Genomic DNA, 125579 nt, shown 5'->3' on the forward strand with positions numbered 1-125579 from the left:
CCCCCGCAAAGCCGCGATCCAAGCCCGAAGCCCGAGGACAAAACCAACGTCGCCCAAGACCAGCGAGCTAGCCGCCGGCTGCAAGGACTGCCCCCAGAGCACGGACTCCTACCTGAGACGTGCAGGAAGATTGCCACCAAGTCGTCCCCAATGGCAGCCCCAGCATCCCCCGTCGTGCTGCAGCAGCCCAGGGAGCCCCCCACGTTCCGCGGTTCAACATTCGAGGACCCGGAAACCTGGCTCGAGACGTACGAGAGGGTCGCTGCATTTAACAGCTGGAACAGCGACGACAAACTGCGACATGTCTTCTTCGCATTGGAAGACGCTGCCAGGACGTGGTTCGAGAACAGAGAAGCCACGTTAACGACCTGGGACCTTTTCCGAAGTGGCTTCCTGCAGACATTCACAAGCGTTGTACGCCGAGAACGAGCCCAAGCACTACTGGAAACCCGAGTGCAGCTGCCCAACGAGACCACCGCGATTTTTACAGAAGAAATGAGCCGCCTATTCCGCCACGCCGACCCGGAAATGTCCGAGGAAAAGAAAGTCCGGCTACTAATGCGTGGTGTTAAGGAGGAACTTTTCGCCGGTATGGTACGAAACCCACCGAAGACTGTCGACGAGTTTCTTCGCGAGGCCACTAGCATCGAGAAGACACTCGAGATGCGAAACCGGCAATTCGACCGCCGCACCAACGCTACAAACTATGCCGGAGTTCAATCACTGGCCTCCGAAGACCTGCGCGAGGCTATCAGGGCAGTCGTACGAGAGGAGCTTCAGAAGATCTTCCCGTCGTCGCAGCCTCAAGTGGCCTCGATCGCTGACATCGTCAAAGATGAGGTTCAGCGGTCGCTTGGAGTTCCGGAGGTGCAACCTCAATTACCGCAACCCCAACCCGAAGCGATGACCTACGCCGCCGTCGTACGCCGTCAAGGCCCTCCTCAGCGACCGCGCCAGGGCCCTGTAACGCCGCAATTCCGTCGACCAGCGCCGCCGCCGCCGACAGCGCGCCCACCCGTCGCCCAGCGGAGCTACCCGAGGAAGACCGACGTTTGGCGCGCTCCTGACCACCGCCCGCTCTGCTACCACTGCGGGGAAGCGGGTCACGTCTACCGACGATGTCCATACCGGGAAATGGGACTGCGAGGTTTCGCCGTCAACGCTCCGCGCCCGCAGCAAGGTGAACGCCCTCGCGATATCGCTGACTACCTCGCGGCTACTCAGTGGAGTTCTCGACGACCGTCGCGTTCACCATCACCAGGCCGCTACCTGTCGCCGCAGCGCCGACCATACACTGGCCCAGCTCGGGGCCGGTCAGCGAGCCCATATCCGGAAAACTAAAAGCAGCAACCGATGGAGGTGCGGTTGCTGTCCGTCGAACTGTCGAAGATCCTCCGCCGCCGACGAAGACGCCGAAGAAACTACCTCGACGACATAACGACACGCCGCCGTCCCGACGAAGTCTGGAAGGAAAGAATGCGACGACGAAAGACGACCTGACGACGTCACATACCAGCCACAAGTCAACGCGACGCAGTCGTGATCCGACGCCAAGACCGAACTGTAATGCAAGACAAAGAGCCACCGACCTCGACGTGCTTCTCGACGGCCACGCAGTCACCGCCTTAGTCGACACAGGGGCTGATTACTCCGTCATGAGTGGACACATCGCCGCCCAGTTGAAGAAAGTTAAGACTACGTGGGAAGGCCCTCAAATTCGTACCGCCGGAGGACACCTCATAACGCCGACTGGAATGTGCACGGCAAGAATTACCATTCACGACCGGACTTACCCTGTCACCTTCGTTATCCTCCAACAGTGTTCACGAGACGTCATTCTCGGCATGGACTTCCTCAACCAACACGGCGCAGTCATCGACCTGAAGTCGAAGTCAATAACTCTGTCGGAAGACCATGCGATACCGTCGGAGAACCCTCGTAGTCACCACGCCTTGAGTGTGCTCGAAGATCAGATGAGCATCCCGCCTCGCTCCAGCATTGTTATTTCGGTCGGCACCGAAACACCCGCTGACTTAGAAGGTGTCATCGAAGGCGACCAACGTCTACTGCTAGACCGTGAAATTTGCGTCGCAAGAGGGATCGCTCGACTGCACGGAGGAAACACGAAAGTGTTGCTGACAAACTTCAGCCAGGAGTACAAGCACATCAACAAGGGCACGACGATCGCATACATCGAGGAAATTCTGGAAACAAGTAATGCGTTTGTCCTCTCGGATTCCGCCGCATCTACCCCGACGACCATGGTTGCCGAACCAGACTACGACATTAATCCAAGTCTCCCCGTGATTAAGCAACAGCAGCTCAGAAGTCTGCTCCGGCGATACAAAGGCTGCTTTTCGACGTCATCGAGGATTCGACAAACACCAGTCGCCAAGCATCGCATAATCACCGAGGAGTACGCTCGACCACTTCGCCAGAGCCCTTACCGAGTTTCGCCGCGAGAACGTGAAGCTATAAGAGAACAAGTCGACGAAATGCTGCGCGACAACATCATCCAGCCGTCGAAAAGCCCGTGGGCATCTCCTGTTGTCCTGGTGAAGAAAAAGGACGGAACCCTTCGTTTCTGCGTCGATTATCGTCGTCTGAACAAGATCACGAAGAAGGACGTATACCCTCTCCCACGGATAGACGACGCATTGGATCGGCTCTGCAACGCTAAATACTTCTCCTCGATGGACCTCAAGTCTGGCTATTGGCAAATAGAAGTCGACGAAAGAGATCGTGAAAAGACCGCCTTCATCACCCCAGACGGCCTCTACGAGTTCAAGGTTATGCCATTTGGACTGTGCTCGGCGCCTGCAACGTTCCAGCGCGTGATGGACACGGTTTTAGCAGGATTGAAGTGGCAGACCTGTCTCGTTTACTTGGATGACGTCGTTGTATTCGCCGAAAATTTTGACGATCACCTTAGGCGGCTTGCCACAGTACTAGAGGCCATCAAGTCATCAGGGCTCACTCTGAAGCCAGAAAAGTGCCGCTTCGCTTACGATGAGCTTCTATTCCTAGGCCATGTCATCAGCAAATCCGGAGTACGCCCCGACCCGCAGAAAACAGCTGCCATTGCAAAGTTCCCGCAGCCCACCGACAAGAAGGCAGTGCGTAGATTTCTTGGCATGTGTGCCTACTACAGGCGATTTGTCAAGAACTTTTCACGCATCGCTGAGCCGCTGACACAGCTAACTAAATGTGACGTCGAGTTCAAGTGGGAAACGCCACAGGGCGACGCATTTCAAGAACTCAAACGACGCATGCAGTCGCCGCCCGTACTTGCGCACTTCGACGAGCACGCCGATACCGAAATACACACTGACGCCAGTAGCCTAGGCCTCGGTGCCGTCCTAGTCCAGAGAAAAGATGGACATGAACACGTGATAGCTTACGCTAGCCGATCATTGTCAAAAGCAGAAGGCAATTATTCTACAACCGAAAAGGAATGCCTCGCCATCGTTTGGGCCACAGCGAAATTTCGCCCTTACCTATATGGCAGGCCATTCAAGGTGGTCAGCGATCATCACGCGTTGTGTTGGCTAGCTAACCTAAAAGACCCCTCAGGACGGCTGGCACGGTGGAGCCTCAGGCTACAAGAATACGACATCACTGTAACCTACAAGTCCGGACGAAAACACTCAGATGCCGATTGCCTATCCCGCGCCCCCATTGACGCGCCGCCGCAAGATGACGAGGATGACGACGCCTTCCTTGGAATAATAAGCGCGGAAGACTTCGCCGAACAGCAACGAGGAGACTCGGAGCTAAAAGCCCTAATCGAGTATTTGGAAGGGCACACCGACGTTGTCCCAAGGGCATTTAAGCGTGGATTATCTTCGTTCACGCTTCAAAACAACCTACTCGTGAAGAAGAACTTCTCACCAGTCCGCGCCAACCACCTTCTTGTTGTTCCGTCGGCGCTACGTCCAGAAGTACTGCACGCCCTACATGACGATCCGACCGCTGGGCACCTCGGTTTCTCCCGGACGCTATCGAGGATACAAGAAAGGTATTACTGGCCACGCCTAACCACCGATGTCGCCCGTTACGTCAAGACATGCCGCGACTGTCAGCGACGCAAGACACCACCGACAAGACCAGCGGGATTACTACAGCCGATCCAGCCTCCTTACCGACCTTTTCAGCAGATCGGGATGGACTTGTTGGGACCGTTTCCGACATCAGCTTCCGGAAATAGGTGGATTGTCGTGGCGACGGACTATCTCACCCGCTTCGCTGAAACTAAAGCTCTACCGAAAGGCAGCGCAGCCGAAGTGGCTAAATTTTTCGTCGAGAACATCCTGTTGCGACATGGTGCTCCAGAAGTCCTCATCACCGACAGAGGAACGGCCTTTACAGCGGAGCTCACTCAAGCCATTCTGAACTACAGTCAGACAAGGCACAGGAGGACAACGGCCTACCATCCGCAGACGAATGGTCTTACGGAGCGGCTGAATAAGACCCTCGCCGACATGCTAGCGATGTACGTCGACGTCGAGCACAAGACGTGGGACGCGGTCCTGCCGTATGTCACCTTCGCCTACAACACGGCGGTGCAAGAAACAACACAGATCACGCCATTCAAGTTGGTTTACGGCAGGAACCCGACGACGACGCTCGACGCCATGCTGCCGCACGTCACTGACGAGGAAAATCTTCACGTCGCTACCTATCTCCAGCGCGCCGAAGAAGCCCGACAGCTCGCCCGCCTACGGATCAAGACCCAGCAGCGTACCGACAGCCGACACTACAACCTCCGGCGACGCTTCGTCGAGTACCAGCCCGGCGACCGTGTTTGGGTATGGACCCCGATACGCCGGCGAGGACTCAGTGAGAAGCTGCTGCGACGCTATTTCGGACCCTACAAGGTCATCCGACGTATTGGCGCACTAGACTATGAGGTCGTGCCAGACGGCATTTCGCACTCACAGCGGCGCCGCGCACGATCTGAAGTGGTCCACGTGGTGCGCCTTAAACCATTTTACGGACGCCGATGAACTTCCTTAGTTTGTTGTTTTCTTTGCTACGAGTGCTTTTCTTTGTTACTTTCGTTTGTTAGCAGCATCGGGGCGATGCTTTTTAAGAGGGGGGTAATGACACGTGTACTTATCTTTATCGGGCGACCACGTTTCGCCGCTTAACAACTGTAATCGCACAGCGACGGACGCGCCTGCATGTATCCGACGTTTCTGGAAAGTTATCGATGATTCTACCCGGCTGTCTGTTGTCGCCGAACCTTATGTTATCTGATTTCATCGCCTGACGCGAATGGCGTAGAACATTGTGGAATACGCGCGGGTCCCAGCGATTAGTCTGGAACATTCGACGACTGCTGTATAAAAGCCGACGCGCTTGACCCGCTGGGGAGATTTTCGACGATCGCCGAGCGTGTTCGCCGCTATCATTGTGCTATAAGTGTAGCCTGTTTTGTGGGCACAGGTTCGCCCAATAAAAGTTAGTTTTGTCGTTCACAGTACTGCTACTGTGTTATTCAACGTCACGACCACGTGACAATATATATATATATATATATATAGAAAGTAGCGTTTCCAACTGGAACGGCAGTAGCAATGACATAATCTGCGTGAGGCGGGTGTCGTGCGCCATTTTGTTCCAACTTCTTCATCCTCACTTCTCCCCTAGCCCACTTCTTCGTCTTCTTCCATGCAACCAGCACAGACGGCGTCACTCTTCCAGACTTCTTTTGATTACACCTCCTAGGGTTATGCTTGAATATGTTAACAATAATCGCACGCTCCGTTTGACCCGAGGCTCCGTTGTATCAGACGTTCTCCAATATTACATGCTGCAATGCAGTCTTAATCACTTGAAATGGTCCCGCCAAAATTAGAATATGAAGGTACAGCTTCTTTCCTTACAAGGACGTAGTCTCCAGGTTGTATGTCCGGTATCTCGCTACTGTGCCTTTTATCTAAGTTTCTATTCATGCGGCGCTTGTAGACCTGTTCTTTAACAGTTTTCCTTGCCTCAGCGAGTTCGGGGTTCTCTAGGAGGCCTAGCTCACGATCTGCAGGAAGTATGGGCGCTGTAACCGAAGTTGCGAAATGAGGGCTGTAGCCTAAACTAGTGGCGTACGATCTGTTATAATGTTTCACAGTGGCCTCAAGACAGCACTTCCAGCCACCGGCAAAGTCTGGATACATCTTCAGATACTGTTTGACGTCTCGTATGGCACGTTCCGCTAGATCGTTCCCTGCCGGATGGTTTGGAAAAGAATACTTGACCATTATGCCGTGCTCCGGTGCCCACTTTAATAATTTGGCACTCCGGAAAGCCGGAGTGCCGCTCGTCTGTTGCAGACGACCGTCTTTGTGTGTTTAAAACACTCGCCCTTGAGGAGATCTGTTACGCTTTTTGCGTCTTCTATGCCAGCTTTAGCAGCAATTGTCCTTGTGCACTCATCTATGGAGAGCAATAAAGCTTGCGCTCGCTTGCGCAAGAAAGAAGGCAAGAAAGCTTGCGTTCCTTCCCCCTTCGTTTTGAACTCCGCGAAGTACAAATGAATTTCTTCGAACGGGACGCTTGAGTATTCAGGGTTTGTCATAACGTCTGTCGATTGTTTGAAATACCTTTGTTCACCTGGCAGAGGTGGGATGTGCGGATGTAATGGCTGATGTCGTTTTTCATGCCCGGTCATGTAAATCTCATGAGCAATTTCTTATAAGTGCGCCAGAAGCCATCATGCCCGCCCGATCCAGGAGTGTCATGGTACATATGAAGAATCCTTGGAACCTTACTTGGCGGTACGTGGTACTTTCCATTGATAAACTGGAGCCCTTCCCACATCTTAAAATGATTGATTTTCTTGGAATCCTCACTTGATTCGTGTACAAGTAATATTGACAGTGCGTCAGCGTCATTGAGGAGTGATGCATGAAAGAGGACAAAAAACTGGGCTAGAGGGGAAGTGAGGACGAAGAAATTGGAATAAAATTGCCGACGACAGCTGTATCATTGAGATTAGGTCATTTACACTGCCGTTCTAGTTAGTAACGCTACATTTTGGCGCAGCCGACAGTTTTCGAAGATCAGACATGCGGGTGACATTTTTCGTCGACTAGGCGTCATCGGTGTCTGATGTGATCACCCGATACCAAGGGCACGGTGAGCCAGCGGCGGACCTTCCTCTCAAAGTTAGTTCTAGCGCGCTGATCAACGTTCTTCTGCAACAAGCTGCAATCAGCCGCCAAGCCCTCGTAGAAACAGGATCCGTAACAGTGAATCTACAGCTGCAGACACTGAGCGAACTCGTTCTGGAACCCATACAGCATGGCACTCTCAAAGAGAAAACGCCTGCCAGGAAGGTGAGCCTAGACTTGATTGTTGCAGAACTGCAAAGGCACAATATGCAACAAAATAAAATACTGATAACTTTCGTCGAAGCGCTTAATCGAGAGAAATAAGCATGAGGCATTGCTGAACCAGATGTTTTTGGAGGAAACTCGCGAAGTGCGCACTACTGGCTGTGGTTTTTCAAGTGTGCCTGTGACAAGAATATGTGACACTGACGAAACAAATGTTTTGAATGTGCGTCACTATTTCGGCGGTATAGCCAGACAATCGTAAGATGTGCAACTCATCGATTAGGGGCCAACATGTGGGAACTGTGGAAAAGCAACTTTTTCGCGGCTTTACAGCCGTTATGCAGGCGCTCGATAACATTCGGGCAGGTTGCTTGAACAAAACCAGATCATCTGGGAAAGCAGTCAGAACATAAGAGAATCCGGTCTCTGACCTCCAACCTCTTATACAGTGCCGTAATACATGCGCTAGTTACTACTCAAACAAAGACCCTATTTACGTAAAAGCATTCAATATGTTTTATTCCAATGTCCTCCCGTCAAACTTGCGTAACGGCCGACGCAAGCATCGGGTGGTGACCCGCAGGGTTGTCTGAACAGACCAATCAAACGCTCACCCCGTTTATAGCAGGTCACTTTTGTTTGCTTTAAAAACAAATAGCATTGCCCACACTGAGGGGCCTATTCAATCTAATTGGCTGACAGAAGGCGAGGATCACGCTCAAATGGAGAGGGATTGAATGGGGCCGAGCCAGTGCACTGAAAATCGATAACCGTATAAATAGGGTGGTGCCGGCGTCTGCGATTGGTCCGCTTTCCCTTACTTACAGTGGCTGGTCGAAAATCGCAGCGGCTTGCAACGGAAGGCTAAGAATGCCTCTAAAACGGATCCTCAGCAAAGGAGAGTTGGCAGAGTGAGGACGCGTAAACGAGATAAAAGGGCTCGAAAACGTTACACTGCCAGACAGAAGGTTTTACTGTACGGAGAAAAATCGAAGCTCACCGGCTCGTGCGAGTTGCTAGCGCCTGAGCAATTAAAAATTAAATTATAGGGCTTTACGTGCCAAAACCACATTCTGATTAAGAGGCACGCCATAGTGGAGGACTACGGAAATGTTGACCACCTGGGGTTCCTTAGCGTGCACCTAAATCTATGTACACGGGCGTTTTCGCATTTCGCCTCCATCGAAATGCTTCCTCCGTGGCCGGGATTCGATCCCGCGACCTCGTGCTCAGCAGCCCAACACCATAGCTACTGAGCAACCATGGCAGGTGCCTGAGCAATCGGCGGCAGCCATTTTTTATTCCTTTCGGAATGGGGCAGTCTGCGGCTATTCAGAATAAAATGCAGTTTTGTTCGTTATAATAATCAATCTTTAACGCGTTCACGTCCCATTGACACGGTGAGTTTTGGAGCTTTTGTGACATCGCGTGACAGGCAGGTGAATTGTATGCAACCCGAAAACATTTGACCAATAGCCGAAGGCTAATGGCGAAAAGGTGCTAAATAAGAAATAACATTTTTTTTGTTCGGTCAAGTTATGCATGTTCAGCGTACACACGACATATCACAAGGGGAGCTATCGCGGATTTCGTGGCGTCGCATGACAGAGAGTCGAAGTGGGTGGACCAAAATAGTTCTTGACCAATCTCGGAGGACCGATTGCAGAATTGAATAGAAAAGTTTGGAATAGCTTTACGTTATAGCGCCCATGTATTTCCCAATACCACATCGAAATCATAGATTTTGCGTTTATTTAAAGCAGCAGGAATATATAGCAGCGTGAGTATCTTGACCCGAGTGCATATCTTTGTTTCAATACTGGCATTGTCCTTTTTTGCATATCTGCAATAGAAAATAGGTATTCAGTATTACCAAGTAACGTCCGATAATCCAGCATTTGCGGCAACAGTGGACGTTATTGTGATGCTATAGTTTTAACATTGTGCAAGGTTCTTAGGGCGCTCGCGAGCAATTGGTATATGCGAGATTTCCTTATTTTTTTGCGTTCTGAAATGTCATGCTTCTTACGCTGCAATAATGCCCACGACATTGCTGTCTTATTTCGTATTTATTGTTATAATTGCTCTCAAAGCGAGGCTTTGTGATCACATCTTCTCCGACATCATCTAAACTTCAGCAGTATAACATTTGTATTTAATAAACGCTGCACGATAATCGGAAAACTATAACAACAATAGATTATGGTGGGCGCGAAGGACAGCGTCGACAGCAATGCCTGAAAGAATGACAGTCTTCCGGTGGGCGAGATCTATATAGCCGCTTTTCCAATGCTGCGCATGATATCAACATTTAGAATGGCTCTGCCTTGAATGTTAGATGTTTTGCTGCGAACCAGTTATACCCGATTTTTTTAGGGTCATAGCAGAATCTTTCATCGCGTTTTATTTAAGAAATGCTAGATCAAGAATTTGTGGTCTTGTCAATTATCTATAAAGTGGGGCGCGCCTAAGCGAGCGACAGTGGTTGCCAACCTATTAAGATTCACACCTCAAGAAGACCTTGTGAAAGGGCAATTTAAAATCGGACTGAATATTTAAAGGTTGCAGATAGTCTTTCTGCGCAGATGTAGTTCGTTTTATCGGGTACATTCTTGTTTCTTCAGTTTCGCATATCGTTCGCGAGCTCTTAATGTTTATGGACTTTTTCTATAGGAGAAAGGCCTCAAAAGATTCAGTTATTATTGTGCGGACGGTTCTCAACCACAGATGCTTTTAACAATATTCAGCACGCAGACTTAGTATTAGGCCTAAATTTTATTGGTCTTTTGTAATATCGATTTGAATGTTTCATGGATTACATATGTTTCGATTGCGAATCAGTGTTTGCTGCCAACTTTGTTCACAAATATATTCTCGCCCAAACTGCGACTACTGCGCCTTTGATGATTCAGAACAGCCCATTGTTTTGGTTAGAGCGAATGGTACTGCGAAAAAGTGGTGGGTCACGAGGATGTACAAGCATCCAAATGCGGCCGTACCTTCAAGAAAAGTGTTTCAGCCAAGAACCTTGCCATACGCATAGTTTTGCAAATTGCGCCACATATAATGCGCAGCCAATGAAACCCACAATAGTAAAACGAAACCAATAAAAACCAAGATTTCAACACAGCCAAGCCATTTAAGAAATTATTGTCCCCATACGTATGAATTGCCGGTTTGAGGCAAACAATCTATGGCGGGTTCTCTAATGCACGATTCATGAGAGCTGTTGATGCTTTCGCTGTTTGTGAACGAAGGATTTGCATCGTACTTGTATGTTCTCAAAACAACACTATTATAAAATAGGGGCAGCACCAACAATCATTTGAATTACGTGCGAGAAACACATTTGTCGCAACTCTGTGAGATTTTTATTAGGTTCGATGATGCACCTGCTGGTATGACCCAGATAGTTACTGATGCTGGGCATCAGAATGTGGCAGATAACCCGGGTACTGCTTTTCACAAACGAGATTGTTGGCGCTAAAATTATCAGGGTTAGTTTTCCTCGGTGCGCAATTTTCGGATCTGAAATCGGATATGAAAATTCGCCTAGGAGAATTCTGATGAGACACTTCTTGGTCGTTTCATCCCGAACAGCCGTTCTGATACTTACAGCAAAACACCAGTTTAGTAGCCTGGTTTCCTAGACGTGATAACTGCTGCTGGCAAATTAAGTTCGTGAAATACATTGTTGAAATTTATATTAGTTAACTCATAACGATGGAAATATACAACCGTGCATGGGATAAACGCTGCAGACGCAATTGCATAAATTTGATCATTCAATATACTACCGATTTCATCGAACATTGAAACGAATGATGACTATTATGATAAACAGATAAAACTTCAGTTATTTCCTTTCTTATGTATTCAAATAGTGATCTAGAACAATTACACACTTCTTTCCTCAACACTCTTCGGCCAGCCTATCGCGTACGTGGTCTTCCAGCTATTCTGTTTGTCATCGTAACTGATAGAGAAGGGCGAATATGGGTATGCACCCAGTAACCACTGGCTGAATTCACATAGCGCTTCGTTAGTAAACTTTCTCTCCCATTGGCTGACCCCATTTGCTGATAAGATATCAAGCATCGTGATTGGCTGAATTTTTTTTCTTACGATCAATTATAGCCTACGAGCTTTTCGTGAATATAGGTCCACGTTCTACGCGCGCAATTTATCCCGGAATTGCAATTTAACCTCGCTGCCTCTAAACACTTCCCCGTAATATTTTCCCCCCATAGCCATGAATGTGTGATGTGAATAAGTGAGAGGTCATTGTCGTGTCGACTACTTTGACGCAGTCTGAAACCACATCGGACTTGTTACTTCGTACGCTGTGCCAGCAGTTAGTACAGCCACGGCGCCGCCGTTTTGAACTGTGCGCTCAATTCTACACTCATGAAAATACGCTCATGTCGAAACCAAATAACACGTGGCCGCAACGAAGCAACTCCGCTTCTTGCCATTGCTTAATGACGAAATTTATTCAACAAGTTGGTGTTATGGATCTGTTATTTGAAACTGAAAGGAGGCGGCCGGTAGCAGAAACCCACGTTTTTTTACAAGAATTTATTGTTGTGGCATTGCAAAAAAGAATTGTCATAGGTAAATAAATAGTGCGCAGGTCTTGCGCCCTATGGGAATCATTCATATGCGAAGCACTGCGGTGCCACTCGCAGATACCTAGCTATGCAGTTCCACTTGTTGTTCTTCACAGCGCTAACGGATGGCCCATACTTTCGTAAAAGTGAGGCAAATGTGGGCGTCTGTGGGACGCCAGCGTTTGCACCACAACAGCGATAATATGACGCCAGTGGCAACATTAGATGGAATGCCGACTTAGTTATGTTTTGTACTCTGGCGAAGGAACGTTATAACCTTATCGCTATGACTTTGGCCGATGTCGAAGCCAGTGACGTCTAACACAACATTCGAACCCAGTAGCTGCCACGAGGGGACCAATAATGAAACTGGCAATCAACTCCTTCATTAAGAACGTGACGCAAGCGAAAGGCACCTGCATAATTAACTATACCACTTGAGCGTTTCCTTCCCAAGTCTGTGGCGGAATGAACACCGGTGCGTGTGCACGTGCCGTTGCTCCTGGTATGCCTCCTGCCGCAGATGCAATGCATCCCAAAGATCTAACTGGCGTTTAAGGTTCCATTTAAGGTGCCCAAAACAATGCGAGAAGAAACCCACATACCTAAATGCTTGAGATGAACTGCAGTATAATTTACACTATAATATACATGGTTCCAATGAACAAATTCTAGTAATTGCTTGTTCAGAACTAAGCGCAACGCCCTCAAATTAAGCTATACTACTCTGGACGCGCTATAGTGTGGAGGGTGGATGGCAAACGGCACATGCCGGTGTGCGTTTCCGCAAGTAATAAGATTTCGTCATAACCTACGACTTTGAGAGAGATTTCAATTCAACATTATCTAACTAGAAGCTTGGGCCACGCGCATTCTCCAGGTAAATGATCGAGAGGGCCATATGACTGCTCTTTCCAACCTACAGCTTGACCTTTGTGAAACTTAATTTTCAGCATATCCCCATTACAAGAACACGGTTGAAGTCTCGCAGAAGTTGCAGGAGTCCCCCTGTATGAAACCGTACAAGGGTGTCTTCAGGAAAGGGCAAGATTTTCTAAGTTTCAATACATGCATAAATAAAGACCACAAAATAGAAAAAAAGCAGTTAGGTTCGCTCCTTAGGCTGTCAGCAGTAAGCCGATGATGGCGACCCTTAATACTTTTGCCACTTTTGTTTGCTAATCTCCATTATACCATTCCATAGCCGATTCGGCGGGCGGCTTCGTAGCTTCACGGCCTCGGTTTAGTGTAAAACCATGCATCTGTATTGCTGGGGTCTGACTCTGCTGCACTGTACTATCTGAATGTTGGCCTTTATTTCTTCAGCCGATTCCCGGTTGGTTTCAATGTCTTTCTTTTTCTTGTCAACTGTGGTGCGTGCCATGTATCTCGATTTATGTAGGAGCACAGATTTGCCTGCCCCATGTACACTAGTTCTTGTAACAGCTCCGTTGCTTCCTCTTTCTGTGCTACAGTGAATGTCGCATGTCCTGTCGTTATTGTGGCACGCATCAGCAGCATGCGTGCCAGACCGTGCGTCATGACCTTTGGAACGGCAATTGTGGCTATGGTTTCTATGTTCTGGCTAATTTGGCGCTTTGCCCGGTATTTGCCCAAGTAAAAAGAAGGACCAATATTCTGTGTTCAGAAGTAAAATTTCGAATGTTAGGCATTTGTTGCGAAATCTTGCCGCTGTGCTCTCCAAGCGTTGGAATGCAATTGCGTGCTTTCAAAACGCATATGTGAACAGAGGCTGCGCCTCACATATGTATGGTGAAAGACTAGAATGTGGTGTTTCGGGCAGTGCAACGCAATGCGCTGATTTTTTGACGGCCACGTTCCTTGTGTGATAAATTTTATATTGGAAACACTTTCCAAGTGGAACTTCAGATAAACATGGCGAGAGAGAGGATAATTTATTGAGGAAACGCAGACATGTTGACCCGATGTAGTGTTGTCTGGCATGCTACACGGCTTTGGGAGTTGTGTGCAGTGTCTTAGAAAACAGATACCTCAACATACCTAATATATTCTAACGATGCTGCTAGAATCTACGATGACATACTGTCAAAATGCGCGAAAAGCAATACACGTATTGGAGTTCTCGGTAGCCTGCATAATAGTTTATATGTATAAAGTTGCAAGTTGCTAGTTGTCCATTTTCCTGACACTGATGTATTGCAATCCTTTTTTTATTTACTCTGTTGAACTCGAAGCGTTTGCGCTGCCACGAACTGCGGAGGGACAGGGACCTTTGTCAGGCTTCATTGCCTTTAGCCCCTGTCCCTGCAGTGAGCTTTGTATATTGCTTACTGTAAATAAAACACTTACTACTACTTAATAGTTGATCTGCTGTTCCGGTTGTCTGGAACGTCATGCCACTGTTTAACTCTACCAAAAGGCAAACTGTTTTGAACTACAGCCCAATCTCATTATCTGAATCGCAGGCTTAGAGCATCTAACACCAGGCGTAGAGAATCTAACAAAAGTAACGTAGTTTCAAAGTTCCGACATGTCATTCAAGCTAGATATTCCACGGTGATTGAACTGATTCAACTTTGTCATAGCATCTTTATTGAAAAGAGTGCATAGATATGTGTTCTTACCCTGCTGGAGAAAACCCCGTATTCCCCATAACTCCTATACTCAATAAGACCATATGACATTTGAAAAAAGAAACGGCTTATTGTATGGGACCCTACGTTTCATGTCGCTTTTTTTTATATAGAAGTTATGGGACTTGTGAATTTTTCAATTCTGTAAAAACGATGAAGTGACACCTGATAAAGTAATCTATAAAGCATCCGCATGATCTGTTTTGTGTAATGTGACATCCAGTATGATACAGAAACATTGCTGTTAATATTAGAAACACTATGGTAAAACTTCGTCTATACGCCGAACTTTGCGTCGTATACAGCATTGTCAATAAAACATCCGAATAACAAATGGTTAACACACTTTTTCAGGGTTCAGTCATTAGAGTTTCTCGTGACAAAGGACAATGCGTTTAAAAACAGCCACTGTGACGTTGACACTTATAATATTCAGTGAATTAGCTTTATTATCTCAGAATATTTTTTCAAATTGACGTGAAATGCCATGCAAATTTTCAGAATAAATGCTGGGAACACAGCGTGAGGTAGTGTGCTCCATAAGGGAATTCACAGAGAATGCCTTTCTACCCGATTATAAAACAATAATGCTGTTGGTGCTGGAACACGCTTCTACAACATGGGTACTACGATGCTCATTTCATACCGATAAGCTTAAAAGTATGGAAAGCAAGGACATTACATTCATTTCCAGTAGAAAGAACTGAAATTTCCGGTTCTCTCCACCTGTAAAGTTCTTGAAATCTAGTCCCTTAGCATATCCTACACGCATGACCACCTTCTCATGAGCTAAAGTATGCTTTATAAATGCATATTTTAGCTTTGCAGCTCCAATTACGCTAATTGATCGTTATGTGCGCAGGGAGTATATTGAGCATTAGTCTAGTAATTTATTTCTTGTTTTTTCACTAACTGTACAAATATGGAAGAGCGAAAACTGGAAATGTCCAGTCAAAGCTGTATTCGCAAATTGCCATTAACATGGCCCCCGTGTTTAAAGCGAAGCTTTCTTGTAAAGTTCCGGGCACTTTTTCTTACTTGCCTCGCCTCTTGTACCGATCCCGTTTAACGAGAGCAGAGCCATCTAAGAATGGTGCTGCGAAGAAGTAGCTTACGACTTTACCGTATCAAACCTGTAGTTTCGTACAATAATTACTAGAGAGAAACGCGGAGCTAGTGTCTGCGGGAGCTGGGAGGAGAGCAATTCAGCCAGCAAGCAAATTATGAATACTACATGGATTTGCCTAAACTTCGGCTTTTTGGCTTCAATATCGGCGCTGCGATTTTACTAGTTCGTCGTGTTCAACAGAGTAAGCTGTTGTAATTATTCAGATAAACAATTCTAAAATTGCCCGGTGGCAGTATTCGAACACAGCAACTCTAGCAAACGAGCCTCGTATTGAAACCACGAGGCCACGGACGCATGCGTCTACAAATGGCGCCTTTTCTCGCGGCCAAGCCAGCATGTTGAGTCTCGTGGCGTGTTTGGATTCGCAGTTGCAGTAGAAGAAACTGGCGCATTATAAACACCACGAGTGTAACACGACACTGTGGATCACCACCAAAATTTGAAACAAATAACAGGTATATGATGTACTGCATGCAAGCATGTGTATGTAATATCCCGCCTGTCTATATTTGACTGCAATGAAATCGTTTTTCCGTATAACGTGCTGATCTTTAATTTTCTAATAATTATACCTTCAAAGCCACACTTCATATACATACCTACATGGTTCATGAGCAAATCGTACTAAGAATGATTCGTTTTACGCAGATGCCAGCTGCAGATGACTTTCCCTATTTTTCTTAGGTTAAATTTTCGTTTGTTACATGTGCATAACATGTAGTTTCGTATATATTCTGGATCGTGTAATCATGAGTCTATTTATCCTCGTACCAAGATTACTACATCTTGCTACAGCAGTATGCCTAAGTGAAGATTAATGACAATGTAAATGACAATTATTTTCTTAAGCACATGTGTTAGCGCAATTACCCAACGTAACGTGGATGCTACTTGGATTTAGTGATTATGTGGTGAGTTCTCTAACATAAAGACTGTTGTGGACATATTTTTGTTTCTATTTAGATCAAGCTCAAAGAGGTAAATGGAAATCATAGATACAAGTACCAATTACCTTGTAAGGATCCGCATCGCTGCATGGTGTACCGTCTCAATCGTACTGATAATATTCAATCTTGGCCCCTTCCTTTTTTTATTGGAAATGATGCAACGAAAGTAGCACGGCTTCTTGGTCTGTGTGATGAAACAAACAAGGCACAAATTAGAACGCTAGGAAGCTCGGGGCTGTCCAGCACAGCGCCAGCGAAAAAACACAACAAAGCTTTTAAAGTTAACTTTTTCACTACTACTCTTCAAGTAGTTCAGAAAAACTATTGGGCAGCATATAAAGAGGAGACTTAATACAATGGGCTGTTTTTCGTCGAATCACCAGAGTGCCTATGACGTTTTTTTTTCGTAAGCATTTAGGAGTCGGCGCTCATTATTCTTGATTGCCCTTTGCAGCGGGCAATAAATAGAACCTTGAGAAAGTAAAGGGACCACTACTTTTGGTTGGACAGCGACAGCACCATTTACTCGGCTGTCTTAACGACAATAATTTAGGGCGGAAGCCTTTGATGGCTCACTGTAGAAACGCAGAATCGTTTCTACAGTGAACCGGGTGGCTGATTTGGAGCAATATTCAGGCTCAACAACATTGAAGTTAAAGGAATTCCTCTAACAAAGGGGGAGGACTGCCGAGCCATTCTGAAGCGTACGGGCGACGTCATCGAGTGTCCTGTATCTGAAACTGACGTTGAGACAGTTCATCGTGTTCCGTCCAATTCATCCAATCAACATTTAATTGCTCGCTTTGTTTCAAGAGACAAGAAAAATGAATTTGCAAAGAGAGCCCGCAAGGCTCGGCTCCGTGTGAGCCACCTTGGGTTCTCTGGCACAAACGAGACGGCTGTTTACGTGAACGACCATTTGACAATCAGTAATAAAATGCTGTTTGCCAAAGCACTTGCCCTGAAAAAGGCAAAGAAGTGGCAGTACCTCTGGACTGAAAACAGCCAGATCAAAGCTCGGAAAGCTACTGATAGCAGGGTGTTCCGTATTTCAGCCGAGTCAGATCTGCGCATATTCACGCAAGACTGCCTATTGTGCTGATTACACGTGCCTGGTCACTTTTTCATCGCTATGTCACTTACGTATTCTCGTGAACTTCGTTCTTTACTTTGTCACACTAATCCTTCACTGATTCATTTTAACGCACGCAGTCTACGAAAAAATCACGAGGGGATAAAGTTTTTTTTATCTTCGCTTGATCATGATTCCTCTTTTATATGTGTTTCCGAAACGTGGCTTTCTAGCGATGATAGTAACATGTATGGGTTTCATTCTTACAGTCCTGAGTACTGTCACCGTTTAAACAGTAGGCATGGTGGGGCTGCCATCTTTGTTTCTCCGCGCATCAGTTAGACTCGCCGAAATTATTTAAACTTTCACGTCGATTGCTGTGAAGCGGCATGGGTGGAAACTAACGAGCCCATCGAGGCATATAGCACTAAAAGGTTTGTTCTCGGTTGTGTTTATATGTCACCAGGTTCTAACGTTTCGGATTTCATCTATGCTCTTGATAGCGTACTTAACAAACTGCTATCGGAAAATAAGAGTGTAATGATTGTGGGAGATATAAACATGAACTTGCTGGATGTTAATTCTAGCTTGTATACAGCCTACACTGATTGCTTCGGGGGCTACGGCCTTGAATCCCTCATTACATCGCCTACAAGATGCGTTGGTGAGGGTTCTCATTGACAAATTGATCATGTTTTAACAAAACTAGACGTACCCATTTCGGCGGGCGTTGTCAACACTGACCTCACTGATCACTTTCCGTTTTTTGCAATCTTCGAAACACGTTTGTCCACCATTGCCACCTCTTACTACGCTACAGTACTCGACAGAGATAAATTAATTTCTACCATTAGCTCTACTGACTGGTCAGATAGAAGCTCCATTGAAGCTCTTAATTTCTTCTGCAATTTATTCACTTAAGCTATCAGTACTTGCTCTCGAACTGTGCGCTGTAAAAATCGATTTAAACGCCCCAATAATCCTTGGATGTCAGATGGTCTGCTGAAGAGTTTGTGCAAAAAAGACAATTTGTATAAGAAGATTTAAAGACAACCATTTAACTGTTCTCTGAGAAATCGGTACAGAATATACTGCAACGTTCTTAACAGGGCTCTCAGAGAAGCCAAATGGCTTTACTATGAAACAGCATTCTTGCAGAATAAAAACAACCCTAAAAAACAATGGCAGTTGCTGAATTACTCTTTCAACAATGAGCCGCCTCATTTTATCTCTAAAATTGTACGCGACTATCTTACCTTTTGTCAGCCTTTTCAGATAGCAAACGCTTTCTCTGATCATTTCGCATTGTCCAAGGGAAACAAACTAGCAACTTTTCAGCCTAAAATAGAACGCCTGAGCCATTCATTCTTCCTTCATCCTGTCACGCCGCATGAAGCGCTTTCTATTATGCGTAATCTTCGTAACACAAGTCAAGGATTAGATGGTATTGCAGTGCGCCACCTAAAGCTATTCGCTGATGCCATATGTGAACCCCTGAGCGTAGTAATTAACCTGATCTTTAAATCTGGTGTATTTCCGCCATTGCTAAAGCGTGCAAAGGTTATTCCAGTTTTCAAAAAAGGTAATAAAGAAATAATTTGAAATTACCGTCCAATCTCCATTCTTTCTTCCCTAAGTAAAATAATTGAAAAATTATTTTTGATCTGATTAAGCAAGTATTTGGAAAAATTCCATATAGTTAAACCCTGCCACTTCGGTTTTCGGTGTGGAAGCTCCACCAACTTAGCTCTACTTTGCTTAACTGATTTTATTAAGAACAGTCTTGACAATAATAAATTCGTTGGTTCAGTTTTCTTAGACCTTACTAAGGCATTTGATACTATTAATCACATGATTTTATTTCGTAAACTGGAAGCATATGGAATAACTAGCCCTGCCCTGGCCTTCTTGAAAAGCTAATTGTCTGATAGGGATTTATTGTTTATGCGTGTGAAAATTTTTCCAGTCCTAAAAAACTTAACCAAGGGGTACCACAAGGCTCAATACTGGGGCCTTTGCTTTTTTCTCTTTACATTAATAATATGCCAGACGTCACTGACTTAAGTCATTACGTTCTATATGCTGACGATACAACTATTTCTATAGCTGATAAGTGTATCTCTTCTCTAGTAATCAAACTAAATAAAACTCTTCACCACCTAATGAATTGGTGTAATGACAACGATCAAGTCATTAATCCATCTAAAACGAAATTTTTAGTATTTTATTCGCCCCAAAAATCACTAATTATTCCTCCTTCGTTAACCTTATGCAATCATTCTATTCCCATTAGCGACTCCGTTTCATTTCTAGGGGTTATCCTAGACAGCCATCTGAAGTTTCACTTGCACATCAATCACGTCAAGCTGAAGTGCGCTTTTGGTATCCGTGCACTTATCAAGACATGACACTATTTTTCTCCTTCTGCTTTGCTTTCACTCTACTTTGCGTTCATTAATTCACACATTAACTACGGATTAATCGTTTGGGGTAATACATATCTATGTCATTTGTCTTCAGTTCAGCATATACAAAATCGAGCAATCCCTATCATCACCCACAGTTCACCGCGCTGTAATGCTATCGGCCTGCTTGAGCAGTACAAAATTCTATGTATATAAAGATTGTTCAACTACAATTTAGCAATAATGTTTTATAAATTGCTTGATTCCCAGCTGACCTTTCAATATATTCAAAGCAGCTCCCTTAGAAAAACAAACCCTACTAGGTTCGCTTCTAATTATAATTTTCTGTTACCATCAGTTCGTACTAACTATGGTAAAAAAACAACTACATTAGCTACCATTACACTTTGGAATCGTTTGGCTGCTTCGTTTAAAATACTACCTACATTTCAGCGTTTCAAAGCTTCGCTAAAAGATTTTTTGCTAACCTCTGATATTTTTTCCTAATAAATACTTGTATTTTCATAGTTACCGAACTAATGCGGAACACCCATTCTTTCTTTTTGTGCAGTGTTCACATTGCGCCACATTTTTCTGTCCCTCTTTGTTCGTTCTTTCTTTTTGCTTTTTGCCTTTAACAATTGTATAAATTTTGTCACTCCCCGTTCTTATTTCTGTTACACTATATCTATTAGAGCATAGTTTGTTTGGTTTTTCTTCTTTTTTCTTTTCGTTATCATTTGATTTTCTTGCAACTAATATATTATTATGCTATCCACTGTTATGCTGCCAACTATGTCACAATTCTGTTGTAGCTACTAACGGAGGGTCCCGTTTTCAGTATCATTACTTTGGTACCCTCGTCTGTATATTACATTTATGTACCTATGTTTTTTTCATATGAATAAACTTCAACTTCAACTTCAACTTCATTGCTCTATGATCACGGTATTCCAAACAATGACAAAAAGTTTCAAGGTATACACACTAGCTCAAGCGCATAGCGTTTCCTATTGTGCACACGTATCTTGTAACAACATGGCGCGTCAATATTTTGGTCATGGTTAGTATTCTGTGGTCCACCTAGCATTATAGGTCGCAGTTAGTAGAATTAACATTGGAAACATCGTTAAAAACCTATTCTGCACATTTGGAAGCACGTCAGTGCGTGACCACATATTCATCAATGAGGCATATTTATTTACTCCTCTTTGGCTCCTACGCGTGCCTTACAACAGCTTCTCTGATGGGACGATGACCACATCAAATAGTATGGAGCAAAATGATTATTTCTTTCTCTGCCGTCGCAGTACCTATAAAGAGTTTATTGCTTCAGCGCGCTCACATTCATTTACCTTTCAGTTTAAACACTAGAACCACTGATATACTTTTCGTGTTTAGCTGTAGTGATCCTTTTTTATGCATAACTTTCGTATGACCGAGGTCGCTCCACTAGATGTTATTATTAGCTATGCGTTGTACTTGCAAGTCCTTTGTCGTTATATTTCTGCAGCGGCCCCTGTTACACTTACGCTATTCCGAGTCTTTAATAGCAGGAGTGCTTTCTCCAAAGTCGATTGTTCTGTCATAACACATGCGTTACAAATGACCATGTTACTAGGGCATGGTAAGTGCAAATTTTCATCATGCCCACTTCGATTTATTGTGGGAAAGCATTCTACATTTTCGATAAAAGTTCTTGCGGTCAAGAGGAAGAGGAGAGTCCTTGAAGCAAGGCTTCATTTGCGTAGTTCATTGCTGTGCGTAATAGGGTGCTCAAGCAGTGTTTAAATTCATATTGATTCTTGAAGATATCTTGGACAAACAATCATTCCTACTTCACTAGATGAAGGAGTGTCACCAGTAAGGCTAGGAGTGTAGGAGTGTTGCCCTTTTGAAATATTTCATGCTAAATACACAAAATACGCGCTAAGAAAGGGAAAGAAGTGGAAAGGGGACTGGGGAAAGGGCGGGGTGACACTCCAAGCAGCAGCCCAGGGTGCTTGGAAGCCGAGTGACTCCTCTATTGACAAGTAAAACGGGCATAACTGTAAAAAAGCAGAGAAAATGAAAGAAAAGGAAAAGGAGGCAGGATAGCCTTGTGGCACCAGACTGGCAACGTTTCGCTTGGGAGTAGTGAATGGAGAAGAAACAGCAACGGAGAACTGAAAGGGATAAAAGGGCCTGCGTGCGAACTCAAAAGCAGACCGCTCTTAAAATGAAGTCGCCGAGCCAAATCTTCTTAATCTGCAGCAGAGGGCATATGTAATTAATTGCATATGAATGTCTAGTCCATGGACCTAATATTCTTTCCGAGGGTTTGTCGCAAAGTCAACATTAAGGGGATTAGAAATGAATATGTTCTATGGTCCCGCCGCAGTAGCACAACTTGCAAGTTGATTTAACGTTTAGTTCAAATCGATCAAAGACAATGTCATACTGAGCATATTTCGGGTGACAGTTGGGCGGAGTCACTGTAAACGGCACTATCACGTCACTACTCACGTGAGGGGAGTAGGAAGAGCGCCGGACTCTTAATGTTTCAGCTCTTTGGTGCGTGTTCCTGCGGCGAGCGATGGGCTTCAGCGTAACCGAGCGAACGAGCACATCAAAGAGTACATCCACAGCGGCGCTGAAAGACGCGAGGAGGAAAGCGGAGCTCGAAGGTGCAGCGTACCATGAGGCTGGAAGCGGAGGAAGAGGGCATGGCGAAAGCCCAAGAAGAATAGCGTAGTGCAGCGACGATCGCTACGAGATGGCGTCAGAGACGTCGTCTGGGAGGTCTGTCTGCGGCTGCTGCTGCGGTTTCGTATCGAGTCCACGCGTCACCTACACACTGCCTCTCGCAATCTCCAGAGTAGCGATGCAGTCGCGTCACATTTCGCTCCGCTTGCAACGTGCCGCACGAATCAGGTGGTCTGCGCCAGCCAATATATCGCGAAATGAAAACACATGCAGAACAGCGCCGAAATTTAGCGTTGGGGAGTATTGCAATCACCGGTAAATTCTTTTTCTGCACAATATCAGAGATTAGCCAGCATTTTTAGGTATCATGACGCGTTGATTTATGAGGTGGCCGAATGGCGACTTTTTGAATACGGTTCAAATAAGATTGGCCGAGTGCGGTACAGGCATCGCATATCACGTCCGGCTATATTTCGGGATGTGTTATGTCGAGCAAACTGGTCATTGTATGAATCGAGCGCATTCACATGACACCAGTTTCCAGCGCATACGTCACTGTAAGGGCCGCTTAATTTCGTTGGTGTCTTGCGTTAGCGCCACGCTTGCCGCTTCGGTAATAGTGACGATACTGCCACGCAAGGACCGATCCCTCCCGAGCCACGACGTCCGTATATTCCGCCGATGTAGCGGGAGCTTAACACAATGCATAAAATTTTATTTATTTGGACCACTCATGAAGCAGGTTAAGATGCTAAAGGAGGGAACAGATTTTTCATTAAAAATTGAATTTGTGTTCTCTTCTCGTTGCTGAAATACACCGATGATGGCACGCAGGTTGTAAAATTTCGGCTACGCAATTGTGGCCACGTCATGTATACAAGTCTGAATGAAGCACTCAAATACGTGTTTGCGGCCATTGCAGGAAATTAAAGACTTAAAACATCTTACGGACGGTCAACGCTAGTGCCTTAGAACATCTGTTTTGCTGCTTTCCAGAAAATGAGGATGAAGGTTCCGAGACCAGTTGCTCTGGCTGCATGTGCCCATGTTCGAACTGTGGTAGGCGCCGTACTTCAAGAGGTTCCTAATTCCCTGTCTGGTAAAAGCCTTTGTGGAAGTCCTTGTCCAATGAAAGCGTGTTTGCTTGCTCTCCGTGGCCCGTCACGAGTTAGTCTAGATGCTGGAAAAACAGTAAACGGCGAAAAATGTTTGTCAATCTCCGTGTCATTCGATTATGAAATACGCAACAATGGAATTTGGGGTCTTTGTTAAGTACGATTCCAAACACAACACTGCCTTTCAGGGTACGGTGCATTTCATGTGGCACCAACGGACACCAACAAAAATCACATTGCATCTGCTACTACGCTTGCGCATACAGATATCGCGTTAAAGCGACAAGCCATGCAATACAGTCTAACCGGAATCGTCTTCTTTTTTTTAAATGCTTGCCGAAGCTTACAGGTTTGGCTTTCGATTACTTAGCAAAACATGTTTATTCTTGGTCATACATAAATACTCAACCACATATTACCACAAGTATCAAACATGGCTGCAGTAAAGTTATACATCTTGCGAATTTAGGTCCCGTAATTGGTCTACATACGAGAATATTTGCGGATGACGTCGTACTCAATTACATCAAGATACGCACGAAAGCCAACGCACCAGTGCACACATCTAAAACATTACACGGCTATAATTTATTTACGTGGAGGCCACGACCTATAACTTAATAGAAGAAAAATTCCTTACTGGACAAGATCTCCGGTTAGGTTGGGCTAAAGCTGGCTGTGTCGGTCGTAGAATCCATGTGCAGCAGTCATTAGAGGCCTTCGAGAAAGAATCGGCAGCCTACATCAACCGCCGATTCCACGTCAGGATACGAACCGCAAATGAACGAGTCGGGATCTCCCCGCAGCAACGTTCGGAGAGAACGCGTGAGGAAAGCTGAACGCCCCTCTGGCGGTTGGTAGACAGCCACGCATGGCATCGAAGACCACGTGCCGAAGCAATAAGGCCTGCGCTCAGTCGCTCTCTCTTCGTCCGTGGTCAACAAGCAGGTGTAGACGAATGGTCCAACTATCCTGGCACAATATCCTACTACGCGTCTGCGCCGCATATTGTTAATCATAGTGGCAAAAAGAGTACCGCGGTTCCCAACTATATGGTCCATACGATATAGCACCCACGGCTGTATCGCGCGTAGCACCATCAGGCAGCAGTATATCCGGGCCATACGCGCCAGACGAGTCTTCACGACGGGTATAGCTTCCAGGTGGACGCGGATAGCGTTGACGCCGTCTGCGACGGACATTCCTGAGACTTTGGGAATATCACCGCCTTCCTCATCCAAACGATGCAGTGTATCTGCTGACATGCTCGAAAGGTGGGAGCACAACATGTCCAAGTCTGCAGATGTCATCGCGAATACCGAAAAGGCCTTGGGAAGCTCGACTTCAGATAGGGCGTTGGCCGATGGCTTGGGTAAAAACGATGCTATTGTACAGAGCCACGGAGGCCAAAGCCGTGAGCGTCTTGATCGCTTTCACACTGGTGCTGATGTGTCTTTGTAGAAATGGCAGGCGTAGCAGCTTTTAAGTACAACTGGTCAGGTGGGCAAACGGGGCGCCAGATGCGTCTCGGTAGCCGTCGCGGTGAATGTTCGCGCTACATGAAACGACATGGTTACACTAACGGGCGTTCCTTCGCCACGGGAACAATAATGCGCACCTTAACATTGCAGATGATCACGTGCTTGATAACGCAGTTAGCTTGAACTATTGTCACTCAGCAAGCAAAGAAAGGAGTTCTACAGACGCGCATTTCTAGCGCCTATCAGATACTGTGAAAGAGTGGTCACTCACGACGTGGACTGTTATGTTTGTCATTTCATGAATAAGAAAAACTAGTGGGCACACTCCACATAAAGCTTTTCACTATTTTGCGTTAGAAGTGATGAAATGATAGGTATATTCTGCGAAGTACTGAGTGGGAACAATCACTGTGGCTTGGCAGCCGTCATACACAAACAGAATGCTGTTAACCGTTCGTCGAAGGCTGTTCCCAGTCGTTATCGGCTTATCGACCACATAAAAAATAAAAAAGCGTGTAATTGGTGTATTTGGCCAATATACATCTTGCGACGACATCTTGCTGGATAGGGATATCAAGAGAGAAGAAGAGGAAATGTTAAGAAGATAACCATAGCCTTTACATGTAGGCTGTACCCTACACTTAATTTGTAAAGGGAAAAATAAGGACTATATGCTAGAAAGAGTATGTCAGCGCATAAAAATGAGAGCGAACGTCGCACTAGAACGTCACTGTCGGGAAACTAAATACGGCGTGAACCTTATCAATGCGGCCGGCAATTATATAGGAATTATGTGCTACAATGCTACACTGAAAAAGACCAGTCGTTCCGCAAGAAAAATCTTATCAGATGATATGTGAATCATAGCAAAAGCTTTGCAGTATGTCGAGGAGGCGTAGTTCCTAAAGTTAATTCTTAAAGCGCGTTGTACCAATTCGACAGTGTTTGAGCATAAACGCTCGTTCACTGAAGAGACATTGCCTAAGCTTTGCTTGAAATATTTTGGCTTCACTTGTGCTCTAAAATTTGCAGGCACCAAATATGAGTTTTGCCTAAACAGTTACCTCACGTGGATGCACGGACGCACCATGACTGAAGCATTAGCGGCTGTCTTCCATTGAACGTGCGCAGATTATGTTTTGCCTTCCTCCTTGTCTGCCATTGTACAACATTTCGTCTGCTTGTCGTTGCGTATTGACGTTTTATCTTTCGTGTTTTCGGCATGTCTTCCAGCCTACTCCTACTTGTGCCATGAATCCTGTGCAAGTAAGTTGCTCGATTTACACGATTTCAATCATTATTTTGTTGCGACAGCAATTATATAGACACTCCGACCGCATTTATGCCGTCTCTGCTGCCGTGATCTTCCGTATAAAGCCCAAGGACGATGACACAGTCGCCGCGGGTCGTACGCTGTATTGGGAATGAAAGCTTGCGAGTGGAGTCGACGATCGCGGCTCAATCTCGTCCGCGCGAAAGGGAAGCAAGCGGGTTCGTTTTCTGTAGCGCGCGAGGCACGCAACATTTCGAAGTACCTGCGGGAGAGAGAGCGCTACTCCGGCTGCAGCTGTGCATGTGGCGGTTGCGCGTGGTCGAGACGGTCGTACCTTGAGAACAATCCACGTTGGGGGCACAGTATAGGTGCGACGGCGTCTGGTAGTTTTGTGCGTGCTGTGTGTTCTCGGAATTCACTTTGCGTCGAAGCGATAGTCCGCACAAGTTCATTGCGCTCGCAGCTGCTGCCGCGTTTCCTCACGCCCGGCGCTTCGGCAGACAGTGTCCGGGGTCGTCGAGCATGGTGTGTTCATGTTTGCTGTGCGCGCTAACACCATGCTTGCTAATATTGTCAGTATGCCTATGTTTTTCAGTTTATACCGCTGATAAAACTAATGTCCTTACCTCGTGTAGCTGTCAACTAATTTAATATCGTAATCGGTGCTTCGCCTTTCGACTGAAACCGCGGCTAATGTGACACTCACTGCTTACTTAAATGCACAATAGGCACCCCACTGTTCAGAGGGCGCTACGACGTTTTCATTTTCCGGCCCAATATCGCCTGCACCGGCCGCTAGGGAGGCGATGAAAGTAATGCGCCATTCCGACCGGCAGTGGCTCATTTTTTATCGCTCGTTTAATCGTTATGCACTGTGAGTTGTGGTGTGAACCTCTCCTCTTGTCCTTTGTGTTTTTGACTGGTTTTTTCGTTCAAGTATGTACCAACTGGCCCAGATTTCAACCCTTATGCACTGTGTTTTGACGAGTTCAAGCTCACTATTGTTCGCGCTTCGGATATCGATCAATTCTTGTGCAGTCATATGCGGAGCATGCGCACTTCGCCATTTTCACAACTTCGAGGTTCTTGCCTCGTGATAAGCAATCGAAATTGTCACGGCGAGTGCATACATTGCATATCCCGATTAGCTGGTTTCGACGTTGGCCGTCCCAGAGTTTCACTCGTAGATGCCAACTGAGGTCGCACTAAAACCGCAATGCAGGATGCCTCTATTGAAGCGATTACCTTTGCGCCACTCCTGTGCCTAGCTGTGTCTTTGCCTAGCTGTGCCGCTAATCGGATGTGTCTCCCCATTATCAATTTTGGCTTGGCGAAGCAAGTGTTACGTGAAGGCCACGCTGCGGTCAGTGACAGACGACCACGTCACTGCTTTTGTTGCCGACGCATCTCGATACCCTCCTGATCACCCGCAGGATGCCTTGAACATCGACGGCCCATTACGTCCCATGGTCGCTTCGGACCTCGCACCTGACCAAGCTGCCACCCTATATCGCCTTTTGCTTTTCCACCGCGACATATTTGACAACCCGCCGTGGTTGCTCAGTGGCTATGGTGTTGGGTTGCTGAGCACGAGGTCGCGGGGTCGAATCCAGGCCCTGGCGGCCACATTTCAATGGGGGCGAAATGCGAAAACACCCGTGTGCTTAGATTTAGGTGCGCGTTACAGAACCCTAGGTGGTCGAAATTTCCGGTGTCCTGCAATACGGCGTGCCTCATAATCAGAAAGTGGTTTTGGCACGCGAAACCCCATAATTTAATTTTAACGTATTTGACACTGACAATCAACCACTTGGTCAGACGTTTCTTGTTAAGCATCGGATAAGCACTGGTGATGCTGTTCCCATTCACTGCCCACCATATCACGTGTCCACGGCAGAGCAGCAAGTTATTTAGCAGGAACTACACAAGATGCTCGCCAGAGACATTGTTGTGCCCTCGTCAAGTCCTTGGGCGTCGCCAGTCGTGCTTGTCAAAAAGAAAGATGGTACGTGGCGTTTCTGCATTGATTACCGCCACCTAAACGGAATTACTGAAAATGGTTTTTACTCTTTACCACGAATCGACGACGCGCTTGTCTTCACGGCTCCAAATACTTTTCTTCGATCGACCTTTGATCTGGTTATTGGCAGATTTCCGTCGATGAGCAAGACCAAGAAAAGACCGCTTTCGTCACTCCAGATGGCCTCTATCAATTCCAGGTTGTGCCGTTCGGTTTATGCAATGCCCCCACCACGTTCAAACGGATGATCGACTCTCTGCTTTAGGGTTTCCAGTGGTCAACTTGCCTTTGTTACCTCGACGACGTCCTTGTGTTTTCTCCTACATTTGATACGCACCTTGATCGTGTCAAGCTATCCTTGACGTCTTGCGCAAGGCTGGGCTCCAAATAAACTAATCGTAGTGCCACTTCGGGCATCGACAGATTACAATACTTGACCATCTAGTTGATGATCCCGGTGTTACCCAACCCGGAGAAGGTTCGATCCGCAACGGCTTTTCCTATACCTCAGTCTGGCAAAGACATCCGGAGTTTTGCGGGGCTCTGTTCTTATTTCCGACGGTGCGTGAGAGATTTCGCAACAATCGCTCGTCCACTCGCTTAACTTCTGAAGAAATAGGTGCCTTTTACGTGGGGTTCCCCTCAGGCTGCTTCATTTTCACGCCTTATCACGATTCTCACCACTCCACCGGTCTTGGACCACTTTGACCCGTCCGCACCTATAGAAGTCGGAACCGATGCCAGTGCTTATGGGATCGGCGCCGTCTTATCGCAACTCCAACACGGACACGACCGCGTTATAGCCTACGCTAGCCGGCTCCTGAAACCTGCAGAGCGCAACTATTCGTTTACCGAGCGCGAATGTCTTGCTCTCGTCTGTCTCGTTTCAAAGTTACGCCAATACTTATATGGCAAGCCCTTCTCAGTAATCAGAGACCATCATGCGCTCTGTTGGGTTCATCCCTCAAGGAACCTATAGACCGGCTCGGTCGCTGGGTCCTCCGACTACGAAAATATCAATACACAGTGACTTACAAATCGGGACTCCAGCACCAGGACGTAGATTGCCTCTCTCGCTACCCAGTCAAAGAAGCGACCTTTACGTCTGATACTGACACCGACGCCGGTGTTCTCTCCGTTTTTCCACTACTTCATGTCACCGACGAGCAGCACCGTGATCCGTCCTTGCCTATCATCATTGACCGCCTGGAATCGTCACTTGCTGACACTTCCATTCACTTATTAACACTTTAAAATAGCGTACTGTACCGCCACAACTTCCACCCCGACGGCCCTGCAATACTCCTGCAGCTCTCCTGCTCAAGCTGTTTGCGGGAAGCACTCGATGACTTCGAACGGAGAAGATGGAAACAGAAAGCTGAATGCGCGCGAACTGATGGGAAAGAAAATACGTGTGGTTGGCAAGTGCTGCGAACTCGATGATTTCATGATGAACTCGATGAACTCGATGAGTGGCATTACCCCTATTTTATCTCACCTATCACATAGGATCGCATGTACACCCTTGAAAATCGTTATTATTGGCGCACCACAGCCTCCTATATATTTTCTGATACCACGACCGTCGGCCGCATGGCGTATCTGTGGCCTTGCAGCAATGCGACGGCACTCGATCCTGAAGCGAACAGCGCAGCAGAATACATTTTCGCCGATCCCACCGCAAGTTGTTGCTACAAGCCCGCTCACACGCCATGCACTAGGCGGCGTGGTGCAAACGAAATATCTTCGATTACAGTACAGTTCCGATTGTTTCTAGTCGCAATGTTTTCCGCTCAATAATAAGGCTAACTCAATCGATGCTCGAACACTGTACCAGAAATCATGGCGTACAACATGTCCTGTTTTAGCCTGCACCACATAGCTGCCTGACGTCAACACAATCGGAGTGTAAAGTTAAACCAGGACAAAATTCCATGTTTAGTACCACAAATCTAGTGCTGTATAACCAATTCTAGCAACGGAAGGACAGCCCTAAGAATGAAAACTAAAAAAGCGGAGCGCGGAAGACACGCACAGGCGCTGTACGTATTTTCGCTCTTTTGTTCCCCGCGTCGCAATGGACGAAAAAGGGAACTCTGAACAATCACGCACCTTTTATGCGGCTGACTCGGAGGCAGTCATGGCGATCTTCGAGGCAAGAAGCCCATAAAAAACGAGCAACACGCAGGAATATTCTGAACAAGTCGCAGCGAAGCACACAAAGAACGCAGAAAATGCAGGAAACTATCAAGCAAACGGCATGCACCAACTCCCGCAATGCGTCGAAGCGTCAACAGTGCAAACGCGCAATAATACAAGTACACTCTTACAAATACACGCTTATATCATCAATAATTAAAATGTTTAATAACAAATTTCGTGATATAATGTTATTGTTTAATATCTGCTGCGATTTGCAAGTGTGTGAAAGTTTTCTGCTTTGCTTCATTGGTGAAATACTTGCTCCATCGCAGTAACGCAGTGCGCCGGCCGGAGCTAATGAAGTGCGCAAGAAATGGCGCAATATTCAAGTACAACAAGCACCGCGCCATGTGTACGCGCACAGTTTTCATCGTTTGGATTTAAAAAAAAATAACTAATGCGTGCAGCAACCACGCGATGTGAACTATTGACCAGAAAAGTACAGAATTGTCGCTGTTTGTGCTTATTAGTTCGGCATCATGGCAAACCGTAGATGGTCTGTCGTCCCATCCTTTACACATTTGTACGTGTGCTTCTGCACTATACGATTTGTCACCAGCAAAGTATAGCAGCGCAGATTGTGCTTGGTGGCCAAGCAGATTCCCAGCACATTGGCCAGCACCCCGTTTATGTTATTGAAAAGACTGGCCGCCATGTAAAATATGAGCACCATGTCGTAGATATCGGCTAAACTTTTCGTTTCGTACAATTGTGCGCTAAGGGGTAACACCTACGCGAAATTCACTGTTTAAAAACGATGTTCACGACTTCCTCCGCCGCACATGCCATGGTGGCGTAGTGGCTGAGGCATTTCGCTACTAACCCCAGTGTGCGCGGTCTAATGCCGGCCACGGCGGCTGTATTTCGATTGGGGTGAAATGCAAAAACGTCCGTATACCATGCCTTCGGTACACGTTAAAGAACCCCAGGTGGTTAAAATAAATCCGGAGTCCGTTACTACGGTGTGGCTCAAAATCAAAGCGTGGTTTTGGCATGTAAAGGTGCAGACTTCAATTTTGTTAACTTTCTCCGCCATCTTGCCCATATTTAACATGGAGGCAATGTCCGTTCGTCACACGAAGCCAGGGCATTGGCCACTTACAGTCGACGCCAATGAGAATGCAGGTGCTGTCAATCATAGTTTGGTGGCGACTGCTTGTAAGGACCACAGTGAGCTGCAAAACACTAATACCAAATAGATAGATAATTAGAAATTGCGTAATCGGACGTTTTGCAAAGTGCTGTACAGCTTTCTAATTGGAATTTTTTGCCTAACTTTGTTGCTTCAGAAGTTGGTTAATTAACATGACTAATTACATAATTAAGCAAAATACGAAAATATTGTGACACATTACATACAAAGTCTAGCAACATGACTACGCCCTGGCACAGGTACTTACTTGGCAAGCTCATGCTTACTGCAATTATCGTTGCTCATAAAGCTGGTAGCTTTATTTCCTATAGCATTCCAGTCTGTTGCTATTGCATGCATTGCTTCGCCCTTGCGGCCAAACTGGCTTTTCATGCACAACTTCCTCAAGAAAACCATTCGCCAAGCGATATCTTACAAGTCACAAGCACAACCGCCGGTCATTTCGGCAACCTAGCCTAGAAGAAATAATTTTGTTTATTAAGACGATGGCTCGTCCAAGAAACCGAATTAGTGAAGCCAAGCCAATCTAGTAGTCGCCGGACGGTGAAAAAACGGTGGTCAAGCCAAGTGGAGTTGCTAAGTTGCCAAAGCTGCATTAGGGGTTTTGAATACGTCTTGCAAGTGGGGGGGGGGGGGGGGGGGGAGTTACCGGTTAAGCACTGATGCCACCTCGGCCTAAGACTTCTACTACTGTTACAATGTTCATCGTTCTAAATATAGCAGCATCAAATGGCACCATCCATTGTGGTGGCACAGTGACAATCGCGTTTCGCTGCTGTGTACTAAATTCTTGGTTGAATTCCTCATTTGAGCGGCTACAGGTTTATGGGAACAAGAGAGAGAGAGATCATTTATTTGAATGAAGGCAGAGAAGTCGGCCTGAGCTAACTCACTCTAGCCTACTATTCTACACAGGGCGAGGCGGAACGGGCACATAAAAGTGTGATGACTGATGGCGATGACATAGAAATGCAACATTGCTTCTGTGCCTAATTTCAGGTGCAAATTAAAGAGCCCCAGTTGCTCGAAGTTATCTCGGAACCTTCGCCTTCGGAGTCTCTCACAATTAAAGTGTTTCTTTCGTACGTTAAACTTAACGAATCAATCAAATTATAAAACGGCGCCAACTAAACCTTTAATGACTTGCGCTAACAAAGGCGGCTATAAAGCGAGATAAGTTACAAGAAATGTCTGTTTCGATGAATCTGGCTACTCATGAACTCAGCGCCACTTACCACTGTTCCAAACCGAGAACAGACATAGATTTTGTGCACGCCTTTACCATAGTTGCGTCTTTCTGTAGCGACTGCATGATTGCGGTCGAAGAGCGTTTATATTCACGATAACACGTATGCTTCTTTTTTACACGGCTATGATGTTTTCTACCAAATCATGAGTCCCTCGTTTGCTTGTTTTTCGTAGATCAAGATTGCATTTCAAATGAGATAAGACGGCACTGACAATACTTTTAATTAAACAAGCGGTCGGCGTGCTATACGTTATTCGTTCGTGATATATCCTGCCACTCAACTTTGGATAATAAAATGATGTGTTTTATCGTTTCCGAGGTAATGTTTCCGCGAAGCCGAATTGCTTCATGCATCTGAGCAGTTTCAAAGTACGGGCAGGTAGTGACTGCCTACAGCACAAGGATTACGTGATCTGACGTCGTCGTAGAATAAGTTAGTCAAAGATATACCTGTCCGTTAAACTAGCTCTATTTCCTAATACTAATTTTCATGGTGATACATGATATATACAACAGTAAGGACATACATGCTCTCGGCGTCTAGTAAAATCAAGCTTGCGTTCCTCGTCAAGTGGCAATTCTTGAAGTTTACGGTAGCCTTTGGCTTCTTGAAATCTAGCTGACGACTGGTTGCAAATCATCACCCTACGCGTCTAGCGCCACGACTCAGCACACTCTACAAAAGTGAAGCTCGCGTCTTCTAGGTTCACTGCGCACTGCGAGCGGGTTTGAGTCTTCAGCTCGCTCTGTCGAACTGAGAAGACCACTCGTCAACGCCAAGCGGTTCATGCGCCTGGAGTACACGATAAGCTACAGCAACAAGACAGACACAGAAGAAAGGGGAACGGCAGGGAGGTTATCCAGATGGGACGATCCCGTTTGCTACCCTGCGCTGGGGAGAGAGGAGAGGTAAAGTTATTGCAAACTAGAGATAAAGGAAGGAAGGAGCATAGACGTAAAATCACAGTGGGTCACTGCCACCGCATACCATCACCGCACAGCACAGTAGCACTTGCCGCACTATAAATATCTGTTCAGGCTAGAGCCGCTTTTCCAATTCCGTTGCCCGTAAAAACTGTAACAGTGCCCTCGTCGCCCCCCGCGGCGATGGCTTGTGATGTCGGCATTCGAAAATGAATCCCTATGTTAGAGTTCGTAGGTCAAAGCGCGCTATCGTGATTGCGAATGATCGTCTCTGCAAATTGTTACAGTAACAAAGTTTTGATTGCAGTATAAGGTTACATAAATCAAAATTATGCACCATAGAATGCTTCACAATGCCTAATGATTGGCATCAGGCGTTATATGGATCGCACAGAAGTCTTCTGAAGCACTTGACAAGGAAGGAGCAAATATTTTTTTTGTTTATTCAAAACATCTGAACTTTGTGTGCAATCAAGTCAGCACTCCAATTAGAAGGCATTCGTAATTTTGCTTACTGGCATTTTCCACGCTTGCATGTCTGGAATGAAAAAGAGAGGTGTTCCGTAGTTGCGCTTGCCTCAAAATGCCACAGGCGCGACAAATTCTGGAGCTCGCTTTAAAATTATTGTTCTGTTATAGTGTAAGGTCATCGTCTGTCTTCTGCTAAAATAGTAAACCTAGAAGGTTGTTATGCCTCCACGTTCATGTTTAGCTGCTTTATTTTTACAGCACCAAAATGCGCACGATATCGTTTAGTTCATTTGTAGGCATTTTCTTGTTTATGTTTTAAGGAAAACTCCATGACTCCAGTTTAGCCGGCATTGTGTAACCTTCAGAACTGTATTTTTTTTCTCTAAGAAGATGGATATGTATCACAACAATAACCACAACGACAGCTATTGCAGCGATAAGATTTGGCAAGGGAGGAAGGAACGGTAGTATCAAGGGAATATGCCACAGTTACCGTATTATGGTCCTGTTGGATAGTCTCTTCATACAAGAAGCAGGTAAATTAGGAGAAGCAGCGAATAGTTTTCGTGCACTTGTAGAATGACAGATGGAATTAGATACAGAATGTTACGTGCATGCACTAAAAGGACTGCAACAAAATGCGGTCCCTTTGACATAAATAAACTCATGTAAAAAGGGCCCCACCCCAAAAATTATTTGCGGAATTATACGATGTGGCACCTTAAGTGGTGAAATTGTTTTAGAAGCAGTGAAAAATTAGGCTGAATTGCACGGTCACATTGTTTGCGGGATCATGAAAATGTATTTCAGTGAAAAATTCGGTGGCTAAGCGCACCTTTAACACTGCGCTAAGCAGGTTCGGTGCTCTGGTATTTTGTAGGTGTGGTATATTGTATTGGTATTATTCACTCCGCGGACATTCGCCGCTTGTACGCCATATAATACAGCAAGAAGTTCAGAAATTGTGCGCGACAAGTATTGTCTAAGTTTTGTCCGTTCAAAGACGAAGAAGTAATGTATTTATTTATTTACTTATTTATTTATTTATTTATTTATTTATTTATTTATTTATTTATAAACTTACCTATTTATTTCCAATATACTCAGGGTTCAAATACCGCACAAAGGGGAGAGGCATACAAAGTAAAGGAAAACACCAAAATAATAACACAAGGAGCGAAGCATTACGCAGAATAATTATTCAATGCATTATACAGCATATACGAAGCATTATACAGAATAATTGCACTCTGCGGTAGAGTGAGCTACACACGACAAATGACTGTATGGTAATATATTAAGTGTTATAAGACATGTTTAAAGGCAGGTAAATCTACCATGTCCATTACGAAGGCATGTAAGTGATTCCAGTTTCTTGCGGTTCTGGGGGCAAATGAATGTGAGCCTGCAGTAGTTGAAACATATGGTATGTTAACCTTGTGGCGATGATGAAGTCGGTGCGAGCGAAATGGCGCTGGTATTGCGATCATAGTTATCTGAAATAAAGCGAGCGGTGCAATTTTGGCTCCATAAATGCCCTGTCTCAATTCACAGTGAAAGTAGGCTGTATAAAGTGACAGCTTGAGTGACAGCGGGGCAAGGTAAAGGTTTCCTTTCAAGTAACCTAAAGTTTGGTTCGCTTTAGCTGTTAAATATTCAACGTGATGTTTCCTCGATAATTCAATGCATATGATAAACTAAGATAGTGATAGGAAGCTCTGGTTTGCAGGGAGTTGTTGTTAAGAAGGTTGGACGAGGAGATCATGTCACGCCTAGTTGCGCGCATGCTTTTCCATTTAGCAACGTTTCTTTCCATGTGCCATGTGCGTCACCAATCTGTTACGATATTTATATCACGTTGAAGTGATATTACGTCTGAATGGTTGGCTATATTCCGGTAAAGGACACGGTCGTCGGCGAATAAACAAACTTGGGAAGAATCGTTAGCAGGTAAATTGCTGATATAAATGAGAAATAAAAAGGGGCCAAGGACTGACAACATGAAGTATGCCGGAACCGACTGGAGCCATGGAGAATCGCTGCCCTTAGCTGTGACATGCTGGGCACGGCAGGAAATTCGCAAATCAAATTAAATAGTTGCGGGTCCATATTTAACGCACCTAGCTTATGTAACAATGAGGAGTGATTAACTTTATCAATATGCTTGGCGAAATCTAAAGAAATATAGAATCTACAATAAAACCAATGTCAATATACGCGTGTAAGTTGTTTGTGAAGGTTATAAGTTGGGTTGCACACCAGAAAACTTACGGAAGCCATGCTGCGAAGTTGAGGAATAACAATTATTCTGGAGAAAGTTGACAAGATGAGTGCAAATGATATGTTCAAAAATTTTACATGGAAGGGACGCGAGTAAAATAGGTCGAAAGGGTAGCGTACTATTCGGTTTGTCTCAAAATAGGCGCAATTTTATGTATTTTCTAGTCTTCTGGTAATGTACAGGATTCATACGACTGAGAAAAAAGACACTCACGAGTAATTGAATAGCACTCTGTAATGTTTTTTAAAAAGTTTCTGTGACCTGATGTGTTCCACAATTGGAACTTAGTTTAAGTTTCTCGATTATTTTTTTTTGCGATTCCAACTGCATCAAACACTATCGGATCCATGGGAAGGTAATTAAATAGTGAAAGGCTAGGCGTCAGAAACAATTTCACAAATGGAAATGATTGAACGAAGGCATCCTTCAATACAGAGGCAGTCAGGCAGCGGCACGGGATCAATAGATGGATAGGGGAATGCTAACCTGTCGTCATTGTCAATCTTTAACGCATTCCAAAAGCGTTTCTGGTTAGTTTTCAGCATGTTTGGAAGAGTAGTGCTGAATATATAAAGTTTGTTTCACTTCGAAGCAGAAAGGTACGTTGAAGCGGCCGTTTTGTACGACAGCCAATGAGAAGTACTTCGAGAAATTTTCGCTCTTCGAAAGAAACCTTTCTTTTTGTTAGTTAGTCGGTTTATGTATTTATTGTACAAATGTGCACCATAACTGGAGAATATACGTCGACTGGGTACGTATTTCTTAATTAGTTTTGAAACTAACTCAGAAACATTCAAGACTACATTGCTCTCCTGGGGACCTACATATATTGCGATAATAGTTAATTTTTTTTTTCATTTATCTTTTATATTCTCAACGGACCAAGGTCCTACGATGTTGTGCGGATACAATTGGTAACTGCTCCTTTGATTCGCGTGTAGCGTTTCGCATGACAACGATGATGGAGGGAGGTGGTCGATTCGGTTGCTGTTTTTGCGATTAAGTATAAATAATGGGGAATGGTAGGTGTCTGCTTCATCAAAGCATTTTCGCCATTTTGAGATCAACCATGCCATTTCAGTTTTTGATATCAAGAATACCATTTTGATATATTTTGCCACAAAACACAATTGAACGGGCGCATATAATCGGGACTTCTTCAAGTACGAACTGGCGAACGGTTACAATGAAACTATCAAATTAAGAGTTAAGGAGAGCATATGTTCGTCGCGCAGCCAGGTTACAAGTCTCGCTAGAAAAAACAAAACTTATCGAATTTGGCAAAAACCGACCTAATTCACCCTCATTTAAACTAAGCTTTATGAAGCATTTCATTGATAAGCTGATGATGATTTCATTGCTGTTTCATATATGATCCACCAAGTGACAGTGTAAGCGAGTTTAGCGTGCTGTTCAGATTACGCAAGCGACAATCAGCGTCATCACCCTACTACATAGCAATGCGCGAGGAACAATGGCGTATCTTTAATACCACAAGCTTCCGTGCTTGTTGCTAACGCTAGAAGTGTGTTTCGCAAACGCGAGGAACTTGAATCATTCCTCCATAGCTGTAATGCTGGTATTATTGCATTAACGGAAACATGGTGAGAACCTCATGTGCAAGGCGGTGAAATCTTTCACTTGTCTCGATTTCGTACTTTCCGTTGAGATTGCACTGCTCGCAAAGACAAAAGCATACTACTCGGTATTTCGAAGTCCCTGCAATGTCATCACATTCATATTTACTGTAACCTGCAAGTCGTGTGCGCTTGCACTGATGTAGGCTACCATAAAATTAGGATCGTTGTTTGCTACCGCGCTCCATCCTACCCATTCATTCTCGCTGCAGAGCTTCAAGATGTGCTTAACACCTTTACTTTGCGGCATCCTTCAAACCCCGTTATAATAATAGGGGATTCCTATTTCACAAAGATATGCTGGACTGCTGACCATCCCCACTTTTACCCATTTTTTCAACAAAATAACGACTTTCTTGATCTCTGCTCTGTTTTCAGTAGCATAATTAGTATTAGAACCAACTAACATCTCAGACTGCGCTGCTAACCTGCTTGACTTAATCTTATGTCCTCATCCTGACATCTTTCAACACAACATTTTGTGTGCTTAAACCAGTTGCGTAAACAAAATAATTATTTACCACTACGATAGAGCAAATTTTGACGCTACTAGCATTGAACTAGCAAAATTTCTTGATTCTTACCTAAGCCAATTTGGTGATCGCACGGTTGATGAGAACTGGATTGTTTTCAAAATAATATACATGACCTCACCGACAAGTTTATTTCGTCATGTGCAATATCCTGCAATAATATGAAGCCCTGGTTCAACTCCAAATTAAAAATGCTTTCTAACCAAAAAAAAAAGAAAAAACGTCTGTATCGAATAGCGAAGGATTGTACACTTGCATCGAAATGGGATGCTTATTAGAAAGCGCCCAATGATTGTACAGAAGCTATAAAACTTGCCAAAAAGGCGTTCCAAGTACACACTTTGCCCCCAATGCTTAAGAATGACTTTAAAAAGTTTTGGTGTGTTATTAACCCCTCCAAAAATAATTCTGTCATGCTGATCAATTCCAGTGGTTCACCGGCAATCGATGATGTATGTCCACATGTCCTTAATTCTTCGTTCTGTAACAACTTTGTTGAATGTAATCACCCCGTGCCTCCAACTCTTGAGTGTTACAATTACACACCTTTAGAATCTATTATCATTGAACCTCTTGTGGTCGAAAATCTAATTAAAAATCTGAAGTTGTCGTTAAGTCCTGGTGCTGATTTAGTCAACGCAAAATTTCTGAAAAATATTGTGGTTGATTCATCTGTTCTGCTTTCAGAAATTTTTCAGCAATCTTCAGATACCCATCAGGTACCTGCAGATTTCAAGGTAAGGAAGGTGGTGCCTCTTCACAAGTCAAGTAGCAAAATTCGCCCCTCAACTCCCGCCCCACGTCCCTCACGAGCATTCGCTGCAAGATTTTCGAACATATTTGTACTGGCATTTAGCAAAGCACTTAGAAAATAACTCATTTTTCACAAATGCACAACGTGGTTTCCTAAAAAATTTCTCTTGCGCTACTCCAATTCTATTACTCACATCCTTCATGTTCTTCCCAACAAAGGTTCATTCCCCGACACTGTTTTCTTTAAGTTGACCAAGGCCTCCGACCATGTGTGTCATAAATTGCTTCTATTTAAACATAGTAAACTTTATCGTGTTACTAACCTATTTGCGTGGCTTTAACATTTTTTCCTGAGTCGGTCACAGTACGTTGCCTCAAATAATCATATCTTCCCATTTAGTACTGTAGACTCTAGTGTGCCCGAAGGATTAGTTATAGACCCTCTTCTTTTCGTAATTTACATTAGGAATTTACTCAATGATGTCTTTTCTAACATTTACCTTTTCGCAGATGACTGTGGTATGCTCCGTGTAACCACAGACATATCTGACGACAAATTCTTACAAGAGGATATAAACGCTATCTCTAACCGGTGTGACGTATGGTTAATGCAAGTTAACATACCTAAATGTAAATCTATGTGTGTAACTCGCAGCAATGTACCTTCGCCGAACTGTTACCTTAATGATACTCTCCTAAAAGTCATAACCTCTTACTACTACCTAGGCGTCCATGTAGCCTCGTCACTTTCCTGGTCGTTGCACATCGATAAGGCAATTACAATACTAATCGCATGCTTGGTAATCATCGCCGAAACTTTTCTTCTGCTCCTACATCAATAAATATAATCTTTTACATAACGCTTATTAGCAGCAAAATGGAGTATGCATCATCCATCTGGGACTCGCACATGGTCAAGCCTTATTCAATCACTTGAACTAATCCAAAACAACACCGCGCGTTTCGTTTATAGCAATTATAGTCGCACATCAAGCGTAACTGCCGCAAAAAACTCTTTGATACTTGCTCTTCTCAGCCCGACGGAAGTGCTTTCACCTTGTTTTATTTCATCAAGTATATTCCCACAATTGCTATCTTCACGATAATCTTATGACATGTCCTACTTACATTTCCCCTCGCATTGATCACAGCCATAATGTTGGAATAATTCAATGCCACACCCGAACCTGTCATGAATAAGTTATTGCTAGGACCTCAGGAATGGAACCACCTTCCCGGCGCAAATCAAGGACAACTCAAAGTTCCGTGCGGCCTTATCAGACATAATTACTCGCAGATAGAATTAACTAATAATTTGCACTTTAATGCCTAACCACATCTTGCTGCTTTGTTGTTTACTTATGTATAAGTTTCTTACCCACTCCCCTCAGCAACACTTCGGTCTTTAGGGTACAATAAAATATAAATGAATTAAATAACTAAAAGAGACTTCTGTTTATAACGAATATATACTCTTAACTTACCAAAACGAGGAATAGAAATGTTTCAAAAGTGCCAGTTACATCCCACCAATGAAATTCGGTTTGGCTTCAAAGCAATTTTACGCGTTTGCATCTTCAAAGTGCTAGACACTTGCAAAATGCCTTCTGCTTTTGAGTTTGAAGATTTGGCTTAACAGGTAACTTGAGTTGATTAGAACTTAAAATATTCACCAAAAAATGACATCGCCAACCGTTTGCGACGGTTCCATTGTTTGCATGGCAGCAATTGTGTTTATCGTACTTCACATTCTCAAAATTGTTCATAACTAGCAAAATTTGCTTATTAATACACGATACTAAGAATGCACGAATGTTACGTTTTTTTTTTTCAAGCAAGCAAGGAAGCGCACATTTTCCGAATATGGGTAAACTCTCTCGTGTACACATGGGGAAGCCTTGCTCACGAGGCGATTCCCATGATAACCCTCAGTGTCTCGCTCATATGCTCAAAGGCAAGCCAAACAGAAAAGCTAGAGCACTGGCGTGGAAGGAGTATTCGAGGGAATGCCGGATACATGCTGCTGAAAATGAGTTCCTGGAGCTTTTTAGGCTTGGTGCTTCAGAGATGAACACCTAAACTAGATTTCATGTAAAGACTGCTTTTTTCTCTGAAAAAAATAACTATCTCTTCTACGTAGAAACATTTTGCTATGAAACATTTCCAACAATTTTGTTCCGTGTAAGGCATCTACTGAACTAAAACAGTAATTTCGCCTGATTTAGGTTCTATTAAATAAAGATATCTCTTTGCATATTGCCCTCTTTATGGGATGTCACTCTCGAAAAGGGTATTTCAAAGCACGTTGCATATATTTGTATGTTTCCCACATGTTGGTATATTTTGAAATAAGACTTTGTATGGTTGATAAGATATGTCATTGCTAATTAGGCGCAAGTTCTTGAAACCTTAGTTCCGAGAAAGGAGAAAAATTGTGAAACTGTTTGATGTTCGAGATGTGTCCACCAAACCTGTTCAACATCTAAAAGGAACCTTCAGTGTAACATGTGACATGGCATAAGCAAAGTCGCCGAACACGAGACTCATCGGTCTGCGTACTTCAGTAAGCGTACGGTCACTTTCAAGAAATCAACAGCGAACTGCAACCTAAACGCACGTAAATCATTTGTGCTGCTGACAATTCACTGCTCAGTTTGCGCTCTTTGACCACTTCTGGCCCTTCCACCAATAAAACCAGATCACCATAATCACTAATCACTATGCTTCTATACTATATTCTTTCTTCAAATATGAAACTTACGAGGAAGGGATTTTCATTGTTGCAGGGCGTATGGTCTCTATCATGTAGATAATATCCAACTCCAACTGATTTTGTTTCGTTGTAGCTAACGCTGCATAAAAAGTAGCAGGGTCGCTTTGTCTAAATGACGAAAACAAAACGGCACAAATTATACAAATGTAGAATGATCGGTAGTGCGGCACTGTTTACCAATGCGAGTATAGACCGGTCGAAAGTTTTCAAGAAAACTACTTTACTACTGTGTATTTGGCACCACAGCAAAATACCGTAACAGCCTTAACAATATTTTAGATGTCGACTATCGATAACATTCGACGGCAATTCATTAACATTGAACCACTATAAAAACCCACCGTATTGCCACCGTCGAAAGCAGGTATGTATAAGGCGCGTAATATAGCGGCAATAGTCTGTCGCACTAGCCTAAAATCACACAATCCTGCAATTTAGGCTGAACCCGAAAGTAAAGCACTGAAAATATATAAAACATCCAACGCTCCATGTACTCCTCTCATGCGAGGTGTGACATCATAGAGTGCTGTGCGCAGTACGGCATTCTGCGCATTTTGCGTTTGAAACTCCGCCTTGTTTCTGCGGTTTGTGCGCTCTATAAATTTCGGCCGATCCCTAAAAGTGTGAAGTAAAAATGTTAAGTTGTCAGACACTTCTGCTACTTTCCTAACATGAGTGTTAACGCGGTCGACTGCAGCGTGCAGTCCCTCCGCCCCATTTTCACCCCCAAATATAGCTGAGAAAAACATTGAATTTTGGTTGACGCCAATATAAGCTTGAATAATAATGCATTTTATTTTTAATTTTCAGAAAGGCCAAAATTGAGCGCACTGCACCAGTAACAGAAACAAGGCCTAGGCCACACCATTCAAGGGTCTCACTACAGTTCGAGAGGATGAGTTTTGTTAAGTGATATGCACATCATACTTGGAGCACATTATTATAACTTCAACGTAACGAATCAACGTACCTCAATGCGTGAGATTGACTGCCCATCACTCATGTGTTTTTGACATGCTTCAGACCTTAGATTCCACAGTTGTGGATTATTCTCAAGCCTTGTGCCGAATTGAGGTTGCTTGATGTCTGCCTCTCCAAACAAACAGATAGCTTGGGGTGTACTGCGCAAGTAGAAAATACGAGAGGTACACAAATAAGCAGTTGTAAAAGTAGGAGATCTGTGTTTAGATTCTATAGCAGTTGAAGGGAAGTTTTGTCAAGAGCACAAAAAAGCACTTGATAAGCCTAAAATTACGCCCAAAACGGGACGATATGAAGCACATATCAATTTAATTTCGCATCCATGCTATTGTCAACAAATCAACGATGATTACGATACCTATCAACTGTCCCTTTACTAAACCCCTCTACATCTGGCAAACGTTTGTACTATAGAAGTACCCTGTTGATCACAAACGTAACCTTTCCCAACCGCTTGTGTTACACTACCCTAATAATAAAGGAACGTGCAAGAAGCGCCATGAGAAAAACGAACTTACTTCAAAAATGCATTGATGGACGCCTTGCTACAGCTTGAGTACGTTTCTCCTCTCTCTTCAAAATAGGGGTTCATTAGGTGACGACCACTCTCTGGACACCCACTGGATGCTTCTTGTCCATCGTGAGCAGATCCGAGCCTGAAAGTGTATAGTTGTTAATGTGCATGCAGTCTACATGACGTTATCTATAATCAGATGATCGACCCCTGTAAACCACGGCTACGGACCCACCTACATATGCGAGCACACGTTATTTGTGATGAAGTACTAGCCCAAATATTTATTTTCCTTTGCTGATGAAAGTCTGTGAGCTATTCTTTGCATAACTACCTCGTTCATGAACATCGCTCGTGCTCAAGCCCATGAAAGAGGCCTTTTGTCGCACATCAACAATAACAAATTACTGAACCATAAGAGGAAATGTCGTTACTCTACTAGGAGCCACACTCACAGGCGTATCATTGTTGATTAAACTTCAATTTTGTGTGTGTAGTCCACACGTCTCGCCGTTATTCCTGCGATTCTTGTTGATTAGGAACGTTCAATAAACGTGTTTTCATTGTTGTTGTTCTCGATATAAATATTCGCAATTACATAGGCTTATACGGCATACTTCCGCTGGCACCAGGACTCAAAACAAAGACAGTACAGTACAAGTAAGTTCAGCCCATTGGTCTGGCCCTAGGACAGGCTTAGATTCTCGAGCAGGCCAAATGTCCTCCCAGGAACAAGAGTTGCCCCCTCCCCCTGGACTACCATGTGCACTATTTTCGCAGCTCTCTGTGCCGCTCCCGCAGTTAAACCAGAGTGAAACAACGTGAGTGCGTCGATAGCGTACCGTAGAATGGTCTTCATGGCAGGGTCCGACATGGATTTATCCGCGCACTGTGGTTGTTCATTCTGATATTCCGAAGTCCTTGTTTACAAAGGCAAGCGTAGTTAGGAATGAGAGTCCGGCCTTGCGTTGCTCAGTTCATGCAATGTATCTAGACGATCGGCCGAAAGCCATTAAGCTACCTCCTTCTATGCCTACGCGGTTGAAGCCGATTAGCTCTATTTTATTCTCGTTTCTTGCTACAGCTCGTTTACGTGGACGACGTGACCGCCTCCTCGGAGGGGGCGCTGCCACTGCCGCCTCTTTGTGTAAAGCGCTGGCGTTGCTCATTTGGGACAATATTTTCACCTGTTTTCCTGGGTGGTGGAGGGGAAGCACTGCTATGAATTTGCCTCATGTGGTCCATTGAAACTACACCATTACATTTGTCTGGCTATGCGTAATTATATCTCGTGGCTGTGCCTGGCCTGTGCAGATAGGGCTGACATAGCCTAATTCTATGCACTTGCAGCGTACCAGTAATCGGAGCACACAAGGACGCACGAGGTGACTCACGCAGCCCTGCTTGACTTGATGAGGTAGCGTGGGTCCCTCGAACACTATGTTGACCCTCGACCAGCCACGGTAACGATAAAACTCCAGGGCATCACTCTTAGTGACAAAATCGTTTGTGTTTTTTCATGCCTCCAGTGAAAGATCACATCGAAAATTACGCCTGTCTCAGTGCGATAAGCGTGCAGGATAAATGGCAGGGCTTGTTTATGCTGTATGTCAGGCTCTTCGCAAAACATAATGAAGGATCAGCGTCCAGTAGCTCGCTTCAACGGCAATCGCGCAATCGCTGGTGCGGGCTCACGTTTCTAACAAACAAACATATAGGAATGTTTGTAAGGGCTCAATGAACGATGGAAAAATATGTAGACGAGATTGTACGAAAACTGGACACGACTTGCCCTTCGGAAAGGCAAAGGACCAAACATTTTGCAGTTCACAGTCTATCAGTTAACAGTTAGCGGTTAATAATGCTAGTTTCAACGTCGTTAATTAAACCCATTCTCTTAATTCACGCCAGTACACAAACCATCGCACGCGATTTATCATATATATATATATGTGTGTGTGTGCGTGTGTGCGTGTGTGTGTGTCTGTATGTGTGTGTGTGTGTGTGTGTGTCTGTGTATACCTATTACATGTAGCGCGAAAGTTCTAGTGGATTCGGACTTACTTATATTCCACACAGCTGTCCTCACTCATGCTCATATTCATCCTAATTCCTGTTAACCGGGCTGACTCACACTCACACAGCAAAATTACACGTAGCCTCGCGCACTTAGAATTAGATGTTGCGAAATTCTACTCATAACTGCTAACTGGGACTCGAGCGCACTAGTATTCTACTCAGCTATCCTAATTCAAACTCGGACGAAGTAGAAATTTCAATAAACACCCGTAATCAGACCCAGACACGCAGAATTCTACTCAGCACAGCTCTTTCGTACACAATCAGGAGAGATACCCAAGTAGGTCGACTTAGACTGCGCCTTTTCTTACGCGAGTGTTGCTCATGAATTCATCGCATCATATGTTAGAAGTCCTTGAACCTCCGTACGTGACCAAGATCTAGCAAGTGCAGGGTGTACGACGTCATTTACTGAAACTTCACGGTTGGCGTCAGACGTCAGCATAGTGACTAGCCAGGGGAGTACAAACTTGATATAGGGCGGCAAGAAAACGGATGAAACCTCCAAGCGTTTTAACAAGGGAGAACACTGCGCTCCGAAGGGGCAAATCAGAACCATTTTCTTCGTTTTTGGCGCCTTGGCAGTTTCTTCCGTTTTCTCGCCGCTCTATATCACGTTCGTAATGCATTACCAATTACCCGAATTTTCAGCGCAAGTGGCCATGGGTGTCAGCAAACGAGGGGGCGCGGCACGGACGTAAGGTACCTTTTGCTAGACCTAAGATTCATTTCGACTTTCAATGAGTGAACTATGAAAAAGAAGAGAACTCAAACTACAGACCTATAGGGGCCTTGACGCCTACAATAGGCGACCCGATGCGGACATTCCACCTGTGGAAGCAAACACTTTCGTCGGGGAGACGGCATTAGTCCACCTTCTAGTGACGGACAATTCTTGTCAGACGACTTAGCATGCGCCACAAACGTGCGGCACTTGCCAACTCTAGGCAGCGTGTGACACCACTTTCGATTACTGACCTATCAGAGATTACCCTCCTGTTGGTAGCCGCAAGTCTCTTATGTAATGGTAATGAAAACGCGCCTAATTGTTTGGCAGTGGACGTCGCGGTGTGAACACCATGCACACCATACACACCAAACATGAGTTTATGCATGGTACGTAGATTTCATATGGGTGTAACAAAATGAGTGAAATAAAGTTGCTTCCTCTTCCTCGAAGTAGCAGGTCGTACAGCATCTCATACTGGAGAGCAAGTTCAGGACGTGCAGTGGCTAGCAGCTACTGTACAGATGGATAGGAAATTCAGCTTTGATGTTCAGCCTGTTGTGGTGGACGCTTCATCCACAGTAGGTACATTGCAAACGGTGCCAAGATGTAGCCATCTAGCCGAGGTTGCATTGCTGTTGTCTCAGCTGCTTCTCTCCTTTGCAAATACTCGGTGAACGTGCACTTTCTGGCCGCTTTAGCAACTTCTTTTTACTCGTCTTCTGCAAGCAGTCGGTCATGACCAGCGCTAAAACCACAAGCACAAAGCGGAGGAGCACAAGGCCACTTCCCCTTTAGTTAGATGAATGATAAGGTTGGTTGCTACTGCCATCCTACCCTTTTACAGCGCAGCTCTGAGTCGCCCGTTTCTGCGGCGAGATCCGGCGCCTCTCGTAACCGAGCGAATGGGCACACCAAAGTCCGAAAGAGCGAACGCAAAACGTAGTGGGGCATGAAAGACTGCCATTGCGAAGAGAGCGCGAGGAAGAAAGCGGAGAAGGAGGCTGCAACAGTACCATGAGGCGGTAAGCAGAGGAGAACGGTAACGCGAAAGCGTTAGAAGAGAAGTGTTGTGCCGCGCAAGACGGACTCTGCGGCGATGATAGCTACGAAATGGCGCCAGAGTAGCCCGCGTCATCTGTGTGGGAGCAAAGCGCTGCATGAGCGGAGGTCTGTCTGCGGCGGTTGATGTGAATTGCACACACGCGTCACCCACATGCTGCCATTCGCGATCTCCCAATTAGCGAGGCAATCGTGCCACACTTCGCTTCGTTTGGAACGTGCCGTAAGAAAGAAATTGCGAAATAAAAACGTGTTTTGACGCGCTGAAGCATCGCGTTAAGTAGCATGGTAATCGCGGGTGATCTTCTTTTTGTGCGTCTCCCCCTCCATAACGGTAAAAACAACCTTTCCCAGGTGCCGAAGGAATTATCGACATAGTACACTAAAAATACAGTAACACAAGTAAGCGGGAATCGAAACAAAAGAGGCACTGAGAAGAACATTGCACACAGACAAACGAAGAGGGCTCATTATTCGTATAACAATAATGCACACCCGGGCGCAGATATTCTTTGGAGTGGTAATTACGACCCCGGTGCCTAATATTAACCCCAAATTTGAGGCGATTTTTTTATATCAGAGCGAGGTTATAAACCAATCCTTCAATGGGTAATAAAAGTGGACACTGATATCTTCAAACATTCTAAAATCAGGGCGCCTGGTAACACGTGTTTTTGCGTTTAGGTGTTCTTATTAACATAACACATATGCACTTTTTAAAGACCACGCAAAAATGTGTGCTCGTTCACCACCGTTCGAAATAGACAGAATTATTCGAATTGGCCTGTTTGGTATAGGGAGACTCGTTTATTTCACGTTTATTCTTGTGCGTGTATAAGAGACGAGAGAAAGCATAAAGAATATCTTGCACATTCCACGATATGCCACTTCACAAACCAGTTCTACTCCCTACTCTCCAAACTCGCGATAGATCGGCAAATGTCACATCGCGTCCTACTCCCTTATCAGGCTTCGCAGGTTATCTCTCTTAGCTGCGCTCTTGTATGGTAAGCTCGGTCGAGGAACAAGTGCTCCAACCGCCACCGCCATCCTGTGTTTACTAAGATGTCCTCTCAAGCCACTAGCCGCTTGCTTGTGCAGTTTGTCCTTACATATGTGATTTCTTTGGAAGCCCCTGTCACTGCTCTGTGACTTCTTACCTTTGCATATTTACAGGCAGGAAAAATATTTGTCGTGGCCTCTGCCAGATTAACCCGCTTTCATTTATTCAGATCTTTCGGTTAGCTTTCTAAACTGCCCCTCGTTTTCTTCAAGCGTTCTGCGGGTCTGTTTGAAAGAAGGTACAGGCATTTGAGCATGTAGCGCCCATGCGACACCGAAACGCGAGGGAGCTAATGTCGGCGGTTTCTCTTCGAAAAACGAGAAAGAAAGTTGAGTAGCGCTTGCTCGATGCGCAAGCGCAGCACTCTCAGCGTTGTTTTAGAAGCCTATTACGCTGGTGTTATTTGTCGGGTGCTCCGTTGCGACCCCTCAGTTGGCGAAATTGGTATCCTGAGAGAACGCATCTGTCACCGCCTTTCACTAGCCGGAGCCCCAGTTCAGCCCACCACTACTTCAGTTCCGGTCCGGTCACGCTACGTCACCGAATGGTTCGTGCAGTTCGAGCTGGCTCTGGAGCTGAACAACATCTCGATCCAGGACTTCACGCACGAGTTACTCTTCCAGGTACTGCCGCCTAACCTGAAACTCCGCCTCAGGCTTCCGTTGTCTGTCCCTGGGCTCCTACGATAAGCTACGACAGGCCGTGCCGAATTAGCCGTGCGCCCTTTTCTAGATGTTGACAGCACAGTACGCAACTTATCTTCCACAACGCCCTCGCGGCGAATTCCAAGCGCGGCTCTTCAGGGGCCTGTATGCCATTGTCATCAGGCAAGCCTTCTTCCCTCGCCTTGCCACAATACCGTCCCATTGACCGACAGGTGCGCTGTCGCGCATTCCCCGCCCTCAGCCTTTCACCAGATGTCTCTTTCCTGTAAGTACGCGCACATTGTTCTTGTCAAGGGTATCGGCACGACAACGATACCGGACACTTAATCGCCTTTCTCGCCATCAACGATCGCACGTAACAGGTGACACTGCCGACCTACCGAAGGCTCCGGCACTCCACGCCTTCGGGCCTGTCTCAAAGAACATCGCACTTGGCGCTCGGCCACCGACGAAATCTCCAACCGATCTGTCCAGATCATCCGCTTAGCCAGCCTCCGAGTACGCCCACAAACTTTGCACCTTGCCGAATCTGCGGCTTCCGACCATGCCAACTATCGCCACCGCAAACACAAGCCACGACCGACTGCGACCCCCGAGTTCGAATAAACCATCTTTCCAGGTTAAAACACATTGCCGGGCTAGTTGGTCTGACTCAATGACAGAATGTGCAAGCGCTACTGAACGAGGCCGTACAAGAAACAGATACACAGGACAGCGTGGTTAGCGCAGTCCTCGACGCTGTTGCAGCAGGTAACTTATCCTACCGAGTGCTTCCGAATATTCACATGTGCTCCACGGACGTTCGCGCTTCGCCGCTGTACGCCGCAAGGTCTCGTCCCGCTCCCGGGTTTTGCGGTGTCGCAAGGCAAAACACACTGCATCCGGCGTCAAACGTTGATGCCGAACGACCAGACACTCCTAAAAGCCTCAGCCCCACTTTGCCTGGTCAGCCGATAGCTAAATAACGACGCAATTTGTCGCCAGCTGCGCCGGAGCAATTTCGCTTCCCCACAGGGTGCGCCACGTCCACTTGCAAGTTGCAACGCATGCGTCGTGCCCGCTAAACGCTTCGACTGAATTGCGCGCGCGCGCGATCCCTAACTCGTGCGCCGACGACAACTCTCGCGGAAGCACCTTCGACGCACCATTCGCCTCAGAAGCGCCGTGTTTCGTCCGAGTTCAAAATGTATGTGCCGACCTTCATCTCGTCATTTTGGCGCGTACTTCCCAATAGCGTCCATTCATCGAGTCCCTCGCCCGTTGCGTAGCACCCTATGCCGCCCTCCTGAGCTATGCGGCATACTCCATGACCTACATGCTGACTACTTATATTGACCGTTTGTGACGCGGCCACACTAACTCGCCATTTTGCCGTTCCGTCTCGGAGGTGGCCCTGTAGCGCCCACCGACGCCTCAGCGCGGGGACTCAGAGGTCTGCGTTCTCAGCCGGTGCAGTGGGGCTGGCTGCGAAAAACCAGGGAAAAAAATCTGGTCAGGGCGTGCTCGATGCGCAAGAATGACAAGAAGAGTACTTGTGCTTTACGTGGCAAAATAACGATCTGAGTAGGAGGCGCACCGTAGCGGGGGACTCCGAATTAATTTTCGCAACCTGAGGTTCTTTAACATGCACCCAATGAGCGGTACACGGGCGTTTTTTTTGCATTTCGCACCCATGACACATGCAGTGTTCTGCAAGCCTACTGCGCTGGTCCTCTTGGTTGGTCGCTCCGCCGCGACCCCTCAGTTCCCGACAAGCAAAACGTCCCGCCACAGTGATGCTTTCTTCCCTACGGTACCAAATGGGTCCTATGTTCTTACGTTTAAGACGGCGAGCGAATACTATTTTTATAAACCACCTTCCTTATGCATTTCTTCCGTCTGGACAGCTTAGGCAATATTTGCAAAGTTGCAGTAATGTGAGCGTGTTAAACGTCATATTCGTAATTCTGCTACATACGCTACAACCAAGCTAACGGCGACATTTTTCTAATTTTATTTGGTTTGTCGAAGCATTCTGGCGTAGCGATTCCTACGCTAGGCTTCTAACCGTCATAATCTTGAAGGCACTTTACTGTGAAGCTGCCCGATAGTTCAAGCAGAGCGGCACAGCGGCCCAGTTGCCGCAATTACCCTTGTACAATGGTGAGTGCGGGGAAACATTTTGTAACAATGGCAGCCTATCATATATCATGTATGTGGTAAAGGCTGAGGCTGTTTCACATTTTGGTCTACCATTTTTCAGGCACTTACGCATGTGATATTTCATGAGCAGTGCTCAAGGAAGATCTGTACATGTCACCAGAGTCCGACACAATCGCCACCTTCGTCTTACCGCAGGTTGCATTCCTCCAAGTCATTCCTGTCAATATAAAAACACAGCAAGTGTTAGGTTGTGGAGACGTTGTACTCGAGGTGCATAAGGATCCCACCTATGAATTCATCTAAGTTCTCAAGACCTTTCCTTTGACGAAAGCTTTTGATAAGTAAAACAATTGCTCATATAATAAATTCCAAGTTTATGTCTAAATTATTACGTCTTTAGCACTAATTAGCACTAATTAGCATTTAGCACTAATTAGCACGCAACGTCAACTCAAGCTAGCCTGCTATGACACTCTTCTCGGCGTTTTTGATGCGTTAACATTACTAGGCTTACTGTGCGACCCCGCGGTCATCAGAAAGCCGTGGGAGAAAGTTAGAATACAAATTACGTCATTTTCATCTATCTAAAAAGAAGTGACCACGGTGAAGATTCGATCCACAGCCCTACCACCACTGCTACCGCTGCGTAGCTGAGTGCGCTAACTACTGTGTCACCGTTGCAACTGGCAGCAACGATGAATGTCTTCGACGCTGGCGACGTGTCTGGGTTCTGCCTGGGGGGCGGTTCTTCAAATGGCGCATGATAGGAATGGTGTCACTGTCGGCGCGTTGGAGTTTTCACCTTCCGAAGTTTAGTCACTCCCGTCTGCATCATCACGCGGGGCAGCAAAACATGGCCGGAGTTCGCCAGTTTATTGCCGACAAACTACGAGGCCATCGCAGCGCAGCGAAACGTGCAAAGCGAGCTGCTCCAGCGAAACAACCTTCACAGCCCAAGTGCCCGACGACCCGAAAGGCAGAGCGAGGGGCTGCCGATGCCAACGTTCATCGGCGGGATGCAACCGGTCTTAAATCCAAGTTCGCCTCTCCAGTAGATACAATCACCACTTCGCGAGGCACCATAATCAATTTGGTCTTCGATAACATGCTACGCACAGTGCACGAATAATGACATGCTACTCCGATCACAAGGCCATGCTACTGTTAGTCAACTTGGACCGACAGACCCGTCACCGGAGTACCGATGAAGGACAAAGTTCACAAGCACCAACAAAACCTTCGCCTAAGAAGTTTGTGAACGCGCGTGGAATCTACAGATTATTTTCTCAGACGGACACTTATCTGTACCTTTTTTAAACGAAGCTTTCATTGACAACTTGACCCTGTTTTGCTGGTTGTGTCCGTCTTCGCAGGGTGTGAGTTTAGACCGTATATGTATTGCAGGAAATTTAGACCGGTAAATTATTGGCAGCAAGCACACCTCTATTGGGTCTGTTGAGTCAATAGATAAAAGGTGTGCTTGTATTGTAGGATAAGACACACCGTTAAAAACAGGTCTAGTAAAATTGACCATTATGCTCAACAGCCTCATGAGATATAATATTGCTAACATTTGCGCTGCGCCAGTCGCTGGCCATTTCGTGTACACAGCACCTAATTTATTTTATATAGGTTCTAATATGTCAACTGAATCTGTTCTTTCCCATTATATCATCGTGTATACATCAACGCTGAAGCGCGTACTCCTGCCGGAGACGCAAGAAAAACTGCTTGAGGCATGCTGTATTGTGGTATTCTGTTGTTCTCGTGGTACAGTTGGCACCAGCATGAATCATTTAGTTGGGATTGTCTCATGGTGCATAACGATTGCCATGATATCTTTTTCCGAAACTATTAACAAATCTACGGATTTCGTCATTGGGCGGTAGTATTACATTTTTTTTTTTGTAGTGAGCGTAACACTTGTAAATATACACGAAATTTGCTGTACATGTATCGATGCCCCAATCGTGACATTGATCTATTTTTATGAAACAAACGACACCCAGCATTACCATAATACGAGCTCGTCGTATTGGCAAATCAAGCTATGTGAAGGTCTACTTCAAAGGTGGATGTCTACTATCGCACGTGAAGGTCGGCCATTTTCATCATACTGTGCGAGCTTTCGTGCCCAAGCCCCTACAGGGTCGGAATTGTCAGAGAATTGGACATGTGAGTGTTCTGTATAAGAACCTAGGCATTTGCTCACGGTGTTTCAAGTCACATAGATGTTACACTTGTCGTGTAGCGAACTACATGTGCTCCAACTACAAGTGTGCATACGATGCGACTTCGAGAGATCGCCTGTTCCAGAAAAATGTACGGAGGATCTTGACGCACGTGGTTGGAGACCATTCGACACATAAAGAAGACACATCTAAAGTGACACGCCGACGTTCCCGGCACTGCAAGTCAAGAAAGCACAGTAATAGTTCTGAGAAAGTGCCTAATCCGGCTAAGACCGGTCGTCAACCGCTGACGTCATGCATTACCAGCACAGAAGAGAGAAGGACACCCACCATCGCTGTTTCAAGCAAAGCATGGCCAGCTATACTGAAGCCACGCTAACTTGCAGAACTGCGAGACGCCACTTGTCTACCAAGTACGAATAGCATTGCAACAGGCCCTGCAGCCGGCCGTGTAGCAGTCTGCACAGAAGGCCAGGACTTGCAAGTGCTCGCCATGCTGGCGTCACTCATGAATGTTATGCGTACATTACTGACCAACTTGAGCTCCCCATGTTTGCATGCAGCACACTGCAGGTACTGGACGTGACGAATCCAGTACTGGCAAGTCATGCATAGCATCATGGCTCATTTGCCACGGTGTTTCCGTAAAGATGTCAAGGAATCATAATGCTCGATGCCTCAGATCAAGAGTTTCGGGCTTTCGACATCTCGTTTTCAAGAACAATATTCTCATCGTCGTCGTCGTCTACGAACCACACCTTCAAACCACAATCCGGCTGTCGGGATGTGAAGCTTTCTCATTCACAACGTGTAGTGTCCTCACCAACGCGTGATTTATGTTCGGGGTGAACACACTTACGTGGTACGAGTTTTAACTCACTACGACGACCAATACAAGTGTTTAACCGCAAAAAGAAACTTACATTCACTCTTGTCGCTGCATCTATTTCTCCAACAAGTCGTTTCGACACGCAGCGACTGGGTGCTTTGTTATCCGCAACACCTGTCCCTTGTATTCTAAGTGGGCATGTTAACACACACCACCGGCTCTGGGAGAGTTTGAAAATGGACTCAATGGAAAAAAACTAGTACCATTTGCCTCGGACCAAGACCTTTGTTGTCTCAATGAGGGCAGCCAAACATGTTTACGGGGATTCACCTACAGCAGCTATCTGGACTTTAGTTTGGTCTCTAGGTGTCCTTGAAGCAGTCTAAAGTGGTTCTCAGAAATAAGAACCCATAGAGGTGATCGCATTCCTGTCTATTTGAACATCAAGGTAGTGGCCAAGCCTCTATCTACCGACCTCCTTAGAACAGACTGAACTAAGTTCAGGGCGTTTATGGAAGACGAATGTCAAGAAGGCCGCCCATCATTCCTTGAGAATCAGATTCAAAAGGCACTTCACGAGAATATGTTCACATTTAGGCCTTCTCCAAACCATACTGAATACGAAGGGGAATTAGAAAGGCTTCGAGCGATTCACTGAAGAGCAGAAAGAATATACAGGCGCACCAAATGTATTCACCATCTGAGGGAGATGAGGCGAATCCAAAAGAATATCCAAATCTGCATCGATACGTTTCAATCACAAAAGTTGACGTGAACAGCCTCTGCTGTACCGTCTGTGGCTAGGCAGTCGCTTTTATGAACTCATATTCTTTCCTCATTGGACTGGCCAACAGCTCCACGTGCGACATATGAAACAGCGATGGGATGCTCGCACATATTATCTCTGTGCAAGATATAGTTGCAAGAGACAAGTGATGTGCGGAGTACTGGACCAGTTGGACAATCGTTCACTATCAGAACTCAAAGCTTGAGGTCAGTGCTCCCAAACAACAAGCGCGCTGAAGGCCTTACTCGCGTTATTAAGGTTCCTGCAGTCTCCGAGGCTAATCTATAGACTGTAAGAACGCTTCGCCGTACCGTGCCGTAGCGTAAGCGGTTTGTTAGTGCTCGTCTCTCTTTCTCTCTATGTGCCCATTGCACTCTATTTCTCTCGTTATCCTCCTTAACACTTCCCCCCGTGCAAGGCAGCCAACGGCAACTACCCCTGGTTAACCTTCCTGCTTTTCTATGCATCCTTTTCTCTCTCACTACCTCTCAAAAGTGGAAACCTTCTGCAAGTCTTCGGATCCTCGTAAACCTCTGTCACATGTATGTAGAAGCCACTGTCGCCTACTATCGTATCCGCAACAGCGCCACCCTTTGAAGTCTCTTTCCCCGCATCAAAGACGGCGTGGCTGGGGACTTCTGTGCGAGAATTGCTGGCTTGCCGTCACCTCTCGTATCAACATGAAGCGATGTTTCTGCATCCCAGGATTCCCGCATGAATTTCATCTTCTCTATCGAGGAGCTAGAAGGTACGCTGGCACCTGGGGCCTACGAGATCACATACAAGGCACTTGGAAGCCTTGGCCAAGAAGCCCGCAGCTTACTCTTGAAGATATACAAGCAATCCAGGAGCGAGGATTGATTCCTTCTTAGTGGAAGGTCAGCCGCCTAGTACCTCTAATTGAGAGTTCTAAATCTCTATCAGACTTGGCCTCGTACCGTCCCACGTCTCTTCCGGTTTGGCATTGAGAAACTAATGGAAAGAATAGTTTTGAAGCGCCTTGGAAGGTACTTAAAGCATTATTAGTTATATCCGAAAGCCGTGGCGAGCTTCCGTCGCAGTAGATCATGCATCGATAATGTCCCTAATTTGGTAACATCCATTCAACATCAAAAGAGCATGAAATGATTAACGGCGGCGAGTTTCTTGATGCAAAAGGTGGATATAATATTTGGTAAAGCAATGTGGGGGGCTACTTGGAGGACGTTCATGATTATATTACGCTTAGTGTTACACTGACAATTTAGGTGAAGGACAGGACGCGGACGTCCGCATCCTGTGAGCAATAATGTAGCACAGCAAGGAATCCTCGATGCTTTGACTGATGTAGGCCTTCGTGGCCGTGCGCTGCGCTGGATGTACACCTATATGGAGGGCCGGTCCTTCTTCATGCTTACAGAGGATGGCATGACATCCCACCATCTAAGCAGCAAAAGGGGTGTTGCCAGGCGGAGTGTCAAGACCCACATTCTTGAACGTAGCATTGTTGGTCCTTGCTAGATAATTGACACGCGCAGTCCAGGTATCCATCTATGAATATGATATCTGCATCTGGGCGCCCGGCGTGACGCATCCACAGATACGAGCGAGGCTGCAGAAGGTAGTCACACCAAGGTTTTCTTAGCTTCGTACGAAAGTCCTAGAACCCTCCTCAGAAAAGTGCCGATTAGTCGCATTTTCGCATTTACACGCAAAACAACGACTCGACATGTTATACGGGTAAATGGGCATGTAATTGTTTACGAAACAAAGCGCTGTTCTGTTGGGGTCATCACCATCCACGATGTGTGTTGGACGCCACATATTTCGTATACGAAGAAGTAGTTGAGTGCAGTATCCCACGTATTCAAATTTGTCTCCGGCAGTCGGGGCTCATCTGTGCAATCGATGTTGCAGCTGTACCATGCATTATTTAAGGGCTTCCAAAGCGCCTGCTGGAAAGCACCAGTAAAAGGAACCCTCACGCACTCCTGAGTACACAAGCCCAAGTTCTACCAGCGTGCCTCGGCCACCCTAAGAGTGAATCCACAGCAGCCACATACGACATAGCGCGTGACCATCCTATAACAACATACATTGCAGTCAACGCTCTATGATTGCACGTTCGACATGTGGTAAAGGTACAATTTCACCAGCTTGCTTGCCTGCCAACAACTATACCTCACACGAGTTTCAGCCGTCTCGTGACTACTCATGGAACATCCTTATAATCGAATTACATACCAGCAGCCTGACCTTCGCTGGACTGTGGTTTCGGAATTCACCTCCAGCATGCCTTACCATTCCAGGCAGGAAGAAGGCACACATGCCGTCAGCAGTATCGAAGCAGGCAGCATTATTGCTACTACACGAGGCCCACAGTGGGCGCTTACAAGTTTACACCGATGGGTCGGTCATGCACTCCAGTTCAGTAGGAGAACAGTTTGTCGAAGCACAATCTATAGTGATAGAATTCAGAACATCGCACTTGACATCAACGAGGGCTGCCGAACTTGCAGCTCTGCGTCCAGCAATTCAATTGATTGACCAAGGCCGCCTTCCAGAGTTTTGCTATCTACAGCACGCCGTGGAGCCCAGGAGCGACTTAGCGCCGAAACGCGGGAAACTTACCATCGTGCAGTTGAGGCAGGACGTGACATTGTATTTGAATAGTTGCCAAGTCATTGTGCCTACATTGGAAACGAGCAAGTGGACACAGCCTCTCGATCTTCACATAACACTGCCGAATGCGTTGCTATCCCACCATCAAGAAAAGATGCGGAGGGAAAGCTCTATGCGCTTGCTCGCGAGCTTACCTTGGCCCAATGGAATTCGGCTGACTTTCAAACAAGTGCCTTTGTTCCCTGGATTCTGATCTGATGCTCCGTCTTTCACGTGGCTTACCACGACGCTAGGTACCTCTCATCTGTCGACTGCGGCTTGGAACAGCTTTTACCAATGCGTACTCTTATCTTATCGGAATGGTCACAAGTCCAGATTGTGAACTTTACGAGTGCAAACTGATGACAGAGCACGTTCTTGCTAATGTTGTTTCAGCGCATAAAAACAAGTCCTCCGCACCACGCTCGACAGGACTGACAACCATCTCCTTACGGAAGGCCGAACTCAACCATGGTCCCAGCCGACGTCGGCACAGACTGCTTTAAAATCGCTAGTGTACTTGTTCAAGGAAACAGGACTGACTGAAAAACTATAGAATGTGCAAAGGAATGCTTCCCTTTTATTTTTTTCTTATTTTCTCAACTTTTCAGCACCTTACCCCATCCCCCTGTGGAAAGTAGCCAACCGGACAGCCTAATCTGGTTAACCCCTCTGCTTTTCGTCTCTTGTTTTCTTTCCTTCCTTCCTTGCAATCTTTACAATAAAGGGCAATGCCTGTTAACTTCATGAATGGTTCGATTTGTTAACTTAAGTTGATATGTGTAGAACATTTGCACGCGTCCTCCGGCACATATGTGTCTTGAAGTGGCTCCGTGGGCGTATTTCCCACGTAGGATATCGCTGAACCTTGTCCAACAAAATTCTACACCGAAGATTGCAGTGAGTATTGCACAAATTAAAAAGAAAGCGTGAGCTGAAAAAAAATGTGTGTAATAATAATCATCCTGAGAATTCATTCCAAGCCGACCTGCCTTGCGGACTCTCGGTCTCCATCTGTAAATTGCAATATGTGCCACAAGGTAATTAGTCAAGCAATTAATTACTAATTTTGTTATTTTGTCGATTTTGAATTTTAATTTTTGTGAAACTAATTTGAGCTTCTTCGAGTAGACCCTGTTATAGACTAGATTTGTTCTATATGCCACACGCAATATTAAATATTTTCGCAAGTATTCCCTGGAACACCCGGTAGATATGGCCTCTGCTATCTCTCGCCTAATCAGCCTCCTTACAACGCCAAGAGTACGAGCCCTGTTTTGTCTTTATGTACCTAGTGTACTTCGGGCTAATGTCAGCTGCCACTGAATTGCTGCTCTCCAAGCACAACGCTAGTGTGGGAACGACCTCGTTATCATTTAAGCAAGCCGCCTCTTCACAATAACGGAGCGCGCAGCTCCATGCCTACTTACACTGCAGGTCCTTTTCTGTCGCAAGACTATCACGCGCTATGTTGGTTGTCCTTTATGAAAGATCCTACTAGATGAATAGGTGGTTGGGTACTGCGTTCACCGAATTTTACCTATTCCGCCATCTACGAGCCTGAGCACCTTCACAAAGATCTCGATTCCTTGCTCCCTTGTACTGTCGACGATGCTGACGTCGCCGACCATTACCATCACCTTCGTTTTCTTTGTGTCTGCCTTCACTCACATAGGCGAGTAGCAGTACGTTGACTTCGTTGCGTGCACTAATCCACCACCTGCAATGTTGTCTGGTTTGCCCTTCAGGACGAATTTTCATATCATCCTAACTTCCACCGCGACGGGCTTCTTTTTTCCCCTCCCAGACACATACACAGAAATAGTCTTTCGGGCTCGTACATATGGCTGCGATCTCATATCAATTTCGCAAAAAGCCTTAGGTGTTGCCTGCTGGTCGTCTACACATCTATGTCTCCGCCGAACCATTCTTCTGTTGCACTTGACCTTTTGGGTCCCTTCCCATTTCAACTTCCGGAAACATATACGAAACCGCTGCAAAAAACTACGTCACCCGGTGCGCCAGGGCAAGGTACAACCAACCAGGTACAACACTGAGGTCGCAGATTTGTCTTGCATTACATTATACTATTTCATGGTGCCTGAACAACGATATGACCGAGCCGCTTAACCGCACCGTCAGAGATCGGCTGTTCAGGCACCTTCTTAAGGACCACCATGACTGAGAAATTGCCCACCTCACGTCTCATTTGCGTATAATTTGTCTCACTACGACACTGGCTGATTTTGTGCATTCGATTTGCTATGCGGTCGCAAAGCGATATTATCTGTAGACACAGTTCTCCATATGCCTGCCACTTCAAGAAGCAGGTACGTACGTGGCTCCATCGACCTGGCCGAGCACGTGCGCTAAAGTGCATGCACTTGATTGCCGGCCCTGTATATCATGCAGTGACGCCTCTACAATGTTGGGATCCATGACGTTCAATCATAGGATCGTGCGCTCCTGCTCCTGTGGTCACTGTCCTATCGTGCAAGGTTTTCGGAAAAGCTCATTTGCTGCTAGACGCACCTCTATGGCGTGCTGCACCAGATCCAACCAATGACGTACGAGATTATTCATGCCAATTCAACCCTGCCCTCCAGCTTGGCGACCAATGAAATCGTTCACGTCAGCACGCTAAGGTTTACCACACTGCGTCCGACCACAGCATGTACCAGCTCCGTGACGGCGCTTTAGCTGCCGGGCTTATTGCTAGTGGATAGGCCATTGAAGTCACTGAAGGTAGCCGTGTTTAAGAAGGCGATGACGATCCTTCAGCTAGCGGTGGCTCCAGCCTTCAAGTTTGTCGGGAGCATCTGCTCGCAAATATATAACTTGTATATAACTTGTCGTCTGCGTCTTTCCACTTAACATCATAATGAGCAAAGAGTCATATACTGATCTAAGAACGACATTATCTTGTACACCCTAATGAATGCTTCTCGAAATGGCTATTCTTCAAGATGACAATAAAAGATGAGAGCACTCATGGTGTCTTTGTATTACTATAATAAGTTCTAGCCCGGACAAAGTCCTAGATGATACACAGGCACTGCCACATGCTTTACTGATTATTATGGTGAAAGACTTAAGTGGCTCATGGGTCGAAAAATCCGATGTCCCGCGTTATAGAAATATTACCCTTGTGGCGTTATGGCACCAAAATTCAATGGTACCACAATGGATGCAATTTGAACCCAAGACCTTTAGTGTGACCAAAATGCTGGGACTAAAGTCAAAGCCACGACATCTGGTGTTAAGAAGTCAACTGTATTTAGGACAGTTAATTAGGATCAAATTAAGGCACTCGAACCCACGATCTTTGGTGGCAGAAAGCAATACGAAGTAACACATTCGAATCAGTATGTCAAATAACTTCAGTCATGACTCATGAGCGCTAAGGCTTTCGGCTTCATCCTCTTTAGCGTATGCTCAAGTAATTCTCAACTTTTATTTATTTTGATATGGGAGACACGTTTTCCAGTATATACCTATATTCAATTTCAAAAGGCATTCGCAGCACTATGGAAACTGTGGGACTCACAGGTAATAGGAAGGCAGAATGCTCATCGATATGTGATCATCCGTCCCGCGTCGTCTCCTAACCGCAACTGTAATCCACTAACTGCAAACACCACTTCACCTATCTATGCAACGTATCTTGTACTATCAGAAAATGAACTCTCTAATTGTGCCACTGATCCCACAGTTACGCCTCGAACTGCGTTCCCTGCACTAGAATATTACCTGTGTGCGTATTGTACCTTAGCCAGTGCTGCAAATGACTTGTGAGATGAAGAATTGGCTCAGCTGAAATTGCTAATCTTAAAGGGAAACATATTAGAGCGCCGCTCTTAGGCGCTCGTTCCTGCATTGAACGTCACCGTCGTCCCTCATCGTCCGCATAATCAAGCCAACGAGCAGAACCAAACATGGAAGAGCGAACGCGAAACGCGGATGATGGACGGCTCGAGGGAAAAGCGAAAGACGTGCAGAGGAACCACGAGGCGGAAAGCGGTTGAGGAAGGCATGAAGAACGCGTGGGAAGAAAAGCATGGCGCCGTGCAGGACAGGCTTTGCAGCAACTAAGGCTACGAGATGGCGCCAGATTTGTGCACGTCGTCCGTTCACCGATGACGGTACTGATGTCATATATGAAAAAAAAAGCATTGCATGGGCGATGGTCTGTCTGCGGCGGCTGCAGTGAATCACGCGCACGCGACACCTACGCGCTGCCTCTGGCATTCCCCCGATTCGCGAGGCCGTCGCGCCACACTTGGCTTCGTTTTCAATGTGCCGCACCGGACAGATCGTCCGCGCCAGCCAATATATCGCGAAATCAAAACACGTGCACAGCTGCGCTGAAGGCGTATGGCAATCGGGGGTGCATTTTTTGCAGCACCAATAATTCAACGTCAGCTTTACCGTAAAGATTCGTTAAGTTGGTGTCTAATTAGGCACACTTACCTTTTGTTGAAACTGGCTTCTTCTTGGGACCCGGGCGGGTCATGTTGCGCCTGAAAATGTAATAGCAACTGATACAATATACAAGGAACAGTAGATTTCTGAATATGAAAAAATATTTACGAAAAAAAAGTTTTTTTTACAGAATGCAATAATTTACAGTGAGAAGTTCTTCCTTTTACTATCACTAGAGTGAGGCAATTCTAAAAAAAAAACGCACTCTCTATATGCTGGGAGCACTGACTGCTTCCCTACCCTCAGGTAAGCCACTTTCTGGCCATGGCTGCGTAAACTTGCTTTAGAATGCTCTTCTAAGGCTGGTGTGTCACTCACTGTGAGTATTCGCAACAAAGTGTATTTGCGATGATATTTAAAAGGGCATACCAGCGTAACGATTTTCCTGAACTCAGCGCACGCTCCCTAACGAGCTTCGCACATGGCTCCAAAACATGCACAATCTTATCATGGTTTTTGAAGCAAGGTATTCCCAAACACAAAACATTTCAAGGTATTTACAAAACCTCATCAGCCCAACGTATTCTACTGTGCATAAGTATCTGGCAGTAACATCGCACCTCAATATTTCATTAACGGTGAATACTGTATGATTCATCTGGCATTACAGCTCGATGTTCTCAGTAAAATTAACATTGAAGCACTTGTGAACAACAACATACTTTTCACATTAGAAAGCATAGTCAGTGTCTGATTGCATATTGTTCAGTAAGACCTAATCATTTGCTCCTCTTTGGCTGCTACGCGTCCATTACAACGGCCTCTTCGATGGGATGATAATCACGTCAAATGGTATGCGCTGTGCAACGGAATGATTAGTTCTTTCTCCGCCGTCGCGGAAGCGCAGTTTTTTGCATCAGCGCGTCAATATTCGCTTACCATCCAGTTTAAGCACAAGTTCAAACACAAGATATACGGCTCCGAAATCTCATCCGTTGACTCATATAAATACCTCGGCATAACCTTTTAATTACCCTAACTTGGTCACATCATGTCATTAACTTAGCCAATGCCGCGAATCGAACCCTCGGTTTTCTCCGCCGGAACTCAAGGCTTGCTCCCCCATCAGTAAAATTATTAGCTCATGTTACATATGTCCACCCTAAGTTAGAATATGAATATCCCGTCTGAGATCCTCCTTAACATAACCTATCCAATGCACTGGAATCAGTTCAAAACCGTGCAGCCCGGTTTCTCTACTCTGAATATTCTTATCATGCAAGCGTGTCTGAACTGAAAACCCGTCCCGGTCTTACTAATCTAGAATCACGACGTCTTATTTCTAGACTGTGCCTTTTTCACAAATTCTATCATTGACCACTCCAGATTTCAGCTATATTACCAGCTCATCGTCAGTCCAGCCGCATTAACCAGAGAAAAGCTGTGTATCCTCCCCCGGCGCTGACTACCTCCCATCTACGATCATTTTTTTGTGAAAACCGCAAGGGACTGGAACGGTCTGTCTGCCGACGTCACGCGCCACTCCGACGCTCAGCCCTTCAAGGCTACTGTCAAATCACTGTTTTCTTAAACTAAGCCCATCCCTCATGTAATACCCCATCTCTGGGGCCTTTGAGGTATAATAAATAAATAAATAAACAAATAAATAAATAAAGTGCCACTGATATACTGTTCTTTTGTTTAGTTGTTATGGTCTTTTTTATGGATAATTTCCGTTTGACCGAGGCACCTGCATAAGTTATGCTCATTAGCTATGTCTTCTAGTTGCACATCATTTATTGCTATATTCTTGCAAATGAAAATGTTACGGGGCATTATATCTGCAAATTTTCATCATGCCCGCTTTCATTTATAGTCGGAAAGCTTTCAACATTTTTTTACAGAAGCATGAGACATCAAAAGAGGAGAGCACTGGAAGCACTCCTTCAATCAACTATATCATCATCATCATATTGATAATCAGCATCAGCATCATCATTATCAGCAGCAGCAGCAGCCTATTTTATGTCAACTGCACGACGAAGGCCTCTCCCTGCGATCTCCAATTGCACCTGTCTTGTGCTAACGATTCCAACTAGCGCCCGCAAATTTCCTAATTTCATCGCCTAACTCACCTTTGCAATCCTCGACTGTGCTTCCCATCTCTTGGCACCTTTTCTGTAAGCCTAATGTTCCTTAGAAGGGTGATCGTTTGGGCAAGATGGTTTTCCATTGTAGAATGTGTGATACAGCGCGAAGCAGGGACAAGGGACACAAGAAAGCGCTTGTCCTCGTTTTTCTTGCGTCCCTTGTCCCTGCTTAGCGCTGTGCCACACATCATAATGTTCCACGGGTCATTTATAACGTGCCAAGCTCTATCTTTTTCTCTTAATGTCAATTTGAATATCGGATATACCGTTTGCTCTCTTATCAAACCGCTTTCTTTCTGTCTCTTAACGTCATGCATGGCATTCTTCGTTCCATCGCTCTTTGCGCGGTCCTTAACTTGTTCTGAAGCTTGCTTGTCAGTCCAACTTTTTGCCCCATATGTTAGCACCGGTTACATGCACTTATTGTACTCCTTCCTTTTCAATTATAATATCTAGTTTCCTACAGTGAGAATTTTCAGCTTCCGCTCAGGAGCTGTCAATGTCTACCGTATGCGCTCCAACAGATTCTTATCCTTCTGTAAATTTCCTTTTCACGATCAGGGTTCACTGTGAGTAATTGACCTAGGTAAATGTACTCTTTCATAGACTCTAGAAAATGACTGGCGATCCTGAAATCTTGTTCTCCTGCCCGGCTATTCATCATTATCTTTGTATTCTGCATATTAATCTTCAACTACACTCTTACGCTCTCTCTGTTAAGGTCCTCAATAATCATTTGTTGTAACAGGATAATGTCACCTGCAAACCGAAGGTTGCTGAGATATTCCCCGTTGATCCTTACTTGCAAGCCTTCCCAGTTTGTTAGCTTGAATACTTCTTCCAAGTACGCAGTAAATAGCATCGCAGAAATTGTGGCTCCTGGTGAGACTCCCCTTTTTTATAGGTATCTTGCTACATGTGGAAAATTAAGGTAGCTTGCCAACCTGTGCAGATATTTTCCAAGAGATTTAAGTCCGTGGTCTGTACTCCTTGATAGCGTAATGACTGCATGAGTGCTTGCATCTCTACTGAATCAAATGCATTTTGATAATCAATGAAAGCCACATAGAGTGGCTAATTGTACTCTGTTGATTTTTCAATTACCTTAGTAATGAAATGGAGTTTATGCAAAGTAGAGTATCCCTTCCTGAAGACAGTCTGTTCCCTTGGTTGACTGAAGTCTAGTGTTGCGCTTATTTTATTGGAAATTATCTGGGTGAATATTTTAAATAATACTTGCAGTAAGCTAATGGGCCTATAATTTTTCAATTTTTTAGCGTCTCCCATTTTGTGGATTAGTATAATGTTTGCATTTTTTTAGTTCTCTGGCACCGTTGAAGTCGATAGACACTTCGTATAGAGAGCTGCCACTGCCGCCGGCGACCGAAATGCGCGTTAGGAAGAGAGAGCGCGTTAGGAACAACATGGCGGCCGATGCGAGCCGCAAGGGAAAGCGTGGTAGGAGAGGAGGAGCTCGTCGCTACTTGGCAAAAGCCGATGTAGGTACCTCAGGTAATCCTAATTTAGTTGTACCAAGATTGCTATATCCTCACTCGCTCTCGGCATATTTTGCCCTTGTCAGGCGCCACTCCAAGCCTGGCGCTGTAGTGCACTGGAGGAGGCGAATTTCGACCTTACCATCCTCAGATTTCAAAAGAAAGCTTTTGTCATTCGAGGAGTTGATCTTCTGACTATGGTAACCGAGCAACCAACAAAGCTCAGTCAAGTAATCCTGTTGACGCTGAGGTACTTTATCGCGGAGTAGTCCAGCGCTGAGGGCCTTAAACCTAAAAGATCCCTTGATTGACCAGCCCTTGGCGGGCAACATTGTGTCATTTCTCAAAGATTCTAACATTATGGTTCGGGAATCTCAGGTATCTATCCAGCCATGAACGCAGCTATGTGCGCGATATATCTTCGGCCAGCTTGAAACGTGTGCAAAAAAGCAAGAAAGAGTTGAAAGGTTTCAGCGCTTACCGGGAAGCCCCGAGTGGCGTTTGCGCGGAGATGCAGCCGTCCGCTTATTGTCTCGTCTCCCTGCCTCTGGCCGTCTTTCTGCGGCCCTTTCCTGGCCGTCGTTTGCGTATATACCAAAACTTTCGCTTCCGGGCAAATACTAAAAGTGGCGAGACGAGCCCCCAGAACAATATGGTTCTGAGCCGCGCTTAAAACAGGCGACCTTGATAGCGGCTAGGTGTCTTCGACTTTTCTACAGGTTCGGACAGCGCTTATGCAGGAGCTAATGAGAAGAAAGACATGGCGGAACGGGCCCCTTAGCTTACCGGAAACGCTTAGGATCTAGATGCTAGCAAGTCAGGAATGTTATGCCCACTTTTATCTACAACAAGGCAGTCTGCGATCAGTAAGACATGGTTTGCACGCTTCGCGAGTGGAAGCAATTGACGACCCTTCAACCACCACGCCCGCAATTCAATTCAATCAATCAATCAATAAACTAATCAATCAATCGTTTATTTTTTGCATTTTTGCAGTAATTCACAGGAATACAAACGCAAACACGAAAAAAAAGCGAATAAGTGCAAATGTAGCACAAAATAATGGACGCAAATACGACCGTTCAGACGAGATGAAAATCTGTGTGTGAACTTTACAAGTGGTGTCGCTTCATGCTTTTTCCGTATTCTTAGCGTCAATACTGTAAAGCCTTTTCGTCACTTTTCTCCGTTCCTTTTTTGCAGAAATTTTGCATCAATTAAGCAAGTACTTTTCGACAGCCCGCTTCGTAGATTGCTGCGGATAAATTCTTGAACTTTTGCAGTGTTATGGAGGGTACAGTGCTGACATCTACTCACGCATTAAGTACCCCTCATACGTTTGCGAGATATGTATAAGCAAACTTCTATTTATGCAGGCTTACAAAGTGGAAATCTCGGCCATTTCGTTACGTCATATCGGCACATATACATGTTACGAATTTGCCCACGTCATATTTTCTAGGGTTGTCACTAGAAAGTATGCGTAAGGTAGGTCAGTAGTGTTTTCATTTATATTTATATTTCGTATTTCATTACAGTGCGTAACAGGATGCACGAACCGTGTTTAAAGTCTTATTGATACCGAAGATATTTTGGAGAAATTATAGTTCTTACTTCACCAGATGTATGAGAAAAATTCAAGTTAACTTCGTACGTGCTGTGATAGTCATCGTCCTATTTTCGTCAGCTAATCACATCATGGTCCATCTTCTTTATCGTGGTGTACCCTCTCGCTTTAGCGCAGAAAGAGCTGTCACCCATCGAGTCTTATGTTTTGGCTTTGTTTCTCGGCGCCTAATACTAATTCAGAGAGTGCATTTATTATAAGAGAAAAGCTGAAAGATCGGGCTGAATCAATGTTCCGACCTGCTACTCGGTGTTGGGGGAAGGGTAAAGGGTGTACTTGTATCAGGATGATCGAGTTGCCGGTGGAAGAGTTTGTCATGTTGCTCTACGATGTTCTCATTGACACATTTTATTTGATTGTTATAATTTAGAAGTTGGTAAATTATTAAAAAGTAATTACGTGATAAGGTGCAGTGCAAAAGATGATCTACCTTCAAGCGACAACAAACAACATTGCATTTGTGCTTTCTAGCTACGTAGCATTTGCATATCTTTAATGTTTGGGAGAAGTTCAGTGAAACAGTCTCTATATATCGAAGTGACTGGGCGTCTCTCGCGTATGACTGCTCAGTCCGACTGCTTACGCAGAACGTCTGCTTCTCTCCCATACGAGCGATGCTGCCACTCGTCTTCCCCTTCTCTTCTCAGCACATGTATCCACCGACGAGGAAACGAAGGAGATCGACGATCAAGCTGACCAATGCTGGCTGCTCCCCACGATACCTCCTAGGCATTTTCTCTTTTTTCCTACATGCTTCTGGACTTCTCTCCATCCTTAGTTTCATTGTCCTGGACAAACATTCCTGCTGGCGCCGGTCCGATTGACGTAACTCAACCCCAACCTCGTCATTACTTTCCGATTGTAGAAGTTGGCACGTCGGCTGCGGCGGCAGAGGGTGCCACTGGAGTTCCACCAGGCTCAAACAAAACCCAGAAATCACCCGATAATGCACGAGCTATAAAAGGGGTTGTTGCATGGTACTGCTTCCTTTTTTTTTGAGCGTTTTGATTGGGAGCAGGTCGTCGGTGTGATCGTTCTCTTTCTCTGTATATATGACAACAGAGCACCCGCTGGTACATCGGCGTAGCGGTACGCGGTATGATATGACAGTGCCGATACCATTGTACACGTTAGCTCGACTTTGGCTGCAGTCCTCTCACGTAGAGGTATGCGGAATCCATGCGGATGTCCAGCTGGCTGGGTAGCTCTGCCAACAGATGAATCGTGTGTGCACATATTTTTTGGTTGTGCATTTGGTGGTGGCGGGCTTATATCTGAACCTCCCGCATACAAGAAGCTATGTATCATGAGCTGGGAAGAGTGTAGGGATTGTTGCCCAGTTTCCACCATGCAGCTCATCTTTGGTTTTTTTTTTTCGAGCACTTTCCATGGTGAAAGTTTCAGCCTCGCAAAAGACTGCAAGAGTTGGGTGGACGGCGTTCATGTCTCGACTGGTCTCGTCGAGCGATCAGCTGGCGTTAGTTTCTCGACGAGGCAGTAGCTGCTCTCGTGATACGTATACCAGTGGACCACCTTTCTGCACCACGTCGGGGGCTCGGCAAGGTATCCTGGGGCATCGTGGCAGGTGCGGGGTCTTGGCTTTCATTCCGAGCGTGGGCTATGTTATGAGTGTAGTGTCACTTGGAGTCAGTGTGAGGGTGACCTAAAGTACTGTGCCGTGTAAATAAGGCTTCGTGACGCTCTCGGAGGATTTTAGGTGTGCTCCTAGTGTGGATAATTTATACGTTGATCGCGTTTACACACTGCTTGCTCTTCACGTCGTCTCCATCAGACTATATCAACCCGAATAGGATGTGGAGCGAGATCTTCGTCTTGCTTTGTCACATTTGCTGATATTGCTCGACGGGCAACGGCCTACGCGTCGGTTGGTCTATTCTTTTGCGAGGCATCTTCTGGAGGTACAGACGCGTATAAAAGTCCAGCGGCTACCGGCATATGCGAAAACTCTTCTTCGAGGGCTGCCGTGCAACGTGTAATTGTATAGAAGCATGGCACTGGTCAAGCAGGTTCGCATGGGTAGTAAGTACACTAGATTCAGCCTTTGTGGCTAGGCTGGGAAGAAAAAAGAAATTCAGCGGCACCTTTGGTCCTTAATTATTCGTGCTCGACTGTGCATAAGGTTTTGCTTATGCATTTTGTTGGGGACCTTGTTGTAGGTTACTTCGTGCAGATATATAGCGCGTTGTCTATTCCTTGGCTCGACAGCTGCAAGGATATTTGTTTTCGTGTTGTTTTCTGGGACATCGACTTTTCAATCTGCTCTGGTTGTGACCAGAGGGTCCGTGTTGGCGATCACCATGTCGTTATCTGAGCTGACGCTGCACTCGCGGCCTAGGTTTTGTTGAATTGGTCTTCAGGTGGTTGTTTTGTTTTCCATGACCATAGTCTCATCAGGCGCACTACTTGGCAATTACGCCTGCTTATGGGTTGAATAACTAGTCATAGTCAGTCTTTATCCAAAAGTGGCTGGAGATTCAAGACTGCAACGAGCTGGGCAGTTGGTGTGGCGGGCTTTATCAGATTATTCTAATTCCTTGTTGTCGCTCACGAGGTCTTGAATTTTGGCGAGACAACAAGCTTTGTCATTGAGGTCGTCTAAGAGGCCTTTCATGTCTTGAAAGAAGTCAGTTCAGCTGCTTCCAACGCTTTCGTAGCTGTGTCGACGACTAAGGTATCGACATCTCCAATAACGCCGTGCTTACGGCAGAGTGTTAGTTCATTAGCGCTTTTTTGAGATGGAGCTGGCGTCTCCGGATTTCATTCCCAGCCCCATATTATTTGTTGAGAGTGTATAGGCGTATCTACCGGGGTGGGGGGGTGGGGTAAGAAGAAACCTGTCCACCCACTGTCTGAAATGGGGAGGCAAAGTAAGTAATTTGCCCCCCCCCCCCCCCCCCACCGAGCTACTTTTGAAATCGGGTAGTCTAGGCTGCATGCTGGAAAGTCGAACGAAGCTGCGCCTGAAGCTAGATTGTCGCTCCTAATTGACTGACCACATGAGTAATGCTTTTCTTTACGATTCCTCCGCTGATTTGATAGCGAGGATTGTCTTTTGTGCCTTCTCGTGATGGCCTGTATCGTACGACGCGTGGTATTCGACATACACGCTAGCGTTGCGGAGGACGCCTGGCACTGGGCAGTTCCCGCCGTAAAAAAATTTCAGCTTGTGAAATTTGCATCGTGGCCAGTTTTCTTGGAACCACCATATCCGTATTCGAAAACATAATCAGCTTGCTAGATTAACTTTCGGGTGAGGTGGAAGTTCCGATATAGTATTGTAATCAGCCGATCCCAACAACTAATGTGCCTTATGGCATGAAACACAGAAATGCGTAAACAGAGATAACAGAGAAATGTGTAACCTGAGCGGTAAGAGACTATTCAAAGGTAAAGGTTCGTGATAGGGCATTTCAGTCGGAGGTACGGAAATGTAGCCACGACAACGAGCGACGACATTATTTTCAGATGAGGTGCCAAAAAAGAAAGGCCTTGAGTGACGTATCTGCCAAAGCGGAGAGGAGCGTTTAATGTTTTATTGATCAGAAATTGTCGCGCTGATAGCTAAACAGCGCACAGTGCGACTTCCTAGCGTGATGACGGCGTGCTGAATAACCCCTTCTCCACGTAATCACTAATATTTTTTGCGCCTGAAAGCTCGTCTTCACGATTCTAGTACGCTGTATCGACTACCATTCATGATTAACCCTGCCTCATTTTATGTAATAATATTTACGCGTATATTTAAAGAAAATTTCCCTCGTGGTCGCCCACGTCTTCGTAGCGTTCCATATATGTGGACACTTATGTATGCTACTTGTTCAATTTAGTGCTATGTACAAGGTAGGTAATGCAGTATGCAAATGACAAGCTTGTTCACCTCACGTTTTATGGCAGTCTGTGAAACACACCCATGAATTTTCGACAATTGCACTGTGTAAACAGCCCTCACGAAACATGCGATTCACTTCGTATGATTTGTATCTTAATTCTTTGGACACAATTCATGAAGTGAAACAGCATCTTATTGCTTAGAATCTGAAAGTAATGTGATCCCACTCGCGCTGCTCATTACGGCCGGCGGAGTGGGGCCGCTGCGATGCCACTGCAGTTCCTACACGGTGTCTTAAAGTGTTCAAGGGTGCCAGAAATTTTTTCGCCTCGCGTTTATCCCACCTGCGTATGGATAATAGAGAGCTTTAGTTTAGGGGACGCAAGCGGCTTGCGTACGCAAGAACTAGGGGCGACGATACTGCGTATGCGCAGACCGCTCCGTCTACTTGCGTCCTTGCGGCGGCCGAAAACATCGCTGCCCCTAAGCGGTCACGTTACCCACGTGACTCTCACGGTGTACGAGAACTTGAGAGTTGCTAGCGGGTAGATAATCTTGTAAATCTTTCGCCAAGCGTCGACAGACGACGTTTTTATATATATTAGAGAGGTATAGCGTGTCCAGTATTCGGGTAAACTTGGGGCGGGGCAGTAAACGGGAGCGGTCTGCATGGTGCATCCACCTGGTGGCGCAAAGCTCAAGCGGACAAAAACAGCCAATATCGCTGTAACCAAGTCTATTCTACTTCGCTGTTGGTGTAAATTTTCGGCAGTGGCATAATCGTATTGCTGCCAAAAATTTACACCCGCAGAAAAGTAGGATAGACTTGGTTACAGCAATATTAGCTGTTTTTGACTGTTTGAGCTTTGCGCCACCAGGTGGCTGCACCATGCAGAACGCTCCCGTTTACGGCTCCGCCCCAATGCCCCTTGCGCCTGCGTTTACCCGAATACCGGACACGATAAACCTCTCTATTAACTGCTTTTAATAAGAATAGTTTTGTGCGCTTTAGTTCATATGCATGATTTCATACTTCAAAAATTATAACGCATCAAAGGTCAGATGTTGATGGCGCTGCGAGCGCATCCGACCTCACTGCGGCCTGCGTTTGGGACCGCTAACATATAACGTGTTTCTGCTTGCGTACGCAAACGCAAACGCATCCAAGTGCTAGGGGCACCAACGCCTTGCGTCCCCTAAACTAAACCTCTCTAATACTTCGGTCGAGCAGTCCAGGCGCAACCCTAAACTTTGCTATAGCTGCCAATGTTTCGCCTTCCGTACCAAACTACCAGTTTGCTTATGTCACATATTTCTTTATTTATAGCGCGAAGGGACGTACACGAAGACTAGAAGCAGACAGGACTAGCGCTACGTCTCCGTTGACGGAAAGCCTTCGTTGGTGTCCCTTCGAGCTATAAACCAGACCTATGAGAACGTAGCAACTGCCCCAACAATCTATGTTTTTGCTTATGTCAGTCGAGTGGTGAGGAATCCCAGACTCTGTCTTCTTTGCGAACAGGCAAGTAATCACCGCGCTGTGAAAACGCACTCGACAAAATGAGCGGCTACACGGCATTGAAATAACAAATCCACGAAAGATTCCATGCTGAATTATTCTAACAAGAGCACTGAATGTGAAGAATTTTTTTTTCCTTTTAAGCTGCATCAAGGTGAATGCAAACGACATATACAGGGGCCCTGTAACGTAATACTATTCCAATCTGCCTTTATTGCAATCTACTGACGTCAAATTCGCGTACCCACCGACGCATGCATTTCTGAACGGCCGAATGAAATGCTCTGCCAGTTCATAGGAGGTCACTTTTCTTCGCTTTGAAAACGAACAACGCTGCCTAAACGCAGCAGTTCTTCCTGTCTAATTGCCTGACAAGAGGCGAGGAGGATGCTCAAGCGGAGAGGGCTTCGTTGGGGCCAATACAGCCCAGTGGAAACAGATAACCGGACGAAGGGGGTGGTGCCGGAGTCTGCGACTGGCCCGCTTGCCCTTAGCTCACGATGGCTCGTCAAAAATCGCGGTGGCGTGCAACCGAAGGTGAAAAAAGACGCTAAAACGGATCCTCAGTAAGGAAGAGTTGGCAGAGCGATGTCGTTTGCGTGCCCAAGGGGTATCGATAATGTTTTACCGCCACGCAGAAGTGTTTATTATACGGAAATAAGTCCATCCTCACCGGTGCGTGCGAGCACGGGGTAGAATAGGAGAGATGGCCAAACGAGCGCCGCAAGCACGTCGCCGCCACCCTCGAGTTTGTGCAGCAATCGCCAGGTGGCGCAATGGGCTTATGGGCCCAAAGACACGCATCACAAGCTTTTGCGGTGCTGTAAAAGGTCCCTTAATATCGCAATTTTTCTGGCTTTAAAAACTGCTTATGACTTTAATAATTTGCAGAGGCTGTCTGTTGGCCTTATATTAAAAAAGAGTCTGTCAAGCGCTGTGGAGCTTGAAAATTTCTAATCGGCGCGGGTATTCTGTACAAGACTGACACGGTAATGCCTATCGCAAGGGACGCGCATGTATTTTCCTGGAAGGGTAAAAATTCTTACCGGCGCATGTACAGCGTAAAAAAAAATTTCGTTTTCGCGTCATTGGCTCATGAACGAGAGAGATAATTTATTTGAATGAAGGCCGAGAGGTCGGCCTGAGCTAACGCGCTCTAGCCTCCTACTCTGCACAGGGAGAGCGGGAACAGGCACATAAAGGTGTGATGAGGGATGATGATGACATAGAAAGAGGGATGCACAACGGTGAAAGCAAGTTCAACATTGTGATGATAAACATTCAGAAAGCTCGATCGTGGGTTCTGGTTCCGTATCTAGCCAGTAGTCACCAATTCAAGTGAACGCAAAGGTGCTAGGACGAAGCTGGTGTGTGGGCTTCCCTTGCATGAGCAGCACAAGCGCCAAAAAAAAAAAGGTTTATAGCATGAAAGCATGATTTATGGTCGTCTGGCTGTAGGTAAATTTCACTGTGCACTCACCAATTGCTTAATTATTGTTCAGCTCCCTAAGAACAGAAAAAAATATAAAAATAAAAGTAGCATAATATTTTAATGGCATTTCATTTGTGAATACAATTACGCTATGCTAGAAACTGAATACGTTTTCAAGGTTGCAGTGTAGACAATTAAATAAATGCATCACGACGGCACAATTGAGTTAAGAAAGTACGTGGACACAATATGTATCTCCTACGCCTTTTTGTTGCGAAGCAGTAAAGCCTAAAAAATGTTTTCACCCTTTGAGTGATATTTTCTTCCCAGACGATTATCGTCATCTGTCTTGCCCGCATTTCCTTTCTTTAAGGCCGTGAACCCGGTATACTTCCTAGTCACGAACGGCTTGAGCATTATCAGCTTGGCACAGCATTCTCGACAGGAAAGTAGCGAGCGCAAAGTTTTCAAGAGAGGAAACGCAAGCACGGCACATCACGATTATAGTTTGGGGACAAGATGAGTCCCAAAGGTTGTAAACTTTTTTTAAAGTGTACACTCTTAGACAAAGGTACACCCTTTGTGGTGTACATCTGCCACACAACGATAATCGTCATCTGCTTTGTTTGCGTTTCCTTTCTTGAAAACGCCACGCACGCTATTATCCTGTCGGGAATGCTACGTCATACTGATAACGCGCATGCCGTTCGTTAAAGGGAAGTACGGGGCTCACAGCGATAAAGAAGGGAAATGCAGACAATACAGATGACGTGTACTGTTGTGTGCCAAGATACAAGCCAAAGGGTGTAATTTTCTATTAGAGTGTAGTTCAAACCAGTTTTGATAGCTTCCTTAGTTTATTTCTAGTCTTTTCCTACGATTTTGATTTTTTTTTCCTTTCCATTCTGGGGTGTTCCCACTGATACGTGGTACTGCGCTAAATGAGCCATAATCGTTCACTTGTGAGCAGAGCATGCATGCAAACCCAAACGTATTGATATATGCATATTTACAGATATCGGTTAACACGACAAAAGTATTTTGCGAAGCTAGTAAAATCTCTTTCTGCATAGTCGTACATGCTTATAAAGAGTTCTTTAATAATGTTGTAATTAGGAAGAAGAAACAGGTGTGCTTATTGATCGTGAACATATGAAAAATATATTCGTTTCAAACGTGATTCCTCTGACAATGATGAATTAGTCACCGCATAGTGCTCAGAACCAATCTGTATCCAGGAAAATAAAGAAATTAAACAACCAAATAAACAAGGAATAAACGACGCGGTTGAAGTCATGCATAAATCGGCGCGCAAAGTTCCTTTTAAGCGACGGTAACTTCAGTGTGATTGATCTGTCTGGTGTAGGGCACTACGATGCGTAGCTGTTTCTCAAACGTCAGAAGCGTACACATACAGTGGGAATGCACGCGAACACCCGCCGGCCACGTACTTTCAAGTACGGCGGTGCGTAAAAATGGGCCCAGACAACCCCTGCTGCCATCTGACGCAAAGCGGCGGCAACTCGAGAGCCGTCGCGTATTGCGCGGCGCATTGGCGAAGCGGCGCCATTGGACCACCTCTCCTCGTCTACCAACTTGGGTGCGAGTATCGATGCCTCATTGGTCAGCAGACAGCCATCTCTATTCCTTTCGCAACGATGCGGCATCTGGCTATTTAGAAAAAATTCGATTTTCGGCGTGCTAATGCATCTTGAACGTGCACAAGTCACTTTGACGCGGCGAGTTTTCGCGGTTTCGTGACGTCGGGTGACCGACAGGCGAAGCGGGCGCAGCCTGAGAACTTTTCACCAATAGCAGAGGGCTAATGGTGAAAAGGCGTCGGTAGAGGAGTAATCATTTTTTTTGGGGGGGGGGGGGGGGGGATGGGTTATTCATGCATAATCAATGGTTACACGTCATATGAAATGGGGAGCTATTGCTGTTTTTGTGAAAGACAGGCGAAGGGGGGGTTGGCCGGAATTTTTTTCACCAATAGTTTAGGGCTGGTTGCAGAATTCGAATAGAAAAGTTTGGAATAGCTTTACGTTATAGCGCCCCAGAATTCCCATAATATATTCGTCGTCACACTTGCTCACTTTGTCTGCACAGGAAACACTTGTCACAGCGTTGTTCGTTCAAGTTAGAACATGTTATAATGTAAAGAGGCGAAGTACCCTAACGACAAAAAAAAAGGAAAGACGCGGGAGTCATGTCCATAATGCATTCACAAACTAATATCGCTTCCAGAATAGTCTGTACATTTGACAATACGTGAAAAGATTGCTCACCCTGTGAACAATACCACAAGATCTGCCGGCCACATTATCCGTTGTTGTCTCACATAGGAGACAAACGAAGTCAGCGATTGTGAAACTTTAACTATGCCATCCTCCCCTAATTGCATGTACCGTTCGTCTTCCGTCTGTAAGGTTATGTTTTGTTATTTCAGAATTTGCGGATGTTTTTTCTACTCACCCTGCGAGTACTTTGCGCTCCTATTAAACTGACATTGCCTGGAGGTGCAAGCTGGCCCAAGATTTTGTTGATCTGTGGACATATAAGACACGATAATCACATGCCATAATGGCTAAACGTAATGACGCAAAATGTTCCGTCCAGTATCCAAGCCCTTGTCGCTTTTGATGACGCGAATCGTGCCTATGAAATACTGCAGTTTTCGATAGTATTGTCTCACCTCGGGGAATTCCTTTATTGAAAGCAATAAACTTGACCAAACGACACATTCTTTGAAAATGACGAAATATAATCGCAAATATCATTCGTTTCATTCAAAGGATGTAGGAAAGATAGCTCCTCAAGAGATCGTCAAGATACGTGGCTAAGTCACTGATCTTTGTATGACTGTCACTGCAAATATAATTTCTTATGAGAAAGCAACATGAAATATGTTAGGGAAATGCACAAAACGCTTGAGGAGCTAGCGGCCATGGCATAGCCAAAGTTTGGTAAATGCAATAGCTAACTCGTTGAGCTCACTTAGATTTGTCATACTTAACTCAGCATAAGTTGCAGCATACAAAGACAAGCAAATTTGTTGATGTTAATGTATAGCCCCCTAATAATGGTGTAACTAACGTGGACTTGGCCACAGAAATTATTTTGCATATATATGCCACAGCGAATTGCCTTTCTCGCAAATCGCATCCCCCTGAACGCGGACGATTTTCTAGAAAACGGGTCGCGTTTATGCATCGGACAAGAAATCCAGCGCCTCACTTTGTGCATGAACGTGCTTTAGAACCGCATTAATGCAGAGAGAGCGAAATATTGATTGGATGTAAAAGAGATGCAGCCGTAATTGGGTACATGAAACATTTTGTGCATGCTATAGATGGTGAATGGGCACATAGGCTGCAGGAATGATCTTTGAAAATACAAAAATTCCACTTATTCAAGCATTAGAAATGTATGCGGAACCTAATTTATGTTACAGCGAGTGAGCTATAATATTGAAATGATGTTGTTTCCGTATTCGTAAAGGGCATTTTCCTTTCTTGTTGCAGTATGTGTTTGAACACTAGAATAACAAAGTGGCGCGCGAGAGGGCCCAGTGCTGCTCCAGCCCACCGGCCTCATAGATAGTTAGCGCTCCTGGACTTTATTCAATCTCCTACACTTGCGCTTCCTGTGGAAACGGCCGCGTTCTGCCCACTCAAATGGGTTTCGTGTCCCTTAGTTCCCGGCTCTATATGGGCCATTTCTGGACCCATCTAGTTGTACGCAAGGGCGCACCTAATCAAACAAAGGTTACATTTCTGCAAGAGATTTCACACTTGTAGGCCTTATAGCTCTTCATGGGCGCCTGCTTGAGATCGCTGAATTATAAATACTGTGGCATAGTGAGCTCTCTGAAACGCAGCCAGCGCATCTCTGATTGCGAAACGTGGTGGCGAGCAACACGTTTCTGCACAAACCGGATGAGGCCGAACTTAGTTTTCATCGCGTCTTGCGTGGCATGACAATGACGTCATCTTCGCGCGTGACACACGCCCGATAGCGCCATTGATTGTTTCCTCTATACAATTATGCGAAAGTAAGGCCCGTTACTTATATTCACGCATTAGAGAGTTCTCATGTTTAATTAATGATACAGCTACTGGGGCACCTGCGGTCTAATCCAGCAATCCTGCTCGCTCCTGTTTCGTAGTGGGCCTGTCGTTTTAAAAGGTGGCGTGCAATAATTGTTGTTCCTCTGACCTGCTACCCGGGTCTTTTTCTTTCTTTATTACATATTAAAGGTCCTATAGGGTATTTCAGTGAAGGGTAGGCTTTTAAACAACTTCCAAATAATTCATTAGTCGATACGAAGTCAGTGGCAGAATGTGATGAGAAATAGGTAAAATCAGGTGTGGCGACAATAGAGGCGGGAAGATCATTCTAAGCAACTGTTGGATGGGCAACGAAGAACGGTTGAAATATAACTGTGAGCACGTTGTTGGTAGTCGTAATTACCTGCGTGGTCTGGTCGTTCCGACGTAGTGGGCTCGCGAGATCAGCGTCTTATTTGGCAGCAGATAAATATAGAAGTTGTGGAAAAGAGTAAAAGGCGGACGATTTTGCGTCGTGAAGCAAGGTGTGGTAAGTCAAGCAAGGAGTTTATTCGCGATATGCCAGCATTGAAAGAACCTTCAGAAGCGATGAATATAGCAGCGGTGCTTTTAATTAATTCCTAGTCTTTAGTTAGATTAGATGGGGGTGGGGGGTTGTCACACAATGACATGCATATATGAGTGTATGCCTGATGAGGGTGTTGTAAGCGAGCTATTTTAGGTTACGTGGAGAAATTGTAAGTCGCGAAATAAGTAACTAGGATTACGAATAACTGAAATAATAAGTCACATGACATGATTAATCCAAGATATAAGAAAGGAGAAATAAATGCTGTACTATATATGTAATATAAAGCTCTAGTATATTAGCTGAGTGGTCCGCGATACGTGTTGGTTACAATACAAGTTGAAAGCACCAGAAAGTTGGGCTAGCTTGTGTCGGTGAAATCAATATGAACGTTATTCTGCTTTTAGGATACAGGTGATGTTTGTCTGTGGGGGGACTAATGGGAAGGTAATTACTTGGAAAGATGAAATTCGAGCTTAGTGATAGGTCATCGTTGGTTGGAGTAGGGTTTTGTGGAGCAATGGCAGAAACAAACTGCCATTTTAGGTGTAAGATGGCAGATTCTTATCAGCCCACGCAATAAAACAGAACGTCTTATTACTGTTGCACTCTGATCCGAACATGTTCTACGAGGGTAGCGAAAACAAGGGTAGTATTATTAGGCTCCCATTAATGCGCTGTCAGAGTAGTGTGCCTCGCGTACAGCATAAACGCAAAATAGTGTTTGTAATATTGATTGTTACGTAGTCGTGTATATATTTTGTTACGCGTTCTGTATCTTAGGGTTAGTTGCATGATGTCACGTAAAGTAAAATTAGTATCGAGCACTGTTTGTTTCAATATCCGTGTGAATGACTTTAATATATTCATGTATTCAAGAACGGGCGAACTACACAGTTAAAATTGTAAAGATAATTGTTTTGTAGCAATGAAACTTTGTGGGTGCCTGCTGTTTTCCTTCCTATAAATAAAAAGCCGCGCTAATTTACTATCGGCTTCGAGAAACCGAAAGCTTAAGCTAGAAACTTGTCCCAGTAGCAAAAGTGTGGAAGTGCGCCCCGGTCGCTTGCCCTTTATTGAGGCAAAAGGACATGGGGGAGTGTACAATGCAGCAAAAATATCAGCAGCAGAAATATATACCTCAAAAGCGTCGCCACGGAATGGAAAAAGAGGTCAAGAAAATTGGCAACCACGTACAAGGTGACTGAAGCTATAGGCAACCAAAGTCATACAGAAGAATGTTAGAGAAGTAGAGACGCTAGATGGGATGCAAAGGATGTAAGCAAATACCTTGGAGAGTTACAAATACGGCAAGAAAGAAACCAGGAGCATATGTCTGTAAGATTACGCAAAAATATTGGACGCCGCAGCTTTCGGCCTGAGGGCAAATCTGTGATCTACAAAAAGAATCCAAGAAAGACTAAGCCTATTATAGTGAAATGCTAATATAATAACACAGGGCGACCCGTAGGGAGTGCCCACCTTCTCGAAGCATTCGGATTCAAAGAAGATGGAAGGATTAACTGGACAGTGGTCGGTATAAGTAGGAGACGAATCGAGTATTAGTGGAGGAAAATCAGGTAAAAGTTTCATTGAACCGAAGCCAATGCAAGTGTAGGCAATACTACAGTAGATTTTAAATACGAAAGTTAGGAGGGATATCAGAGAGGCAGAAGGCTAGATACCGATAGATGTAGTAAAACCTCACTTTATGACGCAAGCTAACTATTTGTCCTCACCCCGTTTCAAAGGAAAGGCCAGTAAACATTATCATGATCATCATTAGCAGTTCTTTCACGTGCCCATACCGCACGAGCATGTCACTTCGCACGCATACATAGAAGACTTTCTGGATATATTCGGCACAAAACTAAAACATGATAATGGTTTCAATGCTTCGTTCTTGGTGATATACTGCCCTTCTTTGCACTGCTACAAACTCTATACACATAAATTGTGTTTACGCATGGTACAAACGCTGCCCAGAACTATTTGGTAATCACAGCACGTATCAAATTCAATAACTCGTGCTGTTTATATTTGCGTGTTTCTCGCGTGATCAATATGTTTGTACTCCTTATGGTTTGTTCACCCCGACGGTGTTCAACAGCAGAAAGAGTTAATAAAATGTTGTTCCGTGTAGTCATTCAAGCATATGCAAGTTTGTACACTAGCATGTACTAAGTGAAATATTGCAGCTCGCTAAAACTGAAAACCTGTGGCTTGAAAACAAATCAAGCTTTACATTTTATTGTGGTGATAACAAAATCCCATTGGTGCTATGATATTTAGTAAAGGTGCTTTCTATTAAGCAGTATTCCCTTTGCACTTGCCGTTTTGAGGTGAGCTTGAATATATTTCTCAACTTCGTGGTCTTGTGCGTCCAAACGTTCTGAAAGTGCCTTATCAATTACGATATACAGCTCTAAAGTAAAATAAGGTTGTGGATGTGTCAGAGGCTCCATTCCTGTTCACATTTAAAGGAGAAAGAACATAATCAAAACCAGCACAATGAATGTAGAATGTCTTAATCGAATGAATGCGAGCATGCAACCTCGTCTTCTCAAGAGAAACGCCGTAAGCAACAAGCAATTAAAAAAAGTTGGCTTGTTGCTTTTGGAACACTGCATCACTCTGTGTCCTAATGTTCACTGCAAAGTAGTCCTCTGACTCCTAGAAAAAAAATGTGCTTTTATGAACAGATACTAATTTTATGCCAGCTGGTCATTCGTAAAAGTTATGAAGCGTGCATGTTTTTACTTTTGACATATCAACGACATAGTCCTTTACCAAGCGAAAGCTCACCATCCACTACTACAGGTACATTTTCTTTAGCCGTAATATTGACACGTGTAGTTGTCTTTATTGGGCGACACATTTCACCGCCTAACAAATGTTATCGCACAGCGCAGGACGCCCCTGCATGTATCTGAAGTTTCTGGAATGTTATCGGTGGTTCCATCCGCTGTCTGTGACCGAACCTTGTGAAAACTGATTGCATGTGTGCGCGACGCGTATAATGTAGAACTTTGTGGAAGGGACGTAGGTCCCAGTGATTAGTCTGGAACATTCGACGATTGACGTATAAAAGCCGACGCGCTTGACCCGTTGATCAGATTTTCGACGATCGCTGACTGTGTTCGCCGCTATCGTTGTGCTATAGTTGTAGCCTGTTTTGTGGGCACAGGTTCGCCCAATAAAAGTTAGTTTTGTCGTTCACACTATTGCTACTGCGTTCTTCAACGTCACCACCACGTGACAATATTGTATATCTATGATGAACGTGTAGCCAAGACGTCACGCACGAGAATAAGTTGAAAGCAGCAAAGTGTGTTTCTTCAGCCGCTCCATTCTAGCAATATATGACAATAGGTTTTGTTTATAATAATAATATTGTTACACACGAGGTGTTCAGGGCAGAACCAGATGAATCTGGTTGATAGGCGCGGTTGTTGAAGAGCGGTCTCGCGGCAGCTTGGCTAACGTCCTTCTCTTCTTCTTCCACCTCACTGTCTGCGCGGCAGCCGTGGATCATGACAGAGCTTGTGACATTTCCACGCTGCCAGACGAAGCCCGCCGGGCGAGTCAGTCATCTCGTGGGTTGTAACGCCTCAGACGCGCGACGTGTGTCACTTCAGCCTTGGCCGAGCGTCGTCCACTGCTCGTGAGACGCGCAATGCGGTAGTTTACTTCGCTGAGGCGCTCCAGAATAACGTAAGGGCCGACGTTGGCGGCGAGAAACTTCTGGCACAAGCCACGCTTCCGCAACGGCGTCCACACAAGATCACCAGGATCGAAGTAAACGTGGCGGTGACGCCCGTCATAGCGTATCTTGGACCGGTCCTGCGATGCTAGGGTGCGTAGCCTAGCGAGGCGTCGCGCTTCTTCTGCTCGACATAGGATCTCATCAATTGATTCGTTGTCATGAGCGAAGTAGGGAAATATGGTGTCGAGGGTGTAGCGCGGCGGACGAGCATACAGAAGGAAAAATGGTGAGTAACCAGTGGTCTCGTGTCTCGCGGTATTGAAGGCATAGATAATGAAAGGCAAGATACTGTCCCAATTCTTGTGTGCTGAATCGACGTACATGGACAGCATGTTGGCAAGCGTTCTGTTTGTGCGTTCGACCAGACCATTAGCTTGTGGATGGTAGGGCGTAGAATGGCGGAAGCTACATGAACACAGACGAAGGGTTTCTTCAACCACGTCCGCGGTAAACTGTCGCCCACGATCGCTGATTACTATGCGAGGAGGTCCATGTCGGAGTATAACGTTAGCCAGCAAGAAGATGGAAACTTCTGTAGCTGTGGCCGATGGCAATGCGGCGGTCTCACAATAGCGGGTAAGGTGATCTACGCAAACGATAACCCAACGATTACCCTTGGAGGATCGCGGGAAAGGGCCCAGAAGATCTATACCAACTTGCTCAAAGGGGACGCTCGAAGGGGGAACTAATTGAAGCAGGCCATGTGGCGCTTGTGGCGGACGCTTGTAGCGCTGTCATTGAGAGCAGCTGGCGACGTACCGTTTGATACCTTTCCGGATCTTAGGCCAGTAAAAACGTTCTTGAGCCCGCTAGAGTGTACGTGTGGAACCAAGGTGACCGGAAGTTGGGTTATCGCGCATGGCGTGTAATACTTGGTGGCGAAGGTACTTGGGGACAACTAAAAGGTAGCGTGCACCGGTGGTCGAGTAGCTCTTCTTATACAGCGCGCCACCATCACGTAGGCGGGAGCGACTGCCTGCAGGTGACTCCTGTGCTGCCGCGAAGAGCAGTTGTAAGCTCTCGCCCTTGTGCTGCTCGGATATGACGGTACCCATATCCGGAAATTCCAGGGACACAAAAGCGATGTATTCACCAAATTCTCCGCATCACATTCAGTTGTTTGAAGTGGCATCCAAGAGAGACAATCAGCGTCAGCATGTCACCGGCCACTTTTGTAGCAAATAACGAAATCGTATTCCTGTAGACGGAGGGCCCAGCGCGCTAGTCGTCCTGAGGGATCCCGCAGATTCACAAGCCAGCATAGCGAATGATGATCTGTTATCACAGTGAACGGGTGCCCATAGAGATACGAATGAAACCGTTGCACGGCGAAGATGACCGCCAGACACTCTTGTTCGGTGACTGTGTAGTTGCGCTCGGAGCGGCTCAAGGACCGGCTAGCGTAAGAGATCACGTGCTCACTGTCGCCAACACGCTGAACTAGCACAGCACCGATGCCTACGCCGCTCGCATCGGTGTGAATCTCAGTTGGTGATGAAGGATCAAAGTGGCGAAGAATTGGTTGGGCTGTCAACAGGAACTTGAGCTGGCGAAACGATGAGTCGCAATCTGCAGTCCACTCAAAGGGAACGCCTTTTTGGAGAACGCGTGTAAGGGGATGAGCCATATCAGCAAACCGGGGAATGAATCGGGAAAAATAGGAGCACAAGCCCAAGAAACTTCCTAACTGCTTGACAGAGTTGGGTACTCTAAATGCTTCTACGGCCGCAGTCTTTTGGGGATCTCGTCGGATGCCTTCTTTAGCGACCAGATGGCCTAGCACAAGAGTTTGTCGTTCCCCAAAACGGCATTTCTTTAATTGAGCACAAGACCCGCTTTCTCCAAGCAGTTCAAGACCAAATCCAAACGTTTGTTGCGCTCACTAAACGTTCGCCCAAAGATAACAACGTCGTCTAAGTAGCACATGCAAACTTCCCATTTTAAGCCGCGTAATATCGTGTCCATGAACCTTTCGAACGTTGCGGGCGCGTTACATGACCCGAAAGGCATCACGTTAAACTAGAATAGTCCGTCGGATGTTACAAATGCTGTCTTTTCTCTGTCGTCCTTGTGTATAGGAATTTGCCAGTAACCTGACCGTAAATCGATTGAGGAAAAGTAAGATGCCGCAAAGAGACAGTCGATGGCGTCGTCAATTCGTGGGAGCGGATATACATCTTTCTTAGTAACGGCGTTTAGGCGACGGTAATCAACACAGAACCGCCACGTACCGTCTTTCTTCTTCACCAATATCACGGGGGCTGCCCAAGGACTAGATGATTCTCGAATGACGCCTTTGCATAGCATTTCTTAGACCTGATCGCTGATTATCTTGCGTTCTGACGGGGATACACCATAGGGTTTTTGTCGGATGGGCTGGGCGGCTCCTGTGTTGATGCAGTGACGAGTTCTGGAGGCAGGCATTGATGGCGGGCCATCGTGCTGCGCAAAGTCGAATACTGAGGTATGTTTCGTAAGCAGGGCCATCAAAACTCGACGCTCGTGATCTGTGAGTGACTTATCAATCATGGAAAGTATCTTCGAGCTCCCGGGGCTCGAGACACTGGTTGCTCCTCCATCGGGGAGTTCTGTAAGTACTGCCAGCGATACGGGCGAGTCTTCCTAAAACGTGGCAATCTTTAGGGCTTGAGGTAGCACTGCCGCTTCAGTGGAACAGTTTAGCGCCCACAGCCCCGCGCATCCATTGGTCACTGAGACCACGCAGTGCGGAACTAACACGTTTTTCTTGAGGCAGTTCCGATGTACAGGTTCCACTGCAGCATCGAACGAGACAGGAGTCGGAGATGAACAGGCGACGGCAACACGCATCGCGGATAAGGCGGGCACAACTGTATCCTCAGACACGCACAACACACTCTCCGGGCAAGCTTCACCTTCAAAGAGCACAGGTGAAACACTGGTGTCGACACTGAGTTCTCCCGTCCAGCAGTCAACATTCGCACCACACAATTGCAAAAAGTCAATCCCCAGAATCACGTCATTTGAGGAGCGAGGAAGAACAGTAAACTCTGCATTAAAGACTTTTCCACCCAAAGACACATCCACGTTACCCACACCAACCGGGTATAATGATTCACCACTGACTCCACGGAAACTTGTGCACTGGTCCCAACGAAACATAACCTTGCGTCCCAGAAGGCCTTTAAACCCCACACTCATGACCGAGACAGTTGCTCCTGTGTCGACTAAAGCCATTGTAGAGACCCCATCAATCAGTACATGAACCTTATTCTTTAGCATGAAAATAGTTGGAGGCAGTTGAGTCGGCAGCACACATTTCCCAGCGACCTCACCTCCATCGTCCGCGCTGGCTAGTTTCCCGGCGCGGGCGACACGAAACGGCGCCGAGGCGATGGTGACGTGAATCGCGGCCGAGGGGATGGCGATCGGGAGGTTCGGAAGGCTGGTGGTGGCGTCAGAGTACGGTCGGAGGCAGGGGAGCGGTAGCGGTTCCGGGTTTTTTCTTCTACAAAGTAGGTCTCCTGGGCGGTGCATCGATCCTCTCGAAAGTGGCTTCCTGAAGTGGAGTCTCTTGGCCACTGAGTGCGCAGTGTACAACCGCTAGACCGCATAGTCGGCGCTGACGATCCGTAGTTTGATGCTCGGTGTCGGCTACAGTACCTAGCTATATGGCCAGGCATGCCGCAGCAGTAACACACTGGCGAAGGGCGAACTTCAGAATGCGGATTGAAGTATTCTGCCGGAGACATCGGTTGAGGCTAACGAGGCTCTTCCCCTTGAAAGTCGTAGGTAGGGGCGAGTCTTCGTGGACGAAAGTTGCGTGTGCGCGGATCAAAACGTTGAGGGGGCGAATCATTGCGTGGTGGTTCGGTCGTAATGTAATGCGGTTCGTCTCTGGAGCCGTTAAGATCCGCGACGTTCACCGAGTGGTTCCAAGTAGCCGAAGAGGGTTCCCAAAGAGTGTCTCGGAAAACGGAGGAGCTGCAACGTGGCGCCGCATAACCTGTCTGTTTGTCATGTCGCTGGAGCTCCTCGCGGACTATCTGGCGGGTGGCGGACGAAAGGTCTGGGAGCGGAGGACTCGTGTCAACACTTGCTACGGTCGTTACATTGGCCAGCCGTCCAAACTTTGGTGTAATTCGGCGAGTCTTCAGCGCTTCGAACGTACGGCAGTGCCGTATCAGTTCTGATACAGTGTGCAAGTTCTCTTTACCAATGAGGGAGTTGTACACGTCTTCCGCTATTCCTTTTACCACGTGCCCCACTTTATCTTCCTCTGTCATGTGAGGGTTGGCGGTTCGGCACAGCTTCAAAACTTCTTCGATATAGGTAGTGCAAGTCTCGCCGGGTACCTGAGCTCTCTGGGCTAACGTGAGTTCCGCACGTTTCCTCTTTGCGTCTGAGTCACCGAAACACTTTTTGATCTCCTCAACGAAGCGTGTCCAAGTAGTTAGCATGTCCGCGTGGTTGTCATAGCATACCAACGCCGTGCCCGCCAAGAACAAAACAACGTTCCTAAGCTGACGGGCAACGTTCCAGTTATTGTATTGGCTTACCCTTTCATAATGGGTTAGCCACTCATTCACATCTTCCTCTGCTTTCGCCGAGAACGTGCGTGGCTCTCGGTAGTGCTGGATAGGGACTGGGCTCGCCGAGGCACTGCTGGCGAGGGTATTTTGCTCTGTGGCCATGATGGAGGGCGACGGCGAAAGTCCGGCGAGGCGACGGCTTCGGCGTAGCTCTTGTGCTGGTGGCTCCGTTGTAGGCCGTGGGAGTTACCCCGCACAGCTCCACCAAACGTTACACACGAGGTGTTTAGGGCAGAACCAGATGAATCTGATTGATAGGCGCGGTTGTTGAAGAGCGGTCTCGCGGCAGCTTGGCTAACGTCGTTCTCTTCTTCTTCCACCTCGTTGTTTGCGCGGCAGCCGTGGATCATGACAGAGCCTGTGACAATATACATACTCAGCATTTTTCTAATCTGCTTTGGTGAACTATGAGCCTTATTGAAAAAGCTGCTTTATTGAATGTTCAATTTTTTCGTAAAATGATATAGACGTGAAGCCTATGCAGGTCCAAGCACGAACAAATACCAAAAAGTCACGGCTGTAACACAGCGGTTGTGAATTCGAAACATAAAGCCCTGCAACTTGGTAATCTAATGCACACCGCGGTACCACAATATTTACAGGAGCTAAAACTTATTGCCTTTGGTGAATTGAGTCACAGCTTATATATAAGATACTTTAGAATTCCCTGAAGTAATGAGTGCACATACGCATTAATTCTGACGAAAACTGGCGCTTAAAACAGGTGTGGTGATATTTCTTTCTCAAGTGATACTAATTGTCATTTAAGCAGGGTTCTGCCTCGTGAATATTTCTTGTTAGCATGAAATAAGAAGTAAAACCTAAACTTGTTTAAGCCGTTGCACCTTACAAACTCGTATTGTTTAAAATAATTTTCAGAAGAAAATTTTCATAGAAATAATTTTCAGGAGTAGCATTTACAAAATTTAATTTTTTTATGTACGTTTAACCCTTTCCACACTTATTTACATAGCGACTTGTACGGGTCTCGGTATACCCCGTATAAAATAAAAACTGAAATCAAGTTCACCTTTACTAGGGAAAAAAGCAGCTTACCAAAAGCATATCGGAAATTGGCGTTCGCAGTAAAGGACCCAGTTGCTATTTCGTGTATTTATAACAGTGAACTGCGTGCAAGTTTACCATAATAAAGATAAGACATATACTTAAAAAGTTCTCGTCTTCCTGACGTTTTCGGAATATAACTTCTCTCAGAATTCAATAGAGCGCCATTTTATGGGACATATTAATCGGGATTCTGTGATATAACCGCCACAACAGATATCTCTAAAATTGCAATATGGTGGCAAAAGTAATGTAGAGAGCGTAGGTTTACGTTCAGGGCGCTGTTGTGCGCCGTGTCTTTTGGTTGTCGGCCATCATAAAAGAAGGCCGTGCTCTTTTGGTGAGCTCATCTTCATTATCTTCATGACACTATTAATGCAACAGAAAGGATAAAACCTTTGTTTGCGTCGTTCTAAGATTGCCAATTGCTTTTCAGACTGGAGTGTGTGACGGAAGCCCGTCATGTCAGGATGACACGGAGCAAGAATGGTAGGGCCATGAGACCTACCAAAACGATTGTTGACTATATCGCGCGCCTCCTGGCTCACGAAGCACCTGCTCAGTCTGGACCCATCAGAAAACAGGCAACAATCACGTACACCTCCCGGGCTTTAGCAAGGCATTTCCGCAGGTGCTGCATGTCATGACGTAGAGGTAGCGCATCTTCCATTCAGGAAACTTAGGCACATCGTTGCTAAATTCGAGGACCAGCTGGAGAACAACAACATCTGAGCTGTTTTACAGATCGCAACGTGCGCGGATTGCCTACCCATCGACATGCGTGAGACGGGCAGCATCAAGAATCGACTTCAACAGCGCAGAAAAAACATTATTAAACGCGCATTGTCGAATACCTTAGCTGACCACTGCGCAATTACGCCACGCAATATCAACTTCTCCGCCAAGGAGAACAATCTGCTTTCACGCCTTTATCGGGAGGCATTGTTAATCGAAACCAATCCGTCCGCAATTCATTGCAGTGAGGGAAACTTTCTACCTGCGTATGGCAGATTCCTTGATCATGTCATGCGCCTTGAATAAACGCCACACACTACGAATGTTCTCACTCGTTATGAACAGACCTTGCGTGAGGCAAGCGATACGTTAAAACGCTTTTAAGTAATTTTGAAACTACAGTTCAGGTCCTTTTTTGGCGCAGTAAAGTCGAGGTCTAAAATATGTGCGCACATATTAGAACATTCATGGCGTTATCAATGAATAGAACAACAAATTCAGAAATTTTCTGAACAGCACGCGCGTTTAATAACGGTCATGGAATTGTGTGCTTAAGAAATACAATTCCGATTTTTTAACCACCAACGTGACTCTTATATTAGACTTGAGCTCGTTTAAACAGCTGCTTCGACATATTTGTGTCATCACAAGTGTCTGCTCAAAGGTTGCGAAAAGAAGGTTGCTGAGTGTGGGGAGTACTACGGTGAATAGTGTACTTCTTGTATAGAAGACGTCCTCAATCTCTGGCTTCAGGTAAACAGCTCCATGGCAGAGAATGACCACTTGCGCCATTCACTCAAAAGCCATTGAACAGTTGCGTTCAATGCGTTGTAGGCAAGAACCCCATTACTGTGCCCCTAGTCATCCCTACGTGCCATTATACGTGCCCACAGTTGGACGAGCTTCATTTGATTCGCTTGCAGCATGACATGTATGATCCCAGGGCAACCGGTGGTAATGAGCTTCGAGCATTGATGTGTAGCGTCATTTTAGTGGACCTGCAATCACAAGCTTAGCCGTGAGCTCTTGGCCTTTATACGTGTTCTAATTGCGACCTAGGTTACATTGTAAGAACTAGCTTCGCTGGATTGCGTGCAAGCCCCGAGCCCGCTGCCCCTACTAGCACACACTTACCGTTAAGTTACTCCTTTGACGTCATCTTTGCCGGAAACAGCGCCGCCACCGCCACCTCGAACTTACGGTTCTCTGGCTTCCCTCATAGTACGAGCCCTACCTTAGCCTAATTATGACGCCTGGCACTCATCTCGAATGTTCTGTTATTACGGCGGCATCCGTGGCCGTACTGTGGGATTTTGCCGACGCCATCAACAACGCTAAATACGTGTCTAAGATGCTTCCGAACGACGTGAGCTTCCTGCCTTTCGACCATTTACTAAATTTAACTACGTCGAACACCTTTGCTATGAATTAGAATGCAAATGGCGAGCAGGGGAAACGCCGCTTGCACTGCCCATTCTTTGCTGACTTACTCCTCACCTCTAGTGTAGGCCAGACTTCACGTTGTGTAATTTAAACCATTAAGGCCGGAATAAAAATGCACTAGCCCGATTTCGTCGATTTTTGGTAGGCGATTTTCCTTTCCCGTATTTCAGGTCTGTTATGGAGTGCGCTTTAGTATATGAAACGCTAAAATAGTGTACTTCATGAAGTACCCTGCGTCATTATGGCGGCCAATCGCGATGCGGATCCTAAAGTAAGCTGTCGTTTGGAAACAAACATCACTTGGTTTCAATGGGCAAGTCAACCTATATACTTGGCCGCTTAACTTCCTGAGGGCAAAAGCTGCTTTTACTATTCAAGATTTCGAAATGGGATATCGGCATTCTTACGGGCTTTTCAGAACACACGAGAACGACAAGTTCTAGGTGTTGAGATCTCTGTAATACGCTTGTGCATGAGCGCCGTCACGTGGTTTGATTTCATATTTCGCGGGCTCTCTATAAACGCCGAGAAACATAACATGGAATGCACGCTGATACAAATTTTGGATCTGTCGTTTCTGAATCCACTCTACAATCTAATGAAATGCGCATTTGCGGCATTCATTTGTAACTTTTATGCAGAACATTCAGCTTCGAGCAGCGAATGCTAAGCATGATAAAAATAACTAAGCTGACTTACAGCTGCGCTTGCTGTGTACAGACCTTCCCAAAATTTTATGATGAATAGATGCGTGACATTACGCTGCTGAAATAAAACTACAACGTGGTCCTCCTGGCATGACGCTTCTTAGTCAAATTGTATACTAAGAAACTCAGTGTGTTTGTTCTGTAAATATTCACAAATGGAAGTGGTAGTGTGCCTTACAAAATACACTGAACAATAAATAAAAATGTCATCCACCCGAATGTAGCCTGAGAATGCAAAGGAATCGCATACGGTTGTCCTTTGGAGCTTCGTTGTACATCGAGTGAAACCTAAATAGGTTTTTCAGTAAGGAAACTTCGCATTTGAAACATTCGACCGGGACGAATTTTTTGTAAACAGCGAAGCTTCCTTTTTGAAAAATCCGATTTAGTTTTATTTGTAGCTTCGTTCTACATCGGGTGAAACCCACACCTGTTTCTCAGAACGGAAGCTTCCCAGTTTTAAATTCGTCTTGCACGAATTTTTACCTAACTACTAAGCTTCCGTTCTGATAATCTTGAATGGGTTAAATTCGTGATTCGTGTAACATCGGGCGAAACACATACAGGATTCTCAGAAAGGAGGCTTCTCAATTTCGAAACGAAAATTGACCAAGACAAATCTTTCCTCATGTCAAAGCCTGCTTTCTCCAAAACCAGTGTGAGTTTCCTCTGTTGCTGCGTGCTAAATCCGTGTGCATGACAATTTTGTCTTTGCTTTCTTTTCCTGCGCCTTCCGGCATTCTGCAGAACTGGTTTGCGACAGAGAAATAAAGGGTCTATGTAATACTTATTTTGATTGTCTTAAAACGTTCGAGGGGCAGTTTATTTCTCTAATCTCTAATCACTATAGCATGCCCTGCAGAACTCACCATCTTTGCTTTCTCCTGATTTCGATGATGCTCGGCAAAGCGCTGGAAGAAAATGTAATTTGCAGCAGCGGTAAATTTATCAGGGATCAGCTCACGCAAGGGGAAAGAAGCATGTGGTTTTTAGCGTAATACGCCACGATCATGTCACGTTCTTTGCTACTCTTGTCGCCGCTATTTACACGATCTCGTCAGTCTCACCTGCAGCGCTACATGTGCGTGCAGCTGTGGTGTGAGTTAGGCCGGTGACGAAGTTTGACTGTGGTTATACGGTATAGAAGTTGATTCTATTTTCTCTTTTTTTTTAAATCGGCACGATTGACACATACACACATGCTTCTATGGATATACGTATTGAAGCTGGTGTGCCTCTATGCGTTTTATTTCTCGCACAACTACTCCTATGTGGTACATAGGGCCAGCAATACCGATAACATCCAAGGAGGGTAGTTGCATTGTCGGGTGTGTATATTTTTACAGTGTCCGACATCGGTGCCGTCTTAAAAACATTCTCAGCTTTTACTTTCTTGCACCAAATCGACAATTGTTAGAACATGAGAAGAAAATTTTATAATAAGGTACATGTCCGTGAGTAACAAAAATAGATAACTGATTCTGCCGTAACACTGCCAATCTACACTTTTCTCGTGCGCTCACGTATAAGGAGTCGTGCAAAGCATAGTTTGTGAATGGAAGCATTCAAGCAAATAAGGGAGGTGCTTGTTCCAAATGGCTCGAGAAGAAAATCCCATATGCCATGAACGCGCATATAATAGAACTGTGTAAGTGGATATTAACGAATATTTTCTAACTTTACCATTAAGAACTTCTAACTTGAATAACTTAGAAAAACATGGTTTTGTCGTTATTTACTTGAGCTTTCACAACAAATACGTCCGTAAATACAACAACATGCTACAAAGGCCGATGTGACGGTACTCGCAAATAATGACGTCTACATGATGCTTAAATGCTTAGGTTAGAAACAAGTTTAGCGTAGGTGATCTTAGGTTTGGTTGACTGTTCGAATATTTATTACGTGGACTGTAATATATTTATATTGGCCAGGATGTGGATAAGTACCCTGAATAATATATGATTTGTGCATTAAAAAAATAAGACTATGTTAAAGGTACCAAATATGATGTCTGTCTTTTTTTAATTTAATTAGGGGGTTTTACGTGCCAAAACCACTTTCTGATTATGAGGCACGCCGCAGTGGAGGACTCCGGAAATTTCGACCACCTGGGGTTCTTTAACGTGCACCTAAATCTGAGCACACGGGTGTTTTCGCATTTCGCCCCCATCGAAATGTGGCCGCCGTGGCCGGGATTCGATCCCGCGACCTCGTGCTCAGCAGCCCAACGCCATAGCCACTCAGCAACCGCGGCGGGTCCGTTGTCTGTCTAAAGAAAACAATCGAATACCACAGGAAACTCCATATTCGGACAAGATAGCAGCCACTTTTCCTGCCTGGAAACTACTGTCATGACGGTTGATCGACATTTGTATATAGGTTGAGACACGCAAATTTTAAAACTAACGTTAGCTGTGCTGTATTCAGAAGGGCAAGTTATCACGATTGAAGGTGTAAAGTTTGAATTTTTAGGTATTTGTATAAACTGCAATTCGCAAAATGAAGCAGAGAAGCACTTAGGGGGGTGTCGACGTATGCTTGTTGGTATGCATGTACGGTAAAGAAACGCCGCTAGAGACATGGACTTGTAGGAAGCAGGCAATAAAGCTCTCGACTTCTATTCCTCTTTCTAGTCGGTGTCTTTAGTGCTGTTTTTATACGAGGTAAGCACACACTTCGAGGTCCGGTTGGGGTAACATTTCGACTATGCTATTCCCTGGTTGTACGTTTTACGAAAGGCCTTCGTGCAATATTGTCCAGAAGGTTTACATGCTACTACTACATGCTACTACAGAACGCTGTGCAATCGCACTGCACCGATAATGAGATTTGCTTCCGTCGGACACTTCGCGAACTTTTGTTTAATTTTCTATTGGCGTATCCAGCGTCCCTCACTCCAATCAGTAACACTGGGTAGTTCATGGCCTAATGAGCAGGGAATCGGATTGCTACCCTGAGGCAACGTGCGCGCTAAGCTGAGGAAACTAACCATTGAAAGAACATGGGACGGTAAGTATGTGGCACTGATAATGGGCCGCCGCTCTTCAATAAACCTTCTTCACGCAAACATGGGTCACTGGAGGCATGCGGCATGTGCCGATTTATAAGAAAAAAAAAAGGTAAACGACCCTAATGGTTGACTTAGCTGTCTCTTAGTGGCACTAGTACCTCGGATTTGCTGTTCCCTATAGGCTAAGAGAGCCAACGCGTTTCCCCTGGCACGATATGCGGGCGAGGAGCCAGTGAGCGCGACGACGAAGGGCAGAGCGCGCCACCTGGTGGGGCGTAGCTCCCTAGCGAGCGGAACAGGAAGGGCGCCTTACGGTGCTGACGTCAGAGCATGTAACGAGCGCACGCGTACAGCTGTTTCGAACAAGTGAGCGAGCAGATGAACGCCGCGAGAGGAGAAGCGAGATCGGAGGGACTGACGTCACCACCCCTCTGCTTGGCATATGTTCAGTCTGTACCAGGCAGCTGTTTTCCATTAATTAGCCCATTAAATATCATTCCGCCTTCTTGTGCATGACCTCATTAGCGATGTTATTTCTTGTGCTTTCTACTCGCGGGTATCCAAGAATTTCGCCAAAGTCGTGCTTATGTGGCGGGTCTCTAACCTTTAAGATTCTGTACTGTGGTGTGCGGTAATCGGGAAATTAAAATTTATTTGAACTTTTCCAGACACTTCAGTAACTCAACTTTTATCGTATACTGTGATACCATATATATATATATATATATATGTATATATATATATATATATATATATATATATATATATATATATATTGTCACGTGGTAGTGACGTTAAAGAACACAGTAGCAGTGGTGTGAAAGACAAAACTAGCTTTTATTGGGCGAACCTGTGCCCACAAAACAGGCTACACTTAAAGCACAACGATAATGGCGAACACAGTCGGCGATCGTCGAAAATCTGATCAGCGGGTCCAGCACGTCGGCTTTTATACAGTAGTCATCGAATGTTCCAGACTAATCGTTGGGACCCGCGTGCCTTCCACAAAGTTCTACACCATTCGCGTCACGCGATGAAATCAGATAACACAAGGTTCGGCGACAACAGACAGCGGATAGAAGCATCGATAACTTTCCACAAACTTCGGATACAAGCAGGCGCGTCCCGCGCTCTGCGATAAGATTAGTTAGGCGGCGAAACGTGGTCGCCCGATAAATATAAGTACATGTGTCAATATATATATATATATATATATATATATATATATATATATATATATATATGGTGTAACAAATGAATTTTGTACTGTACTATTTTTTTCTAATTTACTTTTGAATTTCGTCCCCGGTCGTCTCTGGAGATGAACCGAAGGTGCTGAGCAAGAAACAAGAGCTTCACTCGATCATCCTGCTACTAAGAAACAACAGTATTTAAAATGTCCTCAGTGCAGGGCAGAATTCAGGATGCCTGCTATGTATTTATATCATGCTGTCGGAATATATACGCACAGATGTGCCACGCTAGATGGCGCAGTGAGTGCAGTGGGACGCGCTGGCGGAGAACCCGGATGTATGAATCTCTTTATACATGGCGCGTTTCAGCGATGGGTATACGGTGTGTCACTGCGTCGCATCGACATATATTACGTACAATAACGTGTATATTACGTACAATAACGTGTAAGATGCGCTCGGCCTCATGTTTCAAAGACACGTGTGAGTGCAATGCACCCCAACTCCCATGGCCCGAGACATTGCTGTTTAAAAGCTTTTTTGCAGATTCGGGTAAAAGAAGCACTTTCTGCTTTACTGTGTGTGAAATTATAGAATTTCAATTTTGTCATAATTGAGGCCCAACGTTTATCACTTAACAGTGCCACTTATTCTGCCAGAAATGGAAGCTATTTGTGTGGCCAGCAGCTTACGTTTGCATGATTCACAAATTCGGATGGCGTTTTTTTTTTTTTCTTGACTGTGTATTCCCCTTTGTTCTGGGGTGTTCATTACCAAAGCAAATCACGTGTGTGGCGGTGTCTCAGGCACAGTAACATAGCTTATTTCGAAATTATGCCTATATTTTTAATGTGTACTCAGAGCCGTCCTAGCATATCTACAACAAAACTAACTGTGTTCATGTTAAATAATGCTATGTTATACAGGGCGCCCTCAAACTCCCTTACTCATCACTGTCTGTCCCTTCAAAGCGTAATAACTTCTGTGGCAGGAGAAAAATTGTAAAGCCAAGCTTTCTTTCCACCCAATCCGGATTTTCCTGACAGTATCTGATGGGTGCTCGTGCTGTCTTGCTATATAGCCTCATCTCGCGGATCGCACATATTTCACTGGAGAAGCTGCCATGCTTTTCGAAGGGTCAGCAAGGCTTATGCTGCTCATGCAGCTTGGAAAAATAATGCGAACGGGGGGCTGTCTTCATTCTCATTCTTTTGCGGTTTCTGAGCTGCTTTTCCCAGTTGCACACACAGGAAACAGTGGTTCCGTACGAAAAAGTTCTTTTTGCTTACATAGGGAAGTGGACAGAAAAAAAAATACTGAATCACACACTGGTTAAACACAATAATTCCAAGAAGAATGCTTTAGCAATGAGAACCGACGTGTCAAGTGCAACATTCGCTCACCCAGCCCTACAAACATCTTGCTAACAACATTCTTAAAGCATGAAGCGGCAAAATTATCTCTGCAGACAAAAAGAAACACCTTGCTACACGAATGAGGCGGCACGTGGAAAAGCGCGGTGGGGATGGCGTTGCCAGTGGCACATCAACACCACAGCATCAGTAACTCCATGGAAACGGAATTCGTGGACGTAACCCCGTAGAGATATGATAAGCTGTCTACCTTAGAGGTAAAGTGGAAACGCAAATCGCAGCGCTGCCTGGAGGGTTGGCAGACCCTTACTTGCTCGGCCGCGAAACGGCTCGAATGTCCGCTCTTTACATATATTTCTCTATGCGTATACTCCTATTGTTGAAGCGTCAACTGTCTCTTCAAGATGCTGGCCGCGGTCATCGCACTGCGCAGAACAGGTGTGCTAGAACACACGCGTGGGCGCCTTTTTTTTTTTCACGGCACAGACGCCACAATGAAAGCAGCAAATCTATAGCATATCATTAGACGATCCACGGGTTCCTCACTTCACATTGATTGTAACATGTGCACTTGATCTGCTTAAGGCTTTTTTTTAGTTGTCGGCTAATAACTGCATCGTTTAGCCAGGCATGACGGCGATGGAGTGTTTGCTTTGTCACTACCGGGAGCATGATCATTGCTGCTCACATCACGCATATTCATGTCTGTTTTATACTACTTTTTTGTAATTGTTCTTCCCCTGTGACATCGCTTTTACCTAGATTTGAGGTGACCAGAAAAAAACGCCTATTAACACTTCGGGAACAACTCATTTACGAAGACAATCAAAGTGGACGTAAATGCGGTTACAATGAAAGCAATAGTGAAGTATTGCACTGCCAACGAATCATGTACGAAGAGTTTATTGCAGTCGTGCCGTTCTCCAGCTTTCTCCTTAACTTCCTGCGAATTCCGGTTGCCCCTTAAGTTAGGTGTGGACATATTTAGTAACACGTGGTCAGTGACACCAGGTGCGCATACCCATTGGCACATTTCCACGAGAACGGACCACATACTAAACTGCACAACCTGCCAGGTCGGTACACATTCTTCTAAGGCACAATCTTCACGATCCTCATACATTTTTTTTTCTTGTGGGATAGTTGGATAGTTAGATAGGCGGAAAGAAAAAGTGGTCAGATATTGCCACGAACACTTCTCACAGTGAAAGGAACCACGCTGTTCTGTTACCTGATATTGTTTTTGTGTCATCATTACTATGTTTTTCTTCCATTTCGCACCTTGCGCTTATCTGCTTGCCACTTCGGTTTTCCATAATTTTGGGGCACTTAGTAAGTGAAGCCATTTCAGCTTAATTGTCCATGTCCGAAACATTGATAAGGTAGTGAAGAAAGACATAATAAATAATTAGTAGTTGCACGCGCACACTGTTGCAACTCTGCGACTGGTAGTAATGCTTTCTTTATGAAGGTTGGAATCGTGCGGATGAGTGCAATAATTTTAGCCTTTAGTGAAACAGTCAAGATGCATGAGCATACTGCCATGCGAAAAGCTCATAATGCAAAAACGGTTCGTTTTTGTTTCGCAGACAGTAGTCTATCTCACAACTGCGAAGCACATTCTTATGCTAAACAAAGCTTACAGTTAAATCAATAATAATGTCATATTACACCGCAATTGCAACTGGCGTAACGGAGCTCTTTATTTCAAGAGGCAACTTATAGAGATTCCTAAGTTTTCAATGATGTCATGTCACTAGCAGGTAAAGTGAAATCAGCTGATAATTCTTAAAACAGAATTGGTACGTACGCGAAGTCCTTCAAAAGATGCTTGTGAAGATTGACAAAGCACACTCTATTGAAACTGAACAGTTCTGTTAAACAGAGACTCATTATCATAACCCATAATTGTTTTCACAAAAAGCACGGCTCAACTTTTAGAGATAACGACGGTATTTCCATTTTGTTCGAATTTTCTCAGTCGCTTTGCGTTTGTTCCACAACGTGCTAGATTTGCTATTACGTTTTTTATGAAGCATATCTATTATAGTAGGGGCAAAGGTAATCACACACATAGAAGTACAAATAAGAGAAACGCCATGATTGCTTTCTTCTTGTCTATATTTGACTGTACTTGTTCATATGAGCCACTAATAAACTAATGTGATGTAAAGAAAGCGTGAGTACATTGGAAACGGATCTCATTTCTTTAGATAAAAATCTCATTTTTTGCTCCAATTAAGACAGTAAATCATTGTCCCATACATACTTCTGTTCATTAGAAATTAAAACTTAAGTATGAAGCTATAGTGAGTGCAGCGAATTATGAACAAAATTCAATTGAAACGAGGTAAAGGTTATTTACCAAAGATGATGTTCCAATAACAAAGCTTCAGTAGAATACTTCCCATGTTCAAGCGACTCCTATAAAGCAACGAAAAGCAAGCCGTTGTAATGATCTAGGTTAATAATTTTCCACGCAGTGGCGCATTCGGTTATATGAAGCGAGGAAGATAAGGAAGCGGCGCTCCATTCATTGGTGACAACGACAATTATGTGTGTCACCTGTATGGGTTTACGTAAAATGATCTTACTAAGATTGTGTATCGTGGTTCATTCATCGTAAATGATATATTTACCAGATGGCTGAAAAAAATAATAATTGCAAATTAGGGCACATGAGTGTTACGCAAAGGCAAGAAACTAGCACTGGAATGAACGTCCTTGTTGATCAACTTCTAGGCCTACAAAAACGTCAAGCGCGTTCATTCTGTTACTCACGCAGCTCATGCTTCGCTATCGGAGGCACATTCCTTAGTACTTTTTTTATGCATCCGACCGAAACACCCCTGGCAAACCTATATCAAAAGAGTTGCGAAGACAAAATGGGGTTGACATTTTTCATAGGATGTTTCTTTTTTTATTTGATTTGAAATGAATTTACTTGCAACATTGCTGCAGGATACACCAAAAAATGCTAATGGAATAGCCTGAAAGAACTTGGAATTCCTACACCCAAGTCGGCATGAGGCTAGTTGCAACACGAAAAAAAATATTACAGTGCATTTACATGGCTCGCGTACAGACAAAGCACACTTGTGTAAGCCACTTGTCATAAACTTAAAGAAGCGATATTTCCGATAAACAGCAAAGCGAAATAAACAATCAGAAAGGTTTCATACAAACGTTAATGAGTTTAGAGTAAATATGTTATTACCTGTAACGCTCTCCGTAGTTGCTTGAATGAAACTTGTAAGATGTCACACAGGTGTTTACTAATTGCATTTAGTAATGTAGTTAGTAAGAACTATAGCATCTGCATGCCATAATTTGTACGCTCTACTGAACATATGTGTTGCACTGCTGTGGGTGCAGTCAATAATGGCAAAGTGAGAATCCTACGATGAGGCATATTGATTAAAGAAAACGTTTAACGAAAAGCACTTCAATCGATTTTTCCCTCTTTGAAAGTGATTTCCTAAATTACCAGAAAAAACGGGGCTTACCTTATATAGCTAAGTCAATCGGCGTCTATTCAAGCGGGCAAGCATTCATATAGAAACAAAAAGGGGGCATGCAAGGTAGCTTTACAATTTTTGATAACATCCATCGTTGGTGTTCTTGAGAGGCGAGCCGTTGATGTAAAGGCGATGTGCTAATAATTATATAACAAGGTAGACTCAGCGTACGGGAGATGTTTGCTGAATAGTCGATGTAGAAGAACGATATTTCGAGAAATCTGGAAAGGTTATATTAAATTTCTGTCGTAAGATTGCAATGACGACGTGATGTTAACAAATTTTCTGTGACGCTTCTGTTACGCTGAAGACTCCGTTCGATACTCGTGAAATGGCTAAATGGAGGTATCCTCAATAAAAGGCAGAGAAGCCGGACCTTACCTATTATATTTCACGAAAACACTTCTTCCGCTGTGTAGATGGGGGATCGAGCGATATCTTTCGGTACAGCGGAAGTAAAAGCTTCACGGTGTCATAGTTGCCCAAATGTGTTGTATAAGGTGCGTTTCTTGCCCTTGCATACATCTAGCAGTCATCGTCATCATCCTCGGCTGCCTTTTGTATGCGGTGCTGTCCAGCACGTATGACACGTGCCTCGAGAAAGAGGCACGGTGCACAAAGAGAGCTGTCTCTTCCATACTATTCGAAGAGACGGCTTCTTTGTCAACAGTATGTGAATGACCCTGCTCGCTAAGTACGGGTCCTGCCTGCCTTTCGGAATTGTAATTAGGATTGCTTCTTTCCAAGTGGCCGGAATGTACCCAATAAATCATGTGGGGTTGAAAAGTGACGGTGCTATTGTCCTTTAGGTTCGTCGGTCTAAGGTTTTCTTCATGTCATGAAATATTCGCTTGATTCCTGGAGCCAATTTATGCAGCCATTTCGAGAAGGCCGAAGGCCAGTCATGAAAGTCAGTCGTGTCGAAAAGACCATTGTATGGATCATTCCTTGTGCTTTTTCGATCAAGGGCCATCGTTGTGCTTCTCGCTGATTCCTCGAGATTGTGTCAGAGTTGTGGGATAAACAGCAAATATATTTGGATTGTGCGTCTTAATAATTGGCTTCAGCCTTCACTCCTACACATCGTCGCACCCTGCATTTCAGTGGTCACGTGCGGTGGTGTTGTTGAAAAACTTTTAGTGGTCGTTTAAAAAGTACTAGGAGGTATGCTCGGGATGACCCTGAAGGCGCCGCCCCTAAGAAACACTAGGTGGACTCCCTACTACGGGACCCCACCCGTAAGAGGCGTGTGGAGGATTGGTGGAAGAAATGTAGGGAAACGACAAAAGACAGGGACGTACAAAAGCACAGTTCGCAATAGGGGATCAGAAAATTTGGGCGTGGTAGTTCATACTGTATTTTTTTCCTTTTTTCATTGTTTAACCTAGGTAGGACATTAGGCAGTATAACAGCAAGAGCTTAGTGGCGCAACCCACCGCCTGGTTCCAAAGGGGACGCTCATAACATCCATCCATCCATCCATCCATCCATCCATCCATCCCAGTAGCGGTCGCCGCTGCAACAGCGCGCTGAACTGGGGACTTTTGGTTCCGTAGGTCTGAGCAGTCAAGCAGGGCAGCCTCCCAGTCCTCCCGGGTAGGGTTGGGTAAGGGGTGCAAAGCACGGTTCGATGGGCTAACCCACACCATGTGGTTGAGGTCCGAAGACTTCTCCGCACAGTACGGGCAAGCTCCGGTAAAGGCGGATTGAAATGCTTGAGAACCGCCTGGCACAGCGTAGTGTTGGTAAAAAGGCGAAGCAGGAGGCACTCTTCCTCCTTTTGGAGGCCTCTACGCGGGCGGGGGTAGATTTCGTGTCCAGATAGATAATAGGATGTGATTCCTGTAAACGAGTAGATTGGCTTGGGGGTGGAGTCCTGATTCGCGGGGTTAGCCAAGAAAGGAGCCCGGTGAGAAAGCGCGTGGCCAGATTCAACATTACGGGGGAGAGGACAGCACTCTGTGCTATACCTCTGGAACCTAAATTGTATGGCCCGTGTTCGCTGTTCTATAGGCGCAAGTATGCGTGTCTCTGTGTTATAAATGGTAAGACCTACCTAAAAGCGTTACGCCAGCATTTGGTCGCCCCCGAGGGTTTCTGCAGTATTGACTCAGTCGGCAAACAATGTTGCGTGTAAAGGTCAAATCCGGACAGCTGTCCCTGGTCACGGAGTTGCCAATCGGTTGTTGGTGGAGATGGTCATGTGAAGAGTCAAGCTCAGCGTGGACGTAAGCTCCGCCAACTTGCGGCCCCGCTTCTCATCACGGCGGTACTCCCAGACCCGACTAGGTGCGTTGAAGTCTCCCACAATCCGGAGGGGGTTTTGGGAGGCAACTATCAGTGCACGACTAAAGAGGTCCGCGAATGAGACGTTTTGGAGTTTGGGGGAATCATATACGTTGAGAATGGGCATGGGTGGGTCCTGTTTCCGGAGTGGGAGGAGAATCACCATCACGTAGAAATAGTCGGTTTGGAGGTGAAGATCAACGTGGTTAGCTTATAATATCAATAGACACAGAGACAAGACGAGGGGTGCTGTTGTAACGTGGAATAATTTGTGAGGGGGAGCCCTTCCCTGGCTCTTGAAGGGCAACCACCACGGGCAGATGCTTAAAAGTTCTGAGAAAAACTCGAAGGTCCGCTCTCTTGGTGTGAGAGCGGAGGCACTGACAGTTCCACTGGGTCATGTTGGTAGGGGAGGCCGATTCGGAGGTGGCAGAACGCCTAACTTTAGCGGTTCCCGCCATGATTAGGTTGAGCGTTAAGAAAGAGTGGAGTTGCGCGAGAGCCAGCAGGCATGACCAGATGTTTGATTTCTAGGCAGGCTAGGGTGCAGTCTTCGTGATCGTCGATGTCGACGATGCGACGCGAATTTTTGGAGGCGGCCAGATACGTCCGTAAGGGGACCCGCTTTACACAGCGTGCGGAGCTGCACAACGACGGCTTGGTTTACAATAGTCGTGAACAGGTGAGCAATTTTCGCGAGCATCTAGGCCATTGCGGTGCCATTCAGGACCTCCATTTTGGCACTGAGGCACGCCTCCATGCCCTCAAAAGGGTCGTAATCTCACTATCCATAGACTCCGTATTGGAGGCGGAGGGGGAGGTACCTAGCAGCAGGCGGTGAGTTGGAGAGTTGAGCCTCAATGCTCGCAATTTTAACGCGGAGAGACTCTATGTGCTTGCGAATTTCCTCAGCAATAAGAATTGGAGAGGGAATTGGGGAGGGGAGGCTGCCCCACCCTTATCGCTCACTTGTTTGCCAGATTTTATGGCGTTCGCCCAGGTACCGATTTCCGCGTCGTGGTGCTGCTGTCGCTGTTGGCCGTGTTTGCCTTTGTCGTGTGGTGGCGGTTGCTGCGCCGCTTGGCCGTTGACGTCACTTCCACCTGGTCGCACCTGCTACGTTGTGACGTCGATTTGGGGTGATCAACCGCGCCAGAACGCCGCGTGGTGACGTGTCCTCGTCGATCTGGGGAGGCCGCTCTACTAAGGGGAGGCCATCTTGGTTTGTCTGTACTTGGCCGTACATTCGCGCGAGCTCGTGGCGTAGCTTACTCCACAGACCGCGCACTTATGGTTACGCTCGTGAGGGGCCCGCACGCCCTCCAGTAGCTCAGCCTGCTGTCCACACAGGGAGCCCTTTGCACTTGCAGGGTTGGGACACAAATTGATCAGCCCGCATCCAACGGGCCACACTGTCCGCAGGCCGGGATGGTCCGGTAATAGGGTATAACGAAGGTGATTTCTGAGTTGTTATGAATGTAGCGAGGCTTGATTCTGCCGTCAAAGGTCCGTCGAGCCTTGTTGGACGTGCCGCATTTGCGGATATCCATGAGTTCGCCTGCGCGCTACTCGATAACCTGGTGTAGGGTGTCTGTCGTCTCGTAGTTGGCGGCCATGACCACGCCGTAGCAGACGTCCTCACCATGTTGCTTCAGCTTGCCGTGGGCGGCCATCTTGCCTTTGCCGGTTTGTAGCTTAAAGTGGTCAAGCAGCTGGTCCGTCGTTTTGGCCTGCTGCAGTCTAGCGACGATGAGGTTCTGCTCTGGCGAGAGAAGCAGGCTCAGGATCGCCGCCTTTTGTACCCCGAGGAAAGTGACGAAGACCGCGCCGAGCACGCCACGTTGAAAGAAGTCTCGGAGCGCCACTTGCTCACGAGGCTTGATGATGACAACAAAGTCGTCTGCGTGTGGTTGAGGCAGAGGCTTAGGCTTCCACGTCGTTGAAGGCTTGCTGCGCTACGCGCCGGATCTTTCTGCCGCGCGCGTGGCGGATCCTGTGTGGGTTGAAGGTGACTTGCCACCGAGCGGTGCCGATGGAGCTGCCATTGTAGCTTTGCACTTGGTGCGGCGCTCAACCAAGAGAAAGAGTTTTTCATTGCGGACGGAGTCCACTGCCACAGTTTGCCGACCCTCGTGGACCGGGATACTCGCCTACGCCATCGCGTCGGGATCGTAACCGTGTTGAGCACAGAGATCCGCCATCTTGCAAGCCGAGGCGGTCGCTCTCGCCCGCGCGCCGGCTTAGCCGTCAGGCCTACTATCAGCGCCGCGAGGCCGCGAGTTTGCGAAAAATGGGCCCACCTGGATAAGACTGGTCTCCTCTGTCGCAGGACAGCTTTAGGAGTTCGTTGGAAGCAAAATTTATGGCTTTCCAAGAAATTCACCGTGGCTCTCGTCAATAAGTGATGGAGCTGATTCACCGCGCTACGCAAGAGGCAAACGCCAACAGCGTTCCCGCCACGCGCAGGCTTCACCGCTAGGGCGTGACATGGCGTTGAGTGTTCTTAGCAAAGCGAGAAAGAGGAATCGCGCTGCAGGAAACTTCATACATAGCCCGTTTCGACAGTGACAATATGGTTTGTAGGTGTATTGATCCAATGCTGAACACATCACTGTCGACTGTCAGCGTCGAATGGGTTCGGCTGTCTTTCTTGCGTTTTCCCTCCATTAAAATTTCACCACTGTAGTTGGGCTTGAACCAACCAGCTCGTGCTCAGAAACGCAACCCCATAGCAATTAAGCTGACGTATACAGTTAGCCGCAGTCTCTAGTTTCTAAGAGAGCTTTTTTTACCGAAAGAAGTACTTACTTGTTGTGCATCTGAAAACAGGAATATGACTTGAAGATTGGCACACAGCTGCAGCTTTCAAATGGCAGTGTAGGAATGCAAATTTTCCATTGCAAGTGGGAGAGCTGCTTGCGAAAAGGCCCTAGATATGACAAAATCGCTCTGGAACAGCTGTACCGGCTAACAGAAACACCTAATGAGTACATTTTGACACGCAGCATTCTTGCAAGTATGCGCGGGGTATGGTGTATAAGCAGATTAGTGTCCTGTTGCTGAATTCGCTCTTGACCTTCACATCCCATGTGGACGTCCACGATTCAGAGAAAAACATCGCCTGAGTGAGCCCATTCCTGGTTTTATGCAACACGATAAGGCAGCAAAGCCTCATCTCGTAATCGATTCTCCTCATCAAAGCTCATCAATTTTGACCAGCTGGGGTCCTTTAACGTCCACCCAATACACGGCCTTCTCCCCTTTCGCCGCCATCGAAATTCTGCCTCGGCGGACGAAATCTGATCTCGTGACTTCGTGCTTAACAAGGCAATGCCACATCCACTTAGACACTATCATTGATGCACAATGGGACATACAATAAATTTTACTCATCCTATTGTTAATTGAAATTTCGTAGCAAACAATGGCAGATACATTGAAGTCACACAATATACTTATTTTTGGTACGCAATACGCATCAAAGGTATTCGCAAATAATCGCTCATTGCCTTCTTGGCTTAGAAGATTTCAAAGCAGCTTCGGCAGGGCCAGTAGTGGTTGCCATGGTGGGCAGTGGCAGCAGTATTAGTAATATTATTAGTACTGCGTTATGCCGCTACTCTGGAAAAGCCGTTGATTGCGAAAGTCCCTGGAATGTCCTTAAGGCCCAGTGCGTCCTTCTGTTCAATTAAGAACGACAATTCAATCACCACTCGGTGGCGTTCTCGCTTGCAGCTTACAATATTGCATTCGAATGTAAAAATAGTCTAAATACGGCGTAGTAAAAAGTGTTTTAAAGGACAAGCGAAGGACTCGGGCTAACGCCACGCCGCTAATGCCCATTATCCGTTTTCTCTGGAGTTTCTGAAAAGTCGTGCCATGCTGGGTGCTTTAAAAAACGCGCTACGATAGGCTATGACTGATACGGCAACCTATCAGGCATATCAAAATGCTGACGTGACCTATAGGTTAGAATTCTTTAACGGGAAACGGCAAGTGCCCGGCCATATGAAATTTACATAAAAGCAAGCCGCATACACATAAGTAGAAATTAACAAGATTATGATTTTTCAGAAATATTAGTGATCATTACGCCTACATCGTTTACCTATAAGACTTGTAAGGATTTGTGATCCACTATTAAAGGACCTGATTTGGAACGTTTATACCATTTATAGCTGACCAAAACAAGATGGTAATTTCGGTTTTCGGAGAAGCAACGTCTGGTAGGTCATTCACAGATATCTGTTGAACTTTAACAATGAAACATAATCGTCCATTCAGCCATTCCCATCACTAAAAGATCATGTGACGCGCTAATGACCTGTCAGAGTGGATGGATAGACCTCGCCGCTACCGTAAGCTATACCTATTCAAAGATGCTAATTTACGCACACTTTGTGAACTTTTCAAGCTCCACTAATAGTTTTTGTGAGTAGCAGTGTAGCAGTAGCAGAATGAAGCGAATTCCCTTTTGACTTGGATCATTTCGCGTTTGTCTTTAGCAAAAACGCTGGGTTTTAGCGAATTTTCTAAAGAAACGCTTCAAATCTAGACCATAATACTTCTGACAACTTAGCGCAAGAGCTGTTGTTGAACTTCTGTTGAACGTTCATATGAACACTCTGCTGATGTGCTCGTTGGCCGCTGCGGCAGCGTCATCCATAGCCGTTCCTTCCGACGGCGGTTACGACGAGCTGCATTTCGAGCTGCTGTAACTTCTTCTGCTGCGGCGTACTTTCTCGGTCCTCCCCACCCGTGACTAGGGCCTGGCTCGTCGTTAACCCTAGCCAAGTGGAATCAAGCTCTGAGCCCACGCAGCGGCGTATACAAGACGCGCGAGCATGCTGCCGCCGTTTCCACAAAATTCTACGGGCGCCGTCACTGGCATTTCCCTCCGCCTCCGTCATATCACCTACCTTATTGTTGCGATAGCAATTATATGGACACTCCAAGCGCATTTTTTCCGTCGCCATGGGGTTCCGTGTAATGTATGCTCTATTTGCGAGTGATAGCGTGCGAGGGTGAGCCGGCGATGGCGGCTCAATCTCGAGCGAGAGAGGAAGCGCGGGGAGAGTAAGTGCGCCGTCTTCCGTAACACCGAAGGCTTTAGGGAAAGAGGGGGCGCTTCTCCTCTGGCAGGCCCATGCGTCCGCGAACGACCTCTGTATCCTGAAAGCCATTTGCGACGGGGACAATGTCCGCCGTGTGTAGGGAGGGGGGGAGGGAGTTTTCTTAGGGGCGGTGCGCCCCGTCCGGGCCGCTGTGTCTTGGAAGCCATCTGTGACGTGTATATTCCGCCGGGCGCAAGGACAACTGTCGATCGCAGCTTAGTTTCGCGTGCCATATAAGGAGGAAAGTGGGAAGGCAACGCGGAAGGGAGGAGGGGCCGCTTCGACTCCGCCAACAAGGGTGCCATCGGAGGTCGTTTGGCGCATTCGTTCGGTTACTGGCGCGCGCGATTGGCCTACTCCGCGCCGACGTTGCCAGTTGCGGGGCGCGGCCACGTTTTTGGTGACGTCAAAATGACGACATGCTCCTGTCAATCATATTGAAACCGACCACGTCGTCTGCTAGGCGCCGAACGCGGCGGGAGTTGGGAAGTTTGAAGCGATCGTACGCTCGTTACGAGACCGGCTTCACATGGCGCGTTTGGTATATCAGATTAGCTCTAAACGGCGGCTTCGGCCTTGGAATGGCACGTTCAGATAAAAACCATAGCCGGCATGCGAAACTCCACCGCTTCCGTAGCAGAGGTAATTGGCGCCATCCACCAAGATGGCGGGAAAGTAAAGCTTTTGCGCAACCTCCTAGATCGGCGCGCTCGCGCGCGTGCCGATCCAGGAGGCCGTGCCTATTCGCCCCTCATCTCACCTCCTCTCCCGTTGCCCACCCTCACAATTCTCTCACCTTCGACTATCTCCGCGCACGCCCGCCGACCCAGCAGGCCCCGAACACTGTCAAGTTCAACAAATAGCCACAGAGGGCGAAGAAATCGACCGCACGGTTCCGCTAAAAAAGCAGGCATAGTACACCAATTAAAATGTTCCCCTGTGCGCACAATAGCTCCCGCTAGAGGCGCGTAGTAAGCCCAATTTCAACCTACACACTTTTTTCAACAAGAGAGGAAGCGATTTTAATACATGATAAAGAGTACAAATTTATCATTCTTAATTATACATTCCATTCTTTATTACTAAGTTTGCTGTTTTTTGCCATTTTAAACATAAGATATCGTTCAGCATCATCCACTTCCCACTTGACCTCTGGCTTGGATTAAAATTTTTTACCGGTATGTTCCCGTGCACGGCAGGTACGGGTTCATTGTTCTTTACATCGGTTGCTTATTTTGTGCTCAAACCGGCATATTGTGCTACGATACTACGGGTTATTCAACTTGGGGTGTAAGCGCGGAACCTAGGTTTCAGTCGTGAGTCATGTGGAGCACATCTAAATGGGAGCCGGATCCTGCTGTGACTGGGGACGGCAATACCGGTGACTCATTTAACATCACAGCTTCAATCGCTATGTAATATATTCATCTCGTTAGCTTGAAGGCGGAGAGAAGTTAACGAACTAGATGCTGCATTACAGATGGGCAGTCAGGACCCTCGGTTGCTGATTCTGCAATAACCTTTAATTGCGAGGCCATCATTATACACACATTCACGAAAGAGAAAGTGATATCAGAACCAGCGTGACATTTTTCATCTCGTTGTAGCCGCAGCCAAGGGTGACTGAGTAGCCCTATCAATATATATTTTTTTCGAGTCCGCCGGCATCTTCTTTCTTCCGCAGAACGGAATGAGCCTTTGATAAACTGAAGCTAAAGTACTGAATTTAATGATCTAAACAGTTGCACGCATGAAAATTCACCGATATTTCGTACATGTTGGTTGCAAATAATGTTTCTGTTCAGTTTGGCTTAACTGAGGACATTTATTTTTGCAGTAGTGAAGTGGTGAAAACTTTCATGCAGAAAAAGACTGCATAATTTCTAATACCTTAATTTCTTTCATGCATTTTTTTGTGAAACCAGCAGTGTTATCTCTTCTAGTGTATAAATGAGCACAGAAATATTCTCATTTGTGATCTTAAAATGCAAATCCGGCAAGGTTTTGACCATGTCAATGTATAGAATATTTAGGTTCTCGAGACCTCCCGTCACGCATCTGATAGGAAAATTGTTTCGCGAAATTGAAAATAATTTTAAAGATGCAAAACAGCACGAAAATGAAACCGAAACCTGGCTACGCAGCCAAGCGAACCTCTACGTGTGACGTCATGACTATTTATACTGGGGAAGGCATCAGGGAAGTGCCTCCACCGGGGAAGGAGCGCAAGGCATGCCGGTCTCGCCCGCCGGCAGCGAGGACCAGCCGCTCGGCTAAATCGTGACCGCGCAGGATCTTCGAGTAACAATGTCAGCTGCACCAGCTCTTCGAATCTGTCAAACATTGACAGGTATGATTCTGACGTATTCGATAGCCACGAACCACCGTTCGCATTCGACCCGCCATCACGAGAGCCAGTACCAATGCGCTACATATCGTGCTGCAACATGAAGACCAAGAGTAGCCCAAACCACTGATTTAATACGTGCTGCCTGGTATTTTAGATGTTTTATCCCGTCTTAGGGAAACGCTTCGCATGCTTACTGTAGGATATGGAGCACGACTTACCGCATTTGAATCCCGCAAGAACGCCGCTGACAATCCAAAGCACCAAACGGTGAATTTGTTTACACCGGTCGGCAGGCGCAGCGACCAATGGTCGTTCGCTTGAGATATAATACTAGCCGCTCTTCATTCCCTCTCCCTCTCCTTCCTCTTCCTCTTTCGCTCTCCGCTCTCCATTCCCTCTCAATTCTCATCCTTCTCATCTGTCTTGAGGCACCCCAGCACACTGCCCGTTTTCCTGGCTTTCTTGCCATGTATTGTACGGCTTTTTCTAATGAAAATGCTATATCACTATAATATTGCAGAGACGTGCTTCCTGGCGAAAACCGATACGCACAGGATATAAATACCTAAAATGTCGCAAAAGTAATTCTCACCAACGTTTTAAAAGCAAGCAATGCCACAGAGACTTAAGGTATGACACGTCTTCGCACGTGTTCAACTACGCGGCCACGCTCTCACTTTCTTACCAAAACATCCACAATAAAACCACTAATAGCTATTAGTCTTGCCGTTCCCAAGCTACTATTTAAAGACTATAAAGACATAACGCCCCACCCGGTTGCACGTATTGAAGCACGTGGCACGAAAGGACGCTCTGATTATCCTGCTAAACCAAATGTACAAGAAACACGCGCGCACACGAAAAAAAAGAGAGAGCCAAGAAAAGAAGAAAGAAAAAGAAAAAAGAAAGAAGAAAGAAAGAAGGAAAAAAAAGAAAGACTAGCCTATAATTATTTAGAGGCTATAAAAGTCAGCAAATCAAAAATAAAAGGAACAACAAAGAATGCACAAAAACTTATGATTTCGTCTCCGCCACGGAGCCCTAAAAAGCACGTCCAATGGCCAACAAACTTCAAGCCACTTCAGAAGCGCAGTGCGCGCTGCACCCTGGTGCCGCACTCTGTGGGAAAAGAGAACAAAAGTGAATCGTTTTCGCTTTCGAATTTGTGCTGTAGTTGCTGGAACAGTAAAATAATTGCTTGAAAATGATTGAATTCTAAAGAGGAGAGATCTTTATCTCCCACAAGGTAGTGCATTTTATACAAACGGATAAGGAATGCAAGAAGAAGAAAGGCAGTGAGGTAAAGCAGACGGTTTGCAACTGGGGATAGCACACCTCAGTGTGGCAATGCAGTGCAATCCGGTGCACTGCGATGCGTCAACATGCTCTAGTATGGTGCTAATTTGGGCTGGTTGGTGCATGTAATGAACGGGTAAATAATGAGTTGTGCCATAACACCCTTAGATAAACACATGGAACAAATGGTGCTGCATGCTGGGTCAAAAATAAATAAAGCTTGAATCGTTACGCCAAGTCGGCACTGGGCGTTCTTTCTTTCCTTGTTTTCTTTTTGAAAGTACAGACAGTACAAGCACGGTACCAAGTCCTTCATCTTCAGTTACCTCCCCGTAGTTTGCGCACATGTCCGTGCGTGCATGTTCGGGAACTTTGTTCTGCGTAGAAGAACGTGCCCCCCCACCGGTCGTTTTTCAAGCTGAAGCGCCACTTGTTTGCGATTACGTTTTACCTCAAGAATTTACAACGTATGAACAGCGCAGATTATGCGTAACCATCGTGGGTCAATGAATAGGAGGTTATTGACAGATACGAGATATTTTGTGAATATTATGGGAATGAATTAAGCCAACTACATTATAGTTAAGCAAAGCCCTTTCCCTCTTGGGTTAATTGATTGCGGCATTCGAAAATTTGAGCTGACGGTTGTACTTGGATCTATAGGCCACCAGTTCCCTTCGAGACCATTTGTTGCTAAATGTAAACGCAGTTACGGTAATTGTACCGCTACCTTCGTTGCAGTACTAATTTAGAGTGCGCACAATTTTTGGTGTAGAGCTCCAATATCATTCCCAGTGAACCAGCACCTGAGTGCCGCAAGTTTGCATTGGTACGTATGCCCACGGCATACTGTGCTCGGTTGCTGGTTTTCTTCTGGTGCTGCAGTTTTTCTCTGTTAACATTATTTTCGTGCATCAGTAACAGGCGACGACGTTTGTGCTGAACCCTGAAGTCTTCTACTCTGCTGGGAGATCCTCCCCGTGGAGCTTGCCATGGAAGATATGGTCTTGAACGCGTCTGGCGGTCAGCATAGGCCGCCCGCGGCTCGGAAGCGGCTCAGTTCGGCAGTAGGATCCGACGCTACTGATTCCGAGCTTTCTCACTCAAGATCGGAAGATTCGGGTGCTTTCATACCTGTCAAGCACCGCCGCCCACGACGGACGTCTCCGGCGTCGTCCTCAAGTGAAGGGACTATCATATACAGCACCATCAAGACTACGACAGTAGCTTTCATTCCCATCGACGCGATGGTAAGCCTGAATGCTATCTCTTGACAGAAACTTAATGATTTCTTCTTCAAACTTGCCCCTGGGCTAATGCAAGAGGTTCGCGTGAACCCCTGGAAAATGTCATTGCCGTTGACTCGACTGATGATAAGATGGTGCAAACTCTACTTGGTTTGTCTGAAATCTGTGGGGTTCGAACACGTCCCTACATACCACAGGGTACAAATATAGTGGCTGGTGTCGTATCTGATGTGGACTTGGATCTCAAAGACGACGTCTTTAAGAACATGATCGTTTGCACGCCACCATGCAAAATAATTAGCGTTCGAAGGCTGGGCACGTCAAAGTGCATGAAGATACTTTTCGCCTCTGGAAAGCTGCCTAGTCATATAAAGGCTGGACTTGTGCGCTATCCTGTTCGACCTTTCGTACCACGGCCTTTGCAATGCCATAAATGTTTCAAGATTGGTCATGTTCAGGGCTTTTGCACCAGAGATCTGGTCTGTGCCAAATGCGGTGGGAATCACCATGTAGATTCCTGTGAAAGTCAGGCATATCCGTGCCTTAACTGTAATGGTGAACATTTGGCCACAGATAAAGGATGTCCCTCATTGAAGAATGAACTAAAGGCACTAAAAGAAAAAGCCATAAAGAAGGCAGCAGGAGATGAGAGCTCCCGTCGCCGTAGTGCTGCCCCAGCGACTGGAAAAGCAGCGCGTTCAAAGAGTGACAAAGAAACAACACATCAGAAAGTAGGGGGGTGGACCTTCTGCCTCTCAGACACATCGTGGCCAGTGCTTCCATCGAAACCGCCGGAACAAGTATCTACAAAGACTTCGACCACAGTGGAAAACACTGCAAACACAGTACCTAAACCGGTATCAGCCAACGACGATGTGCAACTTGTCAATCTTCTGAAGATGCTCGTCAACGTCATCAGATCTCTAATCGCCAGTCGCCAGACACCAGCAGCGTCAGCAGCAGAGCAACTTTTGGAGGCACTCGTTCCTGTCCTCGACGGCCTTCGCTAGACGTTTTACCGGAAACAATTCTAACAGTTGTCAGCAGCCTCGCCCCTTTGTGCTGCAATGGAATCTCAGGTCGATGCGACCGCGGCACGCTGATTTAGCCCTTCAACTAGTCGCTATGAAGACTCCACCAGACGTTATAGCGCTTCAGGAAACTAACGTAAGGAAAGCCGAATATCGATTGCCAGGCTTCGTGGGTGTCCACAGTAACACTCGATGCGCGGAACCAGCTTGTGGCTCTTTCCAGTGTGTGGAGGCGGCGCATACGCTCAATGCTTTAAAAGCATCAGTGTACGTTCGTGCTGACTTGGACTTCGCGGTTATTGACACAGACGGCATCTGTGACGATGAGTTTGAGTGTGTAGCTGTTACTGTGAGCCTCAGAGGTGTGTATACGACGGTGGAAAGCATATACAACAGGCCTACACGTTCTTCCGATACCTCGCTACTTGAGTGCTTAGTGTCTCGGTGTGGTGCGTCGTTTGTGTTATGCGGAGACTTTAATGCCCACCATCCACGATGCTGTAGCCGTCCCCAAGACAATCGTGGGGCAGAGATTAACGAGTTCATTATCAAGATCGATCTCCAAATACTGAATGACGGTTCACCTACATTTATTGGTAGAGGAAAAGAGCATTCCACTATAGACCTTGCGATAACAACGAGAGATGTGTGCTTAGCCTGGCCATGTGAACCCGACCCGTGGGGCTCAGATCACCTACCCATTTGGTTAACACCAACACATACTGCGGGGCGCCAGGATGTCGTTTATACAGTTACTAACTGGGACAAGTTCCGAAAGCTGATCTCAGAGGCACCATCTCAAGACAGCCTATTTAAACTCATGAGTGAGTGCTTACAAAAAGCTACAGTACAACGAAGACGGAATTTCGGCAAACCAAATCCCGATCTAAAGCTATTGCGGCTCCGCGCATGTCGACGGCGCACTTATAGACAGGCACAGCGCTCTAAACGACGCACCGACTGGACTATATACAATCGCTTTGATGCAGCCATACGGCGGCATACAAAACAGCTTCGTCGCAAGAGCTGGGAAGTTTTGTGTAGTTCGTCGCACACTGGAAGTGGTTTTGGAAATGTATGGCGCATACTGAAGGCTCTCCGCACTCTGAAATCTGCAAGAATCCTAGGGCTACATTGAGCATAGCGACTGGCCAGTCACCAAAAGTAATAGCAGAGGCATTTGCAGACATTTTCGTCTCTTCTGCATCCAGTGACACCCCAATTAGCGACCTTCCTTCTTTGACAAGTCACAGCACCGTAACCACTTCCTACGGTCCAGCTTGCCAGATGGACGAGGCAGATTTCGCTCTTGAGGAGCTGCGACAGGCACTGAGCCTCTCCAAACGCCGCACTGCTCCAGGCGCGGATGGTGTGACGTACCAAGCATTGCGGAACGTTGATAAGAGTTTCCATGATCGTATATTGGACGAGTATAATGAAGTATGGAGAACCGGTGTAATCCCTGCTGAATGGAAATCGTCCGTGCTAATACCAATTTTAAAGCCCGGGCGTCCTGGAAGGCACCTCAAGTCCTACCGACCAATATCCCTAACTTCAAACATCATCAAGTTAATGGAGCGAATGGTCTTGTTTCGCTTAGATGTCAGGCTAGAGGAGCTGAATTTTTTCCCTGATGTCATGAGTGGCTGTCGTCGCCGCCGTTCGGCTCTGGACAGCATATCAGACCTTGTCTCAGCACTCGAATTTGCTAAAGAAAACAAGCATTCCTCCTACATGCTCTTCGTAGACATACAGCAAGCTTTCGATTCAGTTCCGCATAAGGCGATTATTTTCGCTCTTGCAACCGCGGGAATTTCGGGTCGTCTGCTCCAGTTTGTGGATAATTTTTTATCGGAGCGCCGGATGAAAGTGCGTGTCGGAGGAGTAACTAGTGAATACCGAAATGTGAAGTGCGGTGTTCCACAGGGCAGCGTATTATCGCCGCTTTTGTTTAACGCGGGACTCGCCGCGCTTCCAAGTCGTTTGCCTCGAGACGCTGACTTCCCTGTGAGCATAGCTGTCTACGCAGATGACATTGCTCTTTGGATAAGCGGCCCTTCGCACCTTGGTCCGCGGCTTCGTGCAAGCTTGCAAAGAGCTCTCAACGCTAATTCGGAGTACTTGGGTGAAGTTGGCCTGCTCATATCACCTGCTAAGTCGGCTGCAATAGCATATCACCCTAAACAACGCGCTCGTCGAACAATGAGCCGACTGTATCTTGACGAAACGCCTATAAACTGGGTGCGTCAACACCGTTATTTGGGGTTAATTGTGAATGATCGCATCTCTTGGCGTCCTGCCGTTAAATCTGTACGACGCAAATCACACTCCCTTCTTAAGTATGTGGCCGCCTTGACTGCTCGAGGTGCTGGTTGCGACCAAACAACGGCTCTTCAGGTGTACCAGTCATCTGTACTCTCAAGCATGCTGTACCCATTACTAATTTTGAACATACCACCTAGTTTGATGGCCCAACATGAGCGAGATCATCGCATTGCCCTTCGACTAATGCTTGGATTACCTCGTGAGGCGCAATCCATTGCATTACTTACTGATGCGCATCAGTTACCCCTGAGGCTGCAAGCAGATCAGAGATCTCTATATCATATGTAGCGTCTGCACCGCACATCGAATGGTCAATCGCTCCTTGATCGTCTGATTCACCGCCCATTATCTCGCATGGAAAAAATGGCGGCATTATTTATGGATATCACTACCATTTCTGAACATGCTGCTTGAGATACGTCTCCGCGTCCAAAAGGTATCACGAAACACGTATTCCCCATTTTCCTCACTATCCCTGACATGCACAAAAAGTCTGATATGGCTGTTTCGGCAAAATTCCAATTGGCTCAGTCTCACTTGTTCGAAAAGTTTCCAGATTATCTTCAAGTTTTCACAGATGCATCTGTACATAACGACGGTCAAGGCGCCTCTGCAGCTTTTTACTGCCCTTCAACTCAACTACGACGTATCTTTCAAATACCTCATCCAACTTCGTCAACAACTGCGGAACTAGCAGCGATTAATGTTGCACTGAAATACGTGCAAGAGGAGTTAATTACATCGAAGGTTGTCATCTTTACGGACTCCCGTGCTGCCCTTAGCAGGTTACAACGCAGTGAGCTTGATTGTCCACTTGTGCGCAGCATTAATAACTCTGCGAGCAAAATTACATCACGTGGAGTATCTCTCGTTGCTCAATGGATACCTTCACACGTAGGAATCGCCGGAAATGAAGAGGCTGTTCGGCTCGCTTCAAGTTGCGCTCATAACAACTGTGACTGCCCAGAAATTTTGTGCAAGCTTGATGACGCTCGTCTGCTGATTCGTCGCCACCTACTCAAGCAGCATCCAGATCAGCGCGTCGCAAATGGAACGTTCCCGCACCGTGTTCGTGGTCGAGGCTTGCTTCGTCGCGCTAGAGCACAACTGCTCAAGCTGAGGGTTGGTTGCGTGAACGTGCACGAACGTTTATACAGACAAGGGCGTGCGGAAAGTCCATTGTGTACGTCTTGTGGCTGCTACGAAACACTTCAGCACCTTACATTTGAGTGTCCCGCTTTCAGTGCGCAGCGCTTGTTGCTAGTGAGAAACTATTATCTCCTTGGCCTGCGGTGTGCGACACTCAAAGAGTGTTTATACCCCAGTGGCTGTGCATCTAAACGTGATCAGGCCCATCGCGCCCTACTAACCTTTATAGAACTAACTAGCTTAGGTTCACGTTTGTAGCTTGAACATTCAACATTCTGTAGTAGCGTGACATTCAGTGACCGGCTCTACTGTGTGTGATCAGTAGTGTACCCTAACGCTTCTTCCTTCGAAGATGGGAGGTGGCGGATTCAAACACCTTATAGTGTACATTGTGAACCGACTACCGGTGAAACGGTGATTACGTGCAGCTTTACTTGGCGTCTCATCGTGGAGAACACAATTAGCCGCATAGCGAACTAGCCATGGATGTGGTTGATAATTGTGGAGGCTGTTCGACGCGGCGTCACTTTAATTCCGGCTGCAGAGTTCTACTTTAGCCTTTAGATTTGACCTGTTGCAGTGTTCTACTTTGGTCTTTAGATTTGTCCTGTTGCTCTCCTTTCCTCTTTCCTTTTTCCTCCCCTCCTTCCTATCTTCCAATTCTGTGTTGCTGTCACCTCCCTTCAGAAGAGTAGGCAGGCGTTGTGCCCTTTCCGGTGGCAGTTGCCAGCCTGCTCCTCGCTTTCCCTTTCCTGATACCTGTGTATATGTGTATATGTGTTCAAAACAAATAATAGTAATAATATTCGCTCACTTTAACATATATGCTGTACTATTACCTTCAAAGTGCTTAACCTGAGAACATCGCAAACACACGCATATATTTGCGCATAGGTCAGCGTTACACAAGGCTCGTATGCGCGGCGAACCGTGACCGGAAAAGGGGATACGATAAGTATTTACACAATCTGTTATCGCAGCTTTTCGTAGAAGGCTAGCTCTCCCATTTAGTGCATATATTCATCATGCGTACACTTCGCGTGTTCAATAAAATATTGTTAGATGAAAGTTTGTGAGTACAAGCGCTCATTCAGACATGCAGCGTGTGTAGTTTTCCTCGCATAAATACGGTTGTTTGCATAACAAAAATACGGTATTTTGTCAGTTTCGTGCAGAACAGTGTAGCCACTGTATTTTTACCGTGAAATGTCCCTGAAGCTTAAAACAGGGAGCACTTCCTCTATATTAACGGAAGCGTTTGCCGTATTTCTGAAATGCGACATACTTTGCGTATTCTTTAACTGCAATTCCTCGGTATAATGACGGAATTTTTTTGCAGTGCGCCTCGTCGTGCTCGTCCCGTCTTTCTCTTCATATCGTTCTGCCTACGCCGCGGCATACGTGCTTACTTGGCAGGCTCATGTTTACTAATTTACGTTGCTCCTAAAGCTGCTAGCCTTAATTCGTATAACATTCTAATCAGTGGCTATTGCATGCATTGCTTGGCCCTTGTGGCGAAACTGTGGATTGTTATGCACGCCTTTCTCAAGAAAACATTTCGCCAAGCGATATTTTGCACTCTCAAATCACAACCTCGGGACAATTCAGCAACCCAGTCTAGAAGAAACAATGTTTTTTATTACGTCGGAGGCTCGTCCAAAAAACCTAATTAGTGAAGCCAAGCGTATCTAGTAGTCGCCGAACTGTGACAAACTGGTGTGCAAGCCAAGTGGAGTGGCTAAGTTGCCATAGCTGCATTAGGGGTTTTGAATATATTGTTACGGGGATGTTGTGACTATAGAAAGACTATATTTACAATATATATACCGGATGAGTCAGAGTAGTTAAGATGCCTGACCACCAACACGCAGCACCCACCGTCTCCCATCTTCTTCCTCGCTGTTCTTTCATCCTTCCGTAACGGCACCCCTGGGTCGCGAAGCGCCGGCTCGGCGCGTGGTAGGCGAATAATTGCGAGCGAAGTATGGCTTCAGCCGCCAAACGTGCATGGCGTCAACAGGCGTCTGACTTGAGTATGCATCAATGTGTAGCAGGGAAATCTCGTAATTTACATCGTTAACTTGGCGTAGGACTTCATAAGCCTCAGTGTAGCGAGAGAGGAGCTTCTGGGAGAGGGCAACCCGACGACATGGTGACCAGAGGAGCACCCAAGCACCTGGCGCGAACTTAACATCGCGATCGCAGTGGTCGTAACGCTCTTTTTGTATATGCTGCGAGGCCAGTAAACGAGATTGGGCGAGTTGACGTGCCATTTGAGCGTGATCGATGACTTCACGAGCGTACTCACTTGCAACACGCGGCACAGAAGGGAGCATGGCGTCACACGGCGATGTGATGTGGCGAACACAGGGGTGAAAAAATGGCGAATATTCTTGCGGTGTCATGTCGGGACGAGTTATACGCGAAGGTCACGTAAGCTAGAGTGGTGTCCCAGTCACGGTGATCGTTGGAGACGTACATCGGCAGCATCGCTGTGATTGTTCGGTCTAGACGTTCCGTAAGCCCGTTCGTTTGTGGGTGGTAGGCGGTGGACAGCTTGTGCTCCGTGGAACAAGAGCCGAGGAGGTCGTCAACAGCTCGAGATAAGAACAAGCGGCCGCGCCGCGGTCTGTAAGTAACTGTCGAGGTGCACTGTGGTGGAGGAGAATGACGTCGTGGGGGAGAAAATCGGCGACGTCTGTTGCGCAACTAGTCAGAAACGCCTTTGTAATTGCGTAGCGTGTCGCGTAATCAGTAGCGACGACAATCCACTTATTCCCTCTAGTCGTCGTCGGAAAAGTGCCAAGCAAGTCAAGGACAGGGTGCAGCGGTGGCGTAGAGGTAGAACACCCGCCTCGCGTGCAAGAGGTCCGTGGTTCGAATCCCGGTGCCACGCAATTTTCCACCGGATTAAAAAAATAATAATAATAATAAATCCGCGTGTTGATAAAATTGCATAAACAGGCCTGGAGTGTGGCCTGATGCCGGTGACCAGAACCGGTAACGCACTCCCTCACCAGAGCAGGATTGGCCACCCTGGTGCAGTACTTGGCCACAACCTCCTATATGAACACTACAATCAAACCCCGGCCCTCAGTCCCCAGCAGCTGCGAAGCAACTGACCACGGCGGCGGTCAGACCTGCGACGCTGCAGAGGGTGCTAAGAATCCCTGGCACCGGACAGGCCGCCATTGGAATATGAACCTGGCAACGTTTAACGCAAGAACATTATCTAGTGAGGCGAGTCTAGCAGTGCTATTGGAAGAATTAGAGGGCAGTAAATGGGATATAATAGGGCTCAGTGAAGTTAGGAGGACAAAAGAAGCATATACAGTGTTAAGAAGCGGGCACGTCCTGTGCTACCGGGGCTTAGCGGAGAGACGAGAACTAGGAGTCGGATTCCTGATTAATAAGAGTATAGCTGGTAACATACAGGAATTCTATAGCATTAACGAGAGGGTGGCATGTCTTGTTGTGAAACTTAATAAGAGGTACAAAATGAAGGTTGTACAGGCCTACGCCCCTACATCCAGTCATGATGACCAGGAAGTCGAAAGCTTCTATGAAGACGTGGAATCGGCGATGGGTAGAGTGAAAACAAAATACACTATACTGATGGGCGATTTCAATGCCAAGGTAGGCAAGAAGCATGCTGGAGACAAGGCAGTGGGGGAATATGGCATAGGCACTAGGAATAGCAGGGGAGAGTTATTAGTAGAGTTTGCAGAACAAAATAATATGCGGATAATGAATACCTTCTTCCGCAAGCGGTATAGCCGAAAGTGGACATGGAGGAGCCCGAACGGCGAGACTAGAAATGAAATAGATTTCATACTCTGCGCTAACCCTGGCATCATACAAGATGTGGACGTGCTCGGTAAGGTGCGCTGCAGTGACCACAGGATGGTAAGAACTCGGATTAGCCTAGACCTGAGGAGGGAACGGAAGAAACTGGTACATAAGAAGCCGATCAATGAGTTAGCGCTAAGAGGGAAAATAGAGGAATTCCAGATCAAGCTACAGAACAGGTATTCGGCTTTAAGTCACGAAGAGGACCTTAGTGTTGAAGCAATGAACGACAATCTTGTGGGCATCATTAAGGAGTGTGCAATAGAAGTCGGTGGTAACTCCGTTAGACAGGATACCAGTAAGCTATCGCAGGAGACGAAAGATCTGATCAAGAAACGCCAATGTATGAAAGCCTCTAACCCTACAGCTAGAATAGAATTGGCAGAACTTTCGAAGTTAATCAACAAGCGTAAGACAGCTGACATAAGGAAGCATAACATGGATAGAATTGAACAAGCTCTCAGGAACGGAGGAAGCCTAAAAGCAGTGAAGAAGAAACTAGGAATTGGCAAGAATCAGATGTATGCGTTAAGAGACAAAGCCGGCAATATCATTACTAATATGGCTGAGATAGTTCAAGTGGCTGAGGAGTTCTATAGAGATTTATACAGTACGAGTGGCACCCACGATGATAATGGAAGAGAGAATAATCTAGAGGAATTCGATATCCCAGAAGTAACGCCGGAAGAAGTAAAGAAAGCCTTGGGAGCTATGCAAAGGGGGAAGGCAGCTGGGGAGGATCAGGTAACAGCAGATTTGCTGAAGGATGGTGGGCAGATTGTCCTAGAAAAACTGGCCACCCTGTATACACAATGCCTCAAGACCTCGAGCGTACCGGAATCTTGGAAGAACGCTAACATAATCCTAATCCATAAGAAAGGCGACGCCAAAGACTTGAAAAATTATAGACCGATCAGCTTACTGTCTGTTGCCTACAAAGTATTTACTAAGGTAATTGCAAATAGAATCCGGAACACCTTAGACTTCCGTCAACCAAAGGACCAGGCAGGATTCCGTAAAGGCTTCTCAACAATAGATCATATTCACACTATCAATCAGGTGATAGAGAAATGTGCGGAATATAACCAACCATTATATATAGCTTTCATTGATTACGAGAAAGCGTTTGATTCAGTCGAAACCTCAGCAGTCATGGAGGCATTGCGGAATCAGGGTGTAGACGAGCCGTATGTAAAAATACTGAAAGATATCTATAGCGGTTCCACAGCCACTGTACTCCTCCATAAAGAAAGCAACAAAATCCCAATAAAGAAAGGCGTCAGGCAGGGAGATACGATCTCTCCAATGCTATTCACAGCGTGTTTACAGGAGGTATTCAGAGACCTGGATTGGGAAGAATTGGGGATAAGAGTAAATAGAGAATACCTTAGTAACTTGCGCTTCGCTGATGATATTGCTTTGCTTAGTAACTCAGGGGACCAACTGCAATGCATGCTCACTGATCTGGAGAGGCAGAGCAGAAGGGTGGGACTAAAAATGAATCTGCAGAAAACTAAAGTAATGTTTAACAGTCTTGGAAGGGAACAGCAGTTTACGATAGGTAGCGAGGCACTGGAAGTGGTAAGAGAATACATCTACTTAGGACAGTTAGTGACTGCTGATCCAGATCATGAGAGTGAAATAATCAGAAGAATAAGAATGGGCTGGGGTGCGTTTGGCAGGCATTCGCAGATCATGAACAGCAGGTTGCCATTATTCCTCAAAAGAAAAGTGTATAACAGCTGTGTCTTACCAGTACTCACGTACGGGGCAGAAACCTGGAGGCTTACGAAAAGGGTTCTACTTAAATTGAGGACGACGCAACGAGCTATGGAAAGAAGAATGATAGGTGTAACGTTAAGGGATAAGAAAAGAGCAGATTGGGTGAGGGAACAAACGCGCGTTAATGACATCTTAGTTGAAATCAAGAAAAAGAAATGGGCATGGGCAGGACATGTAATGAGGAGGGAAGATAACCGATGGTCATTAAGGGTTACCGACTGGATTCCGAGGGAAGGGAAGCGTAGCAGGGGGCGACAGAAAGTTAGGTGGGCAGATGAGATTAGGAAGTTTGGAGGGTCAACATGGCCACAATTAGTACATGACCGGGGTAGTTGGAGGAGTATGGGAGAGGCCTTTGCCCTGCAGTGGGCGTAATCAGGCTGATGATGATGATGATGATGAAGTCAAGGACTACGCGAAAGAATGGTTCAGAGGGAACTTCAATTGGATAGAGTCATCCGTCAGGTGCCAGGGGAGGTTTCATCCGGCGCTGACACAATTCGCAAGTTGCGCCATAACGACGCACAGAGCGGTAGTGACCCGGCCACAAGAACCGGCGTCGTACGCGGTAGTGCGTGTCCAAATTTCCAAGTTGTCCCGCCGTAGGTGCATCGGGAAATTGTTTGAGAACGATGGATCGCAGATGACGAGGAAGGACAAGGAGGAACTCAGGGCTATCAGGGTTGATATTGCGGCGGTAGAGGATGCCCTCATGCATCACAAACATGCGGGACGTGGCGTCGGCGCTCCCAGATTGTACTCAGGCGATGATGGACTGTAAGGATGCGTCGCGTTGTTGTTCAGCGCGCATGTCGGTCATGTCAGTCAAAGCAATCATACAGGTCTCTGGATCATGCGCAACAGGATCGGGAGAGGCAGTCAGCGTGCTTGTGGAGGCGTCCAGTCTTGTAATGGACACTAAACGAAAATTCCTGCAGCCTCAATGCCAAACAACCAAGCCGTCTAGTCGGGTTCCGAAGGGAAGACACCCAGTAGAGTGCATGATGGTCTGCGACGACCGAAAATGTGCGGCCGTCCAAATATGGCCGGAACTTGGCCACAGCCCAAACTAACGCCAAGCACTCCCGGTCGGTGATGGAGCAATTTCTCTCTGCAGGTCACAGCAGGCGGCTGCGTAAGCTATCACGCACTCGGTACCATTCCGTTGTTGGGAGAGAACAGCGCGGATGCCATGGCCGCTTGCGTCAGTGTGGGCTTCGGTCGGTGCAGATAGGTGAAAGTGGGCATGTATAGGAGGGGTGGTTAGAAACCCGATGAGAGTGGTGAACGCGTGAGCCTACCGCGGGCTCCATGAAAATGGTGCCTTCTTCTTTAGAAGATCTTTAAAAGGCCGAGCAACGTCGGCGAAGTTTTTGACGAAACGGCGAAAGTAAGAACACAGGCCGACGAAGCAGCGCACGTCTGAATCAGAACGTGTCACAGGAAGACTGTGTACGGCGCGAACTTTTTCTGGACATGTTTGGACACCGGGTGCATCAACGAGGTGTCCCAGCAGGGTAATCTAACGGCGCGCGAAGTGACGCTTCGTGGAGTTCAGTGGAAGGCCGGCTTTTCGTAAGACCGCAAGAATTGTAGTCCAAATGCAAGTTTCGCTAGCCAGCAGAACCAGCGCAGCACGACGCGATAACGAAACAACTGAAAGTCCAAAGCGCCTGCGGCGCAGAGTCGAGCGCGCAGAGTCGAGCGAAAATGAAACCTTTCGACCACCCATACTACTGGAGGGTAACGTCAAAATGTTATTTTTTCTTAGAATCGAACAGAAGTAGACAAGCAGCATTTTCTTCCGTCTTATAACGTAATGAAATGGTCTTTTTAATACGAGTAGTTGAATACTAGTGCCATACATTATGATGAGGAGTGCCTTAGTCATAGGGCTAGTACCCAAATGTCACTGGGGGGTACAAATTGTGTCATGCATTTACCTCAATTTCTCGGTTACTAAAGCTCTGTTCGCGATTATATTGACCCCTTAGACGTTCTAGATCATTGCTTTATCAATTTAACTTGATTTCTGACTAACCTTTAGTGTCCCTTTAAGCAATCAATTTATAAAACGGCGACAACTACACCTTTATCGACTTGCGCTAACGAAGGCGGCTATAGAGCGAGATAACTTACACGTCTGTTTCAAAGAACCCAGCTACCATGGGAGTCAGCGCCACTTACCACTGTTCCAAACCGATAGAGGACGGAGATTTTGTGCATATATTTACCGTAGTTGCGTCTTTCTGTAGCGACTGCATAATTACGGTCGAAGTGCGTTTATGT

The 125579-nt window shown here is 46.0% G+C and overlaps 1 protein-coding gene across 1 annotated transcript; it reads right to left on the reverse strand.

Annotated features, from left to right (window-relative positions):
* Window positions 1-23496: 23496 nt before the first annotated feature.
* Window positions 23497-77380, reverse strand: LOC129388013 (venom metalloproteinase antarease-like TpachMP_B). The gene is made up of 8 exons (XM_072285127.1): window positions 77315-77380; window positions 77128-77261; window positions 62814-62863; window positions 52004-52112; window positions 44162-44299; window positions 43633-43783; window positions 42651-42770; window positions 23497-23977 (listed from the first exon to the last, which is right to left on the reverse strand). Exons 2-8 carry the CDS (start codon window positions 77241-77243, stop codon window positions 23966-23968), a joined length of 696 nt encoding a protein of 231 aa, XP_072141228.1. The 5' UTR covers window positions 77244-77261; window positions 77315-77380; the 3' UTR covers window positions 23497-23965.
* Between the last annotated feature and the right edge of the window lie 48199 nt (window positions 77381-125579).

The sequence above is a fragment of the Dermacentor andersoni genome, chromosome 10, assembly GCF_023375885.2.
Source record: "Dermacentor andersoni chromosome 10, qqDerAnde1_hic_scaffold, whole genome shotgun sequence".
Classification (NCBI taxonomy): Eukaryota; Metazoa; Arthropoda; class Arachnida; order Ixodida; family Ixodidae; genus Dermacentor; species Dermacentor andersoni.

Excerpts from the sequence above, each read along its gene's own strand:
- LOC129388013 (XM_072285127.1), bottom strand. The coding sequence starts at position 77,243 with ATGCAATTAGGGGAGGATGGCATAGTTAAAGTTTCACAATCGCTGACT. Across the intron at positions 62,864-77,127 it reads CTTGTGGTATTGTTCACAGG|GCGCAACATGACCCGCCCGG; the intron begins GTGAGCAATCTT and ends TTACATTTTCAG. Across the intron at positions 43,784-44,161 it reads TCCATCAATGCATTTTTGAA|TACACCCCAAGCTATCTGTT; the intron begins GTAAGTTCGTTT and ends CTACTTGCGCAG.